The sequence below is a fragment of the Gracilinanus agilis genome, chromosome 6 (genome assembly GCF_016433145.1).
Source record: "Gracilinanus agilis isolate LMUSP501 chromosome 6, AgileGrace, whole genome shotgun sequence".
NCBI classification, from domain to species: Eukaryota; Metazoa; Chordata; class Mammalia; order Didelphimorphia; family Didelphidae; genus Gracilinanus; species Gracilinanus agilis.
The window spans coordinates 23,829,894-23,974,072 of NC_058135.1; the positions used below are offsets into that span (position 1 = coordinate 23,829,894).

Below are 144,179 nucleotides of genomic sequence, written 5' to 3' on the forward strand. Positions count from 1 at the left end.
TTAAAAGAGTACATGTTTTTTAATTTTTTAATTTTGAATATAATCATAAAGGAACAAGTATTTCAACGTATTAGGAAGAACAAAAGACTTATATAGCAATCTATAAACTTCTGTTATGTACAGTTTTAAAATTTTTTCTTATTTTATAACTTAGAATTTATACTATGTGTGTAAGTTCCAAGGCTGAGTAGTAGTATGGGCTAGGTGACTAAGATTAATTGATTTGTTCTTGGTTACACAGCTAGGAAGTGTCTTAGGTCACATTGGAACCCATGACCCTTCCATCTCTAGGTCTGACTCTGAGTCCCCTGTTGTCCCATAGAGTTTGTTTTTAAGAAATGTAAATGTGTGTACATATCTTTGTATGTCTATATATATGGGTATGGTTACATATGCATTAAGATATAGATAGATATACTTATATACACATATGTATGCATAGACCCAGAGAAGTAAGAAAACTGCTCTATTTGCTCTTCTTTTTTTGCTTTGTCTATTTTTTTTGGTGAAGAAACCATTTTTAATGCTTTCTTTTCCTCCATAATTGTGATTATCCATTTCTCTGCTACTACAAAACTTCCCTCCTTGAAGAGAAACTTTCTTTTTAATCAATAGGAATGTCGAGAAATATAAATAAATTCTTATGCCATTCTGTATCTTAAATTGATGACTTTCCCATTAAGAAGTTGTGTTACTTATACTTTAAAGATTGTTTATTTTTTAAAATCACAATTCTTTACAGCTTTAGGAGGATTCTTGGAGCTGTTCCTCCTGCTACTAAGCCACTGTCTTGGCTTCACCCCTGCTGTTGCAGCTTTGAATAACCTTCTGAGCTTTTTGAAGGTCATTTTTATTTCTTCATTTTATTGTTATCACATAGAAAACGTTCTAGTTCTATTTATATTCATCATTTCCTTTAAATACTATAGTTTGGTTTGCTGTTAGCCAATGAAAGTCACTGATTTTGTTTCCATATTTTTGCTACTTAAAAAAATACTTTTATAAATATTGTCCAAATAGACCCTTTCCCGTTATCACAGAATCATAGAATGAAAGCTTGAATATAATTCCAAAGCCATTCTAGTATAATCCGGTGAATGCACATAACATACTCATCAAGTGGTCATCTAGATTTTGCAGAAGCCCATTCCACTTTTGGACAAAATCCTTAGTAGAGAAAACCAATAGCTGGCTCAGAAATTAGTTAATTTTGTCATAATTACCAGTTTTCTAGAATGGTGAACAAATCCAAAGTTCATTAATATGCTCATTTTCTTGTAATTCTTCTAATAATGACTATTTTCCTCTTTGTTATATTTGCCAATATTATGGATGAGAGGTGGAAAGTGCCTTCATTGTTTTAATTTGTACTTTTTAAATTATTAGTGATTTGAATAGTATAGTTTGCATTTCTTTATTTGCAATCTGTATTACTACTTACTCTCTGACCATTTATCTATTGGAAAATGCTCATGTTCTTATAGTATTAATTATTCATATATGTTGGCTTTTAGAACAAAGCCTGAGGAAATTGCTGTTTTTCTTTCAGATTCTAATCGCATTTTTTTCTTTTTTAAGGTACTGCAAAGATGAAAACCATGCTGATGCACCTTTTAGTATATTCAAATTTCTCTATTCTGTCCACATCCCTTTTTGAATAGCAAATTCTCATTAATGTAGCATGTAAGGACAAAATCCTAATATTCAGTGTTTGTGGTAAAAACAATCATACATTTTTTTAAAGTTGTTTGCATCCTTCAGTAAAATTTTGCAAAGTTCCCCTATTACTTGTTATACCAGGTAGGTCCCATAATCAAAATCAGAAATAATAATGTTTGTGCACAATTGGCTTTTATCTAAATTAGACATAATTCTAAGTGCTCATCTCCTTTGATCAAAAGATTATAGATTTAATACTGGAAAGAACTTTTGAGAGCACCTACTACAACTACTTCATATTACCCATTAAGAAACTGGTTCCAGAAAATTTTACGTGACTTGTTTATAGTCATAATGATAGTAACAAGGTTGTTATTTGACTAAAGGTCCTTTGTCTCCAAACCCACCAATATCTACTCATAATTGCCAATGCTATTATTGTGCTGTTATTGTACACTGAGCATCCTTGTTAGAGAATTTTTCAGAAATGTATACTGAAGCATCATCAGTGATTTAAAAAGAATTTTCAAATATTAGTAATATTCTTCAAGATGGCCCTATGGAAAAATAACAAAATGATTTTTGTCACCATTTTAAAGTATGAAAAATCAGTAACTGAGTCATTTTCATCTTCAGAGATGGCTCCATTGCGCTGTTATAATATAGCAAGGCAGTCTGGAGCACAGTATACATTACAGGTCTTGAGATCAGGAAGACTTAGTTACATCCTTGCTCTATGTGTCAACGTGTGTGAACCTTTGAATGGCTCCCTCTAGTGCTTTTCTAAGAGCTGTAGCCTTCCATGTTTTACATATCTAGAATACAGCAAACAAGACCAAACCTTATAATGTAGAGTAGCTGTGCAGTATGATGGGATGAGAGGAAGAAGAGGAAAATAGTCCTAGATTTGGAGTCACAGAATCTTAGTTCAAATCCCATCTCTCTCTGTCATTTGCCCAGCCCAAACTCTGACCTTTAATTTTCTCTTATAAAAAGTGAGTGCTCTGAAGGACATTTCCTCTGGGATCTCATCAGCTCTAAACTTATGATCCTATGGACTTAATTCATTTGATAGTGATATGCTATAACCAATCATTTTATTTTCAGTTATTGTATCTTTCAGAAATATTAGGAGGAAAAGGGATGTTTAAAATTCCAAGGTTGTACAAGAAAAAAATAATGATGTTTCAACTTAAGTTGTTTCTTTTCATGAATTAGTGCTTTTAGTACCTGTTCCCATTTGTTTACAGAGTTCAGTATTCCCTTTTTGTAAAATGAAGCCATTAATACGAGCAGTATTTACACTTCCTCCAGAGTTGTTATAAGCTTCAAATGAGATAGTATATAAATGTCTTCAATGCCTTAAAGTGTTATACAATTGTAAACTATTATTTTGGTTGTTATACCTATTCTACTCTGATTTTCTGGTAACTTTTACTCTCTAGAGAAACAATTTTCTAGTATATTAAAAATATATTAAAAATACTTCTATGAAAATTCCACTAAGGGATTAGAAACTAAACTTAATTTACTAAACAAGAGAAATATCAAAAGCAGGTATTAAATACACACTAATTGTTGTTCAGTTGTATGTTTTTGTTTTTTGCTTTTGTCCCCCATCTTACCTTTACAGTTTCTTAAATCCTAAATCCCAGGTAGTGACACTGTCCTCTTTGCTATTCCTTACACTTCACACTACATCTTCCTATTGGAGACATTTGCATTGATTGGCGCTGTCTCATGAATATAATTCTGTACCTGTTCATATCTATCTTCTCATTTTCTAAGCTTCCTTCAGTTCCAATCTACCCACTTTTGATGAGAAGCCTCTCCTGATTCACACTTAAAACTATTGACTCCTCTTTGTTAATAATCTTAAATTCATTTTATTTATATAGTTATTTACATGTTATGTTCCCTATTTAGACCATGAGCCCCTACAGAATTTGAACTTTTTTTCATGACTTTCTTTGAATTTCTGACACTTAACAGAGTCATAGGGACAATTTTTTTCTTTAATCATTTCAGTTACTTTGACTGTGACTCCATTTGTCCTTTTCTTGACAAAAATACTGAAGTGTTTTGCCATTTCCTTTTCCAGCTCATTATAGATGATGAAAATGTGAGTAAAAAGGCTTAAATGAATGGCCTGGGTCACACAGGTATTTTCTGAATCAGATTTGAACCCAAGTCTTCGTGAGTATAGACTTCTCTATCCATTGCATCCCTATTTGTTAATTTTCTTCCCTGTTTTCAGACTTGAAAGTAAAATATAAACTAACAATACTTCCCTTTTAGGTGTGTAATGCAAGAAAAAGAAAAGTAAAAATTTATTCTAAGTGAAGGGACATATACTCATATATAACAGATGGACATAAAAATAAGACTTATCATCCATGTTTGCTACTATTAAATGGCTTATGCAAAGGCTGGACTATACATGATTAGCAGTCTCTTGAATATTTTTTTTTACTTGTCAGATTTTTATTGTGCAGAAGATTCTTCCTTTCCCCCCAAACTGCCCTATAGAAAGTTTCAAGATTATGGAGACTCAATTTGAATAAATGTTCTTTGCTAATTTTCTTAAGTTTCTTAAACTGATGAATGTCTCAATCTACTTAATAGTATGGAAAATAATCAAGGTTTATTTATAGTTAAAATTTTTGAAGAATAATCTGTGTTTGGTTGAGAAAATTCAGAAATTATACTTGAAATAAGAAGTGAATGACATTGGAGTTAGAATGATAGTTCCCATTAAGTGAAAAAGAGAAATATGAAAAGTTAAGTTTTTAGACGCTGTAATACTATTAAACATTTCAACTTCACACCACGCCATGAGAGGCTTTTTAACCATCTGGAAATGGTAATGGATACTGTACTGGTCAGTGCTTTTTTTTTTTTTTTTTTTTTTTAATCCTATGGTTTCTATTTTCTTTTTACCTTTACACTGTCATATGCCATGTATCTTGAACATAACTCAGTGCCTAGCCGGAATAATATTTCTTGCCAGCTTACAATCAAAGGGAGTACTCAGAAAAACAGCTGAACTGTATTAGGCAACCACAGTCTGGACTACATTTCTGTACTGAATAACACATCACAGGTGCAGGATTAGCCGAGCCTACGGTGCTCTGTTTTTTCAGCATAACCCCCTAGCTGCTCTGTGCCTCCTCCTCACATTTCTTTCATATGGGGGCTTGGGTGTGGGGTAGGGAGGGGATCTGGCAACAATATATCAAGCATATAGAAATCAAAGTAGTGTGAGTGGCTTTATATCTTCTCTTTGGAAAAGAAAGGGGAAAAAAGCCAATTTCTAGGCAAGAAATGGCTTAAGACTTTGTCTCTCTTAAAACAAGAGTGTTGAACTGAATAGTTCAAAGGGTTCAAACAAAAGGTCAAACATGCAAACCTTATGGCTAGAAAATTCAAAGTGGCCTTTTAGTTTCTTAGTACCTCTAGGCGGCTAACTCTTGAAATGGGGACATTTAGATATGCATGTTTAGAACTTTTTGTTTTATTTTCTTTCTAGCAACTTTACAACTATGTCCTGAATTACATAACACAACAAAGGCAAATGTTTATAGGTTTATAGGTTTTTGCTAGTTTGAACTTTGCGATGATTAATTTCCCATCACTGAAATTTGGTAAACATTAAGGCTGTAGCTTGTAAGGAGGATTATGAAGAAGCTTGATGAAATTAATTCTTTTTAACATCCAAGGATAGAAAATTTTAGTAATGAATTTTTTTGAGAAAGAAATAAAAAATTGTTATAGAGAATCTATTGGGAGTTATTACCCTTGGAGTGTAAAGGCAGTTTTTGGCATCACCATTACAGAATTTTGTGGCATACTTTTCAGACCTGAAGTAGATTGCCTGCAGGGCTTCTTTTTGATAAAAATATTCCTTGAGTCAGATACCTCTTTCAGATAGAATTTTTGGGATACCTGAATGGTTAGAAAACTAGGAGATCCTTGGAGTAGTCCCATATTCCTCTTCTTTTTGTTACCATTCCAGCTGGGAGAGTTGTTGGTCCTCTTTTTGACATTTAAAGATTTCTTGCAATGCAGTTTGACAGACCACATTGTTTTAGACAGGGATGTTCCCTGGACAAAAATTAGCTTCAATAGGTGCAGTGGCAAATCGAACACCTTTAAAGAATTATTTGTCTTAATCTCCAGAATCTCAAGAGAAGGCAGTTGATATACTTCCCACTGGAAAAAAAAAAAAAGTCAAGATCCTAAACATGGCAGGTTGCCAATGGAGTTGGTTTGTTTTCGGACAATTGTGTCAAAAGGTCCTCAATACCATAGGCTTAGTCCTTAGCAGAGTAGAACCAAAGCACTATTCCAAAAGTTTTCGATTTATTGGCATTCTACTAGTAATATCTGTAGTCAAATAAATTGTTTAGTACATGATATTAATTTAATCATAGGAAGAATCTTTGTTGCATAATTTAACAATAATCTGCATTTCCCAGCTCTCACTTTAAATAAGATTTTGGTTTTTTTTTTGGTTCAGATTATGAATTTGGTTTGTGTTTAGAGGTTTTTATTTTAATTCAACAGTAAGCATCTAGTATACTTTTTTCAGATTATTTCCTGTAAAAATAGGAATATAAAAATGATTATGGGAGAAGGAAACAACTCATGGTTTCAGTTGATAAGTCATTATTAATCTATAGACTGAAATTATGTTCATAACCAATTTGTGTTATTTTCTCCCAAATCTATAGTTCTTTGAAAGTCATTAAAAGTAAACAAACCAATGAAATAAAATTTCTATGTGAAATAGATGTTATAAGGAATATTTATATTTTTCTTGCCATCATAAGTTGATCTAGCTTCACATATAGAAAACACATGAACAATTGATTGTTTTCACATTTAATCCAGATTTTTTGCCTTAAAATACTTTTTGTAACCATTATGTTATAAAAATAGGTTCAAGTTGAGAGCCCTTTATCAGACTTATGTGACCATAATGGATAAATTAATGGGTTTTCCATACAACTGCATAATAATAACCTGAAACAATAGGTATCTACTTGGTTTCCCCTTTGTAGATGGTTAGGTCAAACTCTTAATTTATTATGGCTCTTGTCCAGGAAGCTCAGCGGTACACTTTAGGCAGCTGGTACAATGACATTCAAAGTCAGGAAGAACTAGACAACAACTTGGATATTATTGCAAAGTTATGATGATGATATGATGATGATCTGGTGAACACATTTCTATTTTGCACTTTAACCTGATATTGATGTTTATGGTATTATCAGACAAGATTTTCTCTAAATATAGTTATCTATCTACCTACCTACACATACACATTTATATACATAGATATACACATACATACATATGACAGGCAGTCGTACATATTTGATAACTTGTTGTCTGATTACTGATCTCATACATATATAAATATGTATATACATATACACATATGGCTAGAAATTTTTAATGTATAAATTTGGGTATATCTGGACATACACAGAAACCTCTGTATTTTAAAATAATTTTTGACTGACCTTGCAAATGATTTCTTCCAGAAAATTGCAAAGCTCCTTTCATAACTCAAAACTTCTCTATAAAAACAAAGGCCTATATTTTTAAGAAGGGTATTTTTAAAAAAATATTTTATTTTTTAGAAAAATTTTACATGGCTACCTGATGCATGTTCTTACTTTCCCCTTCACCCCTCTTTCACCCACCCTCCCCCATAGCGACACACATTTCCACTGGTTTTAACATGTGTCATCAATCAAGACTTATTTACATATTATTGATAGTTGCATTGGTGTGGGAATTTCGAGTCTACATCCCCAATCATGTCCGCATCAACCCATGTGTTCAAGCAGTTGTTTTTCTTCTTTGTTTCCACTCCTGTAGTTCTTCATCTGAATGTGGGTAGTGTTCTTTACCATAAATCCCTCAGAATTGTCCTGGGTCATTGCATTGCTGCTAATACAGAAGTCCATTACATTTGATTTTACCACAGTGTATCAGTCTCTGTGTACAATGTACTTCTGGCTCTGCTCCTTTCACTCTGCATCAATTCCTGGAGGTGTTTCCATTTCACATGGAATTCCTCCAGTTTATTATTCCTTTGAGCACAATAGTATTCCATCGCCAGCATATACCACAATTTGTTCAGCCATTCCCCAATTGAAGGACATACCCTTGTTTTCCAGTTTTTTGCCACCACAAAAAGCACAGCTATAAATATTTTTGTACAGGTCTGTTTATCCGTGATCTCTTTAGGGTACAAATCCAGCAATGCTATGGCTGGATCGAAGGGCAGGCAGTTTTTTAGCTCTCTTTGGGCATAGTTCCAAATTGTCATCCAGAATGGTTGGATTAGTTCACAACTCCACCAGCAGTACATTAATGTCCCAATTTTGCCACATTCTCTCCAACATTTATTACTATCTCCTGCTGTCATTTTAGCCAATCTTATAAGTATGAGGTGGTACCTCAGAGTTATTTTGATTAGTATTTCTCTAATTATTAGAGATTTAGAACACTTTCTCATGTGCTAATTGATAGTTTTGATTTCTTTATCTGAAAATTGTCCCTTGCCCATTTATCAATTGGGGAATGGCCTGATTTTTTTATACAATTGATTTAGCTCCTTGTATATTTGAGTAATTAGACCTCTGTCAGAGTTTTTCATCATAAAGAATTTTTCCCAGTTTGTAGTTTCCCTTCTGATTTTGGTTGTAGTGTTTTTGTTTGTACAAAACATTTTTTATTTAATATAATCAAAATTATTTATTTTAAATTTTGTAATTTTTTTCTAAGTCTTGCTTGATTTTAAAAGTTTCCCTTTTCCATAGATCTGACAAGTATACTTTTCTGTGTTCACTAAATTTACTTATAGTTTCCTTCTTTATATTCAAGTCATTCACCCATTTTGAGTTAATCTTGGTGTAGGGTGTGAGATGTTGATCTAAACCTAGTGTCTCCCATATTGTTTTCCAATTTTCCCAGCAGTTTTTGTCAAATAGTGGATTTCTGTCTCAAAAGTTGGGCTCTTTGGGTTTATCATACATGCTTTTGCTGACGTCACTTACCCCAAGACTATTTCACTGATCCTCCCTTCTGTCTCTTAGTGAGTACCATATCATTTTGATGACTGCTGCTTTAGAGTATAGTTTAATATCTAGTACTCCTAGGCCACCTTCCTTCACATTTCTTTTTTCATTATTTCCCTTGATATTCTTGGTCTTTTGTTCTTCCAAATTAATTTTCTTATAGTTTTTTTCTAATACAGTAAAAAAGTTTTTTGGTAGTTTGATAGGTATAGCACTAAATAGGTAAATTAATTTGAGTAGAATGGTCATTTTTATTATGTTAGCTCATCCTACCCATGAGCAATCAATGGCTTTCCAATTGTTGAGATCCAGTTTTAATTGTTTGGAAAGTGTTTTGTAGTTGTATTTGTATAATTCCTGTGTTTGTTTTGGTAGATAGATTCCTAAGTATTTTTTATTGTCTAGGGTGATTTTAAATGGTGTTTCTCTTTCTACGTCTTGCTGCTGTAATGTGTTGGAAATATTTAGAAATGCTGATAATTTATGTGCTTTTATTTTGTATCCTGCAACTTTGCTAAAGTTGTTGATTATTTCTACAAGCTTCTTAGTTGATTCTCTAGGATTTTTCAAGTAGACCAACATATCATCAGCAAAGAGTGATAGTTTAGTCTCCTCATTGCCTATTTTTATACCTTCAGTTTCTTTTTCTTCTCTAATTGCTACTGCTAATGTTTCTAGTACAATGTTAAATAATAGAGGTGATAATGGGCATCCTTGTTTCACACCTGACATTATTGGAAAAGCTTCTAATTTATCCCCATTGCATATGATGCTTGTTGATGGTTTTAGAAATATACTGTTTATTACTTTTAGGAAAGGTCCTTCTATTCCTATACTTTCCAGTGTTTTCAATAGGAATTGGTGGTATATTTTGTCAAGTACTTTTTCAGCATTTATTGAGATAATCATTTTGTTTTTGTTGGTTTCCTTGTTAATATGGTCAATTATGTGAATGGTTTTCCTTATGTTGAACCATCCTTGCATTCCTGGATCCAACTGATCACAGTGGATAATCCTCTTGATCACTTGCTGGAGTCTCTTTGCTAGTATTCTATTTAAGATTTTTGCATATATGTTCATTAGGGAGATTGGTCTATAGTTTTCTTTCTCTGTTTTTGATCTACCTGGCTTTGGAATCAGTACCATATTTGTGTCATGAAAGGAATTTGGTAGGACTCCTTCTTTGCTTATTATATCAAATAATTTGTATTGTATTGGGATTAGTTGCTCTTTGAATGTTTGATAGAATTCACTTGTGAATCCATTAGGCCCTGGCGATTTTTTCTTAGGGAGTTCTTTGATGGCTTGTTCAATTTCTTTTTCTGATATGGCATTATTTAGGTATTCTAATTCTTCTGCTGTTAATCTAGGCAATTTATATTTTTGTAACTATTCATCCATATCTCCTAAATTGTTATATTTGTTGTCATATAATTGGGTGAAATAGTTTTTAATGATTGCCTTAATTTCCCCTTCATTAGAGGTGAGGTCTCCCTTTTCATCTTTGATTCTGTCAATTTGGTTTTCTTCTTTCCTTTTTTTATTAGATTGACCAGTACTTTGTCTATTTTATCTGTTTTTTCAAAGTACCAGCTTCTTGTCTTATTTATTAATTCAATAGTTCTTTTACTTTGAATTATATTGATTTCTCCTTTAATTTTTATAATCTCTACTTTGGTCCTTGACTGGGGATTTTTAATTTGTTCCCTTTCTAGTTTTTTAATTTGCGTGCCCAGTTCATTGATCTTTGCCCTTTCTAATTTGTTAATACATGCACTCAAGGATATAAATTTCCCCGTGAGTACTGCCTTAGTATCCCACAGAGTTTGGTAGGATGTCTCATCATTGTCTTTCTCTTCAATGAAATTATTAATTGTTTGTATGATTTCTTCTTTAACTAACTGGTTTTAGAGAATTATATTATTTAATTTCCAATTAGTTTTTGATTTGAATGTCCATGTGCCTTTACTAATTATTATTTTTATTATATTATGATCTGAGTAGGTTACATTTGTTATTTCCCCTCTTTTGTATTTGTTTGCAATGTTTCTATGCCCTATTACATGGTCAATCTTTGTGAATGTACCATGTGCAGCTGAAAAGAAGGTGTATTCCTTTTTGTCCCTATTTATTTTTTCCAACATATCTAATTTTTCTAGGATTTCATTCACCTCTCTTATCTCTTTCTTATTTTTTGGTTTGCTTTCTTTAGGTCTGTTAGAGGAAGGTTCAGGTCCTCCACTAGTATGGTTTTATTATCTATTTACTTTTTGAGCTCTGCCAGTTTCTCCTTTAGGAATTTGGATGCTATGCCATTTGGTGAATACATGTTGAATACTGTTATTTCCTCATTTTTTATACTGCCTTTTCTCAGGATGTAGTTACATTCCCTGTCTCTTTTAATCATATGTATTTTTACTTTGGATTTGTCAGAAGTTATGTTCTCCACTCCTGCCTTCTTTTTCTCAGTTGAAGCCCAAAAGATTTTGCTCCAGCCATTGACCTTAAACCTGTGTATATCCATTTGCCTCATATGTGTTTCTTGTAGACAATATATGGTAGGATTTTGGTTTCTAATCCTCTGCTATTTGCTTCCATTTTATGGGTGAGTTCATCCCATTCACATTCAGAGTTATACTTATCAGTTGTGTATTCCCCAACATTTTGGTATCCTCTCCTAGTTCTACCCCAAGAAGGATATTTTTCTAGTGATGTTTATGGCTGATATTCAGGAAATATCAAAGTCTTCAAAAATGACCTCCCAATCCCCCAAAGTATAATAGAAAGTGTAATAGTGGTCACAAACTGGTTGTTACATATAAAAGAAGAATTGCAAAGAAAACAAACAGAAGAAGAAATATATCATTCAAAAGAAGATGAGCTTCTCAGTTAGCCAGAGCAAGAGATTAGTGCTCCAATGTTATCTGCCTGAGGTCAAGAGAAAGCAAGAAATGTCTGAAACGTAGTAAGTATAGAGAGCCAGCTCTATATTAACAGGGATTTGAATGGCTCTAATGGCGTCAAATGATAAGTAAGAAGCAGAAATTGAGAACCGCCAAGCTAACACGTTAGCTCTTGATTGCTCCTACAGACCTTGAGTTTCTAGTTTATTTTATACATATTTCCAAGAACAGTTTTTTTTTGTACGCAGTACATTAGAAATCAGATGCTTGTATAGACACCCAAGGTTAAAGAATTACATCACAGCTGGCATGTAACATACACATTTTTTCTCATGTAGATTATGTCCCAATGAGGCTGTGCTGAAGGTTAAAGAATGAATCTTACTTTATCTAAGTTTTATTTTAATAAAAGCTTCCATACTTCAAAAGATATGTTAAAGAATGAGCCTTTAAGAATGTTGGGGTACAGCTCAGTGTGGGACGGTACAAAAGTGAGAATGGAATTTGCTTGAAACTGCCATGCAGTGTCCTTGGAATGTCTGGCGCAGAGAGAAAAAAAAAGTAGTTTCTGCTCATTTCTGCTGTTTTCTGCTATTCTCAGCTGAGGCAAAGTGCTGTTAACTCATTAAGTGCTGGTTTACTATAAGGTACTTAGAAGATTTCTATGGGACTTGAGGCTATCCTAAAAAACTAGATTATAATGCTTTCGATAATAAAAGGTTTTGATCAAAAAGGATTCACAGAGAGGTGTCAGATTTTTCAGATAAGCCATCCATATTATGGCCCGACTTTTCAGGCCAACCAAGTCAGTACAGGGCCTCGCCAGCTGTATTGACCTTGATGGGATCCAGATAAAAGATCCTATTAAAGACCCTATGTCTCTGAGTGGTTCCCAGAAAATAAGTTATCCCTTCCAGTGAGATTATGGGAGAACATGGATAAGAGTTGCTCAGAATGGACAGGCATGTAAGCTGCATCAATTTGAATAGAGTGACAATATTAATAAAATCACACATTTATTTCAGATAATTTGAAAATAATTTTTGAACAGTGTATTCATAGGAACACATTTAGGAGCTGTATATTGGAAGGGCTGGAGATAATAATGTGCACAATGATATAATGATAATAAATGCACAAGCATATATGTTATATATCATCTTGAGTTTGTACCCCTTAGGTCTTCTATACATCATATTCTATTTATAATTCAACTATTAATCTATGTATTTCATTCTCTTGATGAGATTATAAGCTCTTCTAGTGACTGGAACTTTGATATTCATGTTTGTTTCTTGTACTGCCCCTTCTCTCAATGTTGTAATTGAAGTATACACGAAGGATCACAGACTCTCACTGTTAAATGGAAGGTCACAAGGTCTAACACATAGTTGAAAATGCCTTCAACCTTGACTTAAAAAAACTCAATTAATGGGAAAGACTTCAAACTACCAAGATATCCATTTCACTTTTGGGTAGCTCTGATTTTTACTACATACATACTACTATCCACTTGTAGTTTTCTCCTCATATACCAAATAGAATAAATCTAATTTTTCTTCTACATATTTTTCAATCATTTAAAGTCAGTTATGACTTGTCTCCCCTAAGTTTTCTCAATGTAAAATATCCATTTGTACACATATCGAATTATTTCAAGACCATTCGATAGTTTTGTTACCCTTCTCTGGATATGTTCTCTAGTATTATCAGTTTCTAAAAGTATGGGGCACTCAACTACACAAAGTACCCTGAGATGTAGTTTTACCAGAGCAGATGAAAGTAAGATGCTTACTGTTGTCTTTGGAGGCAATAAAATTGTCTTAGTGCAAATAAGACTGAATTTGACTTTGAGGTGATTTTGTGATAAGAAGATTAACTCCTATGAATTTTGGAGGTTGTTGAAAAGTAGATTTTTTTTCATGTGAATTGCTGACTATCCATGACTCCTTCCTTATATGCTTTTGAAAAATTTTGGGGGGGGATCCAGTTCACCCCTATGAAATTTCCACTGATGTGATTTGTCCCACTATAACCCAAGTTGTTACTCATAGTGGGAATCTCCCCTCTAACTTACTCCCCAAGGTATCACTCTCAGCTTCAAGATTTCCAGGGAGGGGAGATCTGGTGAAGCAGCGTATCCACTTTTCAACTGCTTCGTGTTGTTAGGCAATTTCTCCTAACATCAACATAAAACAGAACTCTGCAATATCTACCCATTGCTCTTGGTTCTATGTATTAAACTGAAATAGACAATAAATACGTTTTAGTAGAATTTTCTCATTTTATAAGTGTGGAACCTGAAGCCTTGAAAGGTAGAATTTGAAATTTCATATTTTCATGTGTTTCAACAAGCTGTCCATATTCCTAGAATGTATGTCTTTTTAATTTTGATTCGGAATCTCTAGCTTCCTTCAAAGCATATTTCAAGTACCAGCACATCATGTTAGGGCTTTATGCTCCCAGCTTCTAATGACTCCTCCCACTTTTACTTTTCTATATATATTGTTTATATTTTGTATTTGTTTTATCTGTGTTATCCCATAAGCTCCTTGATGACAGGAACTCTCTACTATATTTGTAGAATTAAGCACAGGGCCTGCCATAGTGCTCCCTTAATAAATACTTGTTATTTGATTGCTTTGATTTGATTTTTATTTTATTGTTGTTTAAGAAATCCTCACTAACTATCCTGGCCACCTAGAAAGAACACATGGGCAAAAGTAACTTACAATCAGAGTAGAATGAAAGGATATTCTTGAAATTGTCATGTTCTTCACAATAATTTCAATAACTCATTAATATTTTTATTTCCACTGACTCTATAATCAGTAAATTTATTCAGTATTCTCGGTTAAGACAAGATTTCTTATTTCTTTGAGAGCTTAGAGCATATTTCTCATTATTTTGTTTTTCAAAGCCTTAAGAGGAAGGTTGTGAGGCTAAGAGGAAAGAGAATGAATTTAAAATTGTATTAAACCTATACTATCTTCAGTGCACTGTGCTCAGCTCAACATTACAAATAAAAAAAAGATAGCCAGTCAGTTCTTCTCTAGGAGCTCACATTTTAATATGAGATGACATATAGATGAGGTATTTCATAGCCAGATGATAATGCATCTTTCATAATGTTATTTCTACTAATAAAGTCATATCCTCTCTGATAAATCATGTAACAGGTTTGAGATGGAAAAAATTTTCTTCTGTAGATATGGTTACTGATGCTGCAAAACTGCAAAACCTACAAAAGCAGTTGCCAGACTGCCTATTTGTAGTTGAAAACATTTTTACTGAATTAAATGTAAAACAAAACTAATTTAATAATTTTTTAAGTTATTACATGAAAAATTATTTCTTACTCTCAATACACTTTCTACCTGGGAGACTTTTAAGTCTTTTCTACTTAAGTGACAAAATTTTATAAATGTAATTTATAAATTTAGTGCATTGGCCAAATTTAATAAATATTTGGAATAAAGGTAAAACACCTTAATTGTTATTAAGTAGTAATATCTTACAATGTGAAGAATGCCAAGAAGATCCTGCACCATGACTGCTAGGACATCTCTGCCTGTTATTCTGACCCACAGTTTATCAACTATCCATTCTTATGGACAAAGAATTATTTTGTATTAGAATACAAATAGCCCTGGAAGGTATAATGTTAAGGAGGTTATACAGTCTTTACACCTTAGTTTTATTTAATGTATGTGAGAACTTCCTACTCTGAAAAGGTAGAAGAAAGTATTTAAGTATTGAGAGGCTTAAAAAAGGAATGTGAAAGGATGCTAAAAATTATGATCAAATATGTAGGTGTTTTTATATTAACTTTGAGCTTTGTAATATGTCAACTTATTTAAGGTGCAAGTTAGTTGTGTAAATGTTGCAACTACATAATTCTTTTTAGATATAATTTCATACATACTCAAATTTGGAAGAAGAGCCCGTTTGGTATAGAGCAGTGGTTCCCAAACTTTTTTGGCCTACCATCACCCTTTCCAGAAAAAATATTACTTAGCCCCCTGGAAATTATTTTTTAAAAAATTTTAATAGCAATTAATAGGAAAGATAAATGCACCTGTGGCCATCACTGCCTCCCTGGAGCACCCACCAGGGGGCCATAGCGCCCACTTTGGGAATCACTGGTATAGAGGATATAGAGTCAACCAAGATTCCAGATGGCCAGTGTTTAAAACTTACCTCTCACTCTTATTAGCTGTGTGATGATGGTCATGTCATATTCCTTCTCAGATCCCCAGGCAACTCTCAGATTATGAATTGAAGATGAGCTGCTGTGTTTGTTCAATGTAGGGGATTTCTATACTGAGACTTCCCCACAGATGGAATCATGGTTTCAGATTCTCATCCCTTACATACAAGCTTGTAGTACTGAGCTTAACCACTTAGGATACTTTTATTAAGGAAGATATGCTGATAGCTATTCACTAATGTACATTTATAAAATTTTATTACAAATAAGTTTGGTTTAACTTTTTCTAATAGAAGATTTTTAAAGTAGAGGAAATCATTCTATGCAAGGACTAGAAAAGGCAAATTTAAAAATAGCTCTATTTTATGTCCAGTTCAGTGAAACATTTCCAAATATAATACATATTTTTATGAGAGTGGAAAGCTTTGATTTCTTTTCACTACTTTTTTGTGGGATCATATATAATGAATATGAGGTAGAGACAGATCTAGGAAATCAAAGACAGAAATCTCAGTTGGAATGAAAATAGAATGGAAATCAAGCTTCACATTGTGCTGATGTATGGTAGAGAACTTACAGTTTGAACTTTTCAGTGCCTAAACAGCCCTGGGGTCTGTTATACTTAGATTCTGTGTTTTCTACCTCTAACATGACTCTCTTTGCTATAGAACAGCAGTGCTTCCTAATGAGACTTGTAAAATTTATGACTTGTAAAAATTTTAGTCTAATTCCCAACCATAGTTGCTTCTTGTAAATTACCAGTAAATTTATTGTTCACTAAATTATTATGAAATTCTTACAAGCACTTTTATTTTACTCATGGTGCATTCCAAAAAAATGAAAACAGACATTTGAACTGCTTCAATTCTTCACTATTTATACATAAAATTAATTGCATCAATTAACAAGTATTAAGAATCATATACCTATAGCTGCACTATTTCTAGATGTCTCTGTTGGAAGCAACACTGGTCACATGTAGAGAAGAGAGTTGTTCTGGACCTGTGAGAATGGGATAAAAAAAGAGAATGGAAGGGTCCCCTGCATGCCTCATTGGATTGAGGGCCAGAGTAAGAGATGCTAAATTGCCAAATCTGGCTCTTCTCACTCTTCCTCCATCTTGATCTTTTTACAGCATTCGCTATTTTTCACCACTTTGTCATCCTTGTTGCATCCTCTCCTGCTTCATCCTGTCCACTCCTTCATCTCTATTTTTTGAGTCATTAGCCATATTAGGCTTCATAATTATTTAGATACTTTTCTCCCCACATTCATTCTCTCTTGGAGATATTTTCAACTGATTTATTTTTATTGTTATGTGTATATTAATCGTGCCAGCATCTGAATCTCTAGCCCCTATCTCTTTTTTAGCTCCATTCACATTCTCTCAAATAACTTCATTGGAAATATCCAACAAGCTGACTTGTAGGCATCTCAGTATTAACATATTGACAAAAGAATTCGTTATTGTCCTCTTCTTCAACTTACCCCTCTTCCACATTTCTCATTTTCTGCAGAAGCATTGTTATATATCCAGTGACCTAGGTTAGTGATCTCTGTGACATCCCAAGTTTTGCCTTTGTATTCTCAGTTCCTACCACAGAACAAGAAATCTTTTAAGGCCTCCTCTGACCTCAGCCTTTGTAATTCCACATGTAACATAGTATATTCATTTTTAAAGTTACCATTTATATTTATTCATATGTATAAAATATAATACTTACGTAATTATATAATACATGTATGTTGTAAATATTTATTAAATTATGATAAGTATGTTTATCTTAAGATAAACAGATTCTCACATGTATGTTCAAAAATCTATGTCTCATTGTTTCTCCCACTCTCTCACCAAGAATGCAACGGATATGATAGAATTTGTATGTATATTATCACATAACACATATTTCCCTGTTCATCATGTTGTGAAAGAAGACACATAGGGGAAATAAATTGAAGATAAGTATGTTTCAATTTTTAGTTGTATTCCATCTGTTCTTTGTATGGCATTGGAGATTCTTTTTTAACGAGTCACTAGAAGTTGTCCTGGATCCTTTCGATGTTGATAATAGTTAAGTCATTCACGGCTGATACATTATTGTTGTTACTTTTCACAACATTCTGATTACTTTACTCTATATCACATCAATACAAGTCTTGCTAGGTTTTGTTTTCTTTGGTGATCATCTTGTTTGTTGTTTCTTATTGTACAATATTATTCCATTAGAATTATATACCACAACTTGTTTAGTACATTTATTTTATAATATTTAGTCTGCTTCTAGGCACCTTATTTTAGGAAGAATTATGATTCTATTTCCATGTGGGACCATATCTAATAAGGGGACTTAAGCCCATTCCATTAGGCAATTGTTTGATAGGAGTAAAGATCTAAATATAGAGGGCGAAAGGGATGTGTAGCATAGAATATGACTGTTGTCCATAGATATTTGAAGGACAGACATTCCGGTCTGTTTTTGTATATATTTGCATGTATTTATTATATGTTATCTCCTTTGTCAAATATAAATTCCATCAGTACAGAAAGTTATCTCACTTATATATTGTTAACCACAACACTTCGCAAAATGTCCAGTATATAACTTCTTGTTAATTAATTATTTACCCCACTGGGCAGAGCTAGGGCCCATGAGAAGTTACAAGGAGCCAGATTTCCAGTAGATCAAGAGACAGAGTTCATAAAAATTAAAGCTATACAAAAGTGAAACAGTGAGCTTCAGGAACATAACTTCATACAAAAGATCTTAGGGAATATAAAATTTAGTTCCCTTATTTTATGGACAAGGCAACTGAGGCACAAAGAAGTTAAATGACTTCTTCAGAATTCAACGCCATGACTTTCTGACTTTCAAGTTCACTGCTCTCAGGTCCATGGAGGTTTCAAAACTCAAGAGGTTTTCAACTTCTTGTCAGGGATGTTGCAGAAGATATTTTAGGTCTCGTATCACATTACCTGCCATCTTGAGGAGTGGGGAGGGGCAGGAAGGAGAATGAGAAAATGGATTATAAAATGACAGAAAACTATGATTAAAAATCTATATTGATATAAAGATATTTAAAATATTTTTAAAACATGAGATTCTTCTCAGTCATTTGAGTTTCTATCAAATTTTGAGGTTCATGAGCACATTTTGGGCTTGAGTTCTAGCTTTAAATGTTCTTTATACTTTGTCACCTTGTCTTTTCTTGCCATTGATGTTTTAAAAATCAGAAAGTCAGAATACATGGATCACTGTTTCATTGAATTTTTTAAAATTGTAAGATTTTATCCAATTGGAAAAAATTCATTTAAAATATTATTCTCTTTGTTAAGTAAATATCTAGTTCCTTTGGTAGGGAATAGATACATTTTGAAACAAAAGTGGTATAGAAGCAAAACAGTGCATCTTTATACACACACATATCTTCATATATATTCTTTGACTTGTGTTCAGAATAGTGCATTTCAGGGATCTGAAAGGTTGTTCAGATATCAGATATCTGCCCCCATATTTTTATTTTGTGACCTCATTATAGTTAAATATATAGTTTCTCAAGTAGAAAATCTATTTCTATGGAATTGTGTATGCTTTTCTTTTATTTAAGAAAGAGCTAAAAAGAAAGGCTTGGATTTAGCCTCTTCTAATTCTGAAAAAGATTTGAAGAATGGTTTTTTATTTTTATAAATCAGTATACAAAAGTGGATAAAATATAGAGAACAGGTTTTAAGTCACTTTTAAAAAAATATTAGGTTGAATAGAATACTAGCAAAAAGACTACAGCAAATTATCACAAGGATTATTCACTATGACCAGGTGGGATTTATACCAGGAATGCAAAAGATGTGTATGATTGATTCAGTATCTAAGAAGGTAACAGACTAGCAACCTTTGTAATCTTCAAGGACTTTCCATACATCCCCCTTGCTGTTCTGAGAACTTGAGACAGATCACATTTTACTGAATAGGGAAATCAAAAAAGCAGCTTGTGGTATAAAAATAAATATAATTTTGCCATGTTCAATATATGTCCTGATGAACTATGGCAGTATTTTGTTTCTGAGTCTTAAAACTTTACAAAGATTTCTTCTTTGACTTGATTTTCTCGAGTTGAATCAATACAGAATTTTTTGGTCCCCTTTAAAACCCTTGCCTTCTGCCTTGGAATCTCCAAGGCAGAAGAGTGGTAAGGGTTAGAAAATGGGGGTTAATGACTTGCCCAGGGTCACACAGCTAGGAAGTGTCTAAGGCAAGATTTGAATCTAGGACCTCCCATCTCTAGGCCTATTTCTCAATCCACTGAGCTGCTCAGCTGCCCCCTCAATTCAGAATTCTAACAAGAATTCTTCTCATAATTGGGTCCTAATAATTTCTCTTCAGTATAGAACCTGGTGAGTTAGAAAGTTGTGAAAGTTTTAACTATAAGTTTATAAGAAAACCAGATAGAAGTGTTGAATGAAAATCTTTAGAATTTTAATGTATGTCATATTTTATTCTTCATGGCCAGTATCACACGGTCACTTTGAGGGTTGAGCGTCTCATTTAAAGAACACAGATTAAAGTTGAGGGCTGGAGGAAATCAGACCCTGGATACCTTGTTTGAATATGGCAATAGAAATTCTTGGTCTTGTTAGAATGAGAGATTTTATGAAAATTATCATATTTTACTGATTTTTTTCTTTGTACTTATCAGCTCTGCGTTATAACTAGTTGTGAAACTTTTCACATCTGAAAGAAATTGAGCAATATTTAAAAATCTAAATGCTTCTTCCTATACTTGTCATGTGATGTGGCTAATGCCAAAAAGAAGTTGTGGCTTTATAAAATCCAAGTGTACTTTTAATTTCAAGTTTTGATTTTTCATAAAGTATAGCTAATTTTAGATGCCAAACCCATAGAATTTTGGATGAATTATTGCCCGTGTTGATGTTTTATAGGCTTGAAATCTGATAGAGACCTCCTTAGAAAGCCTCATATCTAATCTTCTCATTCTGTAGATGAGGAAATGGAATTCCAGAGATAAGTAAGTCCATGGTGGAAGACCCGGAATTTGAATCCAGGTCTAGTTAAGTCTGCTTTTTCACTTCCACCAAAAAAAGGATCAGATTACCTGGATTGATCAGGATGTATGGAAATTTAACTTCTTTCTGCTTTTTCTTTTGTTGTTACTGTGATCACTACCTGTTTTTATTTTGTATTTGTTGATATGTTATATTATTATTCTGTTGTAACTTTCTTTTTTCTGTTTTAAGAAAGGATTATATTATTCTCTCCAGATAGAATTTTCACTGTCAGCGATTATAGTAGCTATATGTTTCCATTTGCAACAGATGCCAAGAATGATATATATCTGGATAAGATTCATATTAATTAGGATTTATAGTTGATTAGTTAGGGTTTATATCATGATTTAAGCTTGGCAAGTGATCTAAATGCACTATTTCATTTGATCCTAACAAGAATCTTTGCAGTTGAAGGTTATTATAAATAATCCCCATTTAATAGAGAAGGAAACTGAGTACTAGGGAGATTAAATAATTTGCCCCAAATTTTAAAGCTAATAAGACATAAAGAATTTGAACTCTGATTTTCCTGAGCACTTTATTCACTATGCTACCTAGTTACTGGTAAGCAATTTAGGTTTTTTCCTCTCTTTTAATGACATATATAGAGATCATTATGTTCATCATCATTTCTTGTTTCATATTTTATATGTAATAATTAAATATAGAATACTAGATTGAAATGATTGTGCAAAATTATGTATAAATTATGAAACTTCATATTTTTCCCATGTGGAAAAACTAATTCTCCTTTGTTGTGACAATTTTAAAACTTATAAAACCTTTCAATATGAGGAATATAAATGAATACTTAACAGATTGCCTTTATGAAGTTATACACCATAAGCTTCATTTCCTTTTTATATTTTGGTAGGAAGCTCTCCAGAAATTTTTAAAAAATCTATATCTATATATTGCTCTTCCTTTATAGCTAATTTCCTTGACAATATGCTTTTGAGAAGTTCGGGAAAGTTGAATGTGGATAACAAGAAGGAAGATGGTGTGATCACAGCCCCCACCCCTCGGCCAAAGGTTTTGCAATGCAAGTGCCACCATCACTGTCCTGAAGACTCTGTCAACAATATCTGCAGGTTGGTGGTTCACATCATTCATATATAGATGTTTAACAGGAATAGAGCACTAACTTAAAGGCAGTACAGTATGATAGAGCACAGATTTTGGAGTCTGAGAATATGGATTTAACTCAGGCTTCTAACAGTTGCTATGGTACCTTAGGCAAGCTATTTAACCTAACTAGGCCTCAATTTCTTCATCTGTAAAATGAAGAGGTTAAATTAGAACTCTCCAGTCTCTTCTGTCTCTAAATATGTGATCCTCTTTTTCTAGTATAAAGACAAATAAGAAAAAGTTGCATGTTTCTGTGAGATTAATGATTGATTATATGTTGTAACCTAGAAAATCCTACCCAGGATTTAAAAATTTACCTGCACTACCTTAATTTTTATCTGTGGAATTCAGTCAGAAATTTGGAAAGCATAACTTGAAAGTTATAGTCATCGCCTCAGAGATATTTTACTTTTGGCCCTGAAAGTCTAAGATTATTTACCTGTGTACTGAAATTATTCTTAGACTCTTCTGGTGAATGAATCACAAATCACATGACAGATCTAAAGTAGAAGAATATATTGGTTGCATTTTAGTTTTATGCCATCCAGAGTTCTTGTCTGGCTCATTTCAATCCAAGGCCACTTAAATTCATCAGCCATCATTTACTGCCAAAATTTTCAATACTGCTTAACTCTTTTACTGCAGTTAGAACAGGCCTGAAATCCTACTGCTTGGCATTGTATTCTGACATCCATCTTGGTTCTTTTACTCTTATCATTTAAAAACAAAATTCTTGCAGTACAAACCAAACATATTTAGATTTTCCACTTTTTTCCCCTAAGCGATTATGCATTTTATTTTATTTATTTTTTGTTTGTTTTTAACACCTTGCTATGCTGACATATCATTTTAGAGTAGCAATTCTTAACTTTTTTTTCTGTCATGGACTCCTTTGATAGTCTGGCGAAACCTGAGATCCTTTTCTCTGCATATTGTATTTAAATGCTTATAAAAATGTAACTTTCCCCATATTAAGTCTATGGACTCCTTGAAATCGATCTATGTAGACCCCTTAGGAGTGGTTCATGGGCCTTAGGTCAGGAATCTTTAGTGTAGAGAGAATTCCTAAGTTAGGAGCATTAGCTATCTGCTGTGGAACTGGTGGAAACCAATAAGCCAGGTGTTAGAGCTCTATGGTCTGGTGTATTGGGAAATAAAACTTTTTAATAAGTACTGTGTTCATTTTGGCTGACTTTTCCATTCTACAGCCAGTTAAGTTACTATTTTTCTCATCTATATTCACGTCTTCAAGAATGTATTTTCCTTTCTTTTACCTATTTCCACATTTAGGTTAAGTATTGGTAGTCTCGCAGCAGTTGAGATGAGTGGCAGAGGTTTATAGACACAGGGTAAGGTGCTTCGTGACTAGCCATATGATGATGTGTTCAGAGTCTTCAAAATAAACATAAGAGACCTGACCAAAAGAGAATCTAAAAGTGTCCAGAAAACTTCCAAAATTATTCAATATCAAAAGGAGAATAATTCAGGAAAGTGTATAGATATTGAGAACATGGGGAAAGATCTACCACAGCCTAGCAAATGGGTTCAAATGAAAGAAAGCAATTCTAACTTTATTGGAGCTAGTAGGGAAACAAAAAAACACAGACACTGCCCTTGCCTCAGGAGTTTGTATATTTTTCCCATAACACCTAGAATTAACCTGAAACTCATCTCTTCTTGGATTTCATCTGGGAATAGTGGGAGCACCTGACTGGCGACGAGATAGTCTGAGAATGTTCCTGTTGAGGAAATCAGTATTTCAGAGACAGAGTTGGCCTTAGAAATAATTTCATTTGATACTTTCATTTTATGTATTAGGATACTGAAATTAAGTAACCCACCTAATATTACATAGTGGCACAGCCAAATCTTCATTTATTCACTCCTTTCTTGTCTATAGGTTCACCCACCATCTGTCTTATGATTTGTTGAAGAATCAAACTCAGACTCATTGATCTGTAATTTTCAGACTCTATTCTATATTCCCATCTCATTCTCTCCCCCACAAATAGATACATTTGTCCTCAAATTGCTACTGGTTTTAAAACCTTGAAAAATATGATTAGGATGCCATAGGCATAGGTAAAATTCCATAAATAAGAATACCAATATTTTAACTTTAAGCTACTTCTTCATGGTTCTCCAATCTTAGTTGTTAGCATATAAATCAGGACACGAAATGATAGTCAAAACTGTAGAGTCCCACTGTAGGTTCCTACCTCAATAAAATAGGAGATAAGAATTGAAGAATAAAGTTGTAGTGGGGTTGATAGGATATTGGGAAGTGAGGGACAAAAAAATAGGGCACTCAAAATGAGTAAGACCAACAATTTGGAGGGGAAAAAGGCACTAAAGCACCATTTTCTGCAATGGGGATATTATCTTTCCACAATGCTGAAGAATAGAGAAAATTTGTGATATATGAGTTCTAAATTTCGACAAAACCTTCTTGAGTTACATTTGTTTCTTTTCCTATATGACTATGGTAGTACTCCAAGTTTTCTTCACCTTTTGAATATTCAAAAATCCGTTTGTTTAGGGATATTTATATTGTAGAATAGATTCATAGATTAGCATGTTATTAGAAGTGGGAATAATTCTATGGATCATCTGGTTAAAGCATTCTGTCCTCCTCCTATTAGAGAAGTGTTGAATTCAGGATACAGAATGAGACATATATGATGTTCTAAAAGTGTTAGTTCAGTATAAGCCCTTTAATAGCTTATAGCTTTAATAGCACACTACGATTTTGGGGACAATTTCTATTTTTTCTAGACCTGACTGACTTTGGGTTTTGTTTTGCTTGACTGAATATTTGTTAAAAGGCTTTGTTTGTTTTCAGTGAAGATGGTAAGAAGGAAAAGAAATGTATTTTAAATTTAAAGTAAAATAAATTTTGCAAAGAAAGATCCTCTCACTCAAACTCTTCATTTTTATGATGGGGAATTAGGTTTAGAGATGTGTTTACTTACTAAGACTGAATAGCTTAAGGGTATCAGAGTTGAGACTCAAATCCACTCATCTAATTTATACTCTGATGATTGTTCCTCTTTATTATGTTGATCAGTCTGTCATCAAAATAAGGTGATAGGATCTTACATTGAGAAATGGTAAAGACTTCATTTGTTCAGTCATTTGTCTCTAATTGTCCTCTCTTTGTGATCATATTTTGGAGGTTTTCTTGGCAGAGATACTGAAGTGATTTGTCATTTCTTTCTCCAACTCATTTTACAGATTGAGAGCATTACAGGATGGAAAATGGATAATTCTGGTTTTTTTTTTTCAGTTATAAAAGATTTTGCAAAAAAAAAAAAAAAAAGGCAACCGGTTGAGAAGCATGAATGTGAGGAATTTTTTTTTACAAATAATTTTTCTGATAAAAGCCTCATTTCTTAGCTATATAGAGAATGGAATTGATTTTATAAGAGTACAACTTATTACATAGTTATTACATTGGCAAAGGATGTGAACAGGCAGATAAAGAAATCATAACTATCTCTAGTTATTTGAAAAAAAAGTTCTAAAACACCATTAATTAGAGAAATGTAAATTAAAAGAACTCTAGGTTCAATTTCACACCTATCAGGATGTCTACTATTACAGCAAATGAAAATTACAGCTGCAGTCGATACAGAATAACTGGAACAAATGCACTAGTGGTAGAATTGTAAAATCATCGAACCATTCTGAAAAAAAATTTTTTTTGAACTCATGCCAGAAGGGTTATAAAATTGTGTGTATCCCTTTGCCCAGCAAAACCACTGATAAGTCTATATCCCAAAGAGATTTTAGAAAAAGCAAAAAGGACCTATATGAACAAAAATATTTATAGAAGCTCTTTTTGTAGTGATAAAGAATTGGATACTGAATGGATTTTCATCTATTGGGAAATGGCAGAACAAGTCCTGGGATATGATTGAATCTGGAATACCATTGTGCTGTATAAGAAAAGATGGTCAGGATGGTTTTAGAAAAACTTAGAAAGACCTACATGAATTGGTGCAAAGTGAAGTGAGCAGAACAAGGAGAATATTGTACATAATAATTAGCAATATTAGAAAGATGATCAATTATAAACGACTTAACTGCTCTGATCAACACAATGATCTAAGACATATCCAAAGAACTCATAATGAAAAGTACTGTTGTCCACCAGAATGAGAAGTGATTAATTCTGTGCAAAAATAAAAACATATTTTCCTGGTCAGTTTTTAAATCGCATTCCCAATTCATTGTCTTTTACTGATGTCCCAATTTAGTGATAGAAAATTTCCCCAAACTTTTGCTTTGTTAATATCCCTGGCATTTTGATATGTTGTCTCATTATTGTTATACTCTTTAGTGAAATTGTTGATTTTTCCATTCTTTGTTTTTGACCACTCTAGTCATTCTTTAAGATTAGATTACTTAGTTTCCATTTATTTAATCTATTCTTTTCCAGACGCTTGTTGAAAATAATTTTTATTGTCTCATAAGTTGAAATGGGTGCGTTTAATATTTCAGCTTTCCTGAATTTCTGGGAGTTTTTTATTCCCCAATACATGATCAATTTTTGTGAATGTACCATGTACAATTGTGAAAAAGTTTTAATCCTATTTCCTTCCCATCCAATTTTCTACAGAGGTATATCTTACTTTTCAAAACCGTCTGTTCATTTTCCTTAACTTCTTTTTACATTCATTTTGTGGTTGATTTACTTAACTCTGATGAGGGAAAATTGAGATTCCCCTATTAGTATAATTTTACTGTTTCTTTATCTTATAACTCATTTAACTTTAAGAAATTTATGTCATGCAATTTAGGACATACATATTTGATCCTATTATTTCATTGTTAATTTTACCTTTTAGCAAGATGGAATTTACCTGTTTGACTCTTTTAATTAATTGTCTAATTTTGCTTTTGCTTTGTCTGAGATCTTGATTGTGACACTAGCCTTTTTCACTTCATCTGAAGCACAACACATTCTGCTTTGGTCCATAATTTTAACTCTTTATGTCTTTCTTTTTCAAGTGTGTTTCTTGTGAACAGCATATTATTGGTTTCTGGTTTGCATTCTACTATATTCTTTCATTTGGTGAGTGAATTCATTTCATTTACCTTCACAGTTATGGTTACTTTAAATTTCTCCATCTTAGTTTCATCAGTTTTCTTCTCTTTCTCTTTTTACCCTATGCCTCCTCAAGAGTCTATTTTGTTTATGAGTATAGCTTCCTTTAATATGCCCTTCTCTTTTATGAGCTACCCTTTTTATAGCCCCTTTTCTTTTGGGTAAAATAGAGTGTGTGTTTGTATTGTGTATTTTTCCCTGTTTGAACCATTTCAAGTGAGAGTAAAGTTCCAAGTGCTGAATGTACCTCAACCTTTTTTTCTCCATTGTTACAGCTATTTCTTTCATTTCACTTTTTTGTGTGATAATTTGCCTCAAATTTCCCTCTCTCTTCCTTTCCCCCTCTTCCTAGTGCATCCAACCTCCTCATCCATCTGTTTTTTGAGATCATCTCAAAATCATCCACTTGCTACTGTACCCTTTATCTATGTGGTCTTTCTTCCTTAAAAATGATAAAATTCTTAGAAGTCATATTTAGCTTCTTTCCATAAGGAAATGTAAGCATTTAAACTTAATGTGTCCCTTCTGATTCCTATTTTATATTTATGTTTTAATACTTCTCCTTAGTCTTGTATTTGAAAGCCAAATTTTCTATTCATTTTTGGTCTTTTTGTTAGGAATATTTAGAAGTCTTTTATTTCATTTAATAGTGTGTTTTTTCCTTCTAAAGAATTAAAGTAGATTTTTCCATTTTCCTGACTCCAGATCTGGCCTCACATACTTCCTAGTTATGTTACCCTGGGCAAGTATAGTTAATCTACCCTATCCTAAAGGTTAAATTAAAATAAAAAAAAAATAAAATAAACTCTCTTATAAGAAAGTTATTTTAGAAAGTGCACAAGCTTCAAAGTTTAGCTTTTCATTATCTGCTCTCATTTTCTAAGCTCTCTGTTACCTTTCAATTATAGTCTCTTACCTAGTACCTTATTTTACCTTGAGTTCTCTCTTATTCTTTTCCTTTGAGCAAGTCTTTCTTTTCTTTCAATTCAGTGCATATTTCTTAGTTGTCTACTTGAATCTTTTCTCATATATATGTATGAATTTCTTTATGTTAAGTGCTAATATAATATTTGTTTGCATATAAGTTCCTGAAGTCTAGTTAGTAACTGAATTTAGGTTATTTTGGTAAGATGAGGTTTAGTCTATATCTAGCAATTTAGTGAATTTTTAAAAATACATTTTTATTAATCTGCCACTTATTAGGATTTCTTTTATCTCTACCCTTTTCCCTTATAAGAGCAATGCCCCAAATATAACAAATATTTTAAAAGAAAAAATAGAAAAAAGGAAGAGAACAAAAAAGAACAAACTCATCAATGATTTAAAAAAATCTGAATATATATGCCAAGTAGAGTATCCAAAGACCTCCCACCTGTGCAAAAGAATTGAAGAACATGTATCTTTTCCAATCTCTTCTTTAGTGCCCTGCTTTTTAATATAATTTCATAACATTAACTTTTTATTGTTCATTCTTCTTTCCATTTACTTTTGTGATCAATTGGGTTTATTGTTTTCTTCCTCCTGCTTACTTCACTTTTATCCTGATCATATAAATTTTTCCATGCTTATCTATATTAATATTCTTCATTTATCAAAGCACAATTATATCAATATAGTATAATTTGTATGACCATTCCCAAGTTATTGGGCATCTACTTTGATTCCTACTTTTTAGCTTTTATAATGAATATTTTCTATGAATTTTTTGTTATATATGAAGATTTCAGTATCTTTAGATCTTTAGGAGAAAAAGCAAGCCACGACATAAAATGCAGTAAAAATTTTATACGTGCTGATTAATTGATCAGTACTTTCTTTATATAGAACCCTTTATTACCTACTACTGGGATAGAAAGTAAAAATTCAATGGAGTCCTTGTCCTCATGGATCTTATATGATAAGTAGCTTTTTCTTGATTAATTAGATCAAGAGGGATCTTTGTTTATTCCTAAAGTAGAGTTAAAGCAGAATCTTAGTGTTAGATGGATTGAATGAGGCAAGGAATTGAAGCAGAAAAATGAGTTAGAAGATAATATCAAGACAATGGAAATAAAAATCAATCATTAACCATGTGTTAAATGCCTAATATGCCAAGCACTATTCTAAGCGTTGAGCATATGAAAAGAATCAAATGATAGCACCCCCACCCCACCAAGGAGTTTATAATTTAATGGGGGAGACAATATTTAAATAAACATATACAAAGCAAATTATATAGGATAAATAGGAAATAATGTTGGGAAGACACTAGAATTAAGAGGAGTTGAGTAAGACTTCTGTGGAAGGTCGGAATTGAATTGGGATTTAAATTAGAGAGATCATCAGAGCAAAAGAATAAGAGCGATGGGAGACAACCAAAGAAAATGCTGTGATTTGAGAAAAGATTTGTTTTTTGTTAGTTGAATGGCGTCAAGACATAAAAGTATACTTGTTTGGGAGTAAGGTGTAAGAACACTAGAAATTTTGGAGGAGGGTAGGCTATAAAGGGCTTTGAATGCCAAAGAGAACATTTTATATTTGAGGCTAGAGGTACTTGGAATCTGTTGGAGTTTATTGAATAAATGAGTAACATTGTCAATCTTGCATTTAATGCAAATTGGATTGGAATGGGGAAGAGGTTGGAGAGGTGTCAGGGTCAGAGGAAAGGAGGGGCTTCTATGAGGATTGTTGCAAAGGTGAAATCTATAGGTCCTTGGTAGCAGATTGGATATGAAGAGTGTTGAAAAGTAGTGAGGAATGCAGGATGACTTTTAGTTTGTTAGCCTCTAGGATGGGAAATATAAATTATATTTTTGACAAGTTGAGTTGAAGAGAATTACTGGACATTTAATTTGAGGTGTCTGAAAGGCAGTTGGTGATGTGAGATTGGAGTGCAGCAGAGAATATGAGTCAGAAATGGCAGATCTGAGAATCATTGTTAATAATTAAATCCATTGGTACTGATCAGATCACCAAATGAAATAGTATAGAGAGGAGAAAAGGGTCCTGGACAGATCCCTGAGAGGCATCTTTAATTAGAGGATGAGATCTTGAAAAGGATCCAGCAAAGGAGATGTATTTAGGAAGAGAACCAGGAGAGAGCGAGGTCCCAAAAAATTAGAGAGAAAAAGGGTATCAAGGAGAAAGTGCTAACAGTGTTGAAGCCTGCAGAAAGGTCAAGGAAAATGAGGGTTTAAGAAAGGCTATTGCATTTTGCATCTAAAAAATCATTAGTAACTTTGTTAAAAGCAGTTTTTGTGGTATGATAAAAAGCCAGCTTTTAAGGGTTTAAGAGGCAACTTGGAGGAAAGAAAGCGAAGGCATCTATTGTAAATGGCCTTTTCAAATTTAGCTTTGAAAGGTGAAAGAGATATGGGAGGAGAAAGCAAGTATAGATGGATCAATTGAGACTTTTTTTTCCAATTAGAGGAGAGATGGACATATATAACTATAGGAAATGATCTAGTAGACAAGTGGAAACTGAAAATAAGTGAACAAGTAATTGTGACAGTGTGCAATCTGTTGGGAGAAATTAGAAAGAATGAGATCACTTAAACAAGTTGAAGGATTAATTCTGGTAAAGAGTAAGGCCCTTCCATCATGTGAGAAAGGGTGAAGGAAGTTGCAGAGGCACATGGGTGATGAGATGAAGAAGAAGACAGGAAAGGGAGTTCATGGTGAATAGCTTCAATTTCTTTTAATATGAAGCAAGTTTTCTTCTTTAAAAATAATTTTATTTATTAATTTAATTAATTTAAACTATCTTAACATGGTTACATGATTCATGTTCTTTCCCCTCCCCGCCTCCCTACCCACTCCTGGAGTCAACGAGCAGTTCCACTGCGTTTTACATGTATCATTGATCAAAACCTATTTCCATATTATTACTATTTGCAATAGAGTGGTTGATCATTTAGAGTCTACATCCCCAATCATATCACCATTAAACCATGTGACCAATCATATGTTTTTCTTCTGGGTTTCTACTCCCTCAGTTCTTTCTTTGGATGTGGATATTGTTTTTTCTCATAAGTCCCTCACAATTGTTCTGGATCCTTGGATTGCTGCCTGTAAAGAAGTCTATTATGTTCAATTGTGCAAAATTGTATCAGTCTCTGTGTACAGTGTTCTCCTGGTTCTGCTCCTTTTGCTCTGCATCAGTTCCTAGAGGTCATTCCAGTTCACATGGAATTCCTCCAGTTCTTTATTCCTTTGAGCACAATAGTTTTCCATCACCCGCATATACCACAGTTTGTTCAGCCATTCCACAATTGATGGACACCCCCTCATTTTCCAATTTTTTGCCACCACAAAGAGCAAGGCTATAAATATTTTTGTTCTGGTATTTTCCCGTGTGATCTCTTTGGGGTACAAACCCAGCAGTGGTATGGCCAGATCAAAGGTAGCAAGTTGTCTTTTGATAAGAAGGAGGCTTCATTGGAGGTTTGAAGAAGTACAGCAGAGTCAGCGTAGCAGGTGGGATAATGAGTTGATAAAGAGATATTTTGGAGAATTGCTTAGCATCAATGTGAATCCAAATGAGGTTGTGTAACATAAATTTGTATCGGACTCATTTAGAATAGTTGCATGATTTTCTCCACCTTTGTTCAGCAGCACATGTGAGGAACAAAAACAACAAATGTTGCAAATGATCCCAGGCTGAGGCTTTGCTGGGCATACCTGTTGATATGATAAGGGGTATCAAGATTAAAGAGAATTAGATAGTGTACTGCTGAATTGGTTCACTAAGGTGTCAAGATGAGAGAAAAAGAGGAGAGTTTTGCTAAGCAAAAGGGATGATGTGGGAGATAATAGTGGGATCTTGGGATTGGAGGTCAAAATATGCATGTTGATTAGAGTATTAGTATGTAAGGGAAAGTAGAGGGAAAACTTCAAGCTAATATATTATGGTTGGATAAGGATTTCTGTATTCTTTAAGGTAGAGTTGGTACAGTTTTGGTTGATGGCTATATGCATCTTGAAATATTGAGAAACTCACAGAATTTATGCTCCAGCATTTCAAGTATCTGTGGTTTCACAGATTCACCACCTGCTAATACAGATCACAGCCATTCTATAATTTGTCCTTAAATTTTCAGAGCCTGAAGAATTCAACAACTCTTGTCAACTTGTATTTGAGGCACTCTGAATTTGTTCTTGCAGGGCCAACATACAAGAACCCTTAATGCTACATTGGTGGAAGCTGTCAGAACTTATACTTTTGCAACATCAGGGTCACTGTTCCTCTAAGATAAGGCTTCACAGGAGAATATTAGTGAAGGGAGGATACTTGAAAGCTATTTCAACCAAGAAACTTGTTGGTGAGAAACATCAAGAATGACTATACCGGGTAACCAACCCCTAGCAATATTGAAAGCAAAATCCTTAAATTCGTAATTATTAGTAGAATAATGGGCAATTTTCATTTGATATGATTTGGGAACAAATTCAGCTTTAGGCTTCATGGAGGAACTTTTATATGCTAATATAAGTACTAATATCTAGTTCTAATATCTAATACTAAAATACTAATACCAAAAACTGAGGCCTGAGAATTCCTTCTCATAAGTCTTCATTAAGATCTATATACCTATTTATCCACTTAGTCAACAATTCTTGTGCTTAATTGATTTTTGCATCTTACAGGTATAAATCACTGGTGCCCTTTTAGATGATTCACACAGAAGATATGTACTTAAAATCAACAATAATTAGCATACGAAGACGAATAAATTGAACAATCACAGGTGGCAAAATTGAAAGGGTTTTATAAGAGTCCTTGCAAAGGTTACGTTAACCCTGAACCTGCTGAAATTTTAATCCTTCTGCTGAGTGTGGTGTTGTGAGTTTCCAAACAGGTGTTCGTGACACAAGTTCTCAGATTCTTTAAAGGCACACACACTGTTCTCATTTGTTAGCACGTCTTACATTGCATGATGAAATCATAACAGTTTATCTGATTTGTTCCACTGGCACTCAGCTCTTTGTAGTATTGAATTTTGCATTTGTTTTTCCAGTGCCCCCATTTTTGTTAATACCAGTGAAAGCCTGAGTATGGTGTGTCCTTCTTTTAGATCTTGGGATTTACTCACTGAAGCTATATATAGATACATAGATAATATGTGTGTATACACACATACATGTATACATACATATATACTTACATACATATTTATGCGTATATACATTTGTGTGTAACTGTGTATATATCTCTTGTTTCATTTGCCAAAGCTTTTGTTTAGAATTTTCTTCTTGACACTAAATTTTATTGAATAATCATGGTCAGAAATGAAACTAATTTTAAAAATAAAATTAAAATCAAAATAGAATATGCATATTTAGATGCTGGTGTCATTTTTGTTTCTCTGAAAGGTAGTAGAAAAAGCTGATACTCTTGAACAATCCTGAACCAGTAGGATAGGTATAACATCTCTCATGAGAACTGGCCCTTTGCCAGCAAAGACATCTGCTTGAACAGCTGTAGAGGTTTTGGATCCTGACTTTCTATTTGTGATATTTATTAAAGGTCTTGGTTCAAATCGCCATTTTCACTCTAGTAGATTTTTAATTGTGTGGTAGCATCTTTCTAAAAATAAGGTCCTGTGGTGTTTGTGTTCTCATTATCAGATCTCATTCTTTGGCAAGATGATGCTTTGTGGGAGGCAGAATATTGGCCCTCTGCTTGCAGTTTCTGTCTTATGTGCTGGTGCAATAATTTTATCTGTATCATACATAGCATAACAGGATGTTTTATTTTGGATACCCACTAGTAGTCATTTACACTATACTATTTTTATAATACTATTTTAAAATTCAGACTCTCACAGTAAACATGTAATTTTATTCTTGCATTTTAGATCAACTGAATTTAATTTCAAAACCTCATCATATCATACATTTATGATTAGGTTGTATGGTCAGTGCTAAATTGTCAAAGATTATCTCTTTGGGCATATTTCCCTTATAGAGATAATTTTCTGTTTCCTCAGTGTTAAATTCAGTGAAGGCTAGCAGAGTAGGATTTTGAGTTCATATTGATTACTTATTCAAAGACTGACTTATTGACACATGAAAAAGAAAACCCTGAAAGTGTATTAAACTCCTTATGATAGAAATGATAGATAGAAAAAAGTCTTCAATTCAACAAAAATTTCAATTCCATTCAACAAAACTGGGCAACCACTCTGGCTTGTCTCCTTGTCTACCTTTGAAGTACAGATAAAACCTCTGTTACCAGCAAATGTGGCTTTTTAAACTTCTTACTCCTAGGGGATAACTAGGTGACTCAGTAGATTGAGAGCCAGGCCCAGAGAAGGGAGGTCCTGGGTTCAAATCTGGCCTCAGACACTTCCTACCTGTGTGACCTGGGCAGGTCACTTAACCCCATTGCCTAGCCCTTACCGCTCTTCTGTCTTGGAACCAATACCCCGTATTGATTTCAACATGGAAGGTAAGCGTTTAAAAAAAAAAAAAAGTTCTTAGTGTAACAGTGTGGACTGAATTTTGCAAAGGAGAGCAGGCAATTGGAGTTGAAGCTGGCCTCAAAGAATCTAGAGGAGGTTCCATTGGGGAGGGGCCAGTGAAGGAGTAAGTTTGGTGAAGATTCTGAAGATTCTAAACTGCCAAAGGCCATCTGCCAAAAACTCCTGAGAGGACATTCAAGCTCTCAGGTGTGCTTGCGGTGGATGGTTGTGGGTGGCTGGGATTTTCTGGACAGGAATTTAGCTCTTCTGAACCCAAAATTCAGGGGCAATCTGGAGATTTCTACAGCTAAACCAGTGGTTCCCAAACTTTTTTGGCCTACTGCCCCCTTTCCAGAAAAAATATTACTTAGCCCCCTGGAAATTAATTTTTTTTTAAATTTTAATAGCAATTAATAGGAAAGATGGCACCTCTGGCCATCACTGCCTCCCTGGATCACTACAGCACCCACCAGGGGGCGGTAGCGCCCACTTTGGGAATCACTGAGCTAAACCTCACTATTGACTTCAGTGCTAATGAAGAAGATGCTGAAAGAGTGGTGCTCCATAACAGGCCATAGTGCCTAGACTCTGGAGGGAGTGGGCATTTGGGGGACCCTTTCTTAATCTATCTTGTACCCTTTCCTTTTAGTTATTCCCCTGTTTGTTAGCTAGTGTTAAGGATAGGATATTGTGAGGAGAGGGGGAGTCAGATTCTGAGTCTAAGTCTACTGAAGAAACAAGAGCTGCTCTATTGTTGTGGGGTTCATAGTTAATAGAGTAGTTATCCTAGTACCCTCCTTCCTCTAAATCCACAAAGAACCCTTGTCCTATTATCCCAAATTACCTTATCCTTATAATAAATCTTTATTAGTTCATTAGTGGTAGTTTGGGGCTATTACTTTGAAAGGAAAAAGACCAATCTTGTGGCTGAGAGAAAGACTAATTCCAAAAACTATCTTGAAGGGTGAAGCTACTTGAACTTAGCAGTGGGGAGGCTTGTCTCCATAGTGCTGGCTCTGAGGGTGGGATCCAACCCACTAGGGTCACAACTGAGCCCCAGCACCTTCTTTCAATATCTCCACTATAGTGTTGCCAGTTTGGGAATCTCTATGAGATCTTCCCTGGGGTGGGGGTGAGTGATTAGCTGCTCTGGCCCACTGAATGTTATCGGGTGGGTGGTCCTGATAAACACCTCCCACACCATCAATACTCACCCTCATACATTTGTCCTCTTTTTGGAGCACATAGAGTAGTGATGGCAAACTGTTTAGAGACAGAGTATCCGACCCCACCCCCACCCTGCCCCCCAGTCCAAGTGCCATTCCTTTTCCCCCAACTAGAGACTGAGTGCTATGCTGTACCTCAAACCCCTACCCCCCCCATCCCCCTTACCCCACACAAGAGAGGGAGGAAGTGTTCCCATTGGGCTGCTGGGCAGAGACGTGGGGGTTGTGAGAAATGTCCTCAGATGTGGTAGAAAGGGAGAGGGAAACAGCTCTGCCTAAGTCCTACTGCCTTTCTAGGAATGAACTCTGGGGGAAGGGGTAACATGCATGTCCACAGAGAGAGCTCTGCATGCTATCTTTGGCACCTGTGTCATAGGTTTGCCATCACTGATATAGGGAAAAGCAAAAATTAAGAATAATGGTTTCTTTTATTTATACAACTCCTTGAGGGGATTGCTGTGACCAAGAGGATAATGAGCTATTCTTAAAGCCAAGAAAACTTGACTTCTGATCTTACTTCTGACACATTATTGCTGGGACCCTAGAAAAGAAATTTTATTAAGGAGAAAGTACTAATGTTTATTTATAATTGAAGTTACCTATGTCAGTGAGATCTAGTCCCATCCCTATTCCAATACTATATACCTTCTAGAACAATACAATTTTTACAATCTCTGATATGGTCCTTTTTATAATCCTTTTCAATGCTAATTAATGTTCACACAATATTGAAGTTTTCAGAGGATGTTATATACATACACACTCTGCTAAGGTGGGTGCAATGGATAGAATATCAGCCCTAAAGACAAGAAGATTTGAGTTTAAATATGGCTTCAGACACTTATTTGCTGTGGGACCATAGGTAAATCACTTAACTTGGTTTACTTTAGTTTCCTTATCTCCAAAATGAGCTGGAGAAGGAAATGGCAAACAACTCAAATATCTTTGCCAAGGAAATTCTAAATGGTTTCAAGAAGAGTCAGACAACTGAAATGACTTAACAGTAAGAGTGTGTGTGTCTATGTGTGTATAAGTGTAATATTTGCAACATGGAAAATGCAGGGTAGAATTCCTGCAAGACAAAGAGTCAAGCCTCACCCAGAATTCCAGGGGACCACCCTCCCCCTGGAGAACTCTGGGTGAGGGAGCAGTTTGAAAGCAGTTAAACTGTTGATTCCTAGGGGTTGAAGTAAGCAGGTCACTTTGCTTGCTGGTCCCAGGTTTGGGATTGCCTTGTTGGCCATAGTGGCAAAAGCCATTGTGGTTTCTTCCCAGGAGTTTGCCGTCTAGCGAAATTAGACCTTTCTTGCAGTAGCCTTTTGTTATTCATTTAGTTATTTCAGATATTAGAAGTGTTTATTATAAGCTTAGAGCGCCAGCTAGATATATAAAGTCTGCCACTCACTCCTGGGGTGGAGGGGCAGTTTCTACCTAACAGTTCAGGGCTTCCCAGATCTTATCCAAATCCTTGAAAACCCCTTCCCTGCCTTCCCTTCTTCTTTTATCAGTAAAAACTTTATTTTTTAGTAGCTGAGCCTGGCTATTATTTTGGGCATACTCATAGCTACCATAAAGCTTGGTTCCTTTCAGTTGCCAGCCAAAGAAGTCATATCCTCATCTATCCCTGATAACAACAAGAAATCAAGCTTCTCCTGTTGTCCCTCAGTCAAACCTGCGGGGAATATAAGTGGAGAAAGTGAACATCATTAGAGATTTGCCTTGCTGAGCCTTGCCAGGGGACATCAGTCCTGCCTCCATTTCCAACTGATTTCCAACTGCTTGTTGGGAGGGGTGAGAGTAAGGAGTACCTACCCCTCCCTAATTACTTTAGCCTGTGGGGGGTGGGGGAGGAGTGAGTCCTGCAGGTTTCTAGTTTCAGGCCATCTCTTCAGCTTCCCAAACATCTCTGTTAAGTTCAACATAATAAAGTTTAATATTTGCTCACTCCCATATAAACTCTAGGTCAGAGAATCAGGATGATTACTCCTCATATTTATTGTCAAATTATGCTATTTCTTTCAATGAAAGAAAGTATACATCCTATGCAAATTTGGAGAGTTAGCATGGCATCAGAAAGACTGGTCTTCTAACTATACTAGCTGGTTAAACCAAGCCACTTAAAAGGTCAGTGCCCTAGGCAAATCTTTATAACAAGAAGAATTGCAGTTCTAAGTAAGAGAGGATATTTCCACATTATAAACTCCATATCCTGGTGAAAGAATAAATCCTGTCCCTGATGTATGACCACTTCAATTGAAAATTCTTAATACCTTGAAAAGAAAGAGGAAATCTGAAAAAGTAGTATTTATTGTAGGTTACAAGTATTCAGTTATTTTCTTGCATTCTTTAATTTTTATGGCTTTTCTATATTGTATTGAATCAGCATTGAAGCCCCCAACAGAATTTATAATATAGGCTGCAAGCAGAGGCCCAACAATCTTCATGAATTTGACTTTGGTTGTGCAAAGACATTTATCACTGGCATCATCAAGCCATTTGTTAGAATGTTTGAAATCTTTTGTTTTAGTACTTACAAACTGAGATATTACAGATCACTTTAGGTTTGCAAGCCAAGTAAACAATCATAAAGTCTGTTAATGGTAACTCAAGGGCCAAAGAACAACAGAATGTCGCTATCAGCAATATGAAAAAAGACAAATCATAGCTAATAGCATTTCACAATGTCCTTTCTGTAACATTAAACTTTCAAGTCTCTACTGCCATGTCCATCTTTAGGCACTATATATATGTGCAGATAGAATGGGATAGAGCTTTACATTTCTCAGAATATAGCTGCGCTGCTTTTTGGTTTTAAAATTTCATGTGTTTTTTTGTTATATATATTGTATTCTGCACTTTTCAAAGGATAAGAAATTTGGTATATTTACAAATAAATTAAATAGCTGTCTTTCTTTTTCCTTTTAGTCCCAGGATGACACTGTTGTCCTTTTCCCATTATTGTCTCTCCACTGTTCTAAACCCCTACCCTCTGTTGAGGACCAGTCTTCTACTATTCAAGCACTGGCTGCTTCAACAGAGTCAGTTATTCTCTTGTCAAGTGTCAAAACTTCTTCGAAGCACTAATTACATTTCATAAATTTCCCATAAATTATTTAATTATTTTTAAATTGATTTTTTCCATAAAATTTTATATAACTCTACCTCCTTTTCAAAACTCAGGGCACTCCAACATTTTTCTGTAGGAGTCTGGCAGTATGCTTTATAGGCACTAGGAGAAAATCAAAACAATCAAAAAGCTAAAAATTAAACAAAGATTGCTCATATAGGAAAGCAGTGGCCAGCAAAGTGAGTCTTGACTGGAACCATAGGGACAGTCTTGGCCCTTTATGGTAGTAATGTTGGTATTGATTTTAGTCCTATTCCCAGAGTAAGAGATGAACATAAGGGTGTACAGAGAGCCGATGGCAAGGTGCTCACCTGGGCCGTGGTTTTTTTTCCTAGTTTGATGACTTCTATATTTCATGAATTTTGAAGCATGATCTGGGATGAGTACAAATGTGTGTATGTTCTCATGTGAGAGAAACACAGAGACAGAAGATAAGGTCATGCTTGCTTGGTATGGTGAGATGGACGTTATAGGGAGTGAAATAATTAAGAAACATTTCTTTCCCCATTCTGCAACACACACTAGAGTCACCTCATGTGCATACAGATACACACACATATTTATTTTTTCCTTTCTGAATTTTTAGCACAGATGGCTACTGTTTCACTATGATAGAAGAAGATGATTCTGGGATGCCTGTGGTTACTTCTGGATGTCTAGGATTAGAGGGCTCGGACTTTCAGTGCCGGGTAAGGGAGCACATTGGTTCTACTTGAGTTATTGTTTTTTTTACTAGACCTTGTGATTTAATCATCCAAATCACAAGCAAAAGAAGCAAGAAAATCTCATCTGCCTGTATGTTAAAACTAAATGGTTAGAAATTCATCTGCATTCATAGTCATTTTCTGCTTTTACAAAGAGATTTTCCTATTACTTTCAGTAGAATGAACCCCTTGTACTCATTATTTTTAATTATATTCTATTTCGGTTAAATGTATTTTGTCAAAAATTTTCCTGAATTTTCCACTAAGTGACTTAGGTAACTCATGGTAAATCTTGTCACTCCAAATAGATTGTAAATAAATAACTCTATTAACTTTTGAAGAAAAATGTGAAAACTTCACCAAGATATTTCATGATTATCTCTACCAAGAGCTATAGTTGTTATAACTTATAAATGATCTTTATAGTCCCAGATTTAATGAATTTATTTGCATAATAAGTAAATAACTAGAACTACTTTTTGAGGTTGGAAATTGAAATTAATTCTTGGAGTTTTGAAGGAAAATATTATTTAATGCCTGTGTCTATATTTGATTCTATTATAGGACACTCCCATTCCTCACCAAAGGAGGTCAATTGAATGTTGCACAGAACGGAATGAATGCAATAAAGACCTTCACCCTACATTGCCTCCATTGAAAAATCGAGGTAAGAGGGAAGATAGATTCTATATATTGAACCATATTGAACATACATAGTGACATATCTACATATTGAAGAGAACAACAACCAAAAAAATGAAACTTACAGGTGCAAATGTGCCAGTACTTTGTTTCATTGTCATGAGTAAGAAATAGAAAAATTAAGTGGTAAAGGTATTGTCATGTAGGTTTATCTCATAAACAACATTTTACTAAGACATTTCTCTGTATTTTCCCATTTCTCCAAGCTTATTCTATATTACTTTATGAAGATTTCAGCAGCTTATAGTATGTGGAAAGCTGAATTTAAAGAGACATTGCATAGTATTTTTTTAATTAATCAACATTTAATTTTCTCTTTTCCATCTCCATTGAGAAAAAAGTTAAAAAAACAACAACATGACATACAAATTCTGGACAAAATAAATTCTTACATCGACCATGTCCAAAAACGTATTTTTCATTCTGCATTTTAAATCCATCACTTTTCTGCCAGCAGTTAAATAAATCAGTTCCTAAAAGATCTGTTATGGTTAAAAGGGAGGAAAAGAATAATTTATAGTCTAATAAAATTTTTGATACATTTCAAAAAAGATTTGAAGAAACTAATTTTAATAAAATAATGAAATAATATGGTAATGTATAAGAGTTATACTGTAAGTAATTGGAAAGATAAATAGCAAGTCAGTGGCCAAGGACAATGCACAATTTCTTCTACCCTTTCTTATAATTATACCAAAAAGAAGTTGTCCATTACCTGACAATTTATAAATTTACTCAACTCTTATTTAACCAGTGTAAACAATTTTCAGTATCATTTGTGTCAATCAGAAAGGAAAAATCTGTGCAATTTAGCAAACACTACACACACACACACACACACACACACACACACACTCTGTAATCTTGTGCATTCAAGTTTTTATTTCTTTTTATATTGTTGTTACTTCCTCTATAAACTTATTTTCAGTCACTATGGTAGAAAGTGAAAAGAGTTTGGAAAACAATAGCAATAACAACAAAACTCAGATCTCTTCCATCTTTGTTTTGTTTGTTATGCTTGTTCTAGTGTTATTTTTAAGTACTTTTTGATAGACTTCTTTAATGTTGCCCTTTATCTATAGCCATCCCCTATCCTTTTTTTGGTTGAAGGAACTTTCAGATTGCCAATATGGTATGGAAGGAAGTAGATTATGTTATAGGGTCTCTTAATAGATAGGCACCAAAAGGAGACAATGTAAGATTTTTTTAGGGTTGAAGGGGGTAAGGGGTAGAGAGACTTATCACAGTTAGTATAGAGCTATTGCTTGCTTGGTACTGTAGAGGCTCTAGGCCATATTTAGCCTTGTTTATACTTCTTATTGATTTAGTCAAGAAGATTGTGCTATCACTAATTATAGAGTTATGGGTGTAGGATACTCCTCTTATTTATGGGGAAAATGTCTTCCTAATAATTAGAGCTATCCCCAAATGGAATGAGCTCCTGTTGGGGAGATAGCCTGACTGACCATTTTTTTCTAATACAAAATTTTTTAGTTTTTACCAATTACATGTAATTACATATAATTACAAATTTCCACATAATTTCCCAAGTTATATGAATTATCTCCCTCCCTCTTTTCCCTCACCTTTCCTGGTACTGTCAGGTGATTCAATTGGGTTATACATGCAGTATCATGCAAAACATTCCATATTGTTCATTTTTGTAAGTGAATAATCTTATAAACCCCAAACCCCAAAACATAAACCCAATTAAACAACTGTAAAATTGTCTGCTTTCATCTTCATTCCACTTGAACAGTTCTTTCTCTGGAGTGTAGCATTCTTTGTCATAGGTCCCTCAGAATTGTCCTGGAACATTGTTTTGCTGAGAGTAGGTAAGTGACTGACCACTTTTAGTAGTCATGTAGAGAGATTCTTTTTCAAGGATAGTTTAGGACCAGATAGTTTTTGAAATTTCTTTTATCCATGAGATTCTGTAAATGGGAATATCCTCCACAAATGGAAATAACTTCATTTTAATAAATTGTTCAATTGCCTAAGTATGCAGACTCATATATTTAAGTCACACACACACACACACACACACAACTTCGGACATGCCCCTCCATAGAACATACCCTGAAGAAATAAAACCAGACCTAGGAATGGGACATCCTCAGTTCAAATCTTGCCTTAGACACTTCCTAGCTGTGTGACCCTGGGCAAGTCACTTAACCCCCATTGTCCAGCTGTTACCACTCTTCTGCCTTGGAACCAATACACAGTATTGATTCTAAGACAGAGGATAAGGGTTTAAAAAAATATACATTGTGACCACCTACAGAACTCCCCCATGCTTCGTGTTCACACGATGAGATGGCTCAGTAAAGCTAGTGAGGTTAAAATCTGATCTAATTTTTTTAATACCTTTTATTGTCTTAATATTCTACCATAAATGAATCTGAATGTACATGTTTCTCTAACAACTTCTGCATAATTAGGTGAAAATTTAATTTGAGATAGTAATAAGGAAAAAGCAGCTTCCCAACTCATTCTCTATCTCAGGACTTTTCTTAAATGGGGAAAAAATCAATATTTATGAGCAGGTTCAGGTATCAGGAACTATGAGAGTTAGGAAGTGCTGTTGTCTTGGAAGAACCTCTCAGAGGCTTTTGAATTAGAATTTAGCTTAACACAGAGAAAAAAACTTTCACATGCATTAAAAGTAAAATAATAATATTTGAAGAAGCAAAAACAAAACAAAAAAAAGCCTCAAATTTTGTTATTGTTGGGGCTTTCATGAGATCTGCATTGATGGATCATCATTATGCCCTAAAACCACATTAGGTCCTGAGTAAATCTCTGTTAATATAGTGAACAAGACGTTATTGAGAGTTCTCCATTTCAGTTCACCATATAGTTGGAGTGAAAATGTAGGTTCTTCAGTAAGATTTGCCCCTTTGGTTTTCTGAATAGACATCAAGTAGTGTTTCTTTCAAAGCTAAATTAGATCAGATCTTAACCTCACTAGCTTTACTGAGCTCTCATCAGTCAGTACAGCACAATATCAGGGTGGTATTCTAAGTGGTTTTATTTCTGCAGGGTATGTTCTATGGAGGGACATGTCAGAAGTTATAGTAACAGCAGCAGTAAAGACGATGTGGCATGGTGTGAACACGAAGCATGGGGGAGTTCTGTAGATGGTCACAATGTATATTTTTTTAAACCCTTACCCTCTGTCTTAGAATCAATACTGTGTATTGGTTCCAAAAGCTAGGTAGCATTCTTTGTCACTCATTGACAGTTCTTTCAAAGGCTACTGCCAACCTCTTGAATGTTTACATTGTTAATGTCTAAAGAACAGGTAATGCTATTGTGCTCAAAGGAATAATGAACTGGAGGAATTCCATGTGAACTGGAAAGACCTCCAGGAATTGATGCAGACTGAAAGGAGCAGAACCAGGAGAACAATATACACAGAGACGGATACACTGTGGTAAAACTGAATGTAATGGACTTCTATACTAGCAGCAATGCAGTGATCCAGGACAACTCTGTGGAACTTATGAAAAAGAACGCTATCCACATTTAGAGGAAGAATAGAATATAGGAATAGAAACACAGAAGAAAAACAACTGCCTGATCACATGGGAGGATGGGGATATAATTAGGGATATTGACTCAAAATGAGCTCCCTAATGAAAATATCAATAATATGGAAATAAGTCTTGATCAATGACACATGTAAATATATAAATTGTACATATAGTGAAATTGTACGTTGGCATTGGGAGGGGGCTGGAGGAGGGTAGAGAAAGAACATGAACCTGTAACCATGGGAAAATTCTAAATTAATTGATTAAGTGAAAGTATTTTAAAAATAAAAAACAGGTAATGGAAGATTAAAAATGACCAGTGTGACCAGCAGGGAAAAAAAAAGTTTATTGGTGGATATCATACTTCCATGCTAGAAGCCAAAGAAAGTAATAGGGTTATGGTGGACAGCTTGCAGGCTCCTCTCCCTAATGGGCTGTTTGGACCATCAGTTCTGGAGGAGTTGGTTTCTGGCATCCAGAAAACATCTCTGGACTCTACTGTGAGGATTCTTACTCCAGTACTGCTATTCTCTGGGCCCTGCCTGGCTTAGGTCTTAGTTTAGTGTAGTCAAGTCCTTCCCCTGCCCCTGTGGTTTGCTCTTAGCTTGTAAGTGTAGAATCCCAATTCCCATCCTTTATTATTGTTTTCTTCAATTAAACTGTTATAAACTTTTACCTTTTGCCTGCTGGTTCCAGAGGCCCTTGCCTAGGTGGGCTGAGTGACTGTTGGGCTTAACTGCCATTCCTGTTTACAGTTAGCTCCTTGGCAGGAAACCCTGGTCTCCCTATCCCATTTGGTTCTCTTCAATTGACATTCCTGTCTCTCTCACCCCAGTGTGAACCCACAAATAATAATAGTTAACATCCCTCCAATCCTCCATTACATGCCCCACTCTAACTCATTTTTTTAAATGAATAACATAACCATACTCATAATAATTGTGGAATGACTGGACAAGGAAAAAATAAACAAATTCTGACTATGTTTGTAGACTATGCTCCTTTTTTAAAAAGTACCTCCTTTAACTTATCTATAGTTTGATTATGAGATAATCTGACACCTCTGTTGTATATATTTTTACATATTTATATGTACATGGTGTCTACAATATATAGTATACAGAGAATTGCTTTTAAAATTAGATATTATACTCTCTCAAATAACATTTTAACATTTCACCTCAATCCTCTTTTCTTTCACTAATTCCTAAGCTATATGCTTGGAAAAACATGACAGGTTCAGGTTCAAATGATGAAAGTTGTTTCCTTCAAATCACTTAGAGACTCTAAGTTTCCTTTAAAATCAAATGTCACTTGTTTTGCATGATAATACATATACAACCCAGATTGCATTGCTTGCCAGCTCTGGGAGGCGGAAGAAGAGAAGAAGGGAAGGAGACAATTTGAATCAGAAATCTTCAGAAATCTTCTGTGGAAATTTGTTTTTAAAATAAAAAATAAAATTAAGTGCCAATAATAACTCTACGAATAGTATATGGCCTCCTGATCTCCTGTCAGCATTAACTCAATATCCAGATAGACCTTGCTTTTAAGTATATCTGATATTGTAAAAAACATAAATTGATAAAAATATCCATCAGATTAAAAAAAAGATTCACAGCTTCCTTCATTTTAATAGCAAGATTTAAAGGCAGATATTTAAATCCATTAGCATTCAACATTTATTATCAATTGCTTGGCAAGTACTATGGTGAGCCCTGGAGAAACAAAAGCAGAAGAAATGTGGTAGCTGCCTAATAGGTGGAAATCCTTGCATAAGTACATTTAAAAAAAGTATATACAGAATCCAAGGTAATTTGGGGAAGGAGGTCTCCTTATTCTCTCTCACCCACAAGCCTTCTCATCCCATGCATTTTTACTGGTTGTCCATCATGCCTGGAATTTTCTTTCTTCATTGTCTCTATATCCTGTGTTTCCTGATTTTCTTGGTCCAAACTAAACTTTACCTTCTCCCAAGAAACAAAAACAAAACCTCCAATCTTCTTTAGTGCTAATGCCTTTCTTCTATGATTCTGTCCAATCTATCCCTTCTCTAACTTATTTAAACATAGTTGTTTCCATGTTGTGTTCCCCATAAGATAGTAAGTTCTGGGAGAACAAGGACAATATTATTTCTTCTTTGTCTTTTTGTGTATCCTCAGTGCTTTTCACATAATAAAGGCACAAAGGAGGGGTTTGATAACTGCTTATGACTTGACTAGAGGGAAAGCACTAGCATCTGGAGGGAAAAGTTGTGATCTTTAAAGGGCTTATGTTTGAACTTGAAAGTCTTGAATGAAAGCAGAAGAGGTGAAGGTGAGTTAAGAGGCAGTGCAAAGACACAGACATGGAAAATGGTTTATCTTTTGTGTGGAATAGAAAAAAATTTTTTTCTGGATAGACTATAAAATAGTATGTGGAACAAAGTCATAGGAGAGAATACCGTAAAGGTGGGAAGGGAAGAAGCTATGAGGAGCTTTATTTTTAACTTTTTTTATTTTTTAATTGTAGAATTTAAATATTTTATTTTTAGAAAAAATTTCCATGGTTACATAATTCATGTTTTTACTTTCCCCTTCACCCCTCTTCACCCACCCACCCCCATAGCCGACACGCATTTCCACTGGTTTTAACAACTGGTTTTAATCAAGACTTATTTCCATATTATTGATAGTTGGATTGGTGTGGTTGTTTCGAGTCTACATCCTCAATCATGTCCACATCAACCCATGTGTTCAAGCAGTTGTTTTTCTTCTGTATTTCCTCTGAATGTGGGTAGCTTTCTTTTCCATAAATCCCTCAGAATTGTCTTGGGTCTTTGCATTGCTGCTAGTACAGAAGTCCATTACATTCGATTTTACCACAGTGTATATGTCGCTGTGTACAATGCTCTTCTGGCTCTGCTCCTTTCACTCTGCATCAATTCCTGGAGGTCTTTCCAGTTCACATGGAATTCCTCCAGTTTATTATTCCTTTGGGCACAATAGTATTCCATCACCAGCATATACCACAATTTGTTCAACCATTCCCCAATTGAAGGACATCCCCTCATTTTCCAGTTTTTTGCCATCACAAAAAGCGCGGCTATAAATAGTTTTGTACAAGTCTTTTTATCTATGATCTCTTTGGGGGTACAAACCCAGCTGGATCGAAGGGCAGGCAGTCTTTTAGCACTCTTTGGGCATAGTTCCAAATTGCCATCCAGAATGTTTGGATCAGTTCACAACTCCACTAGCAATGCATTAATGTCCCAATTTTGTCACATTCCCTCCAACATTTATTACTCTCCTCTGCTATCATTTTAGCCAATCTGCTAGGTGTGAGGTGATATCTCAGTTGTTTTGATTTGCATTTCTCTAATTATTAGAGATTTAGAACACTTTCTCATGTGGTTATTGATAGTTTTGATTTCTTTATTTGCAAATTGTCCCTTGCCCATTTATCAATTGGGGAATGGCTTGATTTTTTATACAATTGATTTAGCTCCTTGTATATTTGAGTAATTAGACCTCTGTCAGAGTTTTTTGTTATAAAGATTTTTTCTCAGTTTGTTGTTTCCCTTCTAATTTTGGTTGCATTGTTTTTGTATGTACAAAACCTTTATAATTTAATATAATCAAAATTATTTATTTTACATCTTATAATTTTTTACAACTCTTTCTTGGTTTTAAATTTTTTCCTTTCCCATAGATCTGACAAGTATGCTATTCTGTGTTCCCTCAATTTTCTTCTAGTTTCCTTCTTTATTTTCAAGTCATTCACCCATTCTCAATTTATCTTGGTGTAGGGGATGAGATGTTGATTTAAACCTAATCTCTCCTATATTGTTTTCCAATTTTCCCAGCAGTTTTTGTCAAATAGTGGATTTTTGTCCCAAAAGTTGGGCTCTTTGGGTTTATCATATACTCTCTTGCTGACGCCACTTACCCCAAGTCTGTTCCACTGATCCTCTCTTCTGTCTCTTAGCCAGTACCTTATCATTTTGATGGTACTGCTAGGCCACCTTCCTTCACGTTTTTTTTTTCATTATTTCCCTTGATATTCTTGATCTTTTGTTCTTCCAAATGAACTTTGTTATAGTTTTCTAATTCAGTAAAAAAAGGTTTTTTTGGTAGTTTGATAGGTATAGCACTAAATAGGTAAATTAATTTGGGAAGAATTGTCATTTTTATTATGCTAGCTCATCCTACCCATGAGCTATCAACGTTTTTCCAATTGTTTAGATCTAGTATTCAATTGTTTGGAAAGCATTTTATAGTTGTGTTTGTACAATTCCTGTGTTTGTTTAGGTAGATAGATTCCTAAGTATTTTATATTGTCTACAGTGATTTTAAATGGTGTTTCTTTTTCTACCTCTTGTTGCTCTGATGTGTTGGAACTATATAGAAATGCTGATGATTTATGTGCATTTATTTTGTGTCCTGCAACTTTGCTAAAGTTGTTGATTATTTCTACTAGCTTTTTAATTGATTCTCTAGGATTTTTTAAGTAGACCATCATATCATTTTCAAAAAGTGATAGCTTAGTCTCCTGTGTGGAGCTTTAAATATCAAGTAGAGGAGTTAATTTTTGATCTTGGAGGTAGCACCTAGCTTCTGAAGTTTTTTGGAGAGAGAAGCTCTACATTTGGAGATGGCCAGCTCTACATTTTAGGAAAATTACTGTGGTGATCAGGAAAAGATTAGAATGGAGAGGAATTGGCAGTAGGGATACCAAATAGGATGCAGTTGCCATAGTTGTGTTTAGAGGTGACAGAGTTCGAAATTAGAATGATAGATGTGAGAATGGACAGAAATATATGACAAATTCTGCATATAAAGAGGCAAAATTTGGCAAATAATTAGATTGTAAGGTGGATGAGAATGAATAGTTAAAAGACCATGCCATAACCAAGGTCAAGTTTATCATTGGGTATATTAGGGAAATTTTAAAGGAAAACTTGTGGTTGGATAATGAGTTCTGTTGTGGACATGTTGATTTTGAGATTTCAGTAGGATATTCAGTTTTAAATGGCCAGCTGATAATGCATCCAAGCTAAGTAGAGAGACAAAAATTGGATATAAACATCTGGAAATAAAAATCTGGAGATACTGTAGTGAGAGAGGTAATTTAGAGAAAATGTGAGAAAAGAGATGGCTGAGGAAAGACTCTTGGAGTACAACTACAGTTAATGATATGATATCAATGATGAACCAGCAAAGGAAAAAGAGCCATTAGACAGAAAAATTTGGAATGGGCAATAACAAGAAAATGCAGCAAGGAAAGAACATTAATCTAGTTGGAAAGGGTGAACTGTCATATCAAATATTACAGAGAGGTCAAGGAAGATGAAGATTGAGAAATAGCTATTGGAGTTGATTAAGAGATTATTGGCAACTTTGAAGAGAATGATTCAGTTGAGTTATTTCAGAAGGCTTGATTACATGGTTTTCAGAAGAGTTCAAGAAGAGAGAAAATGAAGGCATCAAGTATGAGCAACTTATTCAAGAAGTTTGAGAAAAGGAGAGATATAAGACAATAGCAAGCAGGAATGGTGGGAATCTAGTGTATTTTTTCTTAAGTCTTACATATTAGGTGCACTTATAGACATCAAAGAAAAAAACTAGACAGTGAGAGAGAAGAGGTAGAGGGCATGGGATCAAAAGGACTTGTAAACGACTTGGCCTTTTGTAGAAGAAGGTTCAGTATTTTCTCTAAGACCAGAATAGAGGAGGAGAGAGTCAAAGTTGAAGTCAGGGAATTGTGAGTTAAAGAGGAAAGGAGTAGAGCAGGGGTCGGCATCATATGGCTCTCGAGTCATATCTGGCTCTTTTTGCAGGAGCCATAAAGTCAATTTTTTTTCAGGTGCTGTTACAGGAGCGGCACTGTGAGCACTGTACGGCTCTCACAAAATTACATTTTTAAAAATGTGGCGTTTATGGCTCTCACAGCCAAAAAGGTTGCAGACCCCTGGAGTAGAGAGTTGTTCATAACAAATGACCTTGATTTCATTACTAAATTATGAGAGACAGTTTTCAGCAGAGACCTTGGGAGGTGCTACCATAGAAAGTTTGAGAAGACACGAAAAGTTAAAAATAGCCATTGTGGAGAGTGGGATAGAGTGCTAATTAGGGAGGAGTAACAAGACTGCTTCAATGCAGCAAAGGTCTAAGTGAGATTAAATAACATAAGTTTGCAGTTGATTCATTCAACACAATTGTACAGCTTGATCCTATTCCAAAGGCTTTCTTCCATGCTTCTGGGATTTTTTCATATAAAATTTCTCGTCAGTGCACAATGCTATTCTGACCCTTCATTTTATACTATTTGATATATTTTTGTGGACTTGATAAATATTTGTTTGTTTGAATTAATTTCACCTTTCAATAAGTTATATAATTTTATAGCATTTTTCTAATTATGAGTTGCCTTATCCTACCAAGTCTGAGCAACATGTGTGAGGTTAAATTTGCTTCCCCTTGTCAAATCTCTATTTCTCATTTCTTATTCTCTTCAGTCTTCCTGATCTCCTTCCCCACTCTGTGTCACTTACATATTTTAAAGATCTCAGCCTTGAACTCCCCCATCTTCCACACTTAAAAACTTAAGAATTCTGGATCAAAACCTCCTAAAATTTAATCTCTCCCTTACCTCCTCTTAACGTTCTTGGTTATCCTTAGTGGGACCTCCATTTCCTGTATCCCTCAGGAGTATCTCTCATCCTCTCTGTTCTAACTTCAAATTTCTTCTTACTCCCATCGTCAATTAATAGTAAGCCAAAAAATCATTTTCACATTGTTATTCTCAAAACTTTTTCCTTCTTCTCTTTTTGATTCTCATACCCCAAATCCTATTCTTGGGGTATTCTACCCTCCATCTCATTTGTTTCTCCTCATAATCTGCTGAATGAAGTTGAAGGAAATCACTATTTACATTTTAAAATACTTCACACCCTTGACTTATCCCCCCTTTTCAGCTTTATCGTTACTCTGCTTCTCATTTTCTACTACCCAGCCACTCTGCTCTTCTTATTATCTTCGACCATAACACTAGTGTCTTTGCCCTGCCTCTCCCTCATGCCTCAAATGCTTGCCATCATCACTTTATCTTCTTCAAAACTTAATTCGGGAGGTTGCTAGGTGGCTCAGTTAATTGAGAGCCAGCCTTGGTGAAGGGGGTTTCTGGCTTCAAATCTGGCCTCAGACACTTCCTAGCTGTTTGACCCTGGGCAAGTCACTTAACCATCACTGCCTCTTTTATACCTGTGAACCAGTACTTAGTACTGATTCTAAAACAAAAGGTAAGTGTTTTAAAAACAACAACAAAACTTAATTCATATATTAATTTTTACCTGAAACTTCTTTCCTATATGTTTGTACCCCACCTAAAATTACCTTGTATCTGTTTTGTACATATTGTGTTAATGTATTAGTGGGTAGGGAGTGTTGGAAGCAGGGTGACTCCTCCAGAAGAATATTAGCTTATCAAAGGAAGAGATTATTTCATTTTTGTGTTTGTATATTATCACTTAGCACAGTGGCTAGTACCTTACCGAATGCTTTTTAATGATTCATAATTGTTGGTTTGCCAGGCTTTGTACTTTTTTTTTTTGGTGTGGTGCCTTGGGCTTTTATAGTGTTTTATAACTTTCCATCTTGGATTTTCTTTAACTCTGGGTTTCTGCTGTTCCTTTATAGAGCCTGTAAGTACTCTTGATAGTAATTAGCTTAGTGGGTAATCATAGGCAGTTTTCCTCTTCTCCCTCAAAATCCCTTTTCAGTTTGAAGCTTTTTCTTTTTCTTTTTTTTTTTTTTTAAATATTCTTACTGAGTTGAAAGAAAAGCACCCAGATTTGAGTAGTGAAAATGGTTTTGGACTAGCTAGAAATAGTGGGTATGGGGGTGGGGCAGGCATTCAAAGAGTTCACCAATTAGGACATTTAACTCTCACATCAGAGGTAACAAACCGAAGGGGTTAACTCCCCAGGGAAAGAGGGTCAAGGAAATGTAGGTAGGACAGTTTTTACTACTTTTGAAATTAGAAGTTGAGAGTATATTTCATAACTTGCCTAAAAGAAGTGATTGCCTTTCAACTTAGAGTTCAAGGTGTTTCTGTGTTATGACTTAACTTTTTTTTTTAAATTTCAGAATTTGTTGATGGACCCATACATCATAAGGCCTTACTGATATCTGTGACAGTCTGTAGCTTCCTTCTTGTCCTTATAATTTTATTCTGTTATTTCAGGTAAGTCTCCAGCATATAGGTAGAGCTGATTTGATGAGTAGGAGATAGCTTTCTATATTCCAAATGTTTTAGAAGGCAAGGCTTATTTGCACATTTATTAGCTGGATAAAAATCCAGATATCTTTCATTTTGATGCATATCCAAAATATTTTAGGGTTTTTTTTCCTTAAAAAATCCATCGCTACTTATTAATATAAGCCCTACTGCGGAGCTAAATGGAAATTATAAGTACCTGTAATAGAGATTGAAATTGCATTATGTTAATATGAAAAATGATAGATGCTAGTATAAATATATAAATTAGTATTTTAATTAAAGCCATGTTGATAGATAAAATCATTAGACCACGCGCTTGTAAGCATTCAAAACTGCCGCCTCCATACTGCCTCCTAGCCAAGCCCTCCTCGCCAAAGAAGAGAGCCCACTCCCTCCTAACCCACGAGATTTAAGCGCTCCCCTGCGTCAAGACGTCGGAAACGGAAACCAGTTGGACCATGTTGGATCAAGGGAAATGTAGTTTTATACATTTTCCCAGATCCACTTGTTACAATTAGCTACTTGTATTATTTTACACAGGGAAGGTAAGTTTTGACATACAAAGATGGGACCACTGCAGGTCTTTTGGGTAGAACAGTTGATTCAGTGATCTCTACTTTTCTCATTGGTAAAGGTAAAAGTAAAAATTGCTCCTCTTCTCCCCACCATATATTTGAAGAATTACTTTTGTAAAGGAGATCAAAATAATTATTCTAGAGCATAATGTAATAGATAAATTGTCAAAGCATTTTATTGCTTCTGCTACTTGCTTTCAACATAACATTCTCATTAAAAGCACCAGCCACTCTGGTTTTCTAAAGAATAAAAAAGTACAACTTGAGTCATTTAATTCATCTCTTTATTATTATCTGTGATAAAATAATTGGAATAAAAGGGAAATTAAAATATAATTAAAATGTGTTTTAAAAACTTAACTGTAGATTTAACTCATGTATTTTATCCATTTTGTTTTTAGTAATAATTTAATAGTCTTCAAGAATTTGACTGAGGTTTGGGGGAAAAGCTTTCTAACAATCATTTTCCAAACTGTCCGCAAATTGAATTGGCTTCCTGGGGACATAGTGGTTTTGCTTTAATAGAGGTTTTTATAGAATTTCAGTTGTACATGGTAAAATAGTGCAGAGAATGAGTTCTGAGGTTAAGCAAAAACAGTAGTTCTCTTAAGTAATGATTCTTTATGTCACTCCTTAAGGGCTTATTAAAGTATGATCTTCAATCATAGGAAAGGTCAAACATGGCAAATGCTAAGATTGTTTGAGAAATAAATTTTTTTATTGTATTTTATTATTATTCCAGTGGAATCTTTTCTATTGAAATAATTATAACTCCTTGGATTGGCTATTGTAGGAGGCAGTGATTTAATTTAGATGGTGAAGTGAATTTAGTGAGTTATCTTCAGTGCAGAGAATTTACCTTTCAGTGGCCCAGCTATCTAAGTCACGTCTCCTTTTTCCATCTTTAGGTATAAAAGACAAGAAGCTAGACCTCGTTACAGCATTGGACTGGAACAGGATGAGACCTACATCCCCCCAGGGGAATCGCTGAAAGATTTAATTGAACAATCTCAGAGCTCCGGGAGTGGATCCGGACTCCCTCTGCTGGTATGAGAGAATAGTATTGGCGTTTAAAGCTAACCTTTGTAGATGGCAAGGACCCCAGGTGTCTGTTTACTAAGGAAACAAGTAGGGCATGGGTTGGGGAAAAAGCCCTCTTGTGTTAGGTAGCCCCAGGAGCTCAGTTACAGTCCCACCTGATAACCTCTTGGCTTCCAGAGGGTAATGTGATTGTTTGTTTTTTAATGTAAGGGTAGAATTACAATCTAGACTTTAGCCTTTTCTGATCATGAGCAGATTAGGAAGTGTTACATATGGAACCGTATTCACCCTGGATTCAAGAAGGGTTCCATTACTTGCTCCTTGGCCCTGTTTCCTAAGTCCAAAGGATCGCATGTAACTCCTATCCAAGCATCGTGATGGGGAAAGAGGCTTTTTGTTTCAGCCTCAAGACTCATATTTCAGGGTGAAGTCCATAACTTTTCCATTTAGGAGAGGGTTTGTTTTCTGATGGTCATCAGTGCTAACCTTGGAGTCTACATATGGGGAATCCAAGGCACTTGCTTTAATGAGGGAAACACAGGAAAGATTCTTGGGCTGATGGAGACAGCTTTAAACATAACAACTCTTCATCCTCAGTGAAGCACATAAGCCTCCATTTTTCTGCCTTTTCAATGGGTAAATATTGGGGCCAGACCTCTTTATAATTAACTGGATTTGTCTCATTCTAGCATAGGAAGAGATATAGGACCCTGATTTTTAATTAAAAAAAAAGGGGGGGGGATCTGTGATTTCAGGGACGAAGGTCGGCATTTGCTATGCAACTAATATTTTTTTTTAAAAGATCCCTGTGGTATTGAGAAGTCAAGGGTCACTCAGCCAGTATATGAAAGGTAGGGCTTAAACTCAGTCAGATCTTTCAAACTCCGAGGCTGGCTGTCTAATATGCTATGCAATACCTCCTCTTAGTCTATTAGATTTAAAAGCATATTGAACCTTCTTTCATTTTTGTTTAAGTATTAGGTCATTTGTCCTTTTGCTGGATGACTCTATATATCAGTTATTGATTCTATTAGCTCTTTCCTGGTCTATAGCATCTATGTTTTTCTGAGATGTGCCAGTCTCCCTGACCTCCCCCCCTTTTTTTTAAATTCCCTGCTGTAACCTAAGAAGAACTGAATTATTTGCACAGATAGATGTTCCCTGTTCTTGGAATGTGCCAAACTCATTCTCTTTTGTGACAGTATTACTAAACTAGTAATTAAGGAGAATGCTCTAGATTTGCTTTAGATTTTGGTAAAATAAAATTTTAATTAAAGGTATCTCCAAGTATCTTTGCAAAGAACATTAAAGAATAAGAATGACAGTATTATAATCAGAACTAGTCAGTAGTCAAGAATCATTTATTAACCACTGTATATGTTCCAGGCACTATGCTGGGGGTACAAATACATAAAAAGAAAAGTGATCCCTTCTTTCAAGGTAATGAGGAAAGACCAGACACAAAAGGAAGCTGAAAAAGAGGAGTGGAAGGGAGATGGCCCATAACCTTGGTAGGTTAGAGAGATCCCAAAGTAGAGCTGCTAGGCAGAAAACGGGGATATGTCTGTGTTGTGCCTCTCTTTAAATGGAGATTTCGGAGTTCATAGTTTCCAGTCAGAGAACCGGAGGATAGTAATAGCAGAACAGACAGTTCTGAAAAATTATTAGTGAACCGCAAACTCTATATTGACCAACAGTACCCAACAGAGGCCATAAAGGGAATGAGATCTTATGCTACCATAAGAAAGACATTGGAGTTCTTTGTGCATCTTGACCTTTGCAAAACTGTTCAGGGTCATTTATATTAAATTCTGGGTACCATAGTTTAAGAATGAAGGTGATAGATTGTAGAGTGCGTGAAGAGGGCAGCTAGAAAGGTGAAGAGCCTGGAGTCCGTAACATTCGAAGATTGGTTAAAGAAACTGGGCATATTTAACTTGGAAATGACTCGTGGGAGACATAATTATAATAATTGCCTTCCGGTATTTGAAGGACTATCTTGTGGAGGAGGGATTCAGATATCTTTTAATGGGACCAGAAAGCAGAACCAGGAGCAATGGACTGCGAAAGAGGAAAATTTAGGTTCAATCTTAGGAAAATATTTAGAACTTTCAAAATTTCTGAAAGTCAATACTGGGTTTCCCCCTCCTTGGAAGTAGAGGCCAAATGGCCAATTCTTGGATGTGTTGTAATAGGGATTTCTTTTGTGTATGGGTTGGATTTTTTTTATGGGGTGATTACTAATGTCTCTTTCAACTTTGTAAAAAAATTTTTTTTTTGCCTCTTAATGTTTCAGTTTTTTTCAGAATTCACATCAAGCGCCACTTTCTATTTGAAGTTTCTCCCGATCTTCCTATAAGCTTTTAGTTTCTCTCCACTCCACCCCAAACCTTGTATTTATTTTATAATTCACTTAATTACATATTTATAAACAATCTTTGTAAATAGGGTAATTTCAATACTTTAAACAGTAAAGATATTTATTATTGCTTTATTACTTCATTAGGACAGATATTAATTATTGGGGACTGTCTTTTTTTTAAAAGACTTACCTTCTGTCTTATAATCTATACTGTGTACTGGTTCCAAGGCAGAAGAGAGGTACAGGCTAGACAATGGGAGTTAAGTGACTTGCCCAGGGTCACGGAGCTAGGAAATGTCTTAAGGTCAGATTCAAACCCAGAACCTTTTGTCTTCAGCTCTGTTTCTGTATCCACTCAGCCAGTTAGTTAGTTGCCCCACCTAGCAATTGCATATTTAAAAAAGAAAAAATATATTACACATGAAACAATTTACACATTCCAGAGAACAAAATTTTCCTAGGACAAGGACTGATTTAATTTTGTATTTAGGCTTACAGGGTCATAAATTCAAAGCTAGAATGGACTCTAGTAACCATCAAGGCCATTCTCTTATTTTACAGATAAAATACCTGAGGCACAGAGATGCTGAAGGGTCACACAGCTAGTGATAAGATCTGAACCCAAGTCTTTTTGACTCCAAGGCCAGTACCCTTTCCACTACACCATGCTGTCTGGATTGTTAGCATCTAGGACAGTACTTTGAGAAATACTTCTTCATGCGTTGAAAAGAGATGAAAATGCTTTCTGAATCACTGTTCTTATCATACAAACATTTAACTCTGGGTCTGAGGGTGTTTTGGTACTCTTCTTGTGTTGAGGAGTTTTATGACACCAGAGATCAAGCTTCTGTATTCTGGGTCAGTGTCTGAATCCTCTGTTATAAAGATTTGTGGAAATCTGCTTATCATATTTGTTAAGACCTGATCATAATAAGAAGTTAGTTTTAAAAATATTCAATGCTTTAGAGGAAGTAATTTTACAAATCTAGCATTCTTTATGCAAAAACTATTCTTTATTAGGTTTATAATATAAATAATATACATTTCAGTGCATTGCCACACAAGTGGATGAAATCAATTTTTTTTTCTTTTTTAGATGTTACCTTCCAAGAACATAATCTACATATTCGCATGTTTTAATGTATAATTGGGGGGTTGATTGCAGGTCCTAGGTTCAAATCTCCCTCAAATACTTCCTAGCTCTGTGACCCTAAGCTAGTCACTTAACTCCCATTGCCTATTCCTTACTGCTTTACTGCCTTGGAAACAACATACAGTATTGATTCTAAGATGAAAGATAAAGTTTTAAAGTATGATTATGATCTAATAATACTTTAATCAGATATTTTCATTCATTTTAATGTGGATGAATTTATCTCTAAGGTAATATATCATAATATGTTTTAACTCCTAAAAAGAAAGCTGCTCAGTTCAATTTAGCAGACCTTCATTTAATACCTTTCATATGAAAGGCATTGTGTTTTGCTTGGGGAATACAAAGATGAATTTAAAAAAAAACAGGTAATACATCCTCATGGATCTCTTAGGTTAAACAGGGGGGGCAGGAAGGAAGGATGGAGGAACGGATGGATGGATGGATGTACACAACTGGAATAAAAGTTAGAGTGGGCCAAGTAGACTGAAGCAATTTAAAAGAAATGGAATTTGCAGTAGGAGGCATGACTTTTCGCTAGGGGAAACCTAGCTTCACAGACAAAGAACCTCACATGAAGAGCTCAGTATTTGCTTTTATCATATAGGCAGTGAGAGCCATGAAAGGTTCTGGAGATATATGATATATGATAAAGTCTTGTGCTTTCATTAAAAAAAATGAGATAATATGTACAATACTTCACAAACCTGGAAGTGCAATGGAAATTCTGGCTCTAATTCTTATTATAGATCTTAGCATCTTTGTCTTTGGCCTGATGTCAACTTGCAAAGTTAAGTCTTTATCTTTATCTGTGCCACCTAGTTGCCTTGTTCGAAGGCCTCGATTTACTATGTAACCTTTGCTGCTGCTGGTGCTAGCATGACTGAAATGTGGCCTTTGGATTTGATCAAGACATTGGAGCCAATAATATAATTTTGGGGTTCGTACATATAAAGATAACTTAAGGCACGAATGAGATCAGCAAAGGAGAGATGAGAGGGACGGCAGATAACCAGATAGAAAAACCAGGCAGAAAACCAGAACTTTGGTTGATATTCATATGTAGAGTTCTAGAAATCAAGAAGATTAATCAGAGATTAATTAAATTAAACAAATAAATTAAATTGATCAAGGATTAATTAAAAAAGGTAGGATTCTGAAGAGAAAGGAATGTCACTGAAGCCAAGGGCAGGGGATTATTAAGAAGGGTGAATCATGTAGAAAGTCAAGGAGGATGAAAAGGGAAAAAATCCTATTGATTTTAGCAAATGGGAAGCAAAGAGAATCAGAGAATCAGAGAATAGTATGAATTTAAATTAGTACAAAGCTTCAGTAATTTGCATTCTGGACATCCAGGGCCAAAGAAACTGTGATTGAATTCATCTCATTTCAAGAGAGACACTGTTGGAATCATTTTGGAATTGGAGCGGCTGGGTCCAAACCTTGGGTCTTCTCTCTACCTGAGCTACCTTTACTAAATTAAAATTTATTTAAACATTTATTGAACATATTCCAAATGGAGGGTTCAGTATTCAAGTGCTGGGGACACAGACAAAAACTCAATATTGACCCATCTGTGAAGACTGAAAATTATTTGAGGAAGGGAGGAACCATCAGGCCAAGTTTCATTGAGGAAGTAGCACTGACAGAAGCCAGTGGTTTAATCGGTCATCCAACATGTGTTTATTAAGCACCAAATTCCGTGTCAGCCATTGTGGAATTGCAAAACCAAATCCAAAATACTTCCTGCCCTTAAGAGGCTTTCTTTTTTATAGGTGAAACAACATTCACACATATAATACCACATGTATTTGTGACTATCTCTCTAGGAAATACATGAGGCATGAACTATAGGGGAGAGTCATGGTTAGGTTAGAAGGGAGCTTGAAAATCTAAGAGGAAGGTAAAAACAAAGTTCTTTCCAGGGATGGGAGACAATCAGTGTGAAATACAAAAAAATGGGAGATGAGGACATGAAAGGAATAGCAAGGAGGCCAGTTATTTTTGGTTCATATAATGTATAAAGGGCAGTGATATTCAATAAATCAAGAAAAGTAGTCAGGAGCTAGATTGTGAAGGAATATAACAACAACTACTACAATAATGATAGCTTGTTATAGTGCTTTAATGTTAATTTTTACAAAATATTTTATAAATATTTTCTAATCTTATTGGCTTTAAGTGACAGAGGATATTGGGTTTTATTCTAGGGCTAATAGGGAGCCAGGAAACTCTTTGTTCAGTGGAATGGCATGATCAGAGTTGTGCTTTAGGAACATCTACTGAATATTTGTGTGGTGTATGAATTGGAAAAGAGAGGCTGAAGCCGGGAAAATCAGCTAAAAGGTTATAGAGGTATTCTAGGAAAACAGCTGACATTGAAGAAGGAAGACGATCTCCACATGGGAACCACTTTATACAAATGCACAAAAGCAAAAAGATGGTATGTTAAGTGCTGGGAATACCTCATTATCTAGTTTAGCTGGAATATAGAATGCCCATCAAGAAATAGTAGGGAAAGCTTTAAAAGCCAAGTCGAGGAGTTTCCATTTTATAGCATGGGACAGTAAAGAAGTCCTGAAGATTCCTTGAGTAAAGAAATAACATGAGGAAACTTTTCCTTAGGAAGATTATTATGGAAGTCTTCTGGATTTCAGATTGGAAAGAGTTAGCTGGAAAACCTATTTTTGAAGTCCAGGCCAAGAGTGATGTGGGCCAGAACTAGACGGTGACCATATGAATATAGGGAAGGGAATGGTGAGAGATATTTTGTGGAAATAAAATTAGTTTAACACCTGGCTATTTGAGTAGAAGTAAGAGTATAGGATGAATGATTTGATGCATACAATTGGGGATTTTGAAGGAGAAGGTTAAGTTAGTAGCCAGTCATAGGCAAATAATTTTGGGGGACTAATTCTCTCAGCATGCTTCTTCTATTTTTATTTAATTATAGTAATTATTTATTAAATCTAGGATCAAAACACTTTTATTTTAGCATTAACAGCCTTTTACAATGTAGATATATAGTCTAATTTTCCCAGCCTTCTATACACCATAGATTTGACTTATTCATTTGTCTAACTAAACTGACCTTCTTGCTGTTCCTCACACACGGCATTCCACTTTTTATTACTCTACCGCTGTCCTGGCTAACTATCATGCCTGGAATTCACTTTCTCCTCACCTCTACCTCTTAAAAATTCCAAGTTTCTTTCAAGACCGGACTTAAGCACTGCCTTTTATTGGAAGAGTCTCTCATTTCTCCCAGCTGTTAGTGCTTGCTCCTTTCCAAACCACTCTTTGTGTCTATGCACATATGCAAGTATTCTTATAGTGGAGTAGCAGAAATCTTAGTGCAGATCTCAGCTTTAATAACTCCAGAAACATAAAAGATATAAACTTACAAAAAACAGCATTTGAAAGGTAAATTATTTGTGCTTTTATAATATCGATGTCTCTTATTAAAATTCAATATAATCACCATTGTATAAATCCTTCTTGTCAATTTTCAAACTTTGTGAAAAGCTACCCACTGCTCCTCTGGGATTGAAAGGCTTATATTTGTAAGTCTAACCTTAAGATCATCTAAAGAATGAGGTTTTGATGCAGACCTGATGGTTTTAGCATACCTCCACAGGAATAAGCCTTATGGAGATAGATGAGGTGACAAGTGTCCAAACAAGGAGAGTCACCAGTCTGAGAAATTATCAATGACAGTGCTACAACCTGTTAAATTCTGAAATTCATTTTTAAAATTAACAAAACCAAGTGTATGAGAACTTTAAACTTTTAAATAGTCGTCTCAAAATTTATGGCATTGATAGCTTTGTACTCTTTTTTTTTTTATATGTTTGTGTTATTTGAATGGCACAGACTTTGGGGACATTATCTCTCTCTGAATTTACATAAACACAGGCATACATTCTATTGTATTTCTATTCCATATATATATATATTTATATAAACATACACACACTCATGTTATGTCCCTCAAAAGTAATATTATCCACTTGAAGTCAAGGACTGTTAAATATTTATCTTTGTATTCCTAGTGACTGGCATATTGTAGGCACTTTTGATAAATGCTTGTTGTTTAGTGGTCATTAGATTATCTTTCCTCCCTTCTGGGTCTAAGTCCTATGACTCTATGAGATTTAGCAAAGAATATTAGATTTGAAGCCCAGATTAAATTGTAGTGACAGTGGGGGTAAATTGGGGAATAGGTAGTCATCTTGAATAGTAGACCAAATATAAAGAACATACTAAAAAAAGAAGCCGTTGATGAGAAAATATTTGTGGCTTCCTCTTGTAAGGTAATATAGTATTTTAACATAGTAGTTATTGTCCAATAGGGCTAATGGCGAAATTATCATTGCCTAGACGTGTACCTACTACATATTTAATAAATGTTTACTGATTGCTTTTTTTAAAACTAATTTATAATTTTTTCTCTTTATGACTTCCTTGCCTGAAGATAAGGCTCAGTCTTAAGAGGAGCCATCTTTTATAAAAAGCCTTTTTCCATTTTCCTAGTCAGTGTAAAAGTCTTAATTCTGTTTGTTTTTCAATAAAAAGTCAGTAAATAAAAAGGATATTTCATCATATGGAAATAATTTTGCTATCCTGAAATGCATTGTCTCTATATAAAAATAGCTACAGCCCAAGTTTATGTTACCATATGTAGTCACTGCTTCTATTCAAGAGAGATTAAACAAATATGTTGTGCTGTGAATACGCTAACAGTGTGTTTTGGGATTTAATAGGTCCAAAGGACTATAGCTAAGCAGATTCAGATGGTGAAACAGATTGGAAAAGGTCGCTATGGGGAAGTTTGGATGGGAAAGTGGCGTGGTGAAAAGGTAGCTGTGAAAGTGTTCTTCACCACCGAGGAAGCCAGCTGGTTCAGAGAGACAGAAATATATCAGACGGTCTTGATGAGGCATGAAAATATTTTGGGTGAGTAAAAATCAGAATAAAAATATTCTGGATTTGTTTTCTAGCTCTAAGCCTTTCTTTAGTAGTGTTTGTATGTCAACTTGTCTTAACTATCTAGAAACATTGTCCTTTCTTGACGTCTTGGTCTTGGCCAGGCATGAAGTCCTACAGAACAAAGGTTCTTCAGAATAAATGGTGAGAGTATTTCCAGATATTAGACTGAAAGCAAAGGAAAAATAATTGCTTGGGGGATTGGAAATTAAAACTCTTTCACTATTACTTACATTATCTCTGAACAATCTCATGTCAAGTCGCTCTAACAGACGTGAATTTTCTTTAAGTGGTTAGACAAGGTTACACAAAATATCTTTTTCCATGTTTCAAGGATTCAGTGATTGCACCAGGATGGGTATTTCCTTCATTGGTATTGTTAAAAATATGGAGGCACCAGGGATGTTACAATATAATCTAAAAGGTTGTGGGTACACACACTGGGTTGAAGAAGAGACAGGACCAGGATAGGGAGACCAGAGTACACAGCTAAGCTGCTCCTAACTGACAAGAATGGCTGTTGGCCAACTGTCAGCCAGCTCACCACTAGGCCAGAGTCTTTGTAACCAACAGGCAAGGTAAAGGTTTTAACAGTTTTAATTATATTCAACTAAATAAAGATGGGATAGGGGATTCTACACTAAAACCAAAATGGCAAAACCACAGGGCCAGGGGAGGACTTCTCTACTCTAATCTTAGTGATCTAAGCAGGCAGAGCCCAAAGGAGCAGTAATGGAGTCTCTGGGTGGCTGCTTCAAACCTGTTTCCAGCCAGGTTTGACCAGCACAGCTAAAGGGCTGAGCATGGCTTTAAGGGTTCTCACGGTAATCCACAGATGATCTCAGGATGCCAAAAGCCAAGGTGGTCCAAGGTATCCAAGTAGAGAGAGTGTGCTTGAGATGCTGTCCACCAGGTTCCAAACTTCTCCTCCCCTTGGTGCTGCTCTGTAGGTTTTGTCCTCTTGCTGAAAAGCCACCACCACTCAGGATCCCAGGGAATCAGAAGCAGGCTGAGGTCTCCCAGGGTCAGCAACAGTTTGTGCCAACCCTAATGGAGTCTCTCTCAGGGCACAAGCCACTTCCTGCTCCTTCATTCCATCTTGGAATGCTCTTGCTAGGTCAACCTTAATACTTAATTAATTACTAACTAATCTTCCTCACAACAGTATGGATCATAATCCTTTCATGCCATGTCATCATATTCCAATTCACATCCATCCATAGAAGGCCATCTAATGTAAAAAAGGAAAATTTAAGTATTTATAGATATATATTAGAATGTGTGGCTGCCAGGAATCAACAATTCAGGTTGATTCCATAATTAAATCAGACCCAAGTCAGCATCGGGTTGAGGAGTTTATTTACAGTCTGGTAGGTAAAAAGTAGGAATAAAGAGAAAGGGAGAGGCTAGTCCAGGCCAAAGGCCTGGACGGAGAGAGAAGAAGGTTATAAAGCTTAATAAATGAAGCTGTAAGCCACAAGGCCCAACAGCCAGATAGGCAGAGTTTAGAATAGGCCCAGGTAGGCCAAGGAAGTCAGCCTAACTTACCCACGTGACAATATAGAGTGTAAGCTGTCTGTGGTCTCAGGAGATGCTTCTTCTTCCAGTTCGAGACTGCAACTGCCCCCACAGGAAGTTCACTCACTTACTTAAAGAGATCATGTCTTTCATCACTTCCTGTGGGTCCACCTCTAATTCAAGTGGACAAATGGCAGCCTCTGCACTGATTTGGACTGCCCAAAGGGCCGTCCCTTGTTCTTGATTTGTTACTTATTGTCACGTGTGGGTAACTCGTCTCCCCTCCCACTAAGGGAGGTGAAGATTACATCATTTCTACGCCCAGGATGGGTAGATTTTTGACTATTAATGGGCTGGAGCTAATTCTGTTTACACACTATAAATGTTGAGAGCTTCCTTTGAGTCTTTTTCATACTTCATGAGTTCCATTGTATCTCTGTTGCTGTACGTCTGTTACCCTTTGCCATGAGTCTATGGCTGGCTCACTTCTCTTTGTGTTTCATATACTACTTACCTTGTACAAAGTTGTCCTATACAGTTTTGATTCTTGTGTAACTGTGGCAATGTGGAATTCAATGATTTGCATCAATATAAAAGCACTAGGAGGATATTAATGTTAAAAAGATGAATTTTAAATAAAGGAGTACCATAGAACCAGTGAAATTGCTGGGTGATTTCCCAAATGAGAACTAGCCTGCTATCCTGATACTCAATTCTTCATCCAGCTCAGAGTGCATCTGCAATTCCTTGCCATAATGATGAGGTAACAACTCAGGAATTCCATCAGTAGGATTTATTTCTATCTAGAATTTATTTCTTCTCAGTTATTTTAAACTATCTTACTCAAATCTTTCACAGAAAAGGTATTCATAAAGAGATTAGTTTGGTTAGATGGATTAATATTGTTTCTTATTTAGTGAATATTTTCTTCTATTAACAGAATCATAAAATTTTAGTTAGAATAAATCTTTACCCAAAAAATGGACCAGCCAGTCCACTAACCATTTCTCTTCTTTTTTTTTTTAAACCCATACCTTCTTTCTTAGGATCAATACTAAGTATAGGTTCCAAGGCAGAAGAGTGGTAAGGGCTAGGCAATGGGGGTCAAGTGACTTGCCCAGGGTCATACAGCTGGGAAGTGTCTGAGGCTAGATTTGAACCTAGGACCTCCCATCTCTAGGCCTGGCACTTAATCCACTGAGCTACCCAGCTGCCCCCTATACCTTTCTTTCTTTTCTTTTTTTTTTTAATTTTTTTTTAAACCCTTAACTTCTGTGTATTGACTTATAGGTGGAAGAGTGTTCAGGGTAGGCAATGGGGGTCAAATGACTTTCCCAGGGTCACACAGCTGGGAAGTGTCTGAGGCCGGATTTGAACCTAGGACCTCCTGTCTCTAGGCCTGGCTCTCAATCCACTGAGCTACCCAGCTGCCCCCTTAACTATTTTGTAAAAGAATATTAGTGAGTAGAAACCTTTAGATATCACATTCCATTTTGTTGTTGTTTAGTTCTCATTCAGTCATGTCTTACTCTTTGTGACCCCATTTGGGGTTTTCTTCATAACAATATTGGGGTGGTTCACCATTTCCTTCTTTAGCTTATTTTACAGATGAGGAAACTGAGGCAAACACATGATTAAATGAACTTGCCCAGGTCATATAGGTAGGAAGTATCTGAGATCGGAATTGAAGTCAAGAAGAAGAGTCTTCCTGACCAGCTCCCACAGTCTATCCAGTGTACTATCCAGCTGCCAATTTGGGGAATTTTTTGGGAAGTTTTTTTCAGCTTCTATCCATTGATCCTAACTCTGTGTTCTGTGGCCAAAGGGAACACATTTAATACCTCTTTCACATGAATGACTCTCAGGTACATAGATGTTTTTTAACATAAGCAGATATTCTCCCCATACTACCTCTAAATTCTCACCCATGTCTACATTGGGCAAAATATCCCTGCTTAAGGAGGCAGAGATGGGGTAGACTGAGAGCCAGGCTAAGAGAAGTGAGGTCCTAAGTTCAAATCTGGCCTCAGACACTTCCCAGCTGTGTGACCCTGGGCAAGTCACTTAACCTCCATTGCCTAGCCCTTACCACTCTTCTGCCTGGGAACCAATACATAATATGGATTCCAAGATGGAAAGGAAGGTTTTTTTTTTTTAAATATGCCTCCTCCTTTCAAACATTTCATATTTCATAAATCCCAAAGCCATTCAATATTCCAGTTGCCCCAATCTGAGTGCTCTTTCTAGCTTTTTGATGAACTTAAAAATAGGATACTCAGATTTAGACACCTCATTTCCATTATGGTGTGACAAGGGTAAGCTACAGTGGAACTATACCAAATGCTGTCTCTCTCAAAGTAGACTAAGGCCAAACTATTTCTTGGCTGTCCTGTCACACTGCTGATTCTAATTGAGTATGTAATCCATTAAAATCTCAGTATAATTTTCTAGTTCACTGTATAGATAGACTCTCTGTTTCACATTAGATTTGATTCAATCTCCCGACCTGTCAAAATCCTTGTGAATGCTAACTCAGTTGCCCAGTGTTAGCTATATTTTCTACTTTTTTGCCTTCTGCTAACATGCTAAGAATACTATCTGTGCTTTTTATCCCTGTCATTGATAAAAATGTTAAACAAAAGAGCTAGGAGAAAATTCCTGGGGGACTCTTCTGAAGACCTCATTAGTTGACATGAACCATTAATGACTAAGTAACCTATGGGTTCAGCCATTAAAGCAATTCCTAATCTTTCTAATTATACTGGTATTTAGTAATATTTTCCTTAAGGTTATCATAATTGTTTAAATATGACAAAATTATATTCATTTTACTTATCTTTAAGTATAGATTAGTATGACCTGTTCTTGATGAAAAAATAAAGTTTCATTTTCGGCGTGAATTATGCAGATGAAGCTAGGCAAGCTGGATTGTATAGTAAATAGAAATCTAGACCTCGAATCAGGAACACTTTTCCTGCGTTTAAATCTGCCCTCAGACACTATCTGTGTGACCTGGGAGAAGTCATTGAATCCTCTTTGCCTCCATTTCTTCATCTGTAATATGATCTGGAGAAAGACATGGCAGGCCTTGCCAAAATCTTTGCAAAGAAAATTCCAAATGGGGTCACAAAGAGTTGGATGTGACTGACTAACCACAAAGCACCAATTTCTCCACAGTTTTCACAACAGTATTAGGACTAAAATGTAACCGAATTATAGCTATAGTTCACCATATAGATTCATGGGATTTCTTTTTTATTACTCCGTTGACCTTTTTGCATGAATTATAGTCAATATGATAAGCTAAACAAATTAATATATACTAGAAAGAATTTACTGATTAATTTCCTAATTAATAAAAATTAAATTCCATGATCTTTTACTTATTCCTTTTCTTATTTTCATTGTTTTTTGTTGGTAATCTTAAGATAATATACAACTTTATGTTATATATACATAAAATAAATTATAGCTCTAATAAAGCACCTGATTTATATATTAAAAAAAAAAACAACCATGACTCCTAATGATCTCATACAACATGCATTATGTCTTTGGAAGTGATGAGAAAGTACTAATTGTCAAACCTTTTGTTTCTTTTTCCCCCCCTCTTTGTTTTTTAGGATTTATTGCTGCAGATATCAAAGGCACAGGGTCTTGGACCCAACTATACCTAATCACAGACTACCATGAGAATGGCTCCTTGTATGATTATCTGAAGTCCACTACTCTAGATACCAAAGCAATGCTAAAACTTGCCTATTCTTCAGTCAGTGGCCTATGCCACTTACATACGGAGATCTTTAGCACTCAAGGAAAACCAGCAATTGCACATCGCGATCTGAAAAGTAAGAACATCCTGGTGAAGAAAAATGGAGCATGCTGTATAGCTGATCTGGGATTGGCGGTTAAATTTATTAGGTTAGTATCCAAGCAGCTGAATGAGAGTCTTAGAGGCAAAGAATATTATACCTGAAAGGCACCTTAGTGATTGATAATCTCCTCCAATCCCTTAGAGTACAGCTTGTTAAAAGAAAATATGTGCAAGAATCTGGACCAGGTCCCCAGTCTTCTTTTGCTCCCTAGCTGGTTGGTGTTTATTCTCTTGATTTTAACAAATCACATACTCCAAGGGTCCTTTTTTCATCCCTTCAACAAGTAGTGACAAGTTTTATAATCTTCCATTTTTATTTAAAATAATTTTCTTTGCAATTAAAAGGCATTTGTGTCAGTGATATTTTTATTATTTTCATCACTGACACAAGTTATGGAATGGAGAGAACAACTCATTTTGTCACTGTCACATAACTGGGGAAGGAGTTAGTCTCTAACCTATGGTAATGTAAGTAGAATTCAGAATAAAAATTGTAATTAGAAGAAAATATCAGAATTTAGTTAAGTTCATAGTGACAAAGTGCAAGATTGTACTTGTAAAGAGAGATGCCGCTTGTATAGACATTAGGTGAGAAATAACAGATTCTAAATCAGCCTTACTGAAACCATGGCTGAAAGTTAGAACTTTTAGTTTGCTCCAGTTTAAGCATTTGGGTGTTGTCCCAATTTGTAGTGCTAAAGTTTCAAAGGAAATCCAATACTGAAATATATCCCTAAGTCCACATTTGGTAGCATATTATGGGGGAGGTATACCCATGAGTCCTCTCTCTAAGGATGCCTTCTGTTATGCCTAATCCTCCTTATACAAGATCCCAAGCTCCAGGGTGCTCCAGTGAAGCTCTTACCATTAACCGTGACATGGACCATATCCAACGCATGCCTGTGGCTTGTTTTCTATATTCAATCAAAATCTGGTTTGCCATAGGAGAAAGAGAGTGTTTTTTTTTTTTTCCTTTTGCCTTGTTTACTACTTAGTGGTAATATCCTCACTGGAGCACCTTCTATCTAAGAGTTTCATGGAAAGTGTAGAAAGCATTCTGAAGAAAAATATGACTGGCTAAAAGCCAGGAAAATAAAATATGAAGAATAGCTCAGGGGATTGGAGTTTTTAAGATGTGAAGAGATGGCTGAAAAAAGGGCTCTTTTAAAAATGGTGAAAATAAAAAGTAGACTGAATCAAAGGATAAAGAGACTTGAGTTAGATATGAAATAAGAAGTAATTGTCAGGAAAAGTTCTTTGGGACGTTTAGAAAGTCAGTTAAAGAGTTTGCTTCTAATCAGATTTTGAAATATAGGGAGATGAGTCTTTTATATTTTTAAGTGTAATCCTCAGTTTCTATGAGGAAAATGTGTGTGTGTGTGTGTCTGTCTGTCTATCTTTCTGTTTGTCTTCTAAAAGTTTTAACTTTTATGTAGCACTATGGATTTATCTTGCTGGCAGTAATTCACCCTTTTATAGTTAGCATGTAGTTTAGTACTTAGTGAATCAAATCTTGCTACTAACCCAAAAGTCCATTTTTGGGGAGAAGGGAAGGTAACACACACAATGATGTACAAGTCTAATTGTTCGGAATACCATATATGGTCTTGCTGTTGCTTAGCTGTCTTTTGAGTAAGTCATTTATGGACCTTAAGTTCCTGTAATTTAAGAGGTTTATATACACTTCCAAGGTCTCTTCCACCTCTAAAAATCTACATTTTTCTAATTTTAAAGATTGGATTCAGTTTTCAGACCTGTTGACTTGTGACAATCTCCATTTTTATTTCTTCTGTTCACCCACTTTTCTGCAATATTTCTCCTTCTGAGAACACGTTTTTATGTTTCGTCAAAAACAAACAGTGTAAGCATAGAGTATTTATTCTTAATGTAGAACTTTAACCCTATTTATGGAAGTTTTGTGTGAGAACTCATTCATTATCTTGATTTTACATTGGAGACAGCAAGTAAGAGGTGCGAAGGGGCAGAAGCAGTAGACAAGGTTTTAGATTTTCTGCATAGATAATTTTTTACTTTATCTGATTTTCTCATGCAATCCCTTGAAATCTATATAGACAAGTAAAGATTTCCTACCCTACATAATGCATTTTAGCTAGAGTTTTTATTCATTTTATTTTATTTCTTAATGTCATAATAGCCCTATTAGATGCAGCTACAGCTACATGGTACAATGGGTAGAGTCAGAAGGACCTCGTTTCATATCTAGATTAAGAAACTTAATAGTTTTCTTTGTCCCTGGACAAATCTCTTAAGGATTGTTTGCCCCATTTTCCCAAAGCTGTAAAATGGGGATTAATGGCATTTACCAAAGAAGGTTATTGTGAGGATTAAATGAGATACTTATAAGTGTTTTGCAATTAATATCGCAATTAGTAAATACTTATTCCCCTTTCTTTTTCTTTGTCGTTCTAAATTATTTGCCACCATTTTACTTAGAAAGAGAAGAATGTGTCTTTCTAGGTTCCTTGTAAAATACCTGCAAACCTTCACTGTGGAAGCTTGAATAGACATGAGTCAGTTGAAACTAGGTCTCACTTCATTAAGATGCTTTCTAGTATGGTTCACACAGAGGACGATGTTGAAGCCTCTTTCTATTCACCTACCCAAACAATATGACTGTCAGAGTCTTACATTTCTTTAGGAAAGAAAAAAGAGATGAGACTCATTAGCTGTTTAAGTTTTAAAATGATTTCATCTAAGAAAACTAGGCTGTGACATATGTAAGACTAGAATTTGGTTTTGTTAAGAAAGAAATCATAATTAACTACCTTGAAGGTAATGCTGTTGATTGCAGGATGCCAGATTCAACTGAAAAATTAATTTATAGGATCATAGCACCAGAGTCAGAAGGGACTTGTTAAGAAGTCTAGTCCAGTTTCTTAATTTTACAGTTGAGGAGGCTAAGGCCTTAGAGCAGGGGTCGGCAACCTTTTTGGCCGTGAGAGCCATAAACGCCACATTTTTTAAAATGTCATTTCGTGAGAGCCGTACAGTGCTCACAGTGCCGCTCCTGTATCAGTGCCTGAAAAAAAAGGACTTTATGGCTCCTGCAGAAAGAGCCGTATCTGGCCCTCAAAAGAGTCAGATATGGCTCGAGAGCCATACATTGCCGACCCCTGCCTTAGAGAGATGATATGATTTGGCCCAAGACCACACTTGATAGTAGTTATCCAGGCTATTAATCAGGTCCTATACTTCTACAGCCATAATGCTTTCATTTAGACATTAATTCAATGTCTAGTATGTGTATTTCACTCTTGTTAGCATTATAAAGATTAAAATGAACAATCCTTCTTCTCAGGGGAACCTACGTCCTTCAAGAGAGGTGGTGGTAGTGGAATACTGTACAGAGATGAGTAAAGTGAGTGAGTGGGTCAAAATGGCCTAGGAACGTTTGAAGATGGAGAGAACCCTGTGATCTGGGATTATCACAGAGGACTTCAAAGAGGAGATGAGCTAACCTTTGATGGCAGAGAAGAATTTCAACAAAAGAGATAAAAAAAGGAATGTATTGTGAAAGTGTTAGATTAGAGGGAAAGCTAGTCATTCAAGTTGGATGGGAAATAAAGTGTATAAGGGGAGCAATATGAAATAATGCTGAGTTTTTATTTTATACTATATCCATTTGCTGTTCCTTTCCTTTCTTAACTTCTGTCTTCTAAATTTGTCCCCAATTTTTTTTGTCTTTCCAATCAATCTTACATTCCTCCATCTCAACCCTCATTCTTTAGCAGGTTTGGCCACTTATCTCCCATTCAGCTGATTCTTTTTCTTTCGGCCTTTAATTGTCCACTGGCAATGCTCTAGTCATTATCTTCTTGGATCGTAGAGAATTTAACTTTGATGATTTTATTTAGCCTTCCTCACTATTTTGCCCTAATTGATAGGACATATTGAGTTAATGAAAATCTGAGAAATAGGACATCTTTTAAAAATGAAATTGTATCACTTTTAGAAACTGCTAATATGGATTATGGTATAATCACATCAAGAATCATATGGTATAAAGGCTTAATATTTTGTGAGCTTATATATATAATATATCTTATAACTAATTTTCCAAGTAAAACTGTTTTGCCCTTTAAATATAGCTAAAATTTTCATTACTAAGGTTATTAGGGTTATTGCATTCTGAACCTGGAGTCAAGAGACTTGGTTAACATACAGCTCTCTAGATTTTCTTTAGATTTTATAATTGTATGTACATTGGCAAATGATTTGACCTCTCAACAATTCAGTTTCCTTATCTGTAAAAGATTGATGATAACTCTTTTATGACCTGTACCACAGAGTTATGAGAAACATGTTGTACAGACCTTAAAGTATTATGGAAATGTGAATTATTATATTAGTAACTACTTGATTTGGTTACTGTAAATTCTTTCAATATAGAAATCTAATATGCAGCAAATAGCTGTTGACCACTTTACTAGTGCAAAAGTACTCTTTACATAAAAGTAGAAGTAGATATAGAATAAAAAAATGATGGAAGGAAGCTAGCATTGAGATTCTGTGGAACCTTAGAAACCATCCTGCCCCTGAACAAGATTCCCTTCTATCACTCAATGGATAAGTCAACATCTAGTTTTGCTTAAAGAATTTCTGGGAAGCAATGCTGTAAAGCCTTATTGTGAAATATTAGCTTTTGAAACAATTCAAGTCAGTGCCAGATCTGCTATTGTCAAAACTGAATTTGGTAACTAGGTAGAACTATTGACTAACTAAAGGTAGAATTCTTAGAATTGGAAGGGACCTTATCAGTCAAATGACATCTGCAAAAAACCCTCACTTATAAGACCTCCAGTCTGAATTGAAAGGATAAATCTTTTATAGGAGTTGAAGATTATAACAAAGTCGTGAAGGTGTCTAGTGCCTTGGAGAGTGATAGGGAATTTTCAAATAAGCATAATTTGGGGAAAGATATAAAAATCTCTGTTTTGTACATGTTGAGTTGAAGAGATTCTCTATGAGACATCTAGTAATGCAGTCTATAATATAAGGACTGAATCTCAGGAGAGAGAATAAGACCTAGCTTTTATAGACCTGGCAGTCGTCTCTATTGGAATGATAATTGAACCAGCCAGAAATGGTAAAATCACCAAGTGAAAGAAAAGAGAAAGAAAGGGCATACCAAGAGAAAATCTTAGGGTACACACCCCATTAGTGAGTGAGTGGGCATGAGATGATGGTGATCCAGCACAAGAGGACTGAACAGTGAGGGGTCATAAAGAAAGTGGTATCACAAAAACCAAAAGGGGAATCGATATCTAAAAGGATATAATGGTCAGCAACAGTAGATGTTACAGAAATATCAAGAAATGTAAGGATTGGGAAAAGGCCATTACATTTAGACAGCATTGTGAACTTTGGAAAACAAAATTTCAGTTGAATAATGACGTTGGAAGCCAAGTTACATAGGGTTTGGAGGAGAAGGAGAATCGAGGAAAAAGAGCTAAGCTTAGCTCATAGACGACTTTTTCCAGAAATGTGGCTAAGAGAATAGTGATATAGAATGAGAACTAGTGGCATTGAATAGTCAAATGAGAGTCTGAAAGTTATCAGTGACTTTTTGATAGTCAATAAGAAAATATTGGTTAGATATGGGGAATGATTGAGAAATAGAATAGCAATGGGATAGTAGAGGTGGACATCTTCTGGACAAAGTGGGAAGATTGAAAACCAGGGTTCCTGTAAAGAGGCTATCCTTTGTCAGGTGAAGGGCTACTGTAACATTTGAATTTGAAGTAAGTACAGTAAAAGGGGAGACAGGAGGAAATGATGTCAAGAGATTATGAGTTGAAGAAAAAGGGAAAAGAACTCTTTGAATAGCCCTAATTTTTTCTTTAAAGGCAAGTCCCTCAGCTGAACAAGGACAGACAGGGGATATTAGAGAATATAAGTAATTAGGATTGCCTGCCCTTATTTCCATCTTCTTTACATATCTTTTTAAAAAATTAAAGTTAGTTAATGAGTCTTCCATACATCCACTTTAGTTTCTATGGACATACCTTCTTTTTCGTTTTCTCAAAATTGTTTCTCTTCAGTGTCTTCAGGATTTTGTTTCTGAGAGCTTCTCGTCCTTGCTTGCACCTTGTCTAATATCCATGAGTTACAAACTGTCTCTTTTGAACACTTTGAAGTATTTTTTTTTTTACCAAAATCTATTTTACGTTTCTTCTGTGCCAGCTTTCTTCTTCCTTTCTATCACAAACTCAAAGAGGAGTGGTCACTTCCCTCCTACTTTCCTTTCATTTCCACTAAGCATTTAGAATCATATCCAAAGTAGGTTTAGAATCTGCCATCTTTTTAAAGGAATTGTCATTAAAACAATTCAACAGATTATTACCCATAATAATTGAGAGAGAGAGAGAGAAAAAAAAAGTGACTTTTCCCAGGTCTCACAGCTAAGCAGCTGAGTTCCTGGGATTCATAGCCAAATACTAAAAAATTGAGAGGTAATACAGGCACATTTGCTAAAATCCCTAATTAATAATTAGTCCAGTAAATGGCACCATCTACCCATCCTCTTCAGTATTTGAGTACAGACACTATGTGTGATCATTGCTTTCTCACTGATCACTTTTCAGAAGCCTATCTGTAGCTAAAAGAGACCCAGAGTGACATCTATATTTGAACAAGTTATCATAGTTGACTTTTCTCCATTTATATTTTAGTTTCTATAAAGATGAAGATACATTCCCCTAGAGTTTGTTTGCGAAGAGTGATGAATGTATCAGGAGCTGATGGTATATCATTCGAAATAACTATTTACATTTGGGATTTAATAAAGTTGAAACTTTTGTTGGGAGACAGGTCTTTTAAATGTTTTAGGAAATGTTTTAGCTCTGAAATTTAAAAATTATGAATAGATGTAACAGTTCAGACTTAAATAGATTTTTACTGATAGATATACCAATTCAGACTTAGAACACTTGTTTCCTTAAAAAATTCCAAACAGATTCATGTTCTTATTTTTAAGTGAAGTTAAGCCAATAGTATATTTTTTTAAATCTTTATTTCATGATTTAGCCTTATCTGATCTTCCAACCTTGTCTCCCCTTTTTTCCAATCAATGTTTCACAAAGCAACCAAATGAATCTACTTTATTCCCAAATGTCCTTTCACTTCTTGGTTTAAAATCCCTCAGGGGCATCCAGGCTTATATGGTACTTCTCCCCTCCATGCACTCCATATTCTAGTCAAAATGGAATATAAACCCTGTATGTCCCTTTGGGTCTTTGTTTGAGCAAAGAGCATCTTAGAAGATGCCCTTCTATTTATTTACTCTCCCCTCATTGAAATCCAATTCATTTAAAGAAGTGACCTCAATGAAAATTTTTCCCAGGTCCCAAGGGAAGAGTGCTCCCATAGCACTTTTCACCTTTCATGCACTTTTGTAGTATTACTTTAGAAAACAAAACTAAACAAAATAAACCTTACCTTCCATCTTAGAATCTGTTTTGGTTCTAAAACAGAGGAGTAGCAAGGGCAGGGGGGTTAAGTGATTTGCTCCCAGGGTCACAATGAGAGGAAGTGTCCAAGGCCAGATTTGAACGTAGGGATCTCCTATCTCCAACTCTGGCTTCTCTTTCCACTGAGCCAGTTAGTTGCTTCTCATAGTATCACTTTTCAATTGTGAGCCTTCACTAAGGAATATGGGTAAGGATGAACCCATGTCTATGGAGTGCAAGCTTTGGCATCTCTAAAGAACTTAGAAGGCTAAATTAGGCAAGCTTTCAGTGCAAGGTACTCAATGACAGATTTTGTCAGTTACTTGAGGGCCAGCCTAACAAAGTTTAGAAAGGATCAAAAGAGGTTGGACCGCCAGGTGATGGATTTTGGACAACTCTGCTGGCAACATAATAAACCTACTAAAGGGAGGTGTTGTGAGGAAGATTAGATTAGTTAGTAATTAAGAATTAAGGTATAGCAGGAAGGAGCTGGAGCTAGGAATTCCAAGATGGAATGAAGGAGCAGGAAGAAGTGACTTAGGCTCTGAGAGGGACTCCTTTAGAGGTTAGCACAAACTGTGGTTAGCCCTGGGAGTTCTCAGAGTAAAGGACACCCTGCATCCTGATTTCCCTGGGATCCTGTGTGGTGGTGGCATCTAGCAAAGAGGACAAGATCTACAGTGCAGTACCAAGGGAAGAGGAGAAGTTTGGGATCTGGTGGACAGTGTCTCAAGCACACCCTCTCAGGTTGGTACCTGAGACCACCTTGGCTCTTGGCATCCAGAGATCATTGGTGGATTACAGTGAGAACCCCAAAGCACATCAGCCCTTAGCTGTGCTGCTCAAGTCTGGCAGGACCAGGTCTGAGGCAGTCACCCAGAGACTCCATTACAGCTCCTTGGGCCCTGTCTGTTTAGGTCACTAAGTCAGTGTAGGGAAATCCTCCCTTTTCCCTGTGGTTTTGTCATTAGGTTTTAAGGTCTTAGAGTAGACATCCCTATCCCACCTTTTAGTTGTACATAATTAAACCAGTTAATCACTTTTACCTTGCCTGCTTGTTTATAGACTCCGGCCTAGGGGAAGCTGAGTGACAGTTAAGACCAACTGCCATTCTTGTGTGAATCCAGTAAATTCTGGTCTTTCCGTCCTGGTCCAGTCTCTCTTAAACCCCAGTGTGTGTACCCACAATCACTTAGTTTTATTATAATATCCCTGGTGTCTCCATTATTTATTATAATTTCTACAGAGGGGAGGTTTATGTCAATTGAAGGAAAATTTATGCCAATGAAACCACAGATCTTTGAAGTATGTATGGCTCCTTATGAGACTATGAACTCCATGACAGTTTAGGTTTAAGTTATGCCTTTTTTTTTAGAACCCTTATCTTTTGTCTTAGAATTAATATTATGTATTGGTTCCAAGACAGAAGATTGGTAAAGGCTAGGCATTGGGGGTTAAATGACTTGCCCAGGATCACATACCTAGGAACATCTGCAGTCAAATTTGAACTCAGGACCTTGCATCTGTGAGCTTTGCTCTCAATTCACTCAGTGACCTAGTTGCCCCCTCTACCTCTGATTCTTATTATTTCTGTGACCAAGGGCAAATGATTTAAATGAACAATTTCTGAACAATGATAGGATGTTTCCTTTCCAGAATATCCCCACACTCACAAAATCACAGACCCAGGCTTAGAAGAACAATAATCAACAATGCAATTTTTAAAATACCTTTTTGAGGAATACTTAGATTACTAAGGAAAAGTATATAACAGCAATTGAGTTGTGTTAGGGGAATAAAATGAGGAGTCAGGAAACTAGATTCTAGTCTCTGCTCTGCTTGAATTAAGAGTGTAAATTTGAGCAAGTCAGTCATTTTTTTTTCTGTTTAATACTTCCCTTTTCTGTAAAAATGAAAGGATTGAACCAAATGAAAATCATACAGCTTTGCAATGTAAAATTCTAGGATTGGAATAAGATCTGCACCCTTTTTTTTCCCCGTCTTGCTTCTCCTGAGTATTTGGAAGACCCAGAAGATTTTTTTTTTAGCTCTTAAATCCTCTTTTAATGGCAAATCTGGTAAATTGTAAATCTGAGAAGAGCTGTTTTTAAAACATTTAATGAATATTTGATAGTTACCAACTGCATTAGTTTAATGCTAATGAAATCCCAAATGTTAGCAGCTGCATCCCCATAGAGTCTTATCTTCACTGTGTGCCTGAATTTAAATACTTCATATAGCCCAAGGCAAGTAAGCCTTTCAAAGAAGAGTCCTTGTTCACACACTAAGAAGATTTTCCTCTCCAGAGTGTTTTATTGCTGTACTTTTTGACCTTGCTCAAGCTGTAATTTGATTTTGCTAGAGTTTTTCTACCATGTTGATGTCAGTGCTCTGCTTTTCCCCTCAGTGACACCAATGAAGTAGACATCCCACCCAACACTCGGGTTGGCACCAAACGGTACATGCCACCGGAAGTTCTGGATGAGAGTTTGAATCGGAACCACTTCCAGTCCTACATCATGGCAGATATGTATAGTTTTGGTCTCATTCTGTGGGAAATTGCCCGGAGATGTGTATCTGGCGGTAAGTAACCACAATGTTATTAGAAAGTTATAGCCTGAATTCCCACAAAGATAATTCTTAGAGGTCAAAACTGTATTAATCTCCATCCCCTGCCTCCATTCCCTGCCAGAATTAGCTTCTGCTTGGAGCTGAGGGACTGGATAGGTCCTAGATCACTCATTTTCTTTGTGTGGGTAACACCGAGGGAAGGAAATTCTCTTTACCAATGTGTTCTGCCATTTATAGTGTTATAAAGACTTGCTCAGTGTCACACAGCCAGGATTTTTCTGAGGCAAGACTTGAATGTAGAGCCTCTTGGTTCCAAGTACAGGACTGTCTGTCTTACTATGCTACTCAATCCCTCTGAGTGCCATGCTTTCAGTCGTTGACCCATTCACCCAGATGCTAGACCCATGTATAATCCTTGAGTCTTTCCTCCCACTCTTTCTTCCATAGCCAACTTGCCAGCATGGAATGGAAGTCAAAACACTTGACTTCTTGGGGCAGCTAGGTGACTCAGTGGATAGAGAGACAGGGAGGTCCTGGGTTCAAACGAGCCTCAGATACTTCTTGACCATGAGCAAGGATTAAGTAGTCCCCTTTACCTAGCCATTATTCTCTTCTGCCTTGGATCCAATACAAAGTATTGATTCTAAGACATAAGATGAGGCTTGTTTGTTTTTTTAAATGCATTATCTATTTTTAAAGCATTTAATTTCTATTTGCAATAAAGAAATGGAACTAAGCAAAACAAACTAATAATATTTAACAGATTTTATATCCCGCATTCTGCTCCCAAAGTTTACTGAATCTCAAGAGTCTTCTGGAGGCATGATGGCTCATCTGGATCAGGGTTTTGAAATATTTTAGTGCTGTTTGCGTTTGCTATTATGATTATTGCATTCTTTGTCCTCTTCCGGATTCTGCTCATTTCACTGTGCATAAAACTTACAAGCTTTTCTGAATTCTTCATATTTATAACTTATTAAAATACAATAATATTTTGTTATTCCATTTTATAAATTCTTTCACCATTCCCTAATTGAAAAACATTGAAGTCATTTCCTTTTTTCACTACCACAAAGAACACTGATACAATTGCTCTGAACATATTTATATCCTTTCTCTCTTATCTTTGATCTCTCAAAGGTTGATAATGCTTTGTCAAAAGATATGAACGATATTTTGACTTTTCTTACATAGTTCCAGAATGGTTAGATAATTCACAGATCTCATGCTTATTTTTCCATAGCCTCTTGAGCATTAGTTTTATCTTTTATTATTTTTACCTTCTTTCAGGGTGTTCATTTCTCTGATTATTAGTTCTTCAAAGCTTTTAAAAAACATATGGCTGATGATCATTTGCATTTCTTTTTTCTGAAAACTTTTTGTTTGTATCCTTATCTTTTGTGGACTCGTTTCTTCTTAGAAACACCAATATATGCTAGTTAAGTATTTGATACTTTCTTTTTGGTTGGTTTTGTGCTTCCCTCTCTTTGGGTTAATATGAGAGTTTCAACTTCATTCTAAAGATTTGAAGTACATTGCAGTGATGCATTTAAAGTTATAGCACTTTTTGCCATGGGAAATTAAAATTTTTATGAGCTTTTTGAAAGCACAAGTTTTCTCTCGAAGTAGGTACAGTATGATAAATAGGTAGAAAGTCATTGTGGGAGAAGTTTCTCCCACCAGATACTTCAGTCTTCAAGAAAGAACTAAAGTATAAACTGATTGCATTTCCTTTCATTTTGTGCTTTCCAAAAACATATATAAGCAGACCATTACCCAGGGCTCCCTACCTATTTCAGTCCCAAAGTTTGATAATAGTCAGTGCTCTCAGAAGATTGGCATGTATAGTAGCCCAAGTTTGATCGCTAGGCTGTCTTGGCAACATAAGTGCCTGTTTTCGAATCAGCAACCACCTTAGAAGAGGCACAGAACAGGGTGGAAATACAGGGAAATCCAGAATTCATTCACTGTGCTATTTTGCCAATGACCAACCTTGCCTATCCTTTTCTTGGTTTCATTTCATCCATTCATTTCAAGCAGTCAATTCATGAAGTGTTTGTTCCTTGCCAGACACCGTGCTGCTACTAAAAAAAATGAGAGAAACACAAAGTCTTAAAAAAAAATGTATCCTTACCTTCTGTCTTAGAATCAATATGGTGTATTGGTCCCAAGGCAGAAGAGCAGTAAGGGCTAGGCAATGGGGGCTAAGTGACTTGGCCAGGGTCACACAACTAGGAAATATCTGAGGCCAAATTGGAATCCATGACCACCCATCTCTACACCTGGTTCCCAATCCAGTGAGCCACCTGGCTGCTTCCACACAAAGTCTTAATCTTCACGTACTTTTTGATTTAATTGAGGTGATGAGACATACCCATTGCACATTGTAGTAATGTATTCTTAAAGTGTGAAAGGTATTCAAGGGAAATGAGATGAAAGTGGCTTGACGCATTCAGGGAAAGCTTCATGGAAGAGACAGAGCATGTACTAGTGCGGCAGGTATTCTTTGGTTTGGCAGAAATGAGACGGGAGCACGGAGTCAAGGATTTTGTTAAGAGAAGGCTGATTGATACCAGACATAGGGAACTGAATAATGTACAACCTCTCACAAGGCTTGGAATTAGAAGACTTGGTTCCAGTTTTGTCTTAGCCAATTCTTAGTGACATGGAAAAAGTCACTTCATCATTCTGAGGACATTTCCCTAACATTAAAATGAAGATGTGGGATGGGGTAAACAGACTGCAAAACAGGAGACATGAAGAATTGCCAGGATGAGGCAGAAAAAGGATTTCAGAGAACTATATGACTGGGATGAGGAAGGAGGAGATGGAATACAAACAAGGGAGTGACGAATGGATGACTTACATGCTCTGCTAGTATCAACACAATGTCAGAGGCACAGGAAGAAAATACCCATTATGTTGAGTGGTAAGTTTGTGGCAGGTTTATGAGAATAAGTAGATCAAAGTAATTTTTTCCTACAATTCCATGTAAAAACAATATCCGACATTTAAAAAAAAGGTGAATCTCCAATTTTCTAATCCGCACTCCTCCATTCTGATAAAGATTTTACATGGGCAATCATTTCAAATCTTTTTTTTTTTTTCATATTGATCCTTTTGTGGAAGGAAGCTCCAGCTAGGTGGCTCAGTGGATAAAATACCAGTCCTGGAGTCGGGAGATATGGCCTTAAATATGTCTTTCCTAGCTATGTGACCCTGTGCAAGTCACTTAACCCCCACTGTCTAGCCCTTACTACTCTTCTGCCTTTGAATACATACCTGGTATTGATTCTAAACCACAAAGTAAAGAGTTTTTTTGTTGTTTTTTTTAAGTGCTGTAGAATTACTAAGCATAGGTAAGGAGCAATCTGAATCAGTGAAAGGAATGCCACACTGATGAAATCAAAGTTTCAAAGAGAGCATTAGTGCTAATATGATATGCTTCACAAGGTTATTGCAGGGAGTGTTTTGTGAACTTTCATATGCTATATAAATTTAGTTTTTATTTAATTTGCCCTCAAGACCTATAATTTATTTGAACTAGAAACTGCTTATCGAGGAAATGCGCCTTACCTATGCAAGTCAACTATTTGCGAATTTTACAATGTCTGGGGATATGTAGAGGTTAAGTATCTTGCATAGAGACACATGGCATTTGTGGGAGAATTGACTTTTGAACCCAGGTCTTCCTAATTCCAAGGACAGTTCTCTATCCACAGTGTAATAATGCTTTATGAGTTATTGTATTTTATTATATCAGAGGTGTTGAAAAAGGCAATCCTCAAGTAATACCTTATCAAAAATAATTTGCTGTATTTTAAAGAGGAAATGACTCATTCCCAAGGTAGAAATGATTTCTAAATTGGTTGTCTGCGTAAATTCAGATCATTAACTTATTAGAACAAATATCAAAGTAAAATTTAAATTAGATGAGTCAAAACGTGCAATTAAAACAATTCCAACTTGACCTATTCAATAGGCCAAAAGTTAAACAGTGAAAAATAGAAGAAGCAGAAGCATAGACGCTCTTAATTTCCTAAGAAAATTTAAATTAGCATCCTTACATAGAGTTTATAAATTCTGAGAATCCTTATTACAGTTACAAGTCTTAAAATTTTAAGTGTACTGTGTGATCCTGGGCAATCGCCATCACCTAGGCCTTACTGCTCTTTGTTCTAAGAAACCAATAACACAGTATTGATTCTAAGATGGAAGGTAAGGGTTTAATAAAGAAAAAAGATGAGTCTGTTGCTTGAACAAGACTATATCTCCTATCGTTCTATGAGTACCCTTTAGGATTCGAAGAGTATTTTATTGGCTTAAGTCCCATCATGGTGTATTCTCATTGTTAATCACCAGTGATTATTACATTTTCATTAACTGTAAATTAAATGAATTAATGATTTATAATAAATAATAATTAATGGATTAAAATTTCAAAGCATTCTTCTCTCTCTCATACACACACACACATACCCACATGCATATATATATATATATATATACACACACAGTCTAGTCTCCACCTTGTCAGCCCTTGGGAAGTGTGGTCTCAAACTTCATGTAGTTTCTACATAATAGTTATCTCACCAAATTTACTTCCAAATTTCACATGGTTGATGGATGAATTGCTCTAGCTTCCTCTTGGCTGCCTTTCAGTCTGTATCAGTTCTCATAGATTTCTTGAGAGTTTATCTTATTGTCTGGCTTCCAGAAACTTCCAGCATGGACTCTAGCTCCTGATCTTTTGACATTCAGTATCCTGACCTTTAAAAAGTCATAGGGTTATAGCCATCTCTTATACTCCTCTAACTAATGCTAGAAAGAATAGACACACCAAAAGCAGAAGCAATAACAGTGTGATGTCTTCTCATCTTCATGCTCACTTTAGGTGCAAGAGGGCCTGAAGATCCTCCCCCACCTAAAGGCTCACAAAGAGTTAATCTTCTTTGTTCTAATGCCAACCAGACAGAAGAGAACAAGAGACTTACTTTGAGAGGTTACTAACTCTTGAACACATTCTAGTTTCAGCCAGGCAGCCAAGAACAAGTTACTACTTGTCTAAGCCAGCGACAAAATGTGCATTTCCCATAGTCCTCAGGCGTACCTACCATCCATGCTCATAAGAGTTTGGGATTTTATGATCAATTCCAATCAACTTTGTTTCAGTCCTTACAAACGTGAAAGATGGCAGTTAAGGGCAAGTGGTTTGTAATATAAACTAATTTGTAAAATCCTACAGAGAGGAAAGTAGAAGATAATGAGAAAAAACATCTTGTAAAAATCTAGAGGAGCAGTGAAAGGATAAACCAGTTCACAGAAGGCTTGGAGAGAAGCCCAAGTAAAACAGTTTATTCCAGGATCACTAAAAGATGAAGCTAGGGAGGGATCAAAAAATAGGAGAAAAAGGAGTATTTTTAGAGATTGCTATAATAAATTTTTTCTCCATCAATGATAGTGGAGTGCCATATTTGTACTTAGCTTTGCAGCCCCACTGCATTCCCCACTTTGTATAAATAAAGAAGTAAAAATGGCATTAAATAAAATATAGGAAAATGTAATTGGACTTAAGCAAAAGGGAGATTCATGCTGGAGGCAACCTAACTTAAGGGTATTAAGTACAAGAAGAATCCTAGGCCCCTATCCAGTTATCTTGGGAGCAGCAACTTTTAGCAAAAACTAATCAGAATAAGTCCCAGTTCTTCCAGAGACTAACCCATTCATTCATAGAGATCTATACGTGAAAATTTTCCCAAATAAAAATCGGCATCCAATAACTTCATTAAATTAATCAAGAAATCTACCAAATTTGTTAGAGAACTTCCTAATCAAATCCCCTTAGATGATGGTTTATTGCCCCTGTTTGTACCTTGGACACCTTTCACAGTCTAATGAAATCTGTGGAATTGTTCTCAAAATATTTTTAACTACATAAAGAAAGGGAATAGAAGGGAATGGGACTGGATAGAAAGAAATAGAATAGAATGAATTGAAGGGAAACCAGTTGTTTGGAAATAGTTATCAAAACATACTTAAAAAACCCCAGCAACTACCAAATTCTTAGACCTCAGGTTATTTTTATATATATATATATATATATATATATATCTGTGTGTGTATGTATATATGTATATATATGTATGTATATGTGTGTGTATACATACGTGTGTAGGTATGTACATTTTATAAAAGACACAAGTAAAATTTTGGTCAAGGGCAGGAAGTAGCAGAACAGCAAACATGCCCTGATGCCTTCTACTCCCTATGAAGGATGTACATTGTGTGCGGATTATGACTGCATCATTAGAGAGAAGATCCACAACAATGAGATCATAGGCTACATTAAAGTATTGAAGAATTATTTTTCTAGTAATGGAAAGCATGGCATTTGTAGATAGGTAGCTTATCTTGGATAAAGAAGACCTGCATTCTAGGAATATCTCTGATACCTTAGGCTACATGACCAAAGACAAGTCATAGGCTCTCAGTAGTTTAAGGTAGAGGTGTCAAATGTATAGCCAACACATGTGCTCAAACCAGATTACAATGTAATTGTGTAATGTTTAGCAAATTAAAAATATAGTAAAATATAGATATTATATCTTAAAATTATATCCCCTTGCTGATTAAATTGACTTTTGAGATGCTGATAGCTTAAAGACTTGCCTCAGGTATGGGCATAAGCTTTTGATCTTACTCTGAACTTGATCAGGTCAGGGGCTGATCAAATTAGAGCCTCAGGTTTAGGCTTAAATTTTTGGCTACACACAAAAAAGCAAGCAGAGAGGAATCTGATGTCTGCCCTTTCTAAACATAGTAAAATTGGAAACCAAATGGGAAAAAGAGAGAGACTATAGCATGCGCCACCACCCTGTAAAAGATTTGAGGTATCTCTAACTACCTGTGTTTTTATTTTTTCCTTTCCATGTTTTTACAATGAGTTGAATATGATCTTTCCCCAAGTTGACTACTTTCGGAGGTGGTATAAAATACTAACTCTTAAAGTTATAATAGAGATAACATCACCCTTTACACAAGTTTGGAGCTTATTGAATCAAATTTTGGATTTTGTGAACATGACAATTAAGATTTCATCTGGTAACTCTGGAACCTTAAGAGTTCCATCAAAACTCTGATCATTTGTTCCTTTTTCCATTCTCCTTTCTTTTCCCCCCTATCTCCCAAAAAAGTGGATTCTCATGAATAAGAAATGGTGTGTACAGATGTTCATTCTTGCTTCTAAATCTGATGGTCATAGAATACTATAGGGCTGTAAAAAATGATGAACATGATGATTTCAAAAAGAGGTAGAAAAACCTACATGAACTCATGCAGAGTGAAATAACCAGAACCAAGAAACGTTTGAACACAGAACAGCAGTATTGTTGAATGATCAGCTGTGATAGACTTGGCTATTATTGGCAACACATTGATCCAGAACAATTCTGTGGGGCTCAGATATTATCCACTTCCAGAGAAAGAACTGTTTGAATCAGAATGCAGTTGAAAGCATATGATTTTTCAGTTGTTTACTTGGGTTTATGTTTTGGATTTTATAAGATTATTCACTTTTAAAAATGAACAATCTGGAATTTTACATGATAATGAATGTATAACCCAGAAAAATATATTTTACTGTTTTGTAAATATAAAGATATGTCATATTTGCTTTCTCTTCTCAACAACAAAAAATGCAAAGTCTCTGTTTTTAATGGCACCCCTGCTTGGAATGGTCACTTCCTCGATCCCATCTTTTAGGTTATACTGAAGTCTGTTTTTTCAAGGTTCAGCTCAGGTGGCATTTGCTTTATGAAACCTTTTCTGACCTCTCACTCCACCACTAGAAGAAAGTGATTATTTCTGCCCTCTGTTTTCTCAAAATCCATTTCCTAGGGCTAGCCCTTATCTAACTTACCTTATATTCCATGTCTTCTGTACACAGCTTTTCCTCTTTGTTTGATTAATAATGGAGAGTCTTAATAATCAGGGTCTTTAGTGCTGCCTTCGAATGCCCAAACCTAGCACGACCTTAATATATAATGTATGGGTGAATGTGAAAGCAATTTGGATTTTGTGGTTACTGCAATGCAACAGATTTTATGAAATAATAATTTCAAATTAAATTCATCAGTTTTCATTAAACTAAAGCATTAGAAAAGGACTAATAATGGGTAGTGAGATTTCTCTTGAAACAGTTTTCGTTTTTGAAGGATCTGAAAGGATGATAATGTACATCACTTGAATTTAGACCTTTGGTTCAAGTTGGTCTCCTTTTCACCTCACCAGATTAATGCTAGAAAGACAGCTCACTACAGTGAATAAGAAGCCTGTCTTGGGTCATGAAGATATGGGTTCAAATACTACTTTTGACATATATTGGCTTTGTGTTCCTAGGTAGGTCATTTAAATATAGATCCAGCCAATTTTCTAAGACTGATTTGTAGAACAGTTGTAAGAATGATTTAGGAGCAACTATTTCTTCACCCTGAGTTCCTTGCATAAAATAAAAAGTAAAGATCTACCCTATCCCCAGATCCCAAAGAAAAATATATACTAACATGTGTAGTCAATATTGATAAGTCTCCATTTTGATAATACTTTAGCTTTTTTCTTATTTCAGAGTGATAAAACCTAACAAAAATCATTTTTTCTAGGAATAGTAGAAGAATACCAGCTTCCCTACCATGACCTGGTACCCAGTGACCCCTCCTATGAAGACATGAGGGAAATTGTGTGCATCAAGAAACTCCGTCCATCCTTTCCCAACAGATGGAGTAGTGATGAGGTATGGAAGGAAAACCCATTGTTGGAAAACCCATTGTTCATGGTACAAGATTGACATCTCACCAGTTCTGTGCAGATAGCCTGTTGTTGAAGTATTAGCCCTCACTGCAGTCATTCTTAATCAGAGAAATCTTGGTAATGGAGCTGGATCAAAGATACTTAGAGAGCTAATCCCAGAATTTTAATTCTCTGTTTAATTTTCTGAAGTTAGTGTTGCACTTCCTCAGAGATTAGAGGTTACATCATTTCTAAATAATGCTGGCATTATTGAATTCCTTATATCTTTTCAGCTACAGCAAGGCTATTTTTGTGAATGATTTTTAAAATATATCAATTTTATTAACGGTTCCTTCTCTCTCTCTCTCTCTCTCTCTCTCTCTCTCTCTCTCTCTCTCTCTCTCTCTCTCTCTCTCTTTCACACACACACACACAGAGTTGACTTCATTCTTTCTATGCGCCAAGAGTTCATAAGAGGTGCTGATAGGTGAAGTGTTATATTTAACATCTCACAGATATGCAAAAACAAATTCAGAAGCAGAATAATTTATATGACATTCACAAGTATAAGAAACAGATTTGGTTAGGATTTTTAAAAAAAATGTTAAAATGCTTCCTTATTGTTAACAATATGAAATAGAAAAGGATTATCACAAAGTGAATGAACTGACTGGTGAGGTTCTTCCTTCTCAAAGAGGTTCTTCTTTCAGTAGAAGCAAGGTGGTCAGTTGTCAGTACATTAAAGTACGAATTCCTTTCCACTATTGATTTGATTAGCTGGCCACTGAGGTCCCTGTATATTGAAAGCACATCCACATAAACCCTTGGACATTTTACATGTATGCATCTCCAAAGGGTAGCTATGGATAGAACAACTGATGTTAATAAATGATTCTTCAGATGAAAAAATGGCTTGTTTTTATTCCAGGACTTTTAACATTGCCCTTTTCCCATCATAGCATGTCAGTCGTGTACAGTTTCTGAAATGTGCACTTTCCAAATAGGAGGTCTGAGATGAAGGCTGGGAAAAGTATGGAATTCAAGATCAAACTTAGGAATTAAAAGGGATTTCAGTAACCGTCTGGTCCAACCTATACCCTTAGATAAATGCCTCACTATAACACATCTAATATATGATCCACTCTTCTACCAAGGATTTCTAATGAAATGAAAGGACCGGTAATTGATAAGCCACATATGAGCACTGAAGACCATGGCTGTGATTCTAGGCAGAGGTCATTAATCTTGTTAAATAGTTTAATTTAATGTGGTTATTGTAACAGGAAATTGTAATTTGGAAATTAGCTTTTCTCTTTGTGTCATATGTAATTAGATAAAAAATATGTAAGTTTAATTACATAGTGTTGTAAACAATCTGGGGGTATGCCGTTGAAATTTCCTGGGTTTTTTTTTTGTATTTGTTTAACACTCCGTTTCAAAGCCAATATGCTGTAGGCAGCAAAACCACCTGTCTGGATCTATCACAGCATGAATGACATGAAAGCTGGGCATTAATCCTGTAATCTTACATCAAAATGGAGCTGAGGATTTTTGTACCTGTACAGTTTAAAGGAGCGATATCTTTTCTTAGACTCAAATTTCAAAGCATCTAAGAAGTAACCCTGTTGATCATAGCACATTCTCCTAATTGTGTTTTAATATTCCTATTTCTTTCTCCATAGTGTCTACGGCAAATGGGGAAACTCATGACAGAATGCTGGGCTCACAATCCTGCCTCTCGTCTCACAGCTCTCCGGGTTAAGAAAACGCTTGCCAAAATGTCAGAGTCACAGGACATTAAACTTTGATTGAAGGGAGAAAGTAAACATCTGGAGAAAGCCAACACAATTTTTTTTTTCTTTTTGTTGGCAAAGCAGAAGACGTTAAAGATGTTTCCATAACACAAATCTTGAATGACATCCTGCTTCTGAGCAGGATCAGGCCACTTGCTCTCAGGGAAAACCCTGGACAAAGAGTGACATTGCCAATCTCAGGCTCAAGGGGCCTGTTTGCAGGAAGGGAAGACCACTTGGGTAACTGATGCAAAATGATACATGCTGCTTTCTGTGAAAGCCTTTTGTATTGGGGGATTTTTTTAAGGAAAAATACTTTTTTTTTTTCCAAAATAAAACACAAGGTAGACACATACCATTGTAATCAAAACAAAATCAAAACAAAACAAAAACAAAGGACAACTGCCCAAAAATGGTGCCTGAAGGGAAAAACAGAATGACTTTCTTTTCCATTTGAGAGTATGGCATTCCAAGCAAACATAGTCTGTGATGTGTGAGAAGTTGTAATGTTTCTTAAAAGCCACCTGCCCCCTGCCTCCAAAGACCACTTTGCCTGGCCCCAGATGTGGGATTTTCCCTTAAAGAGGTCAATATCCCTGCTAGCATAAATAGCAGCTGCCTGATGACCAGCCACATTTTCACATATCTGCAGGTAGTCTTTGGCATTTTCAAAGAATATGAAAGCATAGCACCAATGCAGCTTCTAGGAACAGAGTTGAAAAAAGTGAGTGGGATTGTTATTGTTCAGAAACTCCTCACTTTTCTGATTCTGTGAGACGTTTTCTAACAAAAGTACCCCTTTCCATTAAACCCAAATAGAGATTTCTTTTTTTTTTTTTTTTTTTTTTTTCAATTTTAGTTGTGGAAATGACTGAAGACTTTAGCACAAATTTCTCTCTCCCTGTAGGAAAGACCAGTTGGAATGAAAAGAAGATGCATTAGAGAAGAGAGATTTTGCTTTTTGTTGTTGAATAGGGAAAGCAAATGTGCCGTTCCTTTATAAAAGAGCCAAATTTAGAAGCACAAGAAAGAATATCTACACAATCTATTTCTTATTAATAAGGACCCATCACTTTTTTGTGGGGCAGAGGAAAGAACTTGTGGGGTGAAATTAATGGAGTTCTAATTAGAAATATAGAAATATAGCCTTCCAAAGGGACAACAGAAGACTTCCTGATGCTCCCAAATGTGATGGCTGCTGGGATATGTTCTTTTAGTACATGTATATTATTTCTGCATCCCAGGAGAGATCATATTTCTTGATTTCACAATCAGAATGTTGAGCTGGTTTATTTTAAGCATTTTAATCTGTTGAGATGTGGTCCACTTTTTAATTTAGTTCTTCCTTAGGCATTTGTCTGTTTCTGAATTGCCTGGGGTTTTTAACTTTTGAGCTCCACCATCATCAGAGCCAATACGCCTCAGCAAAACTGGTAGAGCTTTTAAAAATTAAGTTTTACTCATCTTCAAGTCATTAGAATAGCATTTTCCCTCCCTTTTTTCACGATTTTCTTAGAAAGGCTCATTGGGAGAAATGGTGAATTCCTAATGTTTTAGCCATCTTTTAAGACAATCATTCTAAACAGCTCTAGGGGGCAGTGTGATGTCACACATTTTTGCCATAGACTTCTACACCAGGGACTTTACAGAGACAAAGGATTTCTGAAAACTTGACAACTGCTTGAAAAATCATAGAGAATTTTTTTTTCTGCAGCTGGTGATTTGTTTCTTCCAGAAAATAAATCCTCCAAAAGTAGCTGTGAGGTCTGCTTACCATGCTGGTGGCATTGTACTGTGTTCAATATTTTGTAATTCATTGTTCTGTGCTTTCCATCCAGATTTTATCACAGCTGGAAAGAGACACTTCTTTTCACTGCTGATGTTTTCCTTCTTCTTCTTCTCTTTTTAAAGAAGAGGTTGTGGATAGTTTGGTTTTGAATAAAATATAAGGTCTAAATGCTGCTTTAATCATAACAAGGAAAATAAACTATAGAAACTAAAATGCCAGCTGTTAGCATACGATAAAGTTCATTTTTTTTTTTTTTTGGTGAAAGTATTCTGTTCATTGCATCAAAACAGGTAACTTACATTGAGGTTAACTATATACACACACATATTTATCTTTGTATATATGTGTGTGTATATGTGTAAGTCTGTGTGGGTCTAAATGTGAATACGCACACAGACATACACATGTCTAGTTTTCATGTGTGAAGGCCAGACTGTTGAGAGACAAATAAATGTGTGCCTTGTGACAGTCAAACAGTGAAGTATTTGTGAAGAGGATTTCTGGTTTTTACACATTAATTACTCAGGTCTTTCCCAAATTTAACTCTTTTTATTTTGCTAAAGAAATGTCCTTTATGTCCTTCTTAATCTTGATTTCAAGTTACCTTAGAATCCAAGCCAAAATAATTTCTCTCCAATGAAAACCCTCACTTACTTTCAGATCATTTGAACCCTCTTAAATAACCAATTTTTTTGAAGTACGCGGGATATTTAAAAGTGGGTTTAGACATTTATTCCTGAGTTGCTAGTAAAAGTAGCAATAAGGAAAACAACCATCACTGTCCTCAGATGATTAGCATTAGTTACTGTGTTGAAATGAGTCAAAATAAAGTTACCTTTTCTAATCACCAACCTCAATCACTACAAAAAGTATTAAGACATTAATGTGGTACTAAAGAAAAGGACCAGTTAGAAACTTGACTTATATAAAAGTTTATAATAGCAATTTATGAATAATTCTCTCCCTTTGTTACAAAAATTATATTTACAGGAATCTTTTTTTTAAAAAAAATCAAACTACTTACTAAACACTATAAGATAGAATAATTTTATTTTTATGAAAGATTTAGGGGCTGGAAAAATGTTGTTATGTTGAGGAAGAGGGAGTAACCTGGAAAATGTTTGTATCCGGTGATTGTTTAATTTCAGGATTATTCTTAATTACAAGCTAATTTAAACTCTCTTCCCCTCCTTCCCCTTAAAAGAAGGGATTCTAGGATATCAGTTGGTAGATAATGTAATTTTTGTATGTTAAGATGTTCAGGTTTATATGTTATATATATACATATATGTGCGTGTACATGTGTATATATAAATATATATTATGTTTAATTTGGAGTCTGGAATAACTCCATTATGTGGATTAGGGAGTAAGATATTATGGATGATAAAGCACTAAATGAAGCGTAATATTTATTTATGATAATACATATAGATTGTTAAATTCTAAGTGGCGATTCTCCAAAAAAGTTTATGAAGAGACAGATGTTTGGCCTCAGGAAAACAAAAAACAAAAAATCCCCAATAATCCAATAAGCCTTAATGACTGTCCCTTTCTCCAGCAGCACCTGAGGGAGGCACCGTTATATAGTACTCACAGCTTCGATTTGCCGGTGCCGAGGTAGGCTGGGTTTAATACTTACTTTGAAATTGCAACTAGTCAGGGATGACAACTATACGTCAGTGACTGGAGACCCTTTTCCTACGTGTTCAATGAGAACCAGCAATGGTTTGTGTTCTGAGTATTTTCCAGGACACCTTTTTATTGGAGGTGTGCACAAAGGTACCAAGAGGAGGCGATTTTGAAAACTTGACAATGTAACGTATATGTTACACGTAGGTAGGGAATTCAGTCGGGTAGAAATTGCAGTCCAGGAAAGGACTCCAGAAGAGGGGACGTTTCGCACTTGTGTTTCCTCTTCTAAAGAACAATGCCATTTCTTTTGGAGAAAGCTCGGTGGCTTTGTAAAAGGTTATTTAAAAAAATTTTTTATTTCAAGAGAAGACTCATTTGTGTTCTTTTGGGGAACCAGTGCCTTAATGAATCTGTATATACTGTAATTATTCAGAAATAGGGAACAAACAGTTATATTGTATTTGGTACAAATTGTATATGGCTTTGTTTTAACATTCCCCCCAAATAAAATGGTCTCATTCTCCCCAAGAAAGAAAAAGTCTCTGTTTTCTTTGGTTATAGCGTTTCTTTTTTGAAAAATAGCAGTTTGTATTATTTTGTATTATATTTTCATGTGGCATATTTTGATATACCTTATTGTCAATCCAGAGTTTCTCCTGCCCTTCCCTGCTAATGTTTTTGCCCACAAGCTATATTGGATAATCTTCTCGGGAGGGACACGGTAGGGCAAAGGCCCAAGGCAAGAGGGGTTCAGGGAGCTGCTCCTTGAAGGAGTCCAGGAACCCCAAACTCAGTCAAGCTCTGCTAATAGTATGGGTGAATGTCAGGAAGCCAAGATGTCCCTAGAACAGGTGAGGTCAGGAAACCAAAGGTCTCTTCAGGGGATCTCAGAGCTCGGATCCACGTCCTTCCTCTCCCGCTCAAACACCCCAAAAACCCCACTTTGGCTCTCCTCTCCCAGGAGTCCCTGCTGTTCCAACATCACTTGGACTTGCCTTCTCCCCAACATTCCATGGTCTAGTTTAAGATGTCAGGGCCTTGCTTCCTCCTTACAGGAGGGAATTCTATCTACACTCTACAGTTGCCAAGCTCTTATCCTAGCTCTACTTTTCTGCTATGGAATCTATACTTAGTATCAGACAGAAGGTAAACTTTAAAAAAAAAAATTTAAGGCAAGATTTGCAGTTGCTGTAAGCTAGGAGGACAAAGAGAAAAAGGAGGAAGGAGTTTCTAGCCAGGAGGAATAGCCAATGAAAACACCTTGAATTGGGAAATGTGAGGAATAGAATGCACAAAATGATGCTTTTTTGCACTATTATGGTGGCAGTTTCTTATAATAATATCAATATTTAACTGGAAAGAGAAAATAACAAAAGTATAATTGCATATCCTCAGGACATGTTTTTGGATTTGGGAGGTAGAGTATGGGGGTGAAAATGGTGTGTGTACTGACATGGCCCATAATCCCGACATTCCAGCCAAATTTCCCATTTGAAATCATATAGTGATTCTCATATAATTCTCATCATTATATATTAATTCTCATCAAATCATATACTGATGCTCATCTACTTTCCTACCTTATTAGAGAATTAATAGTAAAAGTTAGTTGAGTTTTTTAGGGTTTTTTTTATTATCTTTTGTTTTATAATCATCTTCATTTTCAAATACACCCATCATTCTCCTGCCTAATGAGCCATGCATTGTAATTGACTTTAAAAGTGGAGAGGGATGGAAATGATTCAACAAAACTTGATAGGTCAACAACATCTGATGATATATTCATTATTTCACACCCATATTAATCTTAATTATTAATTAAATTATAATTAAAAATATGAATTAATTAAAACCCAAATCACCTCTGCAAAAAAAGGAGAGAAGTCCATTTAAATAATCTTAAGGGAATGTTGGTTATTATTATAGTTTTGATTTATTTATCATGGTTATTCATTATCTTTTCATCTATATTATTATAGCAATTTGGGTTTTTTGATTCAGTTTACAACTCTAGAAGTCATAAAAGTCTTCTCTGAATGATAGATATATTAAATTACATTCCTATGCTACAACATGTTTAGTTTTTCTCCAACTGATAGACATCAATAAAAAGTACCTATAATCAATTGTTGGGGATATGGGTTTGTTTGTGTATATATACAAACATGTATGTCTATGTGTATTTGTATACGTGTATATGTTTCCATGTAGTTTTCAGCTTCTGTCATTTCCATGTCCCTTTTACATGTCGTAATAATAATGAGAGCCAAGTAACCAATGTGCTCTCTTCACCTAACATCTGTACTTTCGCTTTGTCTCTCAGTACATTTTTTACTCAAATGTCAAATTGATCTGTCTAAAACAAGTCAGACCCTATCTTTTCCTTCTTCAGTAAGTGCCAGTAGCTCCCTGTTGCCACCAGGATCAAATATAAAATCCTCTATTTGATTTTTAAAGCCCTTCACAACCTAGCACTTTCTTGCCTTTTTTGCTCCTTTACTCACATTATTTTCCAGTGAGGCTGGTCTTATTATTCTTTGTCCCCTCAAAAAACCTCATCTCATGATTTTAAGTGTTTTCTCTGACTACCCATCATACCTGGAACTCTCTTTGCTCCTCATCTTTCCCTTCAGGCCTCCTGAGTTCCTTTAAATCCCAGCTAAAATAGCACCTTCTGCAACAAACCTTTTCCAGTAACTCTTAATGCTAGTGCATTCCATCTGAGCATATCCTCAGTTTATCCTGTAAATAATTGTTTTCTTGTTCGTCTCCAAAGTTCTTGGAGAGCAGGAACTGTTTTTTCCCTTTCTTTGCATTCCAAGTGCTTTGTGTCTGGCACATATTAGGTATTTATGTGATTTATTGGGTGCAATGTGTCATGACTCACAATTTTTTTACTTTAGATTATTGTATTGCTAAGAATAGCTTAGTCATTCATAAATGTTTATCATATAATATTGTTGTTATTGTGTACAATGTTCAGTGTTCTCCTGCTACTACTCATTTTATTTTGAATCAGTTCATGTTGACATTCCTGCTTTTCCCTCGCCTAAATTATCCTTCTCGTCATTTCTTTTTGTTTTGTTTTGTTTTTAATTTTTTAGAAAATTTGTCCATGGTTACATGATTCATATTCTTTCTCTTCCCTCCAAACCCTCTAACACCCATAGCCGACATGTACTTCCACTGGATTTTAGATGTGTCATTGATCAAGACCTATTTCCAAATATTGATAGTTGCACTGGGGTGGTCATTTAGAGTCTACATCCCAAATCATATCTGTATCAACCCAAGTGTTCAAGCAGTTGTCTTTCTTCTGTGTTTCTACTCCTATAGTTTGTCCTCTGAATGTGGATAGTGTTCTTTCTCATGAATCCCTCAGATTTGTCCTGGATCATTGCATTGCTGCTAGTACAGAAGTCCATTACATTCAATTTTACCACGGTGTATCAGTCTCTGTGTACAATGTTCTCCTGGTTCTGCTCCACTCACTGCATCAATTCCTGGAGGTCTTTCCAGTTCACATGGAATTCCTCTAGTTTGTTATTCTTTTGAGCACAATAGTATTCCATCACCAGCATATACCACAATTTTTTCAGCTATTCCCTTATCGAAGGGCATATCCTTGTTATCCAGTTTTTTGCCACCACAAAGAGTGCGGCTATAAATATTTTTGTACATGTGTTTTTCCCTAAGCTCTCTTTGGGGTATAAACCCAGAAGGGGTATGGCTGGATCAAAGGGAAAACAGTCTTTTATAGCCCTTTGAGCATAGTTCCAAATTACCATCCAGAATGGTTGGATCAATTCACAACTCCACCAACAGTGTATTGTGTAAATGGAATTAGCTCTAGCCCATTCATAGTCAAAAATCTACTTACCCAGGGCATCTAGATTATATCATCCCCACCTCCTTCAAAGGGGAGGGGAGATAATTTAATCACATGTGACAATAAGTATCAAATCAAGAACAAGAGACTGCCCTTTGGGCAGTCCAAATCAATGTAGAGGCTGCCATTTGTCCACTTGAATTAGAGGTGGGCCCACAGGAAGTGACTAGAGACACTTTCTCTTTAAGTATGTGGGTTACAAGCTGGTGAAGGAGTTCTGGCTTTGGACTTGGTGCTGAAGGTGCTCGGCTGAGACCTCAGGCAGCTTCTACTCTGAATTGTCATGTGGGTAAGTTAGGCTGACTTTCTTGGCCTACCTTGGTGTTTCCAAACTCTGCCTTAAGTAGGCTTATAGCCTCTCTGATTTCTAAGGTCTTGTGGCTTGTGACCTAGTTTAATTAGTCTTTTAACCTTCTCTCTCCCTCCAGGCCTCTCCCTCTCTCTATTTACCTATCTTTTACCTTCCTAATTGTAAATAAACTACCTTAAACCCTATCCTGACTTGGGTCTATTTTAATTATGGAATCAATCTGAATTGTTGATTCCTGGCAACCACATTTTAAATACATATCTATAAAATACCTAAAATCTCCCTCTTACAGTATGAATATCCCAATTTTGCCACATCCCCTCCAACATTTATTACTTTCCTTTGCTGTCACGTTAGCTAATCTGCAAGATGTGAGGTAGTAGTACCTCAGAGTTGTTTTGATCTGAATTTCTCTAGTTGTAGGATTTAGAACACTTTCATGTGCTTATTGATAGTTTTGATTTCTTTATCTGAAAATTACCTATTCATATCCCTTGCCCATTTATCAATGGGGGAATAGTTTGATTTTTTTTATACAATCGATTTAGCTCCTTATATATTTGAGTAATTAGACCTTTGTCAGAGTTTTTTGTTATAATGATTTTTTCCCCAGTATGTTGATTCCCTTCTAATTTTGGCTGCATTGGTTTTGTTTGTACAAAACCTTTTTAGTTTAATGTAATCAAAATAATTTTTTTTACATTTTGTAATATTTTTCCTAACTCTTGCTTGGTTTTAAAATCTTTCAGATGCCACAATTTGTTCAGCCATTCCCCACAAAAGACATTCTCTCATTTTTGTACAAGTCTTTTTCCTTATTATCTCTTTGAGGTATAAACCAAGCAGTGTTATGGCTGGATCAAAAGGCAGATAGTCTTTTAAAGCCCTTTGAGCATAGTTCCAAATTGCCATCCAGAATGGTTGGATCAATTCACAACTCCACCAGCAATGCATCCCCTCCAACATTCACCACTTTCCTTTGCTGTCATGTTAGCTAATTTACTAGGTGTGAGATGGTACCTCAGGGTTGTTTTGATTTGCATTTCTCTAATTATAAGAGATTTAGAACACTTTTTCATGTGTTTGTTGATAATTTTGATTTCTATATCTGAAAATTGCCTATTCATGTCCCTTGCCCATTTATCAATTAGGGAATGGCTTGATTTTTTTGTACAATTGATTTAGTTCCTTATATATTTGAGTAATTAGACCTTTGTTGGAGGTTTTGGTTATAAAGATTTTTTCCCAATTTGTTGCTTCCCTTCTAATTTTGGTAGCATTGGTTTTGTTTGTTCAAAACTTTTTAGTTTAATGTAGTTAAAAATATTTATTTTACATTTTGTAATTTTTTTCTAACTCTTGCTTGGTTTTAAAATCTTCCCTTTCTGAGAGATGAGATGTATAAAATATATATGTATATATATATATATATATATATATATATGCAAGTATACTATTCTGTGCTCACCTAATTTACTTATAGTTTCCTTCTTTTTATTCAAGTCATTCACCATTCTGAATTTATCTTGGTATAGAGCAGGGGTCGCCAACCTTTTTGGCCATGAGAGCCATAAATGCCACATTTTTAAAAATGTAATTAAAAAAAAAAAGAAAACCAAATCAACAGTAGGCTGGTAGGATGTCTCATCATTGTCATTCTCTTCTATGAAATTATTCATTGTTTCTATTATTTGTTCTTTAATTGATTTTGGAGAATCATATTATTTAATTTTCAATTTTTGGTTTGCCTATCCATGTACTCTTACTAATTAATATTCTGTTGCATTATGATCTGAAAAGGTTGTTATTTCTTCTCTTTTGTATTTGTTTGCCATGTTTCTATGCCCTATGACATAGTCAATCTTTGTGAATATACCATGTGCTGCTAAAAAGAAGGTATATTTCTTTTGGTCCCTATTTATTTTTCTCCATATATCTTATTAACTCTAATTTTTCTAGGCTTTCATTCATCTCTCTTAGCTCTTTCTTATTTATTTTTTGGTTTGATTTATCTAGATCTGAGTGTGAAATTTCAGGTATCCTACTAGTATAGTTTTATATCATTTCCTCCTTGAGCTCTGCCAGTTTCTTCCTTAGAAATCTGGATCCTATACCATTTGGTGCATACATGTTGAGTACTGCTATTTCTTCATTGTTTATACTGCCTTTTATCAGGATGTAATTACCTTCCCTGTCTCTTTTAACCAGATCTATTTTTACTTTGGCTTTGTCAGATATTATGATTTCAACTCCTATCTTCTTTTTCTCAGTTGAAATCCAATAGATTTTTTTCCAGCCTTTTCCCCCCATGTATGTCTACCTGCCTCATGTGTGTTTCTTGTAGAAAACATATGGTAAGATTTTGGATTCTTATCCACTCTGCTCCTTGCTTCCACTTTACGGGTGAGTTCATCCTTTTCACATTCAGAGTTATGATTACAACTGTATTCCCCAAAATTTTGATTCCCTGTCCTTGTCCTGCTCTTCCTTCTTTCACTATTTACTTCTACACCAGTGTTTTGTTTTTAATCAGTCCCCCTAATCCCCTCCCTTATTGTATTTCCCTTTCTCCCTCCCTCTTTTTAAGCTACCCTCCACAGTCTTCCTCTCTAGTATTGCTTCCCTCCCCACCAGGCCATTTGTTACTCTTCTACTTCTCTATAGGGGAAGAATCAATTCTCTGGATCTTCTTCCCTCTTTAAGTTAATTTTAATGCACGTAAGAATTAAGTATTTCCTTTCTCCAACCTCTTTACCCTTCCAGTGTATTGGTCCTCTCCCCTGCTCCCCCCAAGTGCTTCTTTATGGAATATAAATTTACTTCCTATATAGTTTGTCACTGTTCCCTCTAAGTATACTTCTTCTAGCTACTCTGCTGATAATAACAATTTTTTTATAAGATTTTTTTTTATTTTTTAAACCCTTAACTTCTGTGTATTGACTTATAGGTGGAAGAGTGGCAAGGGTAGGCAATTGGGGGCAAGTGACTTGCCCAGGGTCACACAGCTGGGAAGTGTCTGAGGCCGGATTTGAACCAACAACCTCCTGTCTCTAGGCCTGGCTCTCAATCCACTGAGCTACCCAGCTGCCCCCGATAATAACAATTTTTAAGAGTTACCAATATCATATTTTTATAGGGATTCAAATCATTTGAACTTACTGGGTCCCTAAAAAAAGGTTTTGATTTTTTTTAAATTACCTTTTGGTGATTCTCTTGAGTTTTGTGTTTGGACATCAAGTTTTCTGTTTAAGTACGGTTGTTTCTTTATGAATGCTTCCTTTATGAATGCTTGGAAGTCTTCAATTTTATTAAATGATCATACTTTCCCCTGCAAGAATATAGTCAGTTTTGCTGGACAGTTCATTTTTTATTGTAGACCCAATTCCCTTACTTTCCAGAATATTATATTCCATGCCTTCCTTTCCTTCAGTGTAGATGCAGCCAGATCCTATATCATCTTAACTGTGGTTTCCTGGTATCTGAATGACTTCTTCTTAGCAACTTATAATATTTTTTCCTTGGTCTGGTAGTTTTTTAATTTGGCTATAATATTCTTGGGAGTTATCAGTTGTGGATTAAATGTAGGATGTGATCTGTGGATCCTTTCAATATCCACTTTTCCCTCTTATTTGAGAATGTCGGGGCAGTTTTCTTGGATAATTTCCTGTAGGATGATGTCTAGGCTTTTTCTTTTGTCATGATATTCCAGTAGACCAATAATCCTTAAATTGTCTCTCCGTAATCCGTTTTCAAGACCTGAGGTTCTGCCAATGAGGTGTTTCATATTTTCCTCAAATTTTTCATTCTTTTGATTTTGTTTTATAGATTCTTGCTGCCTTGTAAAGTCATTTGCTTCTAGTTGTCGAATTCTAATTTTTAAAGATTGATTTTCATCCCTTGCTTTTTGGTCATCCTTCTTCTTCTGGTCTGATTTTCTTTGTAGGTAATCTTTCACCTTTGCCTTGTTTTCAAGCTGAATAATTTCGGCTTTCAAGACAGTATTTTCTTGTTTTAGTTCATGCATTTCCTTTTTTCCAATTGTCTTCAGCCTCTCTTAATTGTTTTTTGAATTGTATTTTGAGTTCTTCCAAAGCCTATGTCCAATTCACTGGAGTTTCTGTGTTTTTCTTGGAGTTCCTTGGTCTTCTTCTGTTTCATATGCTTTTTGTTCATTTCCTAGATAGAAGCTGTCGATTGTCATTTCTTTTTTCCTTTTTCTGTTGTTTACTCATATTTTTTCCTTCTTTATCCCCCTATAGTTGGGTATAATCTTGCTCTTCTAATTATTTGCCGGATCTGTGGAATTGGGTTATTTTATCCTGAATGGGCTCTTTCTTTGCTCTGTTGATTTATTAGGTTAAGCTTATGGTTTTAATGAGCTTTGATGTAAGATCTTCCCCAGCCGGCAGCAGAAGTTTGTAGCTACTTTCTCTGCAGTCTATGGGGGAGAGGTGTAGGAGCTTCCCCTCCCTCCAAAGACTTCTTATCTTCCCTATTCTTGGGATTAAGCCAAGACGGAGTTGATTTGCAGAGTTTGATGTGCCCTGAAACAAAAACCTTGAGAGAAGAGTGGGGAGAGGGGGGGCAAAATGGAGCATTTTCACTCTAACTAAGCTACCCTCTCTGTGTTTCTCCTCCAGCCACTTCCTTGCTGTCTGTGTTCAATGCCCTGATCCTGGCACTGCTGTGCCAGCAAGGCCCTCCCTCTGGACTAGCGCCCTTCCTGGCCCAGAGATTCCAGGAACTGCTGGAGACTCAGCATAGTACGTGGGGGAGGGGCCCTTGGATCTTCCTTCTTCCTTACCCTCAAACTCAATAGTTCAAGAATTCAGGTTCAGACTCTTCAGCTGAGTCCAGCAGGAGGATCCCCCAGCTCTGTCCTATTTTTAGATTTCGTTTTCTTTCTCCTCAAAGTGCTTTGCTTTTTATCTCAGTGTGGAAGGGTATTGGAGATCTGAAGTTTTGCTCCATCTAAGCCATCATCTTCTCAGAATTCCCCACAATTTTTTAAACATTTAATTTTCTCCCAATTGCATGTAAAACAATTTTAACATTGCTTTTTTTTAATTCCATACTTTCTCCCTCCTTTATTCTTTTCCCACCCTATGGTAAAAAATGATCTATAGATTTTATATGTGCAGTTACATAAAACATTTTCATTATTAGTCATCTTGTGGAAGAGATCTCAAAAAAAAAGAAAAATGTATGTTTTGGACTACCTTTAAAACCTTCATTAGTTCTTTCTCTGGAGGCAAATGACATTTTTCATCATGAATCTCTGGGACTGTCTTGAATTACTGAGATTCATTAGGCCAGTGATGGGCAAACTATAGCCCACGGGCCAGATGTAGCCCCCTGAAATGTTCTATCTGGCCCTGTGACATCATTCCTAATCTGATGAATGCAACAAGTAGGATAAGATACAATGAAACTTTGAAAGAGTTGTCTTAGAAACAGACTGACAGATGAGCATTTCCTTTCCTTTGGCCCCCTCTTTAAAAAGTTTGCCCATTATTGAATTAGGCCATTCATTTGTGTATGGAGTTCTTATGGTTCTGCTCATTTCATTTTTCATCAGCTCATGTAAATCCAGGTTTTCCCAAAATTACCCTGCTCTCCATTTCTTACAGCATGATGGTATTTTATTACTACAACTTGTCCAGGTATTCCTCAAATGATGGACAATGCCTCAATTTCCAATTCTTTGCCACCACAAAAAGAGATGAAATAAATATTTTTGTACAAATAGGTCATTCCTCCCCCCCTTTTTTTTTAGCTCTTTGGGATATAACCCCAACTTATGGTATTGCTGGATTGAAGGGATGCATAGATTTAGAGATCTTTGGGCATAGTTTTAAATTTCTCCCCAGAATGGTTAGATAAGATCACAACTCCAACCAAACGCATGTGACCCAATTTTCCCACATTGTCATCAAAATTCATAATTTTCCTTTTCTGTCATGTCCAATTTGTTAAGTGTGAAACGGTACCTCAGAGTACCTGTAATTTGCATTTCTCTAATCAAAAGTTATTTAAAGCATTTTGTATGATTATTGATAACTTTGATTTCCTCATCTGAAAACTGCTTGTTCATAGTTTGACCATTTGTTAATTGATGAATGACTTCTTATAAATTTGACTCAGTTCTCTATATATTTGAAAAATGAAGTCTGTATCAGAGAAATTTGCTGTAAATTTTCCCCCAGTTATTTCTCTTCTAATATTATGCTTGTGAAGAGTGAATCAAATTCTCTTTGTCTATAAATCAGCAACTTTTAAGTTAATCAATCGAAAACTTGACTACCCATACTTAGTACCTTACCAGTCACTAAGTATGAGAATTCTCAAGTCACTTGCTAAGAGTGGGTAACAACTCCAGATGCCACTGTCCTAACCCTAGGTAGTGCTAGCCAAATTGAAAGACTGCGATTGGTTTCCATAAAGTGGGGAAGGGACGGGGAGTGATATTGGAAAAGGACTATAAAAAGTCCTGAATTTCCTGATTGAGGAACTTCTCTTCTCCTTTGGAGTTCATCTTTGGGGACTCTGCATTGGTGAGCTGGACTGAAGGAGGAGACTCTTTTCCTGGATCCTGCATCAGCTTGCTGAGTGAGTAGCTGACCTTCCTTTCTTGGCTTTTGGAGAGATTGGTTCTAGATATTCCTGCCTTGGCTTTGGAGGAGGCTGCATTGGTGGAACCCTGGCTGAAGACACTGCCACTGGGACATCTGTCTGAGGATTACCAGGAAAATCCACGTGGAGACAGAGTCTAGGGAAAGCCCATCTGGGGCTGAGCCTGGCTTCTAAGGAAAAGGGTTGTTAGGCTTATTAGAATTTGTCTCTATATTTTTCCACTTTCACTCTTTCCACCTCTTTGTAAATAAAGCTGCTAAAAGACATTTTGACTTAAGTTGTAATATTTTTAATCGGTGACCACAATATTACTTTAGAACTTTCATATTAAGCATAAAACCCAAATTTAAATTCTTATACACTGGTTTTGTTTATACAAAACCTTTTTAATTTAATATACCCCAAATTATTTGTTTTATATCTTATAATGCTATCTCTTTTTTGGTCCTAGAAATGCTCCTTTTTCCAAAGGTCTGATAGGTAAGCTATTCTACCTTCCCTTGATTTGCTTATGTTACCACACTTTGTATCTAAGTCATGTACAATATTGACTTTATTTTTTATATTGTGTGAGATACTGGTTTATCCCCAGTTTCTGCCATTCCATTTTAAAGTTTTCCCAATAGTTTTTTTCAAGTAATGAGTTCTTGCACTCACAGATTGGATTTTGATTTGTCAAATACAAATTACTATAGTTATTTATTACTAAGTTTTGTGTACCTACTCTATTCTACTGATCCTTCATTCTTGGCCGTTTCCTTCACATTTTTTTGCCATTGATTTCCTTTGCCTTTTTTTCTTTCAGATTATTTTTGTTTTTTCTAGCTTTATAAAATAATTTTGGGCAGTTTGATAGGTATGGCACAGAATATGTAGATTAATTTAGGTAGAGGTATTATTTTTATTATATTGGTTCAGCCTGTCCAGGAGCAATTAATATTTTTTCTGTGGTTTTGATCTCACATTTTTTTCTGAGAAAAAATGTTTTGTAATTGTGTTCATATAGTTCCTGGATATGTCATGGTAGGTAGACTTCCAAGTGTTTTATATTACCCACAATTAATATAAATGGAATTTATCTTTATCTTTTGATGTGGGACTTTGCTGGTGATGTATAGAAATGCTGATGATTTATGTGGGTTTATTTTATATCCTGCAACTTTGCTAATGTGGCTAATCACTTCTATGTTTTAATGGTTTCTCTAGGTTTCTCTAAGTATACCATCATATCATCTGAAAAGAGTGACAATTTTATTCCTTCCTTGCCTATTCTAGTTCTTTCAGTTTCCCTTTTTAGCATTTTTAGTTGCATGATTGTTCTGTTCTTTCTCAAACATTATTTTTTTATAGCCCTTACCTTCTGTCTTGGAGCCAATACTGTGTATTGAGTGGTAAGAGTGGTAAGGGCTAGACAATGGGGGTCAAGTGACTTGCCCAGGGTCACACAACTAGGAAGTGTCTGTGGTCAGATTTGAACCTTGTACCTCCTGTCTCTAGACCTGGCTTTCAATCCACTGAGCCACCCAGCTGCCCTCATTTCTCAAACTTATTGATGTTAACTTTTGTAGTTTACATTTTCAGCTAAGTGCTGCTTTTGCTGCAATTTTAAATTTTGGTATATTTTTATGTAAGTGCCATGTGCTAATGAGGAAATGAAAAATTCTTTTTATTCCCATGAAATTTCTCCACGTCTTATTATATCGGACTTTTCTAAAATTCTTTCTACCTCTTTGAGTTCTTTCTTGTTTATTTTTTAGTCATATTTAACTCCTTTTGAGAGGGAAAAGTTGATGTCCCCCATTTGTATAGTTTTACTGTCTATTTCCTACAGTAAATCATTTAATTTTTTGAAAACTCTTATTTTCTTTCTTAGAATCAATATTATGTATTGCTTCCAAGGCAGAAGAGCAGTAAGGGGTAGCCAATAGGGGTTAAGTGACTTGCCCAGGGTTACACAGCTAGGAAGTGTCTGAGGCCAGATTCAAACCTAGGGCCTCCCATTTCTAGTAATGAATTTCAATTCACTGAGCCACATAGCTGCCCCCAAATCATTTAACTTCTTTCAAAATTTGGGTGCTATTCCATTCAGTTATATATTGCCTAATGTACACTTTAGTGAGATGTAATTTCCTTTTCTCTTTTAATTTGAACTATTTTTTGCATTAGCTTTGTCTGAGATCATGATTACTCCACTTTTTTTTTTAAACTGGATCATAATAGAATCTGCTCTAGCCATTTACCTTTACTATTTACAGTGTCCCTGTTTCAAATGTGTTTCTTGTAGAGAACCTATTGTAAGATTCTGGATTTTGGTCTATTCTGCTCTCTCCTTCCTTTTTATGGGCAAGTTCATTCCATAAACATTTACAGTCATTATACTCACTGTGTATTTCTATAATAATAAAAAGAACCTCTGCCAAAACTGTAATAATAATGAGAGCCAAGGAACCAATGTTATGATAGAAGGAAAGATAGAGAGTCTATATAAACAGGGTATGGTTGTGATGGCTTGGTATTAATTTCATCTAATGCTAAAATTGCTTCTATGTCCATATTTGGTAATCCATTTTCTGGTAGCATGCTAGTCATGTGTGGTTCATTATTTTCTGTCTCTTGATTTATTTGTATCATACCTCTATCTCTGTATATTACGTCTCCCCCCTTTGTAAAATGTCCCCTGTTTGTTCTGGCTTTGGACCCTCAGATTGCAATGTATTTTGATCTTGCAATGTATTTGCTGCCCCTACCTTGTTGTTTCTGTATGGCATTAACATGTTGTTTTTTTATTGTTACCCTGGCTTGGCTCTATTATTTTGTGGAATGATTTGTTGTTCTGTTTGAGTGTTTCCTCTATTTGGTTATATCTTAAGCATTTAGAGTTCTCTCCAGGTGGAGGCATTCCTGAAGTAACACAAGCCTGTAAGTTTGGAAGTTTTTGAATCAAGGTTTTTCTCAGAGATTTTTTGGCTTAAAGACTTTTAGTGTTGGGTTTAAGTTTGGATGCCCTAGTATGTCAATGCAATTCTTTTCTCTGTTAACCTTTTCATGTGCCAACTCTCTTGGAGGTTTGCTTCTGTCAGTGCTTAAGGATAATTCTTTCCTTTACAATGGTCTGTATTGTAAATTGCTTTGCAGTTTCTTTTATATCATTGTCCTTCTCTGTGTGAAACTGTTCAGAACATCCATTTAAGCTTATCTCTTGAACTTTTGCTTTTTGGTTTGTCATTATGTTTGGTTTAAAGTCTGATGTAAATGCATTTGTATTTTTCTCCTTTCTCTTTGAATCCTTGTCTTTTATCCCATAAATTCTGTTTTTTGATTTCTATTACATCATTTGATTCTCTTCTTCTATTAGATCCCTATATTTAATCTTTGCTTTTCCATGTCCATAGTGTATTTCCATGCCAAAGTCTATTATATCCTGGTTTTTATATCTTTTCCCATTGCCACACCCCTTGGGTTTTCCTTTATGTTCCTGGGATATTTCTTGGCATCATAAGGTATTATGTTTTTCCATCAGTACTTGGGAATAATGTGGTTTTGTGCCCCACGATATGTATTTTTGCACAGTCTGCAGATCAGGAGCATGTTGACTAGATGATGCAGAATTGTGATCACAACATTTGTTTTATCTCTTGTGAGTGTTGCATCTAGAATTTGTGTATGTATTATTGTAATTGCTTCTTTTGTTGTTTTGCTGTTAGGTTGGGCTTTGAGGTGACAATTTTTCACTATATGCCCTAATTTCCCACAAAAGAAACATCTTATATTATTAAAGTTATTGCTATTTCATCTGGGTTTTTGGTACTGAGGTCTTAATGCTCTCTTAAATTCTTTTATGGCCTTGAATGGATTTAAAAAAAAGGCAGGCATTCATTGTTTTAGGGTCTCTAGATCTGCAGCAGTGAATGGCTTATGTCTTTTTATATGGAGAAATCCAGAATCTGGCTGCAAAATTGTGTGATCAATAATTGGTAATATTGGTACTGCTGGTGTTATTGCTCCTTCTTCTCTTTTCTTTGCTGTATCTGTATGTGACTTAGCTGTTTGCATTGCTATTTCTATTTTGTTCCTTGCTGAGATCCCTTTTCCCTTTTTCAATTGAGCATTCTTTTCAATACCTTTGCTATTTCATTTCTTAATGTCATTATCAATACAGTGCTATCATCCTTGTGTCCTAGCAATTTGTGCACTAAATTCTTTAGGGACCAATAGAAGTGGAGGGATGAGATGATTACTGCAATTGTGATTGTATGAAAGCAAAGACTCGACCTATTTCTATCTTCAGCCATTGGCAGGAATTATGATTCCCATTATATAACCTGGGATCACTATGATCCAGAAATTATAAATCATAATCAAAAAGTTATATAGTTATGTCAGGATTCCCACTAGTTTGAATGTAAAATTTATATGGTACTGTGCCTTTAAATTTTCTTTGCTTGCTAAGTTTATCCCCTTTGTTATGCTGTATATAGGAGAAAAATGGCTGCTGTCTGATTCAAACAGAGGTTTTTTTTTTCCCTCAGAATTATGTAGGTACTTTACCTAAGCTGGCTCTGCCAAAATTATAAGAATAAAGAAAACCAGTAACCAATGAATGTTAGGAGGGAGAGAAAGTCTTTGAAGGTGAGACTCTCTTCTAGCTCTCCCCTCTTGCCAACTGAGGAGACTTTGAGGGGATGTCATCCCCAAACTGGTTAACCCGAATGGTTGTGCCGTCCCACAGAAGTTGGGGGCGAGGCTTCCCTATAAGATGAGGTATGTGGTACCTCAATCAAATTCTGAATGAGGGCGGGGTTCACGCAAGCCTCCCCTAGGTCTGTCAACTTCATAGTGGGTGGTCTGGTTCCAAGATGGAGGCAGCTAGACCAAGCTGTGATTCCCCTCACCACTCTTTGTCTCTCAGGCACTCTGAAACACTATCTGACTTTCATTATTCACAATTTAGAGGTTAGGGAAAAGGGTGAAGGGCAGAGTGATTTGGGGTGCCCTCTTTATTTCTATGGGGTCTGTTACTCGGGAGGGAACCTTTGGGGTTCCCACTCCCAAGCATCTCCCCTTGCCCCTTCTCCTGTTTCTATTTCTTTTTCTATCCTTTCTATAATTGTATGTTAGACTGGAAAGGGTCTCTCAGCAAGGTTGGGTAATGGGGGAAGGAGCCTAAGAGATCACTCCTAAAATGGAGTCCCAAAACTAAGTTGACTTGATGATTGAAGTCTTGCTGGGTGAGAAGCGATGGAATGCCTTTGACCAGGGAATCGGGGCTTCAGTGTCCAAAGAAAGATTCTCAAGAAGCCCTCAGGACTGGATTTGAGCCAAGATATCCACCTCCTCCCTCTCTCCAGTCCTCTGTAGCAGCCCTTCTCTTCCTTCCTCCTCCAGAGAATTTCCTAGAATTCCCTCTGGTCTCAACTGTTACCAACTGTCACCAACCATCAGTCACTCCTTCTCTGGTTCCTTCTGTCCCACCCCCCTTGCACAAATCCCATTCTTACATTTCCTTCCATTTTACTTTTTCCCTATTATTTTTTACTCTGCCCCTCCTCACAAGTGATTTACTTTTGAACATTGATCTACTTTTGAACAACTCCCCAATCTGTCATCCTTTCAATTAGTCCCTCTCATCTCTTATCCCCATTTTTTTTTTACTATCCAAAGTGTAATATAGATTTCTATTAAAAAAAAAAAAAACAAACCCTGAATGTACTTGTTATTTCTTCTTTGAGCCAAATCAGATGAAAGTAAGGTTCAAATCTGTTACTTCCCCAATCTTCTCTTCCATTGTATAGCACTTAAATACCTCTTTTATTTGAGATAACTTACCTCACTCTGTTTATTCTCTTATGCTTCTCTTGAATCTTCTGTTATAATGTCAAATTTTCTATGCAGTTCTCGTCATTAGGGATACTTGAAAGTTCTCAATTTCCTAAAATATCCATTTACCCCTTAAGGATTATACTCATTTTTTTCTGGGTAGGCAATTCTTGCTTATTAACATATCTTTTTTGTCTTCTGGAATATTCTAAGTCCTTTGATCTTTTCATGTAGAAGGTACTAAATCCTCTGTAATCTTGATAATAGCTCCACAATATTTGAATTATTTTTTTTTGGCAGCTAGTAATATTTTTTTCCATAACCTGAGAACTCTGGTTCTTGAGATTTTTCATTTTGAGATCTCTTTGTAGAGGTGATTGGTGGATTCTTTCAATTTCTGTTTTACTATCTGATTCTAGGAGATCAGGGCAGTTTTCTTGAAATATAATGTCCAAGTACCTTTTTTGACCAAGGATTTCAAGTTATTCAATAATTCTTAAATGATCTATACTTGATCTATTTTCAGTTCATTTTTTTTTCCAAAGAGAAATTTCACATTTTTTTCTATTTTTTATTCTTTTGATTTTGTTTGATTGTTTCTTTATGGAGTCTTTAGATTTGCAAGTTCTAATTTTTAAGAAGTCATTTTCTTTGGTGAATTTTTATGTTTTTTTCCTATTTTTTTGTACTTCCTTTACCAAGCTAATAAGTTATTTCATGACTTTCTTGTATTACTCATATTTGTTTCCCCAATTTTTGCCAACTTTCTTCTTTGATATTTAAAGTTTTTTTAATTCTTTCAAGAGCTCTTTTTGCAACTGACACCTATTCATATTTTTTCTTTGAGGCTTCACATATAGATATTTTAACATTTTTCTCTTTTCTAGGTTTGCTTCTTGTTACTTCCAATCACTGTAGTAAATGTCTATTTTGTTGTTGTTCATTTTTCAAGTTTATCATGTAACTTTTCACTGTAGTTGGACTCTCTTCTTGAGTTAGAGAAGGAACTGTCCCAAGCTACTGGCTTCCAATGGGTTGAGACATCTCTGCTGTTGGGAGTGTGACTTTGCTCTTACCCTCATGCTCTGCAGGCCCTCTCTGGACTGCACTCCCACCCCAGAGAGATTGGACTTTTTCTGCTGATTCTCCAAACTTTTCTAAATTGTAAATTGCTTTATTGCTCAAAAATTTCTAAGAAGTTTTTTTTATTTTATTTTATTTTTAAACTTCATTTATTTTTTAGAAAAGTTAACATTGTTACATGATTCATGCTCTTACTTTCCCCTTCACCTCCCGAGCTCCCCCCTATAGCCAATGCACATTTCCACTGGTTTTAACATGTGTCATTGATCAAGACCTATTTCCAAATTGTTGATAGTTGCATTGATGTGGTAGTTTCGAGTCTACATCCCCAATCATGTCCGCCTCAACCCATGTGTTCAAACAGTTGTTTTACTTCTGTGTTTCTCCTCCTGCAGTTCTTCCTCTGAATGTGGGTAGCGTTCTTTTCCATAAATCCCTCAGAATTGTCCTGGGTCATTGCATTGCTGCCAGTAGAGAAGTCCATTACATTCTATTTTACCACAGTGTATTGGTCTCTGTGTACAATGTTCTTCTGGCTCTGCTCCTTTCGCTCTTCGTCAGTTCCTGGAGGTCTTTCCAGTTCATACGGAATCACTCCAGTTTATTATTCCTTTGAGCACAATAGTATTCCATCACCAGCATATACTACAATTTGTTCAGCCATTCCCCAATAGAAGGGCATACCCTCATTTTCCAGTTTTTTGCCACCACAAAAAGCACGGCTATAAGTATTTTTGTACAAGTCTGTTTATCTATGATCTCTTTGGGGTACAAAGCCATCAAGAGTATGGCTGGATCAAAGGGCAGGCATTTTTTTTATAGTCCTTTGAGCATAGTTCCAAATTGTCAGCCAGAATGGTTGGATCAGTCCACAACTCCACTAACAATGCATTAATGTCCCAATTTTGCCACATCCCTTCCAGCATTCATTACTCACCCCTTCTTTCATTTTAGCCAATCTGCTAGGTGTGAGGTGATACCTCAGAGTTGTTTTGATTTGCATTTCTCTAATTATTAGAGATTTGGAACACTTTCTCATGTGCTTATTGATACTTTTGATTTCTTTATCTGAAAATTGCCTATTCATGTCTCTTGCCCATTTATCAATTGGGGAATGGCTTGATTTTTTATACAATTGGTTTAACTCCTTGTATATTTGAGTAATTAGACCCCTGTCAGAGTTTTTTGTTATAAAGATTTTTTCCCAATTTGTTGTTTCCCTTCTGATTTTGGCTACTTTGTTTTTGTTTGTACAAAAGCTTTTTAGCTTAATATAATCAAAATCATTTATTTTACATTTTGTAATTTTCTCTAACTCTTGCTTGGTTTTAAAATCTTTCCTTTCCCAGAGATCTGAAAAGTAAACTACTCTATGTTCACTTAACTTATTTATAGTTTCCCTCTTTATATTCAAGTCATTCACCCATTCTGAATTTATCTTGGTATAGGGTGTGAGATGTTGATCTAAACCTAATCTCTCCCATATTGTTTTCCAAATTTCCCAGCAGTTTTTGTCAAATAGCAGATTTTTGTCCCAAAAGTTGGGCTCTTTGGGTTTATCATACACTGTCTTGCTGATGTCACTTACCCCAAGTCCATTCCACTGATCCTCCCTTCTGTCTCTTAGCCAGTACCATACCATTTTGATGACTGCTGCTTTATAGTACAGTTTAATATCTGGTACTGCTAGGCGCCCTTCCTTCACATTTTTTTTCATCATTTCCCTTGATATTCTTGATCTTTTGTCATTCCAGATGAACTTTGTTATACTTTTTCCTAATTCAGTAAAAAAGTTTTTTTTTGGTAGTTTGATAGGTATGGCGCTAAATAGGTAAATTAATTTGGGTAGAATCGTCATTTTTATTAGGTTAGCTCATCCTACCCATGAACAATCAATATTTTTCCAATTGTTTAGATCTAGTTTTAATTGTTTGGAAAGTGTTTTGTAGTTGTTTTTGTATAATTGCTGTGTTTGTTTTGGTAGATAGATTCCTAAGTATTTTATATTGTCTAGGGTGATTTTAAATGGTGTTTCTCTTTCTACCTGTTGCTGCTGTGATGTGTTGGAAATATATAGAAATGCTGATAATTTATGTACATTTATTTTGTATCCTGCAACTTTGCTAAAGTTGTTGATTATTTCTACAAGCTTCTTAGTTGATTCTCTAGGATTTTTTAGGTAGACCATCATATCATCTGCAAAGAGTGATAGCTTAGTCTCCTCCTTGCCTATTTTGATACCTTCAATTTCTTTTTCTTCTCTCATTGCTACTGCTAATGTTTCTAGTACAATGTTAAATAATAGAGGTGATAATGGGCATCCTTGTTTCACTCCTCATCTTATTGGAAACGCTTCCAATTTATCCCCATTGCATATGATGCTTGTTGATGGTTTTAGGTAAATACTGTTTATTATTTTTAGGAAAGGCCCTTCTATTCCTATACTTTCCAGTGTTTTCAATAGGAATGGATGCTGTATTTTGTCAAAGGCTTTTTCAGCATCTATTGAGATAATCATGTGATTTTTGTTTGTTAGATTGCTGATATGGTCAATTATATGGATGGTTTTCCTCATGTTGAACCATCCTTGCATTCCTGGTATAAATCCCACCTGATCATGGTAGATGATCCTCTTGATCACTTGCTGGAGTCTCTTTGCTAATATTCTATTTAAAATTTTTGCATCTATGTTCATTAAGGAGATTGGTCTGTAGGTTTCTTTCTCTGTTTTTGATCTACCTGACTTCAGAATCAGTGCCATATTTGTGTCATGAAAGGAATTTGGTAGGACTCCTTCTTTGCTTATTATATCAAATAATTTGTATAGTATTGGGATTAGTTGCTCTTTGAATGTCTGATAGAATTCATTTGTGAATCCATCAGGCCCTGGCGACTTTTTCTTAGGGAGTTCTTTGATGGCTTGTTTAATTTCTTTTTCTGATATGGGATTATTTAGGTATTCTATTTCTTCTGCTGTTAATCTAGACAATTTGTATTTTTGTAAATATTCACCCATATCTCCTAAATTGTTATATTTATTGCCATATAATTGGGCAAAATATTTTTAATGATTGCCTTGATTTCCCCTTCATTAGAGATGAGGTCTCCCTTTTCATTTTTGATACTGTCAATTTGGTTTTCTTCTTTTCCTTTTTTTATTAGATTGACCAGTACTTTGTCTATTTTATCTGTTTCATCAAAATACCAGCTTCTAGTCTTATTCATTAATTCAATAGTTCTTTTACTTTCGATTTTATTAATTTCTCCCTTGATTTTTAGTATTTCTAATTTAGTTTTCATCTGGGGATTTTTAATTTGGTCGCTTTCTAATTTTTTAAGTTGTATGCCCAATTCATTAATCTCTGCCCTCCCTAATTTGTTAATATATGCATCCTTGGCTGCATCCCACAGAGTTTGGTAGGATGTCTTATCATTGTCATTCTCTTCAATGAAATTGTTGATTGTTTCTATGATTTCTTCTTTGACTAGGTGGTTTTGGAGGATCATATTATTTAATTTCCAATTAGTTTTTGATTTGCCTGTCCAGGTTCCCTTACTAATTATTATTTTTATTGCATTATGGTCTGAAAAAGTTACATCTATTATTTCTGTTCTTTTGCATTTTTTGCAATGTTTCTATGCCCTATTACATAGTCAATCTTTGTGAATGTACCATGTGCAGCTGAAAAGAAAGTGTATTCCTTTTGTTCCTATTTATTTTTCTCCACATATCAATTAAATCTAATTTTTCTAGGACTTCATTCACCTCTCTAACCTCTTTCTTATTTAGTTTTTGGTTTTATTTATCTAGATCTGAAAGAGGGATGTTTAGATCTACCACTAGTATGGTTTTACTATCTATTTCCTTCTTGAGATCTGCCAGTTTCTCCTTTATGAATCTGGTTGCTATGCCATTTGGTGCATACATATTGAGCACTGTTATTTCCTCATTGTTTATACTGCCTTTAATCAGGATGTATTGACCTTCCCTGTCTTTTTTAATCATATCTATTTTTACTTTGGCTTTGTCAGAAATCATAATTGCCACTCCTGCCTTCTTTTTCTCATTTGATGCCCAAAGGATTTTGCTCAAGCCCTTTACCTTAAACCTGTGTATGTCAACATGCCTCATATGTGTTTCTTATAGACAACATATGGTAGGGTTTTGGTTTCTAATCCACTCTGCTATTTGCTTCCGTTTTATGAGTGAGTTCATCCCATTCACATTCAGAGTTATAATTATCAGTTGTATATTCACTGACATTTTGGTATCCTCTCCTAGTTTTACTCCTTCTTACACTATTTCCTTTTAAACCAGTGGTTTGCTTTATGTCAGTAACTCTTGCCCCTCCCTTGATTTACTTCCCTTTCTACCCCCTCCCTTATTATTCTCCTCTTTTTATTTTTAAGGCCTAATGAATTTCCTCCCCCCTCTCCTCCTCTTCCTTTTTTGACCTCCCCACTCCCCTGTTCCCCTTGGTTTTTCCCTTCTGACTTTCTCAGTAGGGTTGTATAGAATTTTATATCCCAATGGATAAAGCTACTCTTCCCTCTCAGGGTTAATTACACTGAGAGTAAGGTTTAACTATTACCTCTTAATGCTCTCTTCCTCTCTTTCTTATAATAGTATTCATCCCTTCCCCTTCCCATGCCCTCTTTGGGTGTAATAGAATATCCTATTTTTCTTATTCATTCAAGTTTTTCTTGGTGTCCTATACTATTCTCCTCCCTCTTTCCCACCCTCATATCATCTTAGACCATTTAGTATTCCAACCTCTCCCTATGAATAATTCTTCTAATTACTATAATAGTGAATACTATAATAGTGAATAGAGTTCCTTAAAGAGAATTATACATAACATTTCTCCACATAGGAATACCAATAATTAGATCATATTGAAGCCCTTAAAGAGGCAAATTTAAAAAAAATATGAGTTTTCTTTCCTTCCCCTCTGTTTCTTATTTACCTTTTCATGTTTCTCTTGATTTTTGTGGTTGGATATTGAACTTTCCATTTAGTCCTGGTCTTTTCTGTGCAAATATTTGGAAATCTTCTATCTTGTTGAATGCCTAAACTTTTCCTTGGAAGTATATGGTTAGTTTCGATGGGTAAGGGATCCTTGGTTGTACAGTTCTCTTGCCTTTCTGAATATCATATTCTAAGCCTTGCTGTATTTTAGCGTGGAGGCTGCCAGACTGTGTTATCCTGATTGTTGCTCCTTGATATCTGAATTGTCTGTTTCTGGCTTCTTGTAAATTTTTGTCTTTTACTTGGAAGCTCTTGAATTTGGCTATTATATTCCTGGGTGTTGTCTTTTCTGGGCCTAGTGTAGAGGGTGATCTATGGATCCTTTCAATGTCTATATTGCCCTCTTGTTGTAGAACTTCAGGGCAATTTTGCTGAATAATTCTTTTAGTATGGAGTCCAAATTTTTATTAATTTCTGCTTTTTCAGGAAGACCAATGATTCTCAGATTGTCTCTTCTAGACCTGTTTTCTTGGTCTGTCACTTTCTCATTGAGATATTTCATGTTTCCTTCTATTTTATCAGGCTTTTGACTTTGTTTTATTTGTTCTTGCTGTCTTGAGAGATCGTTGGCTTCTACTTGCCCAATTCTTGTCTTTAGAGTCTGGTTTTTTGCTATAACCTTTTGATTTTCCTTTTTGATTTGGTCTATCCTCTTTTCCAACTGTTTGATTTTGGTCTCCAATTTGCTTATCAATTCTTTTGATATGGTGGCATCTTTTTCAAATTGCCCAATTCTAGCCTTTATAGACTGGTTTTCCTTTTCAATCTGGTCATTTCTGGTCTTCAATTTAATTGCCTCACTTTCCAACTGTGAAATTCTGTCTTTTAAACTGTTATTTTCTTGCCAAATCTCTTCCATCTTTCTCATCATTTCATATTTGAACTCTTTGATACCTTGTGACCTGTTTTCATTGTTTTGGGAAGGTTTGGATATGATTATTTGTTTGTTCTCCTCTGCTGTTTGCTCTGTTGTCTGGATTTTCTCTGTGTAAAAGTTGTTGAGTGTTAAAGATTTCTTCTGGTTGATCTTTCTCTTTTGGGGTCCTTGTGAATGGCTTGCCATTGTGAACCCAGTGCCATCTCAGCTTTATCCTCACATCCAGGGTCTGTCTGCACTCTTTAGGATCTTGAGGTCTCACGTCTAATTGTTCTCAGGGTCAAGCCTCCTGGTGGTCCCCTTGCTTGTTCCTTTGCCCGAAGCTCCTTTAATAGTCTCAGGGCACTGCTTCCACAGTCATGTACCTGTTTGCACTGGTTCCCCACCACAGGTCTGTGCCTGAGTTCAGGATCCGCATCCGCGCCTGAGCTCAGGATCTGCATCCGCATCTGCATCTGCACCTGTGCTCAGGGTCTGTGTTCAAAGTCCGCGTATTCTTTAGCCTCTTGGGGTCTTAAGTCTTGCTGCTCTCAGGAGCAGGCCTTGGTGATGCCAGGTAGCTGCCAATGACTTAATGGTTGCCCCAAACTTGCTCTAACTCTTTTGTGTTGGCTTTGGCCCTGTAGGTGGTATGTGTGTGGGGGTGTTGCTCAGCTTGCGTTTTAGTAAGAGCTGTTTCACCCCTTTATAGCATGGAAATGCCCCGATCCCACGTACCTTCAATGCTGCTCCCCTTTGTGGGGTCCCTTCGTTCGTCTGGATTTGTTTTTATGTCTTTTTGAGGAGTCCTATATGTGTGGGTTTGGAGAGGTCAAGCAGCTGCTTTTTACTCTGCTGCCATCTTAACCCAGAAACCTAAGAAGTTTTTTTTTTAAATGGTTTGGAAAGGAATTTCAGAGAGTTTAGTCAAGTTCCTTCCTCACTCTACCATCTTGATGGACAACCATTAGCATATATATCATTTGAACATATTCAAATTGATTTTATAATAATGCCAAAAGCTTAACACTGTACATTTTGTTTAGTGATAGTAGACAAGTTAACAAGATGACTAGAAGCTTTTCCAACAGCATGAAACACAGCAGCATTTGTAGACAAACCATTATTAAAAGAAATCATACCTAGATTTCGTTTGCCAGCAAGAATTGATTTGGACAGGGGAATACACTTTAAAGATTTGGTTTTACCACAAATATATTCATGCCTAGCTATTACACCAAAAATTTCATAAGCCTTACCATCCACAGAGTTTAGGATAAATGAAAAGACTAAATGGAGAAGTAAAAACAATGTTTGGAAAATTATGTACTGAAACATGCTTAAAATGGCCTGATGCCCTAACATTAGCATTGTTCTATCTCCAAAGTAGACTAAGGGGAGACCTGCACATCTCACCATTTGAGATGCTGTTTGGTCATCCACCAATACTTGTACAACCATTTAATCTTGTACATACTTCGCTGCTGGGAGGAGACACTAATATTGCTATATACATTAGAGATCAGCAGGTTAAAATTAAGGAACTACATAACTCAGAAGCCAAATGTGCAAGCTGGACTGATAGACTATTCTCTGCATAATTTACACCCCAGAGATACCATTTATATTAAGAAGTTTCAGCATACTGGAGGAACTCAGCTAGCCTGGGGGAAGGTGCATTCCAAAACTCTTAACAACACCCACAGTGATCAAGATAGGAGGAAAAAAACATCATGGATCCATTGTACGCCTATAAAGAGAGTACCTTCCATAGAAGTTAATAATCAAGAATGAGAAAACAAAAACTACTACAATGGCAACTGGACTATTTGCCAGGACACTGGACTACTACAAGGATTACTATAACTGGATTATTTTAAGGACACTGAACTTATATCTTCAATAATTTTGCATGTAAATAAAAGGTTTGATTGTACATAAAGGTTTGAAATACAATAACTAATGGTAAGTATATAGATATAGGATTTAGGATTTCCGTTTAGAAATAATTATTATTAATATACTTTTAAAGGGTTACAAAGTGTTAATTAGCACCCACCTTAGGGGGGATATATTATATCCCCCCAGGGGGAAATATTATATATATATATATATATATATACACATGTATATATATAATGTTTTTATATATAATGTTTTTATATATAAGGTTTTTGCAAGATTTTTTTATACATAGTAACTATAAGGTGAATTTGAATCATTATATTTAAGTTAAATATGGTTAGAAGTGTGTTATTCTGTAACTACAAATATTTGTAATTTTTGTATGTTGTTGTTGTTTGCATGTTGTTGTTGTATGTTGCAAGATTTTTTTTTTCTTTCTTTCTCTTTTTACTTCTCCCTGTTTCTGGTGTAGAATATCATATAGTTTAGTTTAAATGATTCACTGGGGAGATTGGTCTCCCAAAGAATCACAGGGGGTATATGTTATAAGGAATTTCGTAGTTACACTCTGTCATATTAGAAGCAGAAACCTTATGTTAGAGGAAGGTTTTTAATTTGTACACTGTTTCCTTAAGAGACAGCAACAGATAGCTCTTGCCAAACTCCATCTCTTTAAGAGAAAACTATAAAACAGAGAAAAAGTCAGTTAAGAAAATTCCATTTTGCTCTGGCAAAAAAAAAGAGGAGTTTGAAGGTGCTGGGTCAGTTTTCTCTCTGTCAAGAGAAACTGGCCGTTGAGGTTTGGGGAGTTTGATCTGAGATACTAGATTGAGAAGTCTGTTACTGAGGGGGCCTTATTTTTTTTCAGAATTCTGAGAGAGTTGCTGCACCAACTGTGTCAACTGTGATGGGCAGTTTCTCCACTGACAGTTAATAGAAGAATTCCTTTAAAGAGTTTGTTCATCTTATCATATCAAGATAAATGTCCATCTATTAGTTAGTTAAAAGAGATAGGAAATAAATTATACTTAGAGAGATTAGTTTTAGTTTAGGCCTGTTTAGTTAGGCAAGAAGATTTCTTAGGTATAGGATTTTAAGAGATCTTAGTATAGGATTAAGATTTTTAGACATAGATATACTATTTCCTACATCCTGTTTCCTATCCCTGCCTCTCCTCATAGAATAAATAGTGTCAGTGGTGTACTAAACTGCTTCCAGCCTTCTATCCACCACCTACAAAATAGTTTTACTTATAGCAGCTTTATTTTGACCATAACAATACCAGAAATTATTGATGCATAATTGCAACATCAAAGTTATAGTTTTTATTAAACTTTTACTCTACTTAGGAGTCCTAGTAAGGAGTTTCTAAGTGTTGCATCCTAAAGGATAGATTAATATAGATGTGAGGAAGAAGTAAAGATGATTCCAGGAAAGTATCTCGTTGATCTATTATCTGCCTTGGTTTCATCTATAAAACAAAACAAATTATGACTTTCCATTGACCATAAGGAACAAAATTTGACACAATCATAATAGTACCTAGAATGTCTACTCTAAGTAGAGTTTATTTTTCTTCTATTCCCTTCTGCCCCACAAAAAAGTGTGAATCATTGTTTAGAAAACTTTCAGAGGCATCATGACATAATAGAGACCCCACTTAGAAGCCAGGAATACCTTGACCATGTAAAACTGGACCTACTAGCTAGGTGATTATAGGCAAGGCACTGGACCTTTAGGATGCTCTTGGTTATGCCCTATGGCTCTAAGTTGCAAAGAAGGAGCATACCTACACAGGGAGTAGAAGTTTCCACACTAGGGTGTTCCCAATTCATTTTGATTCAAGTAAACATTTATTAAGTACCTACCAACTATGTTCCAAACACTAGGCTAAGTCCTGGAGATAAAAAAAAAGAGGCAAAATATACTTCTTAATCTCAAGGAGCTAACAGTCTAATGGGGGAGGGACAACACACAAACAAATATATACAAAGCAAACTATATTACACTGGGTAAATAGGAGATAATTGAAAGGCAAAGCCCTGGAATTAAGAGGTGTTAGGGAAGATTTTTTGTAGAAAGTAGGATTTTAGTTGGCACTTAAAGGAAATCAAGGAGGTCAGTTATGGAAGTGGAAAAGGAAAAACATTCTGAGCATGGAGGACAACCAGAAAGAATAACTGGATTAATTACTTTACAATTCTATCCTATCCTATCCTATTCCAATTCCTATCCTATCTGAGATGCTATATTGAGTAAACTACTTAACTGTTTTTGTAGTGACTGAATGTATTATATCTCCCTTGATTTATTAAGATAAAGATCTTCATAGACTACCCAACAACTTTATTTAGTTTTTGGATTTCTTTCAAATGCACAGTCATTGAAATACTTAATAAATATTTTTAGCAGGAACAAACTGTGTTCCTCCTTCCTTCAGCCTTCCTTATCTCCAAAAAGGCATTTATCTATATTTGAGGATCTTTTCTTTTCTGACTCAATGGTGGAGATTACTTGGTGAAAAAACATTCTTCGCAATAAAATCCTCACCAAGGGATGTAGCATAAATTCTACCTGTTGGGAAACCATTTAGAGAAGTATTAAAACTGAGATAAGAAACTCAAAACTTATTTACCAACATAAATTATGTTCACATTTTCAAGAAAAATTTGGTCTTTTTTCTCAACCACTTCAATTCACTTTGTGAGTGCCAGGTAATATGTTTGGGAGGTCGAAAAATGGCTAACAGATTTTTATAGTTTATACACCGTATTTTTGGCAACACCTAGTTCAATTCCCTATTTAACAGTTGTGGAACAAGAGGTTCAGATCTGATGTGATTAAGTCTTCCTGGCCAAGATAAGAAAATAACATTTCCTCATTTATAGGAATCGGATAATAGTTATTGCATAAATATAACAATACAATCCAAACTCAATGAATCTTTGGTTAGTTGTTGCTTCATTTTCTTGAAATTATTTCATGATATGATTTTAGTGGTGCACAAGGAAGGAATAGTAACCAGTTGGGGTTAAACTCCCACAAATACTTGTTAGTTTCCAGAATGAGTCCCTTAATGATCTTTCTTCCACTTTCCAGCTCAGAGCTAGGTGCCCATCTGTTTTCTTATTATTCACTGTCCCTACATTTTCTTCTCTCCCAGATTACTCACCTAGCTCTTATAGTAAAGACATATGAATTCTAGTTTCTCTTCTGCCTCTGCATAGTTTTCAAGATTAGGGGAATGATAGATTTAATTATGTTCATACTCAATGCTGGTTACATGACATTTAAAGGACTTCTGTTCAATTCTGAGCATCCAGAAGAAGACAATTAAGAAAGTGAAGGGCCTCAGCTTGATGCAGAAAGATTGCTTAGAGGAAGTGACAATTCTAGAAAAGAGAAAACTTGAGGGGTGGGGGAGGAATCTGATAGCTGTATTCCAGTGTTTGAAGGCTAAATGCCAAAGAGATGTTGGGTTTATTCTGCTTAATTTCTCATGGTAAAATGAGTAATGCTAAGTAAGGGTTTCAAAGAGATATCTAAGTCTGATATTAAAAAAAATAGGTGCGTGTATTATAAAAGGATTTTTGTTTAGGCTTGGATCAAATGATCTTTGAGGTATCTTCAAAGACTGAAATTCTATGATTCTATAAGATTGCCTATAACAAATTCCCTGTGAGTCTGTATTTATCCTTCCCTGTAATGTGGTGTACTTAGGGAGAATTATATTCTATAAGGTAGAGAGCTCAATGCATAGCACCAACAAGGCTGGACCACAACGAGGCTCTCTTTTAAGTTCAGTGATGCTGAGACTTTTCTTATTCTCTTGGCTATTACTGGACCCAGAGTCATGTGTACCCAGTATTAGGAAAGGCTCAACTGAAGAAGTGAAAGCTTCACTGAGTTTTTAAGGAAAGTAAGATTTGAAAGGATCACCTTTCAAGCATGAGACCAATGTATACAAATGCATAGAACCAAGGCACAGAACGTACTTTCAGATATTATCTTGTTTCATAGGAATGTAGCATGTCTGACTGAATGTGGATAAAATAAGATGAACAAAATATGTTGGACCAAGATCTAGTAGCAAACCAGAGAATCATATTGTGTGGTTTTGTTGCTCTCAATATGTTTTTGAGCCGAGGCGATAGCTGAATGATAGAATTCCTTCAACTGAACTCTCAGTTGAGTGATGTTCATGTTTGTGAATGTCTTTTGTGACCCCCAAAATAGGTATATAGGGAATGATGCAGTTCACCTCTATGTTGGCAGGTAAAAATTCAAGTGAACAAGTTTTCTGTGTCATTTGAGGAATGAAGTGGAAAAGTCACATGCTAACTCCATTGAGCTATCTGTGTAGATATAAGTTTAAGCATCTCTAGCATGTTCAGCAGTACATGATTAAAACATTCTGACAGCAAATCTCACTGGGGATGGTAGGTGTTTTGCTTTGGTCTTTCCTGTTTTTTTTCCTTTAAAAAATGTGTTTCCTTATCTACCTGAAGTTTTAGGACTCCTCAATATATAGAAAGCTTTAAAAGAAGCTTTGACTTTCTTGTTAATAAGTTGTACTATTTGTGCTGAGAAAACTGGGAAGCAACCTGGCAGAAATTAGGTTTGGACTAATAACTAATACCAACTTCCACAATAAATTCAGAGAGGATATGTGGCTTGAATATTGAAAATCATACCAAATAAAAATTAGAAGAGAAAAAGAAGATCATTTATCTTTTTCAGCTATAGAGAGGGGGTAAATTTCAAACAAATTTTATGGGATAGAAGCAATTTCAAAAGATAAAATAGATATTTTTGGTTACGTGAAATGTTTCTAAGATAAAAAAGAGCAGTCAAATGAGAAAAAATAAAACTGATATCTGTGATCAATCTTCTATCCAAAATATAAAGACAACTAATAAACATATAAAAACAAAAGACATTCCCCAAGAGATATAGCAAAAGGATATGAACAAACAATTATGGAAAGAAGAATTTCAAACTTAGATATATGAATGAGTACTCCAAATTAAGAATAATAAAAATGCAAAAATTTACCTTAAAGTTTCAATTCCTAAGGAGCAAACTGGCAAAGATGACAAAAGATCAGTGCTGGAAAGGTTATGGAAAGATTGGTAAACCAGTGAATTGTTGGTTGAGCTTTGAATTGATATAACCCTTTTGGAAAGCAACTTGGAAATAAAGTGACTAATTTGTCCATACCATTTGACTTAGGGTAATCATTTCTAGGCACACTCACTAAGAGCATCATGGAGAAAAAGAAAGGTCTTATGTACACAAAAATGTTTAAAGCAACTCATTTTGTGGTAGCAAAGAATTGAAACAAAGTAGATATCTGATGTTTGAACAATGGCTAAGGAAAATTTGGTACATAAATCTAATGGTATATTATAATGCTACCAAAAAAAAATCACAAATCAATGAATACAGAGAAGCATGGAAACAGGCTCTAAGGAAACAATTCTGTGAGACTATAAATTATAGAGTTGGTCCTGATCTGCTTCAGTAGAGTTTTCTCACTTGAGGGTTCCCCATGCAATGAAATTAAGCCCAATTCCTAGACCTAAACAGAATCTAATAACCACTTTGTGGGAAAATCCTGTATGAAAATTCGCTAATACAATTGTTCTCAAAAGTCCCTTTCTGGATCAATTAGGTAAAAGAGAGGGGCAGATGAGATCTTTCTTAGCAGTGAGAATAAGACAAAGATATTATCTTTTTAATGTGCAGTGCTCTAAGATCCTTTTCTTTTTTCCTTCCACATCTAAGTGAAAAACCAAAACCAAGACCTAGAACCCTGAGTTTGCCTGTTTTCCTTTGTTAAAAGAATCTTTCTTTGATTACTGTTAAAAAGTATCCTAAATCTAAAACATGGAGGAAATAGACTAATGATTCTCAGGAATGTTACTAAGTAGTTAACAATGACAGCTAGGTGGCACAGAGCCCAGCCTAGAGTCAGGAGCTCATCTTTGGAGTCCAAATCTGGCCTCAGACATGTACTCACTGTGTGACCCTGGGTGAGAAACTTAGCCCAGTTTGCCTTGGTTTCCTCATCTGTAAAATGAGCTGGAGAAGAAAATAGCAAACCACTTCGGTATTGTTGCCAAGAAAATTCCAAATGGGATCACAGAGTTTGACAAGTTTGACGAGTCTAAAAATGACTGAACATATTAATAACAACAACTAACATTTGTATAATATTTTAAGGTTTTCAAAGTAAATTTACATGTTTTATCATTTATTCTTCAGCATAATTCTGTGTTGTATATATAATGTAAGAACCTAGACAAGCCAGGCATTTTGGAACTGTGAGAGATGGAACACAGAAGGAGGAGAGGAGAGTGACAGTTGCAAAGACTTGTGAGAGAAGAACCACTCAGCTTTTGGGTTGACAGCCCGGAGGGAGGTATTTTGGGGGGGGGGCTTTGGGGCCCACAAGTAAAGTTTGGAGAGGTTCCTGAGACCTTCAAAGAAGATTGATCATATCATTTGATCTTTATTGGTTCCTGATCCCACTGGAAATATACAACAACAGTTTCTTCAGTTTGGCCAGGGGTGTCTGGACTTCTGTGGGGAGCTGACCCCAGGGACCCACAAAAATTGCCTTGGGCCTTGTCCTTCTATATTCTCTTTTGTAACAATTCTAGCTATAGGAGTACTATTTGGAGATTGGGTCAAAGAAGCTGGGATTTTGGGGAATGCAGAAGAATCTCTGCGGGTACCCTGCCCAGTCAAGGACTGAAAGGGGATTTAGGGATTACCTGCACCCCCTTTCCTGGAAATCTTCATTATTTTTTAAAAACATTTATTAATATTTATTTTTTAGAAAAGTTAACATGGTTACATAATTCATGCTCTTACTTTCCCTTTCACCCCCCAAGGTCCCCCCCCCATGACTGATGCATATTTCCACTGTTTTTAACATGTGTCATTGATCAAGACCTATTTCCAAATTGTTGATAGTTGCATTGGTGTGGTATTTTCGAGTCTACATCCCCAATCATGTCCGCCTCAACCCATGTGTTGAAGCAGTTGTTTTTCTTCTGTTTCCACTCCTGTAGTTCTTCCTCTGAATGTAGGTAGCATCTTTACCATAAATCCCTCAGAATTGTCCTTAGTTATTGCATTGCTGCTAGTACAGAAGTCCATTACATTCTATTTTACCACAGTATATCAGTCTCTGTGTACAATGTTCTTCTGGCTCTGCTCCTTTCGCTCTGCATCAGTTCCTGGAGGTCTTTCCAGTTCACATGGAATTCCTCCAGTTTATTATTCCTTTTAGCACAATAGTATTCTATCACCAGCATATACCACAGTTTGTTCAGCCATTCCCCAATTGAAGGGCATACCCTCGTTCTCCAGTTTTTTGCCACCACAAAAAGTGCAGCTATAAATATTTTTGTACAGGTCTGTTTATCTGTGATCTCTTTGGGGTAGAAACCCAACAATGGTATGGCTGGATCAAAGGGCAGGCATTCTTTTATAGCCCTTTGAGCATAGTTCCAAATTGCCATCCAGAATGGTTGGATCAGGAAACCTTCATTCTTAAATTTCCTTGATTATTTTGTTCCTGAAATAAACCTTATCAGTTTAATTTACTCAGATTGGAATGAACTATATTGGTGGGAGACAACTTGTGGGTTGAGGGAGGAAGGTTAGCAGACCTCCATTTTTAAACCTGATTCCAGCTGGGGATTTCTAGGGGAGGCTTCTTTGTACTTCTTTGCACTTCCTGGCACACTTGTTTCCCCTGGAGAAGTCATTCCTCTAACTTTTCTACACAGGCAAGAATATCCAGTAATTCCCATTTTTCCAAGAAACCCCATTTTGTTTCCATAGTAAGGAGAGGTGGCTGTGAGGGAGAATTGGCCCTTATACATCAACTCAGGGGGTTACCAACTATACCCCCATCCTCCTAATCACACCCCTTCTTACAATAACAATATAATAATAGCTAATGCATATGTGATGCATGCTAGGAACATTACATGCTTTACATTTTATCCTTCAACAATCTTGGTAGGTATTATTATTATACTTATAATACAAATGAGGAAAATGAATCTGAAAGAGGTTAAATGATTTGCTCAGTCACATAATCTGAGAGTATCTGAGAGATAGTTTTGAACTCAGATCTTCCTGTAGTTCAATGCTTCATGCATTATACTGCTTAGATGCCTTAGTTACCAAAAGCAGATGAAGAGTAGGTATATGTTATCTATACCAGCTTACCCAATGCAGCAGTAGTCCTTCTTACTTGATAGTGTTCAACTAGGACTCCTGATTCCCTAGATACAATGCTGAGGGGACCCACAGTTGGCACCGATCTTGAGACCACTTGTTCCTGTGTGAGAGGGAATCTTTTGACATGGAGAAATAGAGATCATTGCTAGTTACCAAGGAAACAGGATCATTCTAAAAACACCTTCCCTGACAATGAAGGTTGAATTCGTGATACTGCAAAGAATCAAGGTGAATCAAACCCCAACAACACAATCTTTGAAGCCAAGCACCTGATTGGTTACAGATTTTAGGATGCAAATAATATAGTTACATATGAAGCATTGGTTTTTCATGATAGTGAATGATATAGGCAGACCTAATGTTCAAATAGATCACAAAGAGGAAACCAAAAGTCTCTTCCCAGAAGAAGTATCTCCTATGGTCTTGACTAAGCTGAAAGAAATTGCTAGAGCTTACCTTGGGAATACAATAACAATTTTTTTTTTTATCACATTACCAAGCCTACTTCAATAATTCACAGCATCAGGCCTTGAAAGATTCTGAAACCATTACTGGTCTTTCAATGTGCTCCAAATCATCAGTGATCCAAAAGATGCTATTATTGTCAATGATTTGGCCAAAAAGGTTGGTGCTAACAGAAATGTGTTGATCTTTAATGTTGGAAGGGGTACTTTTATTTTTTCCATGCCATTCAATTCCATTGAAGATGATATTTTTAAAGTCAGTACACAGCTAGGGATAACCATTTAGGTAAGGAAGACTTTGACAACCATCTGGTCAACCATTTCATTTCGGAGGTCAAGCAAAATCACAAAAAGTTCATGAGCGAGAACAAGAGGTCAGTCTGTTTCTACCTTTATTACTTGTGAGCATGCAAAGCATACCCTCACTTCCAATACCCAGAGGTGGTCTTGCTTTATGAAGGCATCAATTTCTATTACCTCTATCATCCATTCCCATTTTGAAGAGCTGAAAGATGACCTCTTTTTATGATGTAGTATACTTTGTGGGAATGACCCTAAAGGAAACCCAGCCAGATAAATCACAGGTTATACAAGTAGGGATCAGCAACAGCCTTGAAGAGAGAGAGGCCCCCAGAAGCCTAGAGAAATGTGGAAGAGCTCTGTGGCCCAGTTTTTAGCAGCCATATTATTTTCCATTTGGTACCAAGGACAAGCTGACTGTATCTTTTCATTTTTACTACAATAAATTTGGCTTTGGATAATTAAGTTGTTTACATGGCTTGTTTTTTTCATTTTCTCATATGACTAAACAAAAGACACCAATTTAGCATTGACTAGTTAAGCCTACTGTACCTTAATTCACTGGTATTGTATAATTCTCAATTTTTTTTCTTCACAAATTGCACACCAATTTATGTAGTTTGCTCTTAAAATATTAGCTGTGGTCAGAATGGGTCTCAGTAGCAAAGATATACTAAAAATTGTTTTCTCAGCATATTAACTACTGTAAAATCCTTCTAGATCCTGGTTGGGTAGGCATACTGCACAAAATGGTCTATTACCACTAGAATGTTGTTTATTGTTCTTTTATCACCTTCCAGAGGAAAAAAATGCATGCCCCAGTGCCAATCATTTGTTGATTTTAATGTTCTCTAGATAGCCAGCTTGGGTTAGTGACACTTTCTGTTGACCTCACTGGGCAAATGGCTTCTTATATACATAAACTGCCATCTTTGGCGAGCAGACACTGTTCTACACCAGATGCAGAGTTTTTTTCTTGACCCAAATGTTCAAAATTATCATGGAGAAATTTCAGAGCCATATGCTGATTGGCTTTGGGCAACACAAATTGCTTTCTCATATCTCATGTAGGATCAGTTACCATCTGGTACAGTACTCCATAATTTTAGCTTTAACTTCTGTCACTTCCTCAGTGTTAGTCCTCCATTCTGCAACTGGACTTGCTACCAGTTGTCATGGCCAATATGGGCCAAGAGAATTGGCTCTGAAATGCCATATTCACTAATGAACCCCCTCCCTGATTGTCCTTGACTCCTTCATTAGACCTCTTCCTTTCTCAAACATTACTATAATTTTGTAAGGATGGTTACACACAAGGTAGTTTATCTTCATCCACATTCATCTTCTCTAGCCAATAATGTTACTAAACTCACAATTTTCTGGCATTTCAACCAAACTCTGGTTGGCAGAATACAATTTAGCCCTTATTGTAATATATGCCAGTTGGATTGTTATCCATACTGAGTTTCAAAGCTTGTCATTACATCCCATTTTAAAGCCAAGAATTCCAACTTGTGGATTGGATGAGTTTTATTGCCAGGAAGCTGCCTGCTGGCCAATGTAATGGACCTCTGGTGTCCATTGCTGTCCTGGTACAAAGCCATCTAAGCTAGTGTCTTTATGGAGCACAAAGGATTTGCTTACATCAGCAAAAGCCAAGAGTGGGCATGTTTAAGATATCTAACCAAGTCCTTAAAGACCTGCTTACATTTCTTAGCTGAGCAATCTCCAGATGGCACTAGAGGAGCCCATGGTAGATTGCTCATTTCCTCTCCTTCTGCTTATGATTCTTCTGAACTCTATATTCATGTTGTTAAAAGACTTTAAAAAATAGAATGATTCTCTAGAAATTTCCAACAGTTGCCATGAAAGCTCTGAAATGTCTTCAGTTCCTAGTACTTTTTAGGACCAATGTTGTATAAGGTTAAATGAGGAGTTTTGACGAAATAAGAGAGAAGCTTTTCATAACTTAAATTTTAATGAGAATATAGTAGAGTTGTAAATTAATATTATCCCTTTAAGCCAGATAAAAGAAAACTTCTAACAGCTTTTAATAATTAACTATTTAGTTTAATTAAAATAGACCTAGTAAGAGCCTAATACCTAACTAGCTACCCTACCTAAAGAAAGTATTAGGCAACTTCTTTCTCTATCTCTTTCTTATATTTCTCTCTTTACTATATTCCTATATACAACCTAAAAAAAAAGATTTAAAAAAGCCCCTCTCAGTCCTCAGGCTAGCCTTTTATAACCCTTTCTTACCTTACTTCCTTTCTCTCTGGTTTCTACTTCTTTTCACTGTGGGCTGGTATATCTTTACACATCTCTATGGTAAAAGGACCTCCAGGTCCCCAGTTAAATTAGAAGAAAGGGATTAAGAATTCTCTTTTAAAGTGGTCAGGTGACAAGTATCTTTTCAGTGTCAGTAATCACTTTCTGCTTATATTCTATTTGAATCACATTCTTGATATCATCTTCACTGAAGTGACACTTGTTAATTGGCACAGCAGCCAGTAACTGACCTCTAAATGACCTCTCTGAGAGAGAGAGAGAGAGAGAGAGAGAGAGAGACTTTGTTAAATGCTTAGCAAAAATCTAGCTGAATTATAGCTAGACTACTCTGTAGTATCTCCCTGACTGACCAATCTAGCAAATCTTTTTGAAAAATAAATTAACTGTGCATGGCTTATGATGCCATTCGTAGATATAGAAGGTACCCCAAACATTTTCACAGCTTACTTAACACTGAAGTTTTTAAAACACTCTGTATATTGTAAAATTAAAGAATAAAATAAACCATATTCATAGCAGTGCTTTATATTATAGCAAAGAATTGAGGACTCAGTGGATGAACATCAACTGATGGAATGGCTGAACAAATAATGATCTATAAATGTAATAGAAAATCATCATGTTTTAAGAAATAATGAGTAGATTCTCGGAAACCCGGGAACACATATGAATAGACCTAAAAGGAATAGATAGAGAAGAACAATGGGTTTGTATACAATATTGTAAAGAAGAAGGAAAGGGGACTTCATACTATTCTACGAAGTTCTTCTAGACTCATGCTTTCCCAGGTTGGGCAATGCAACCTAAAATAGTTTTTCACAGCATTATAGCTGTTCTTCACAAATTGCCTCCTTATATGGGATATAGCTTGCTCTGATGATGTTTCCATACCCAGTAGATGTCCCCCAGACTCAATAATTCTATCCAGAAATGTTGCTGGATTTTCCCTAACTTCCTGCTTAAGTTTCTCAAATTTTGACCATGTATCTTGTCTCTTGGCATGGATTTTCATGGCCTCTATTTAGAATTGTCCCCCAAACCTAAAATTTTCTACTCAGTTTAATTCTTTTTGCTTTGCACTAGAGGGCTATGATGTTAAATCAGGGTTTCAGATTGTTGCCTCATTGAATTGGGCCTTTTCTCTCTTAGTAAATAACTCTTCCAGCAAAATGTCAGTATCTGAAAAGTCTGGGTCAAATAACTTCACTGCCCTTTTGAACTCTTGAATGGCATGGTGAGGCTCATCAAAATATTGTGGAGTTTTTTTTTTATTTACTCAAGGTCTCCAGCTGTGAATGAACTGTGAGATCTCATGTGGATTTCTCCAGCATCAGGTTGCAAATATGTAACATCCCCGAGCAGCAAAATCGAGGCTGCACCAGTATCCAGTTCTTTATTCTCTTGTTCTACCTTTGTTGGTACCTGGGATTTGCTATTGGCTTGCTTTGCTATTTGAGTGTTATTTGCCTCAGTTTTCACATTTTGGTGTTTCAAGCTATTCTGTATTTGGTCTACTGTTTCCTTTAGGGTCATCACAAGAGTTCTCAATTTGTTTTCCTTTAGGGTTAGATCTACACTTGCCTTTATCATTAGTATTCCATTAAGAACTGAACAATAGGGTTGGTAAACAGAGCAGCCTAGGAATATTATTATTGGTACATAAGATAGTATTCTCCCTTAAAGAGAGATTCATCATCTTTGCATTTCCGTTCATTGTCAAAATAAAATAGCAGGTTGTTGCAATTCCAACCAGAAATAAGTTATAAAATAGTATGATGTAGGCATACAAATATTGTATCAGTGCATTTTTCTCTTTATAAAGTCTCCACTATTGATTTTATAGTTTCTTTCAAAGCTGAAATTTGTACTGTCCCTTTAAATTTTTCAAGCCTCGAAATTCCCTAGTTGGATAGTTGACAGGTGCTGTTACTAGGCAGTTTTCACTGTTGGAAATTTATTTTCCAAAATGGCTGCCACCTACTGTCTCTGCAGGCTTCTGTAGACCCAACTGCCACCAGACCCAAAAAAGGTTGTTTTTACCCAGAAAATCCTAGAATCTTTCTGTTTTCTGGCTCTACTAATTGAAATAGGTGACTTAAACCTAAGATAAGTAAATTGTTTCTGTTCAAAGGTTTAAACCAGTGCTGAACCCAGTGGTAGATATTAACAGGCTATAGAACCAGATGGTAGGCCTCACCTGCAGGTTGATGAAGTTCAACACAATCTGACTACTTTTTACAATATAAACAGTAAATTGGCCTGTTCATTAACTCTGGAAGGGTTGAAGACCAGAGGGAAGGGTGAACCTTATCTTTCCCTCTAATTTCCTCCCCAAATCTACAGATTCCTCACAGAGTCCTCTTCTGGATCTTGAAGCTTCCTAATTTATTCTCTTTGTCTATTTAGACCTGACTATCTAACTTCCTGATCTAATCTGGTCCTCAAATTATTGAAGAATTAGTCTATCAGTAGCAGATAGGGTGCAATACACTGGGGAATTCACCAACTTGACTTTAGCCAAGATGGATCCATTCTAAATCTCAGACAGGTCACTGGGCCCTGATAAGGTTCTTCTTAGTTGTCTTTGGATCTCAGGAACTCCATTTAGGATTATAGTGAAGAAAGGTAGATAGGATATCTCACTTGATGACTCCATGACTGGCTGACAGAATCACAGAAAACAGGAACCAAATGGCTTCCAAGGAAAGTTAGGTAAGAGCAGGAAGTGCTCTCTCCAAACTCCTTGAAGAGACAGGAACACTCCCCCTAACTGTTTCTGTGAGTTTCCTTTTATAGGGTTCTCACACCTTAGAATCTTCTCCTTTTAGTTCTGTACATGTGACAGCCCTCTTCTTCAAAGTCCTGCACCAGACTTTTGGATTTTCTCTCTCTCTCTCTCTCTCTCTCTCTCTCTCTCTCTCTCTCTCATTACCAATATATTTATAGCACTGTTTATTCTTGTAGCAAAGAATTGGAAACAAAGTGAGTACTCATCAACTTTAAGACATCTGAATGGAATGGAATACTATTTTGTTAAAAGAAGTAAAAGGGATATGTCGAGATGATTCTGAGGAGGCTTATATAAACTAAGAAGTATAAAGTCAACAGAAATAGTAGTACAATTCATATAATAACTACAACTATGAAGACAACGAACTCTTAACTCTGATTAATGTAGTGATTAGTCAGAGATCAAGATGAACTAGGTTACTCACAGTCTGACAGTTGGTGGAACTTGAAATATAGAGAGCCATTTTTGAACTTGAAAGATATTTAGATTTATTTTGCTTAATGATGCTTATTTGTTATAGTTTTTAATTGGGAGGATTAAATAATAATAACAATAACATTTATGGAATATATTAAGGTTTGTAAAGTGCTTTACTTATGTGATATTTAATATTCTCTACAAACCTGTACAAATTGAGGAAATAGGCTGAAGGAGTTCAGCTTTCCTAGCATCAGATAGCTAGTTAGTGATTGAGAAAGGATTCAATTCAGGACACCTTAACTCCAACTCTAACACTCTACACACTGCCCCATCCAGCTCCCTAAGCTAATTACAGAGTGAGAGGAGGATGAACAATAATAATGCAAAAAAGGGCTCATTTTTGTAGACTTTTTAAATATACAGAAGAAAATAAGGAAGTGAGAAATATAGGGCAGCTTTAAAGGAAAAACAGAATTATGTATATTGTTTAAGTGAAAAATATGCATAATAGAGATTCATGGTTTCATGTACCTTCCTTTTCATTTGGATGTATGTAAAGATATTCTTTTTGTGGACGTTTGTCAAGTTCAGAATAACCCAAAATGAGTATTTAAATTTTTTTAATTAAAAAAGAAAATAGTCTGCCACATTCTTTTCATGGGATAGCTGTGCTCCTAATATGTAAACCGGGAAGAGATAAGACAGAGGAAGAGAGTCTCCTTGAAGAATGTATGGTGTTTAGTAGCAGCTCCAGAGGTTTTTTTTTTCCCCTGTGTGAGCTTGGACATTGGAACTTGACATTCATTTAAATATACCAAGTATCAAGATTTTACTTTTAGCATACTTCTGCTACAATTTTGGCATCAGATTCTGCTTCCCATCTGAGTGTTTTCTTAGCCCAACTGTCCAAAACCATCACAGTGAGCTTTCATAGTCTTGGGGTAAGCCTAGGGTAATATTAATGGCCTTCTAATATTGTGTATTGGAAATTTTATATGCTGGTACTATACTTCAGAGCTACAATTTCTAACATTGCACTATAGGGTGCCATTTGGAAGCTAAGCTCCTGCTTTTAAGGTCATCCCTTTTTGATAGATTGCATTACTCCTCATAGCAATTTACCCTGCAACTGAACATTTAGTCTATTGTCCATGGGTATATATTATCACTCAAGAAACAGACTCAAGCAGAGGGCTCAGATCCTCAGTTGTGTATCCCTGCTCCCTGAATACCAGAGAGAATACATCCTCCATAAAAATCACCAAGACTTCTGAAGGATAGGCTCCAAGGGATAGGGAATTATTGTCCACATTTATCTTTTCTTTACAGTCTTGCAAATTAAATCCATAGTTGGCCAGTAAGGATATCTCTGTCTGGATGATGACCCCCAATTTAGTGTTTGTTGGAATAGAAATCATTGTTATCTGTTCATACCTGGAATAGAGTTTTATACACATGTCATTTTGGAATTTATCAGTAACAGGCCACTAAGCCAAGAACTCCAGATTCATTAGAGATTTGTTTCATGGCCAACCCTCTAACGGCAAAAACAAAAAGTTCCTGGTGGCCAGTGTTTTCCTGGAACAAAACTGCTCTCAAATTATCTGTGCTTACATCAGGATGTGTGAGTCAGTGAACTAGTTTTGATGAGCCCATCTATAATGCTGCCTTCTAGTGTTTATTTTTTCCATTTCACTAAAAATTATCTATTTGCCCTCAATCAGAGTCTAAATTGAATGTGCTTAGAGCTTTGTGTCTTGGTCTGCCTTCATTTCAATTGTGACAATAGGATTAATAGTTTCATAATGACATATCTAGTACCCAGTCTGCAACATATCTCTTTCGGTGTGGTTCCTGGTCAAAACATTTCCAAACATCACCTGCTCAGTTTGCTTTAGGTCTTGTTCACTGCTTGCCCAGAGACTGTTGTTACCCTCCTGTCTCAACTCATCACTCCTACTTTTGGTCACAAGCCCAGTGGAATCATCCATTACTCCTTTATTACATGACAGGAAGATATCCCCATCCAATTCACCAAAAGCATGATAGGAATTTTTTCCCTCTTATCATTGATGGGAAAACTACCATCTCAAATGAACACAAATAACTGGGGAGGGTAGAGTAGGTGAACTTTATACTACAAAAAAGTTCCAGGGGGCAGCTGAGTAGCTCAGTGGATTGAGAGTCAGGCCTGGAGACGGGAGATCCTAGGTTCAAATCTGACCTCAGACACTTCCCAGCTGTGTGACCCTGGGCAAGTCACTTGACCCCCATTGCCTAGCCCTTACCACTCTTCTGCCTTGGAGCCAATACACAGCATTGACTCCAAGACAGAAGGTAAGGGTTTAAAAAAAAAAAAGTTCCAGATTCATTCATCTCCAATGATGCGACAGTTTTAAAAGGTTTACATTATTGGAAATGATGTCACTACAGAATCCACATCCATTTATAATTAATGGATGTCTGATGTCATTGATTTACTTTATATGTCCTCGGTTTAAATGATGTGCTCCGATGCCTTGACACTCAGGACTGCCTGAAGTGATAGTACATAGAGCAATACAGTGTGGTTGTATAGGGACGGCCACTCTCCTTTGGAGCTGGAACAGGACAACTAAGCTACATAAAAAAAAATATGAATATAAGGTTAGTGGGTGGCCATCTCCACTAACACCAACCACTTATACTCTAGGAGTGGAATAAGTATCATCTCTTGGAGGAAGAAACTAGTGTGGGTGCTCCAAAGGAAGGTAGTTTGAAAGTGGTAGAGAAAAACCATTTCTTTTGAGAATAAATTACTCTTTAATGAATATTATTGAGCTCCTTGTGATCCTCTGTGCCTTAATTTTTGTGATAAGGTGACAACAATATAGTTCAAGAGAACAGGAGTGAATAGGAGGCACAAATGGAGGACTAGTGATGATATCCATGGCATAGCTTTCAAATGTTCATATGGGGATTTTAATCCTGGAAAATAATACCACTAAGGCTTATTAATATAACATTTAATGCTTGCAAAGGAGCGTGCTCACAACTCTGTGAGTTAGGTGGTGCAGGCATTCCTGTTTTACAGATGAGACATTGCCAAGGAATAGTGGATAGAGAATTCAGGTTCAGGTCCTACATTTGACACAAAGTGGCTTTGTGATTCCCAACAGAGCATTTACTCTCATTTTCCACAGGCAATTCTCAAAATTGGAAAAACGAATGCTGATTTTGGATAGTTAGATAGAGTTTTCCATCAGGAGTTCTCTGTATGGATTAAGTAGCCTATTTAGTCCTAATTGGCTATAGCTATGCCTATATTGATATCTGTATGGACAAATAGACATAGAACCCATATATGCACATAATGTATATATTTATATAGTTTTCTAATGTGTATATATATACACGTATATTAGAAATGGATTAGAAAATATATTGATTAGGTATTGGTAAGATAAGAACTTTGAGAAAAGGGTCTCTGAGGGTGCAGACAAGGCAGAGTGCTGTGTGTGAGATCAGAACTTGGAAGGCAAGAAGCAGATAAAATTCTGACAGTTGGTGACTGAGCTGGGAGAGATACTGACTCTCACTGGCTTCAGTTAGGGTGACTCTGGCTTCTAGTGAAGACAGACATCTCAGACCTTGCTCTTTGCTGTATATATAGGAGAGAGAACTCTAAACCAACTAAAGAGGTTTTGATACCCTCTTTACTGTGAGAATTCCTCCTGGAGAAAGAAGGTGGCAGATCTGCTTTGGTGGAGAACAGTTTTGAGAGAAGAAAGATCAAAGGCTGTTTGCCTTGACTCTGGGCCAATGTCGGGGTACCCTTTTGTTAGCCAGCCTCTGTCATACTGAACTAACTAATGTTCACTTGGAGACATCTTTAATAATATTAAGTTAATTTTAATAAGGATTATAGTTAGATTGTAGTCAGATAGCATTTTTTGGTTTCTTAGTAAGTGCTAGGCAGTTTCAGAGTAGGTAGAAGACAAAGAAGAGTTTGCCATGAGGCAAACGTAAAAAGTGGGTGGAGATAGTTTCCTTTGAGTGTTAAGGCTTCCTTCTTACTAATCCTTGTACTTATATATGTTAAATATAAATAAATAGATTTTTTGCAAATATATAGTCTCCACAGCAGCTAGGTGCTTAGTGGATTGACAGCCAGGCCTAGATACAGGAGATCCTAGGTTCAAATCTGGCCTCAGAACTTCCTAGTGGGGTGACCCTGGGCAAACCACTTAACTCTGTTGATTCCTTCTTATATCCAATTGAGCCACAACTCTCTCAGATATCATGACTGCTATCATTGTCTTCTCTAGCGTTATAGGGAAATCTTGGGAAAGCAGGAAAGCTGCAAAGCAGAGATAGGGAGATTCCAGAACTCTGGAGAGTGAGTGACTCCTAGGTCCATTGGACTTGTTCTCTCTCTTTTTAAACATTTATTAATATTTATTTTGTAGAAAAGTTAACATGGTTACATAATTCATGCTCTTACTTTCCCCTTCACCCTCTGAATTCCCCCTTCCCCCATGGCAGATGTGCATTTCCACTGGTTTTAACATGTGTCATTGATCAAGATCTATTTCTAAATTTTTGATAGTTGCATCAGTGTGGTAGTTTCAAATCTACATCCACAATCATGTCCGCCTCAACCCATGCGTTCAAGCATTTTTTTTTCTTCTGTTTCCACTCTGAATGTGGGTAGCATTCTTTTCCATAAGTCCCTCAGAATTGTCCTGGGTTATTGCATTGCTGATAGTACAGAAGTCCATTACATTCGATTTTACCACAGTGTATTGGTCTCTGTGAACAATGTTCTTCTGGCTCTGCTCCTTTTGCTCTGCATCAATTCCTGGAGGTTTTTCCAGTTCACATGAAATTCTTCCAGTTTATTATTCCTTTGAGCACAATAGTATTCCATCACCAACATATACCACAATTTGTTAAGCCATTCCCCAATTGAAGGACATACCCTCCTTTTCCAGGTCTTTGCCACCACAAAAAGCATGGCTATAAGTATTTTCATACAAGTCTGTTTATCTATGATCTCTTTGGGGTACAAACCCAACAATGTTATGGCTGGATCAAAGGGCAGGCATTCTTTTATAGCCCTTTGAGCATAGATCCAAATTGCCATCCAGAATGGTTGGATCAGTCCACAACTCCACCAACAATGCATTAATATCCCCGTTTTTCCACAACCCCTCCAGCATTCATTACTCTCCCCTTCTTTCATTTTAGCCAATCTGCTAGGTGTGAGGTGATACCTCAGAGTTGTTTTGATTTGCATTTCTCTAATTATTAGAGATTTGGAACACTTTCTCATGTGCTTATTGATACTTTTGATTTCTTTATCTGAAAATTGCCTATTCATGTCTCTTGCCCATTTATCAATTGGGGAATGGCTTGATTTTTTAATACAATTGGTTTAACTCCTTGTATATTTGAGTAATTAGACCCCTGTCAGAGTTTTTTGTTATAAAGATTTTTTCCCAATTTGTTGTTTCCCTTCTGATTTTGGCTACATTGTTTTTGTTTGTACAAAAGCTTTTTAGCTTAATATAATCAAAATCATTTAATTTACATTTTGTAATTTTCTCTAACTCTTGCTTGGTTTTAAAATCTTTCCTTTCCCAGAGATCTGAAAAGTAAACTACTCTATGTTCACTTAACTTATTTAGTTTCCCTCTTTATATTCAAGTCATTCACCCATTCTGAATTTATCTTGGTAAGGGTGTGAGATGTTGGTCTAAACCTATTCTCTCCCATATTGTTTTCCAAATTTCTCAGCAGTTTTTGTCAAATAGCAGATTTTTGTCCCAAAAGTTGGGCTCTTTGGGTTTATCATACACTGTCTTGCTGATGTCACTTACCCCAAGTCCATTCCACTGATCCTCCCTTCTGTCTCTTAGCCAGTACCATACCATTTTGATGACTGCTGCTTTATAGTACAGTTTAATATCTGGTACTGCTAGGCGCCCTTCCTTCACATTTTTTTTCATCATTTCCCTTGATATTCTTGATCTTTTGTCATTCCAGATGAACTTTGTTATACTTTTTCCTAATTCAGTAAAAAAGTTTTTTTTTGGTAGTTTGATAGGTATGGCGCTAAATAGGTAAATTAATTTGGGTAGAATCGTCATTTTTATTAGGTTAGCTCATCCTACCCATGAACAATCAATATTTTTCCAATTGTTTAGATCTAGTTTTAATTGTTTGGAAAGTGTTTTGTAGTTGTTTTTGTATAATTGCTGTGTTTGTTTTGGTAGATAGATTCCTAAGTATTTTATATTGTCTAGGGTGATTTTAAATGGTGTTTCTCTTTCTACCTGTTGCTGCTGTGATGTGTTGGAAATATATAGAAATGCTGATAATTTATGTACATTTATTTTGTATCCTGCAACTTTGCTAAAGTTGTTGATTATTTCTACAAGCTTCTTAGTTGATTCTCTAGGATTTTTTAGGTAGACCATCATATCATCTGCAAAGAGTGATAGCTTAGTCTCCTCCTTGCCTATTTTGATACCTTCAATTTCTTTTTCTTCTCTCATTGCTACTGCTAATGTTTCTAGTACAATGTTAAATAATAGAGGTGATAATGGGCATCCTTGTTTCACTCCTCATCTTATTGGAAACGCTTCCAATTTATCCCCATTGCATATGATGCTTGTTGATGGTTTTAGGTAAATACTGTTTATTATTTTTAGGAAAGGCCCTTCTATTCCTATACTTTCCAGTGTTTTCAATAGGAATGGATGCTGTATTTTGTCAAAGGCTTTTTCAGCATCTATTGAGATAATCATGTGATTTTTGTTTGTTAGATTGCTGATATGGTCAATTATATGGATGGTTTTCCTCATGTTGAACCATCCTTGCATTCCTGGTATAAATCCCACCTGATCATGGTAGATGATCCTCTTGATCACTTGCTGGAGTCTCTTTGCTAATATTCTATTTAAAATTTTTGCATCTATGTTCATTAAGGAGATTGGTCTGTAGGTTTCTTTCTCTGTTTTTGATCTACCTGACTTCAGAATCAGTGCCATATTTGTGTCATGAAAGGAATTTGGTAGGACTCCTTCTTTGCTTATTATATCAAATAATTTGTATAGTATTGGGATTAGTTGCTCTTTGAATGTCTGATAGAATTCATTTGTGAATCCATCAGGCCCTGGCGACTTTTTCTTAGGGAGTTCTTTGATGGCTTGTTTAATTTCTTTTTCTGATATGGGATTATTTAGGTATTCTATTTCTTCTGCTGTTAATCTAGACAATTTGTATTTTTGTAAATATTCACCCATATCTCCTAAATTGTTATATTTATTGCCATATAATTGGGCAAAATATTTTTAATGATTGCCTTGATTTCCCCTTCATTAGAGATGAGGTCTCCCTTTTCATTTTTGATACTGTCAATTTGGTTTTCTTCTTTTCCTTTTTTTATTAGATTGACCAGTACTTTGTCTATTTTATCTGTTTCATCAAAATACCAGCTTCTAGTCTTATTCATTAATTCAATAGTTCTTTTACTTTCGATTTTATTAATTTCTCCCTTGATTTTTAGTATTTCTAATTTAGTTTTCATCTGGGGATTTTTAATTTGGTCGCTTTCTAATTTTTTAAGTTGTATGCCCAATTCATTAATCTCTGCCCTCCCTAATTTGTTAATATATGCATCCTTGGCTGCATCCCACAGAGTTTGGTAGGATGTCTTATCATTGTCATTCTCTTCAATGAAATTGTTGATTGTTTCTATGATTTCTTCTTTGACTAGGTGGTTTTGGAGGATCATATTATTTAATTTCCAATTAGTTTTTGATTTGCCTGTCCAGGTTCCCTTACTAATTATTATTTTTATTGCATTATGGTCTGAAAAAGTTACATCTATTATTTCTGTTCTTTTGCATTTTTTGCAATGTTTCTATGCCCTATTACATAGTCAATCTTTGTGAATGTACCATGTGCAGCTGAAAAGAAAGTGTATTCCTTTTGTTCCTATTTATTTTTCTCCACATATCAATTAAATCTAATTTTTCTAGGACTTCATTCACCTCTCTAACCTCTTTCTTATTTAGTTTTTGGTTTTATTTATCTAGATCTGAAAGAGGGATGTTTAGATCTACCACTAGTATGGTTTTACTATCTATTTCCTTCTTGAGATCTGCCAGTTTCTCCTTTATGAATCTGGTTGCTATGCCATTTGGTGCATACATATTGAGCACTGTTATTTCCTCATTGTTTATACTGCCTTTAATCAGGATGTATTGACCTTCCCTGTCTTTTTTAATCATATCTATTTTTACTTTGGCTTTGTCAGAAATCATAATTGCCACTCCTGCCTTCTTTTTCTCATTTGATGCCCAAAGGATTTTGCTCAAGCCCTTTACCTTAAACCTGTGTATGTCAACATGCCTCATATGTGTTTCTTATAGACAACATATGGTAGGGTTTTGGTTTCTAATCCACTCTGCTATTTGCTTCCGTTTTATGAGTGAGTTCATCCCATTCACATTCAGAGTTATAATTATCAGTTGTATATTCACTGACATTTTGGTATCCTCTCCTAGTTTTACTCCTTCTTACACTATTTCCTTTTAAACCAGTGGTTTGCTTTATGTCAGTAACTCTTGCCCCTCCCTTGATTTACTTCCCTTTCTACCCCCTCCCTTATTATTCTCCTCTTTTTATTTTTAAGGCCTAATGAATTTCCTCCCCCCTCTCCTCCTCTTCCTTTTTTGACCTCCCCACTCCCCTGTTCCCCTTGGTTTTTCCCTTCTGACTTTCTCAGTAGGGTTGTATAGAATTTTATATCCCAATGGATAAAGCTACTCTTCCCTCTCAGGGTTAATTACACTGAGAGTAAGGTTTAACTATTACCTCTTAATGCTCTCTTCCTCTCTTTCTTATAATAGTATTCATCCCTTCCCCTTCCCATGCCCTCTTTGGGTGTAATAGAATATCCTATTTTTCTTATTCATTCAAGTTTTTCTTGGTGTCCTATACTATTCTCCTCCCTCTTTCCCACCCTCATATCATCTTAGACCATTTAGTATTCCAACCTCTCCCTATGAATAATTCTTCTAATTACTATAATAGTGAATACTATAATAGTGAATAGAGTTCCTTAAAGAGAATTATACATAACATTTCTCCACATAGGAATACCAATAATTAGATCATATTGAAGCCCTTAAAGAGGCAAATTTAAAAAAAATATGAGTTTTCTTTCCTTCCCCTCTGTTTCTTATTTACCTTTTCATGTTTCTCTTGATTTTTGTGGTTGGATATTGAACTTTCCATTTAGTCCTGGTCTTTTCTGTGCAAATATTTGGAAATCTTCTATCTTGTTGAATGCCTAAACTTTTCCTTGGAAGTATATGGTTAGTTTCGATGGGTAAGGGATCCTTGGTTGTACAGTTCTCTTGCCTTTCTGAATATCATATTCTAAGCCTTGCTGTATTTTAGCGTGGAGGCTGCCAGACTGTGTTATCCTGATTGTTGCTCCTTGATATCTGAATTGTCTGTTTCTGGCTTCTTGTAAATTTTTGTCTTTTACTTGGAAGCTCTTGAATTTGGCTATTATATTCCTGGGTGTTGTCTTTTCTGGGCCTAGTGTAGAGGGTGATCTATGGATCCTTTCAATGTCTATATTGCCCTCTTGTTGTAGAACTTCAGGGCAATTTTGCTGAATAATTCTTTTAGTATGGAGTCCAAATTTTTATTAATTTCTGCTTTTTCAGGAAGACCAATGATTCTCAGATTGTCTTTTCTAGACCTGTTTTCTTGGTCTGTCACTTTCTCATTGAAATATTTCATGTTTCCTTCTATTTTATCAGGCTTTTGACTTTGTTTTATTTGTTCTTGCTGTCTTGAGAGATCATTAGCTTCTAATTGCTCAATTTTAGCCTTTAGGGACTTGTTTTCGGCTATAATCTTTTGGTTTTCCTTTTCAATCTGGTCATTTCTGGTGTTAAATTTGCTTATCAGCTCATTTGATTTTTGAGCCTCACTTTCCAATTGCAAAATTCTGCCTTTTAAACTGTTATTTTCTTGCCAGATTTTGGTTTCCAATTTGCTTACCATTTCATTTGATTTTTGGGCATCTTTCTCCAATTGGGAGTTTCTGTCTTCTAACCTGTTTATTTCCTTTTCAGCTATTTCCCACTTCTCTTGCCAAATCTCTTCCATTTTTCTCATCATCTCAGATTTGATCTCTTCAATATCTTGTGGCCAGTTTTCATTATTTTGGGAAAGTTTGGATATGTTTCTTGTTTTTTCTCCTCTGCTGTTTGCTCTTTTGTCTGGATTTTATCTGTGTAAAAGTTGTCGAGTGTTACCGATTTCTTCTTGATGATCTTTCTCTTTTGGGGTTCTTGTGGATGGCTTGCCATTGTTAGCCCTGTGCCCTCTCAGGTTTGTCCTCACACTCAGGGTCTGTCTGTGCTCTTTAGGCTCCTGAGGTCTCAGTACATTGTCCCAAGCCTTTTCCTTCCTGTCCTTTTTTAATAAAGCCTGGTTACATCATTGTGAGTATCCTGCCAGGCTCTCTGTAAGCCTTTCGAGACCCGTGGATTTCTGATATTGGCCCTAAGAACTTATGTAAACTGCACCACCAAGCCACTCAATCCACCTTTTATTTTTTATTTCACTAGATCAGATGAGGCATAGTATTTTCTGCTCTAGCCACTATCATTCTATGTGGATTTCTTATTTTCAGTATGTTTCTTAAAAACAACCCATTGTTAGGTGCTGATTTTTTTATCCTTTCTGCTATCCATTCTCTTTCCAAGGGTGAATTCAATGCATTTACAATCAATGTCACTAGTTGAGCATTTTCATTTACTTTCTTCCTCTTCACTGGTTGCTCCCCTCTTCCTTTCTTTCAACCCTTCTTAAATGTCCAGTTTCCTTTGACCAATATCTTTTAAATTCACACTCCTTTCCAAAAATCTTATGTTATCCTTTAGTCTTGTCCTTCTACTTCCAAGTTGATCCACCTTTTCCATTGATCCCTTTTTTGTCCTTTCCCTTTTTCTTTTTAATTCTTATTCTATCCACCCTTCAGAAAAAAAAATCCTTACTTTATCCTACCAAATGTTGCCTTCTACTTCTTGATATGAGTTTGATTCTAAAGATCCTTTCCCTATCTATTCCTAAGAGTTTGTCTCTTATGCCCTCACCTTAACCCCCTACCTCTTGATATGTACTACCCTCAGTATCCCTATCTTCCCTCCCTTTAATTATCCTCTTGCTCTCCTTTCTCTTAACTCACTTTTCTTCATTTCCTCAGTCCCTCCCTTATTCTATCTTTCTTCCCTCCTGTTTCTCTGTACATTAAGAAGAGCTTTTCCTCCTTCTAATTGTTGTTCTCTCCCACAACCAATGAAGGTAGAGTTGAGCCCTCCATCCCCTTCCTCCTCTTTTCCATGGCAGTTCCTCTACTCAATTTTCCTCCATATGAGATAATCATTTTATCTTACCTCCTCCTAGTCTATACTATTTTGGTTCATTCTGTTACATTGACCTTGACCTCGAGTCTTCCATATGTACCCCTTCAAAATACTCTGGCAATGATACCATTCCCAGGGGCTGTAGCTGACAGTTTCCAATAAGTGAAATTCCTTTAGTTCATTTAATGTCTATTTTTATCTTTTATAATTTTAGCCATCTTTGTTGGATAGATTATTTTTGTTTGTAAGCTCAGTTCTTTTGTTCTATGAAATACTATTTTCTATGTCCTGTGTGCATTCTCTTAATGCTGCTTCTGCTAAGTCTTGTGTTATTCTGACTGTAGCTCCACAGTATTTAAATTGTTTTTTTTTTCTTATTGCTTGTAGTGCTTTCTCCTTCAACTGGGAGCTGTTGAACTTAGCAATGATGCTACTGTGCATTTTCATCTTTGGATCTCTATGGGGTAGTGATTGGTGGATTCTTTCCATTTCCATTTTACTCTCTGATTCTATAATTTCTGGGCAGTTTTCCTTGAGGATTTCTTAGAATATGGTGTCTGAACATTTTTTGCTTTTAACTTTCTGGAGAGTCCAACTATTTTTATATTGTCTCTCCTTGATCTATTTTCTAGGCCAGTTGTTGTGATAAGATATTTCATGTTTTTCTTCTATTATTTTCTTCTTTTGATTTTGCTTTATTATATCATGTTGCCTTAGGAAATTTTTTGCTTCCTCTTGTCTATTTCTAGTTTTTTTAAACCCTTAACTTCTGTGTATTGGCTCATAAGTGGAAGAGTGGCAAGGGTGGACAATGGGGGTCAAGTGACTTGCCCAGGGTCATACAGCTGGGAAGTGTCTGAGGCTGGTTTTGATCCTAGGACTTCCGGTCTCTAGGCCTGATTCTCAGTCCACTGAGCTACCCAGCTGCCCCTATTTCAAGTTTTAATGCCTTATTTTCTTCTTGAGTTTCTGGGTTTC

At 35.7% G+C, this 144,179-nt stretch overlaps 1 protein-coding gene across 1 annotated transcript; it reads left to right on the forward strand.

Moving 5' to 3' along the window:
• The first annotated feature begins 21,861 nt into the window (after window positions 1–21,861).
• BMPR1B (bone morphogenetic protein receptor type 1B) lies at window positions 21,862–88,303 on the forward strand. Its single transcript, XM_044682431.1, has 10 exons — window positions 21,862–22,019; window positions 39,548–39,650; window positions 40,230–40,332; window positions 52,030–52,126; window positions 53,646–53,784; window positions 62,057–62,249; window positions 67,421–67,718; window positions 77,548–77,723; window positions 86,369–86,499; window positions 88,178–88,303. The coding sequence occupies exons 1-10, from the start codon at window positions 21,877–21,879 to the stop codon at window positions 88,301–88,303; spliced, it is 1,509 nt and encodes a 502-aa protein (XP_044538366.1). The 5' UTR covers window positions 21,862–21,876.
• Window positions 88,304–144,179: the final 55,876 nt, after the last annotated feature.

Excerpts from the sequence above, each read along its gene's own strand:
- BMPR1B (XM_044682431.1), top strand. The coding sequence starts at position 21,877 with ATGCTTTTGAGAAGTTCGGGAAAGTTGAATGTGGATAACAAGAAGGAA. Across the intron at positions 53,785-62,056 it reads GATCCGGACTCCCTCTGCTG|GTCCAAAGGACTATAGCTAA; the intron begins GTATGAGAGAAT and ends GGGATTTAATAG. Across the intron at positions 67,719-77,547 it reads TTGGCGGTTAAATTTATTAG|TGACACCAATGAAGTAGACA; the intron begins GTTAGTATCCAA and ends TTTTCCCCTCAG.